This window comes from Corylus avellana, chromosome 11 (genome assembly GCF_965113065.1).
Source record: "Corylus avellana chromosome 11, dhCorAvel1.hap1.2, whole genome shotgun sequence".
In the NCBI taxonomy this organism is placed as follows: domain Eukaryota; kingdom Viridiplantae; phylum Streptophyta; class Magnoliopsida; order Fagales; family Betulaceae; genus Corylus; species Corylus avellana.
The window spans coordinates 10,479,215-10,623,393 of record NC_142500.1 but is presented as its reverse complement, the minus strand read 5'-3'; the positions used below and the strand labels follow the sequence as shown (position 1 = coordinate 10,623,393).

Below are 144,179 nucleotides of genomic sequence, written 5' to 3'. Positions count from 1 at the left end.
AATTATGCGGGTGGCCAACCACCCAAATGGATGGCCTTGGCCAACCCCGATGAGATTCTGGGGAGTGGCCTCATCACCCCAATTCACATCGGAGGTGGTCGCACCACCCCGGAATCTTACCGTGGGTGGCCAAGGCCACCCTCAAATCCACCGAGAGTGGTTGCACCACCCCCAAAGCACCTCGGGGTCCACCCTAAGGTGCTCCAGGGGTGGTGCGATCACCCCCAGGTCATGCAAGAGGTGGCCTGGCACCCATGTAATTCTAGGTTTTAAATTTATTTATTATTTTTTTCAAACAAGGGTAAGATTTTTGATAATTTTGGTTCAATTCTCATTAGAATACATATGTTGTTGCCAAACTAAGGAATATGAATAACTATTCAATTCCGCCTTCATTTATTCATAGTAATAGCTATTCATTTTCCTAATAGAATATTCAATCCGTGAACCAAACGAGCCCTAGGTGTTTGTTTTTTCTTCTTAAATTTAGTATTTTTTTTTTTTTTTTTTTTTTTAAGTGTTCAATTTAGTATGAAATTGCAATAATTATTGTAATGAAAGAAAACTAAATTTCTTTAATTTTTATTGTTTTGTATATATTTTTATTTTTTTTATTAAGTGTAATGTATGATGTTATTTTATTAGCGCTTACCTGACATTTATTAAAATTCGGCAAAGAATTTAATTGTAGGAACTAAATTATTTTTTTGACATATCTTAAGAATTTATGAGTTTATTTTCATACCACAATAAGTTAATTGTAAATCACGTAAACTACATCGACTAATTTTACATTTTTTTCCTTTTTTTAAAAAAAGGGAAATTATATATAAAATCCTTAGGTAAACGCGCTTTTTTAAAAAACTCCCTGGGTATTTTTTTTTGGAAATTTAGTTCCTGGGTAACTCGAAATTACAAGAAAACTCCCTACCGTCAATTTTTGTTAACTTCCGTTAGTCTACTCAAAACTCACCGTTTTATCTAATTAAAATATTATTTTTTTTTATTAATTTAATTTAAAAAATTCAATCTAAAAAAAAAAAAAAATAAAAATTTGAAGGGTGGCCAGGGGTGGCGGTGCCACCCCTGGCCACCCCCCCAACCCCTATGGGGTGGCCGCAAGCCACCCCAGGGGTGGGCGAACCACCCCTGGGGTGGCTTGCGGCCACCCATGGGGTGGAAAGGGGTGGCCGCGAGCCACCCCAAACCACCACTGACCAATCAGGATTCAGAAATAAGCTTTAAGTCTAAAGGTCTTTACGAACCGGCATATCCAGCTCTGGCAATAGCAATTCCTTCCCCTATAGAAGATCCCCCAACAACAATTGGGTAAAAACAACTTCTCTGAATATTTCGGTGAGAGATTCAGAGGGTTCCATACTTTGGGTCCTTCTGTAAATTCCTATAAGGTATCTCTTACTTTGCACTCTCTCTCTCTCTGAACCCTTTTGATCTGTTAAAGCTTAGATCTTTCTGTTAGATTCATTAGAAATTAGGGTGGCCAGGGGTGGCGGTGCCACCCCTGGCCACCCTTCAAATTTTTTTTTTTTTTTTTTTTTTTAGATTGAATTTTTTAAATTAAATTAATAAAAAAAATAATATTTTAATCAGATAAAACGGTGAGTTTTGAGTAGACTAACGGAAGTTAACAAAAATTGACGGTAGGGAGTTTTCTTGTAATTTCGAGTTACCCAGGGACTAAATTTTCAAAAAAAAAAACCCAAGGAGTTTTTTAAAAAAGCGCGTTTACCTAAGGATTTTATATATAATTTCCCTTAAAAAAATACATTTATGACTTTAAGAAAAAGACCAATAAAAGAGAATTAGGATCCATTGAATATATTTAGATGTCAAAAACTGGCCATATTTCAGTATTTGTTTTCTTTTCCATCATTGTCTTTCCTACAATTGCTCAAAAATTAACCTTAAAGGTATAGGAAGCCACAATGTGTGTTAGAGCATCTCGAACAAGAAGAAGTAGACAAAATAGTTACCTAAAAAGTACAAATTTTTAATTTAGCTACTCAATTTTTCATACACACTCTAACAAATTCTATATTCTACATATTTTGTTTAAATATTAGGAAAAATTACACTTACCCTCCAAAGTTTTATCCGATTTGCAACTTGATCTCCAATGTTTAAAAATTTACAATGTATCCTAACAAAGTATCAAAAATTTGCAATATGGCTCATCTATTACCCATTTCCATCTAATTTGACTAAAAATTTTGGCACCTATGCTTCATTTTTTTTTTTTTTTGACAAAATTCCAAAAATACCCCAATAGAAAAAGGCAAAATAAAAAAAAAAACAAAAAAAAAGGTGGCCGTAACCACCCCTTTGGCCAGATAGGGGTGGCCGTAGCGACCCCTAATTTTTTTTTTTTTTTTTTTTAATTTTTATAATTTTTTTTTAAATTGAAAGGGTAAATAGGTCTTTTCAATAATTTCCATTAAAGAAAACAAAAATATTGACGAATGAATCACATTGTAAATTTTTTATACTTTATTGGGGTACATTCCAATTTTTAAACATTAGATGCCAAATTGTAAATGAAGTGAAACTTTGAGGGGATAAAATCCATTTTCTCCTAAATATTATTTAAATATTATTTTGTGTGGGTGAAAGTGAAAGGAAAAGGAGGAGAGAGAGAGAGAGAGAGAGTAAAATAAAGAAAGGAAGAGAAATAATAATAATAATAAACAAAGTTTATAATGTGAATAGTGAAAAGATTAATCAGCTTAGTTACTATTCATACTAGAAGGAAAAATTACAAAATGGCTATTCTGCTAGAAAAAAAAAAAAAAAGAAAAAAAAAATTGCTAATAATAGTCAAATCTGACTGTTACCAAGGATTTGCCTATTCTCCTAGAGATGCTCTTAAAAGAGACAACATTGTTAAAATAACTAGAGAATATACGTTAGGATTGAGTACTATATTTTTGTGTCTTCAATCATGAACATAAATGGCTTGTTTATAGTTGAATAAGGCCAATTAAACTAAGAAATACAATTAAGGAATTAATGAACAATATTACATAATAAAATCAATTTATACAAGGAAATATAAATTAGTCAGGCAAGTACATTAAATGAGGTAAATACAATAAAATATCTGAATATTTTCTAACAAACACTGAAAATAAGTGACCGAGACTCGTTAATAAGCGAGCAACTCAAATTCATTAAAAATCTTTTGAGTAATTGAGTCCTTAGCTTGGGTACATCCATACATGGTTGATTTTGCATTTGGGCAATTGAGGTTATGAATGTGTGTTACATGAATCAGAGAACTCCAACAGAAACTTTAGGCAAGCTTTCTCTATTTAGAGGTCTTGGAGGGATGAATCAATGGTCATGTATTGTTACTCACATGACACTATCTTAATCATAATGGTGAACAAATTAAGCAATAAAATTTTATTATTTACTGATGATGTAGTAAATACTTCATAAGCTGCTAAGTCAATTTGTAAATAACTTGAAGTAACAGCCATAGTACCTTTCACAACAGCAACGAATAAAGGGGCCCGATGTGTACTTTACGGGAGGAAATGAATGAAAAGGAATATAAAATCAAGTAATTAATGGAGATACACAAAAAGATGGGAGGATATTAATTAATAAGACGCATCTGACCAAAAGGAAAAACCAACGGTGGCTAGTTGCAGAGCGACCGAAAAGTCTAAAATGGTAGATTAAACATCTGGCCAGTGCACTTTTTGAGCCTATAAAAAAAAAAAAAAGGGGGCACTTTCGGTGAGTGGTTAGGCGTCTAGCTCTCTCTCTCTCTCTCCCTTTTTCTGGTTCAAAGTCGAGGGAGGGGATGACTCTATTATCAGTCATCATGTGAACAGAATAACGGGTGCTTGCTTGCTCTCTTAACATTTTGCTTAAAGGCTAAACAGACACCAAGGGCTTGAGTCCAGGAGGGGGGGGCAAACCAATTGCAAACCACCTCGCTTCCAAGACCCACCAACCAGCATTGCAGTTTAAGTGAGTGAACCAAAAAATTGATAAAACAAAACACAAAAAGGCATAATATATATACAAAACAAACAATGTTTGCTTGCAGAATTGCATTCCTGTGCAGACAATCTTAGTCAAAGCTTGAAGAGCGGCTCCATCTAGCTTGCAGATACTCCTCCAACAACACACTTCTCTCACTGCTACTGATAGAAAGTGAATCATCGTCCATCTCCAGCAATGCCACATTAAGATGGGATTTGATGTTGGTAAATGCTTCCCCCCCATCTAAGGCATCAACTTCTTCTGGTGTACGGACTAGTTGCTTTGCCCACCTTGTCACTTCCTCGTCTCCTTGGAGAACCTTCAAAATCTGATCGAAAAATAAATTGATTTAGAGCATATAAAAATGAAAACAAAATCAGGTGGAATGGGAAATGCAGTATTGAGCAAACTTACAAGACTGATTTGAGGCCGTAATCTAGGTTCACGTCTAATGCAAAGGGTGGCAGCCAAAACCATCCTTTCAATATGATCATCGTCATGGTTGCTACCCAAGCTTGGATCTAGCAACTGGCAAACCTTTCCGCCATTCAAAATTGGTTTTGCCTGGATATATATGTATATATCATCATCAAACACACTATTTGACATGAATAAAGAGAAATTATTCAGAGATAAAGGCAATCAACAAACAGTTAAAAAATTAAAATCAGCTTCTTGAAAGTCTTCCTGAATTTTGTTCACATATTGGCAACTCGTCCTGCTGACTTTCTTTTTGGATGCAAAGTTTAAAACCATGCTTAGCAGCATAAAAATTCTTGAAAAAGTAGTTTTTCACACAGAAAAGAAACATACCCACATTACTAGGCTCTCCTGGCCCTTTGGACATTCACTAATGATTGGCTTTCTACCTGAAAGAAGCTCAAGAAGTACCACACCAAATGCATAGACATCAATTTTGTCACTCACTTTGCCATGCATGAAGTATTCTGGAGCCAAGTAACTGCCACAAGAGTGAGTGTTAGCAGTATATCTGAATTAAAATATAACAGGAACTAGAGAACAAATTTCAGACCCAAAGGTTCCTGCAACGTCGGTGCAGGTAATATTGGATGAAGTCGATGCCCAGCTAGCAAGTCCAAAATCTGAGAGCTGAAGAAGTATGAAAAAAAGGAAATGAGCATAGAAAGCTTCATACAATTAGCAGGAAGATTGAAAAGTGACAGACTTAATAGCACCTGTGGCTCAAAATCACCAGAAAGAAGGATGTTTGAGGATTTCACATCCCTGTGTATCACAGGTTCTGCACAGCTGTTGTGTAAAAAGTCCAACGCCTCAGCTACACCCATAGCTACATTATATCTTTCTTGCCAACCAAATGCTTTCACATCCTTCTTGTTACCTTAATCAGAGAGTATACATGATGAGTTTAAAATAAAATGGAACAAAAATGAAACATTTAACTTTTCTTTTTTCTTCAATTCCAATCAGGTAAACTCAAAGAAAAGTTTACCATGAAGGTTCTCTTCTAGGCTTCCTCTTGAAAGAAAATCGTAGACCAATATCAAATTGTTGTCCTCAAAACAGAACCCAACTAGCGAGATTATGTTCTTATGATGTAAAGTTGTTATGATCTCAATTTCCTGAACAAACTCTTTTAGAACATCTTGAGATGGCTTCAAAATTTTGACAGCCAATTCCTTGCCATCTGGAAGACACCCTTTGTAAACATGACTACAACCACCCTTACCAACCATATTTTCTGAAAAACATAAATCAAACTTTATTAGAGAAAGACTCCAAATCTGAGGCAAACTTGAAACCAGGTCCACAAAATTAAGGAAAGCAAACGAACCAGGCATGAAATTAGAGGTTGCCAACAAGAGTTCCTGGTAGCTAAAACACATGCAGCTGGAGGAGTATATCCCACGTAAATTCAACAACTCTTTAGGAAGGCTAACCGAGCCGCTGCAAGGGGAAAGAGGAGGACACACAGTAGCAGATCTAAATGGCACAATTGCACCGCTCTCTTCATCAAGAGGGGAACAATTATCATCTTCCTGATCACAATTACTCTTCTTCTGATCAGGATAGACCACAGCTGATGACTGCCAGCTCGGTAATCTTAATAACCACTGAAACACAGATGTCCTTTTTAATGATTTCTCGACATGTTGCCGCTTGGATAGAAACGCCCAGCGAAGAATTGACCACCCAGATTTGGACTCTGGTGATTCTGGAATCACAACGGAACTAGAATTTGTATCAGCCTCCAATGATTGGTATGGTACCAAAGCCAACGAATTGTCCTCACCACCATCCCCGGGCAACTCATCCATAGATTGGGTTTCACAATTACCCACAACCGCTGCACAACTCAAGCAATTCTGATTCGTCAAACCCGAGCCAGATTTTTCCAAACAACGGTGACCCTCATCCAAATTCACTCTTCCTGCAGTATCATTTGCATCACTTAGAACTTCTACATTCTAGCCTAATTACTTACGAACCAAGTAACCCTAATTGTTGCGTCAACTACCACTTCTTCAGCCGTAAGAAAAGTAAACGAAACGCACAAAGCAATTGTTGTAACATCAATCTCAAACAAAAACATACATGAGCATATTAATCTTTAGAATAAAGAAAAAATGTAGATTTGTGAAAAATAACCTCGCAATTCATGGGCGTTTGTAGAAGTCGCCGCTCTCTGGAACACAACTTTGCTATTGTTAACGCCGAAAACACCGAAATGTTTGGACAACTTTCTGGCGCAGTACTTGGCGAACGAGGCCGACGACCCGATTCTTTTAGGGACTTTAGAAGTTCCCACAACCACCGTAGCTTCACCGTACGATTTCGCCTCTCGGACTAGAATTTTCCGGACCTTTGAGCCTCTACAGACCTTCAGCCTCAGATCAACCTGCAAATCGCACCCAATCAATATTCCTAAGTTCCTAACCCAACCAACTAAAACACCTAAATTAAAAATAAAAATCAGTAACTCTGTTTGATTACTGACAAAACTTAACTCTGTTTGATTACTGACAAAACTTGGATCCAATTGCAGTACACTTTTTGTCCCCGCATTTTCTCGGCAACCAAACAGAGAATTGAAAAAAAAAAAAACAAAAAAACAAGAAATCCAATGTGGGAGTGGAATTGGACCTGCTTCAAGTTGCAGAAGCCTTCGTATACAGAGAGTACAGAGTCAAATGTCTTCACCATCGAGAGAAGCGACGCTGTGCCTTCTACGGTCAAAACAAAGCGTAAGACAAATCCCACACATTTGGCATTTCAACCATAATCAAACACAATCCAGCGAAATTCACAGAGAGAGCGTGAGTGTGTGTTATGTTTGTGTGTGCGCCACTCACCACTGTCGCAGTCGATAACGTGAAGGGCAATGACACGGTCACCGGGCTGGGCCGCCTTGACCAGCGCCCACGTCAGCAATTCCCGGCTCTGAGAGTCGAACTTCACCCCCACCAACACCGTGCGCCCCCCACCGCCACCTTCGCCGTCCGATAATTCTCCGGTCCACCTCATCTCCTTCTCAGTAAAACGCAGTCGTTCCTATTCCCTCTCTCTCTCTCGCTCTGTTTCTGTCTCTCTCTGGGATTTATTTGCCGGTTCCCACAAAGGCCATTTGTATTGGGAATTGCGGAAGGAAAACATGGTCACCCTGTTGGATGCAAACTCTGGCGAAGGAAACCATCTGGTGTTGCGTATTCTACATAGTTATCCTGTGACCGCTTTGTGATGTCAACCCTTGAAAAGGTCGGAGGAGACTTTGTTGTTATGTGTGTAATGTGTAATCAAATTCTATTTTTATTATTCTCAAAAAAAATTCTATTTTTATTATTATTTACTAAAATTGGCAACTCGATTGCTTTCTCCATTCTTCTGCATAAATAAATACAAAATTAGTGCAAACAAAATAAATAAATAAATACTTTGAATTATTTATCTCATACAATACTTAATTAGAGCACGAATAATTATAAAAATTAACAAGAGAAAATAAGAAGATATTTATTGCACTTGTTCTTTGATCCTCTAAAGATTTTTGGAATAAGATCCTCTATAATCCATTTTGAATAGGAGAATATTCAGTTAATAGTCAGGATTTCTTCCATAAATAGGACATCTGTCTCAATAATAAATAAAAAATATATATATTATATATTTTTAATAAAAAATTAAGGGGTGGCCATGGCCCTTGGGGGTGGCCGACTAAGGGCTAGATCTAAAAAAAATAAATTCGTTTGATCTTTGGGGGTGGCCGAACCACCCCCAAGTGCCAATATATATATATTGGCACTTGGGGGTGGTCCGGCCACCTCCTATGGCGGAGATGGGGTGGCCAGCCGCCCCTTATTTTTTTTATTAATTAATTAATTTTTTTTTTAATCTGAATTTTTTTTTTTTTTGGTAGTGAGACATGTGTCCTATTTGTGGCAGTAGGATTTCTAAGAAGAAATCTCAGCCATAAACTGGATATTCTCCCATCCATAATAGGCGGGAGAGAATCCTATTCCAAGATTTTTATACTAATTTTTAGATCTTGATTATTAGTTTTATTTATTTTTAATTTTTTTAATTTTTTTAATTTTTTTTTTTTTTTTTTTTTAACCATCTTCCCATTTACCATTACGCCAGATGAAACTTCTGATGTTCAAAAATACTTTATGATCAAATCTAAATAATTTTTTTTTTTTGGTGGGACCAAAGAAAAAACCCGCATTCAATTTAAGATCAACAAAAAGCCAAGTACAAAAGCTCGCGTAAACTTACCAATGAAAGGGGCCTACTTGGCTAATATTCAATAAATAGACCACTAAGGGTTTGATGTTGCACAGCCACGAGGCTATTGGACAAATGCAATCCTACCAAACAACATTGACAAAAGCATGAGGGATCGATGTTGCATGATCAAAAGGCCGCTGAAGGATCAAAATTCAATTGAAAGAAAAAATAATAATAAAAAATTGGGTAGTCAGCCACCCCTAAAAATAGCTTGAGGGTGGTCAAGTCACCAGGGATAAATTAGCCACCCCTAAAGCCAATGAGAGTGGCCGAGCCTACCTTGGCAATTTTTGAGGTGGCTCTGCCACGCCATTAGTGAGATGAGGCCAATGAGGGTGGCCAAGCCACCCTAATTACCTAGAGGTTGTCCGACTACCATCCAATGGTGGTTTGGCACCCGCTTTTTTTCTTTTTTCTTTTTATTTTATTTTATTTTATTTTTATTTTTATTTTATTTGTTTTATTTTTATTTTTTTGAGTTGGGTTGAAAATATTTGAGTTGTGTTAAAAAAATTAGAATTGGGTATAAAAAATCCAAGCATATATTCAAAAAATAGTGAAAAATAAAACATCACCCAAACAAGCCCTTGGGATTGATGTGCATAATCAAAATTCCAACTAAATGACGCTAATGGAAGCTTGTGGCCTGATCAAAGTGCAATTGCTAAGAACCCATGATATAAGTGACAAAGATGTCAAGCAAATAACTCATGTTGTCAGGTTTGCATAGTTAGTAGTTAACTATTAACGCTACAAAAAGTGTTTGTTTGGAAGCTTTGTTTATGATTGATGATACATAAAACTGTTTAAGGATTAGATATCTTATATAATTTATATCCACTTACCGATATAGTATATTCTAATAATTAGTTCGGTATAGTGAAATCAGCTAATTACTAGTTAATTAGTTTGAGAACACTATAAGTAATACTTCAAGTTAAGTAAATCTCATTAATTAATTTTGTGGGCGTTACAGTAAGTGTTGGTCCAAGTATTGATAAGCGCCGAATGTTGTACATTCAAGTTCCTTAAACTTGTATATGTTAATTTCTTAGCGTTGTTATTTGTTTGATTTTTTTTTTTTTTTGTTACAGGGGTTTAAATGAAAGATGCAAGAACTCCATTGAAAATTGGGCAAAAAGCACATTTTGGGAGCATCTTAAAGCCTAGGATCGAGCACACCAGAAGAAGGGCTCGAGCGCACCAGCGCATGGGCTCGAGCCCACTTGCGCTCAAGCATCCCACCAGCTAGGCTCGAGTGCACATGCACTAGAGCACACTCCTCCTTGGGCTTAAGTGCACATAGATTGCAAAACACAACAAGAGTCCTTTTCCACCTTAGATTGAGTTTTTAGTCTCCCACTGTAGTGACCCAAATAATTAACTTAGCTTAGGTAACTTAGTTTTAAAGGGTTAATTTGGACTTTGGGTCACTAAGGACAACTAGAAGGGCACCTTGGGTATTTTTGGAGTTTCGGACCGGATGTACGCTAATGTTATAGGACGTACGCTAGTGTTACTGAACGTATGCCCTTGTCTTTAGTAAAGGACGTATGTAAGGGGACCATTATACGTACGCTAACAATAGTACATTGGGGACCATTCGGATGTACGCTGCTTTTTGGAAAACTTCTGGGTAATACTTAGACATACACTACAGCCTTTGGACCGCTGTGTAAACAGTACCAAACGTACGCTCTAATAGTACTGGACGTCCGCTATTTTTCAGGGGAGTTGGTGAACACTTCAAATTTCCTTCCCCTATAAATACCCCTACCCCCTTCAATTTCACACGCATTGTTCACTGCCTAACTCGCCCCTAGACTACTAAAAACCCTTGTGAGTGTGTTTTGTGAGATTTGTGAGCTTTTGTGCTATCGGAAAGCAGGTTCTTGAAGTTTCACTTCAAGGAGGTAACGCTCTTTAACCTAGCTCGTTACTTAGTTGTTATGTTGTTCTAATGCTAGTTTAGTTATGAGTTTTTAGTTTCTAGTTTCTAGCTAGATTGTGCTTTAATCTTGTTAAAGTTAGCGTTTATCTTGATCGGATGTATTATCTTTTGCATGGTGACCTCATTTAGAGATAGGAGGTCTTAGAAATCCATTTAAACGGGTTTAGAAACAATTTGGGAGGATAGGTGGACATTTGGAACAAATGAGGTTCTACTTGAAACTTTATGGGCGGACGTACGGTCTCGATATCGAATGTACGGTGACGAGCAATTCAAGGAAAATGTCATTTTAACCAAGCCGTCCAATAGCTCCGGTTTTCACGTTTTTGAGGTTGTTTTAAGTTAGACTTAGGACTAATAGACTGTTTTCCACAGATTTGGAGGACCCGGAACGTTTGGAGGTTTACTCGGAGGACTTAGTAGACCCAAGTGAGTTTTAACTCACATAATACTCGACACTATTTTTCCCATAACTACATGTTTATTTTTTTTTACCGAAACATGCATATTTACAACTCTCACAATGTAAACTTGTTGCACATGAACTCTAGCTTTTTTTAAAAACGTTGTGCTGAATATGTTAAGGAAAATGAGACTTGTAAAGAAATATGCATGTAAAATACAGACAAGATAATTTGCATCGTATGACATGGTACACGGGTACGTGCGATATAATGGTCGTGGGCTTACTATACATGTTAGCTTTATGGTCAAAAGTATGAGTGCTATGTGGGCTTTGGATCCAATGGTTTTGTGACGAAGTACAGTCATTTCCAAATGACATGGCCACTATAGGATAGACATCATTGTTAAGTGCCAAAATATTCATATTTTAGCCCATAAACTTATGTGTGTTAATTCCTTAATATTGTTAATTTGTGTTATTTTAGTTTCTTTTTGTGTTTTTCATGCTTTTGTAGGCTTTTGGAAGAAAATGAAGTAAATCTGAAAAATTTGGGCTCAAAGAGAGAAATTGGGAAAAGATTGGAGCCCCTGCCAGTGCGATCAATCGTAGGTTCCCTACGATCGAGCGCAGTACCAGTGAAGACAAGCATGATGCGGTTACGTGCGATTGAGCGCACATGGGTTGCAATCAATCGCACCCGTGTGCAGGAGACAAGTCAAGAGTGCGGCGAACTTGTTAGTATTTTCATATTAGGATTTTCCAACTCCAACTTGTAACAGGATTAAAACCCTACGAATTCGCTAGGTTTACTTGTATAACAAGGACTTCTAAAACCTATAAATATACCTCTTAGCCTCTAGGAATAAGTGTGGAGAAAAGAGGCATAAGCTCTGGAAATGAATTGAAGGCTACATCAAGAGGAGTTTGGGTTTTTCTTCTCTTCCACCTTTTATCTTTTATTATGTAGTTTATATTTTATTTAGGGCTAGATTGAAGCCCTACTTATGTTTAATTAATATTTCAATATTAGCACCTTTGTGATAATCTTGTTGTGCTATTTAACTTGATTAATACCTGCTTGCATGAATTCCTCATATGTGTCTGTTTGGCCAACATATGCATGTGGTATAAACTAGTTAGTTAAATCAATTTGGATGATCGAGTCTTGGGTTTAACATAAGTAACAAAAGAAATCCACACCGCGATTCTTAGGTTAATCAACATGGGGAACCGGGAGTAGATACTCATGCCCTAGGCCTCATGTGTTTGTCGATTTCCACAGTTTTATGCTTTCTTAAAAAACAACTTAGTAGGCACCCATGCTAAATCTTTTAAGAAATAAAAGAATTAAAGTAGACACCTATGCCTAATTTGTTGCTTTGGAAAATCAATAGCTTAAGGAGTAGACACACATGCCCTTAGATTGACAAACATTAGATATGCATAACATGATCAAAGCATTGACATATTGTTATATTAGCTAAATATAATTAGTGGTGGATATCAAAACCCTAATCCTTTTTAGTTTTGTTTATCTTTTATTTTATTTATTTTTATTAAATTCAATAGTGACAATTGAATTTCATATGTTTAATTAAATAGGAATTTACTTCTAAACATAATTTACCAATCCTCGTGGGAATAATCTCGTATTTGCCTGCTATACTATTGTTTTTATCTTGTGCACTTGCGAGTTAAAACGTACTAAATATTATCTATTAATTTAGGTAGTATTTGGTACAACAATCATTAGCGGTGTGGGCCACCCTCAGTCGGACTCAGTCGTGCCGCTAATGTTATATACGGTAGCGTACAATAGCTGAAGCACCGACATTGTATTATAAGTCCCTTGGGACAGTGCCAACCCTGCAGAGAAGGGGTAATATCTCAAGTAGACTATATTGTTGAACTATTATTGTTACTCATGATCATATGCATATATCCATATATCATATATCTATATCACATTCATGGAAAACTGTCTTGATTAAATTGCTCCCTACTGATAAGTGCTAAATATTGCATACTTGGACCCCTTTATTTACATTAGTTAATCCTTTAGCTGTGTCGTTATTTAATATTTTGTGTTAGGTTTGTGTTTTTAATGTTTTGTAGGTCATTAAAGAAAAACTACAGCTTTAAAGGGAAAAATGCAAAGTTTGGAAGAAAGCATACTTTGAGAAGACTTAGATGATGTAGGTAATTCTAACCAAATTCAAGAAAAGGTTAAATCGGATTAAAGATCAGATTTGATTAAAGTTCAGATTGGATAAAATTTCGGACTGGATTCAAATTCAGATTCTGCACATGTATCAGTATTTTGACCATAACTTTTCGCTCAAATATCGGATTACAATGATTCAAGTGACATTGGAAAGCTAACTCAAAATACTACAGTTCATTGTGAATAGTATTTTCCTAATTCAGACGGTTACTATGCCAAAAACTCCTTGCGATAAAAGGACATAAATTTGGACGAATCCTATTTCGATTTTAGACTTCTATTTTGACTTGGAGACAGACCTCCGAACTCTTAGGTTTAATAGGGCTTCTAGGACTTCTCTAAGCCAATAAATAGACTTCTTTGCGTTCAAGAAAAGATATACAATTCCAGAGAGCAAAATTTTACAGTTTTTCTCTTTTTAGTTTAGGTTTTCTTCAGATGTATGATTTATTTTTATGTGGAGCTAAATTTCTAACTAAAATTGGGGATGAAGCCTCACCGATGAAGAACATCAATACTTTTATGTAAGTCTTTCTTTATCTGATTTTATTGGGTTTAATATTTCAATTGTTTACTCCTTTTTAATGTGTGGAGTGATTCTTGGATATTTTTTGTGATTCAATGATACATTTGATGATTTAAGATAATTTCACATAATTGATTGCTTGATTTTATTTGCCTAAATAATTGGATATCCCTTGTGATTTGTTTTACGGATACATTTGGTGTTTCAATTAAGATTTGATATCTTTTGTGATTTACGGATACATTTGATGATTTAATTGATATTAGATTCCTTTTGTGATTTGTACAATGAATGGATACATGAAATGGTTTTGATTAACTATTGAAGTATAGTAAAACATATATATAAGATTTTAATTGTGAGAGCTTCAGATTAATATTGATAAACATAGAAGTATGTTGTTATGATTCGATAAGTGTGAATTCCCAAACCTTAGTCTTTTATATCTTATTTTATTTTAATTAATTTATATTTGTCTTTTAATTTCAAAACCAAATTCAAAATCAAAAATCTTTTAGAACTAGATTAGGATTTAATTAGTTTAGATATAAATTACTCTTTCAAAAACACAATTCCCTATGGGTTTGACCTCGCACTTTCAATTCATTAAACTACAATCGATTCGTGCACTTGCGAGTTAAATAAATTTTCACAACAAGTTTTTGGCGTCGTTGCTGGGGAGTTGTTTATTTTTTGAAACCAATTTATTTCTAGATTAGTTTTATTCTTCTACTAGTTATAATTAGGATTTTATTTTTTCTGCAATTTGTTTTGTTTTATTCCTATTACTAATAATTAAAAAAAAAAAAAAATTTTCTTTTGTTTGTTTTTTGTTTTTTTTTTTGTTCTACAGCCCTACCGCAGCACCTTCTGCACGCCCCTGCTAGTGCGATCGGTCGCAGCCCTGCTACGATCGAGCACACTCGGGGCCAAGATAGCAAGTTAAGCGCACTTGCGCTCGTCAACTGCCACAGCTTCATTCGTACACAACGCAAGTGCGATCGAGCTCAACTGCAGTATGCTCGAGTGCACTCATAGCAAAAGGCAGCAATTGCAGCAGTTCTGTAGATCTTTGCCAAAAATTTATTTTTTGTCTTTTTTGTAAGTTTTTAAATTTTAGTTAGTTAGTCTTTTTTTTTTTTTTTTTTTTTTTTTTTTTTTTTTTCAGTTTATTTTATTATTATTTTTTTTTAAAAAAATGATTAATGTTTTATGTGGGATATTTGCATGCTAAAAAGTGAGGGGGAAGCATGAATTTTCATTTTAATGATTTTAATGCATCTCCTAGTTATAGGACACCAGCTCCTACCAACTACCATAAAAATTTTTACCCACATAAACTATGTTCATATTGTTTAAATCCTTATCATGAGGAAAACAATTGTTTAGATCTGCCAGCCGAGATCAACGACTTATGGGACAAATTAGACCAAATAAGAGCAGCTACATCTAACTTTTCATATGAACAAATGAACACCAGTTTCTCCAATCCGGTGTTTGATTCAAATTTCAATTTTTATGACTCGGACTGGTGCAACCAATCTGATTTCTCAGGATCAGCTTAGGCTACAGGAAATTATGCTCACCAATTTGATGAATTGCACCATTCAAAATATCCACAGTTCAATCATCAACCTTTATCAGTCTACCACTCAAGTGCCACAGCCTGCACTATAGTCATCACTGGAAGACATGATGAAAGCATTCATGCAATTAATGGATAAGAAAGTACAAAATATGAAGAATACTACCATGAGCAATTCCCAAGATATACAAGAGCTAAAAGGTTTCACCAATCAAGCCGTATAGGAGATGAGGAATTCCAACATGGCTAACAACAAAGACATACAAGAACTTAAGAAGGCCATGACCAAGATAGAAGGACAGATCGGTCATCTAGTTGCTAACTTGAACATAATAGAGGAAGAAGAGCTTCAAAGTCATCTGATGGCTAAAAGGCACTACATAATTGATGATGATGATTCTGAAAATTCTTATCATGAGCATGCCCAAGTCACCATCACACTAGAGAGTGAGAAAATTGTGGATAACAAAGAGGAGGAAGAGAAAGAGGAACAAGTTGAGCATCCTGAGAATAATGAGCCCCTAACGGATCCTAATCTGTCCAGTGACATGGAAGTGAGTACTGAAGCTCCTGCTTGCATCCCTATCCCTCTTGAGACACATCAAGAGCCCAAAGCTTCATCGCCTGAATGTCTCAAAGAGCCATCTTATGTCAAGATACTAAAGGACTTGTGCACACAAGCACACAAATCTAGGAACCACTTTCCTAAAAAGATCCTTGAAGTAAGCAATTCTACATAAGATGGTGAAATATCCTTCTAGAGGGGTATGAAGTTTTAAAGAAGAAGGGGTGGAAGGGATTGGTTGGACATTTGCATGATCGGGGAAAGCGCTGTAAAGTTTTCTCCTCCAGTTTATTTTCTGCACTTCACTCCACAAATTCTTTCTTGCCTTTTTCATTATAATGCATTTCTTTTTATTTGTTTTTGTTTCTAACAACAATTAATCTTTTGATGTTTTGTTTCTGTGAAAAAAATATTGCTGTTAGTTTTTGTTGACAGGTGTTTTGGTGTTTAAGTTTGGGGGACGCCCTGACCTTGTTCACACTCAGATTTCCTTACTTCCGGTAATGTATTTCTATACTACACATTGAAGGCAATATGTAATTCAAGTTTGGGGGTATGGAAAAACACTTTGTCTGTTTATTTTTGTTTTTATTGTTTATTGTTGTTCTTATTTGTTTATTTTTATTTGTCATTTTGTGTTAAAAAATTTGAAAAAAAAAAAAAAAATTTGTGCTATGTTGTTGTCAAGTTTAAGTTAAACTGTAACTGTAATTTGCATTTCATTAGCTTGCTTAAAGGGTTGAACACATCATTATGTCATTAGGAGTTTGAGTCATTTGACTTATTTTTGGGTAAAAGAGATTTCACTTGTTTTGAGATAAATTTTTATGAGTACATTAGCACGTTTTCTGTGAGGTATGATGTTTGAGTTTAGGCTTATTCTCTTTGAGATTTGTTGGATGACCTACTGATGAATAACCATTGGCTTGCAAGATATAAAAATAAAAAATAAAAATAAAAAAAAGAAGGAAAAAGAAAAGAAAGATCATATTGAGGCTTTCGCTGAGTAACTGGACCTCTTGCCTCATTAAGCATTGAGTATTCGCATAAAAATGTGTGAAATTCAGTGTTGATTTATGATATGACTAATTTGACTTCGTAGCCTTTTTGACTTAAGTTAATAAGCCCTTAGGGATGTTTTACATCTAGTGCCCTAAAGCCACCTAGCTAGGGAGTCATTGGCTTAACACTTGTTACATTGGTCAATTAGAAAGCTTAAGGGAGTTAGACATTGCAGAGCCTGTAAAAAAAAAAAAAAAAAAAAAAATCCATATCTTGCCTTGATTATTTCATTTGATAGGGGTTTTTACAAATTTTATGGAACTTGTCTTAAGTTTAAACTGAAAGCTTCATAATTGAATGCTAATTACACTTTGCACTTTTCAAAACATATGAGGTCTCAATTGTCCATTTATGAGTGATTTGATTTTGGATTTCCTTTTGACAGTGATGAAGGTGTTTGTCTTTTTAAGCTTGCTCATGAATAAGAACCATGGTTTATGTGAAAATTCTTTCATGTTAACAACATAGTGCACAATGTTCATGGGTATCATTCCTGTTAAGCCCTCATGAGACTTCACTCGTCCACTAGGGATGCTTCGGGGTTTAAAAGGATTGTTGCATATGCTAAATGCAATCTTCTCTCCCATGAAAGAGGATTAATGTTTCTTGCTTTCATTTTATTTGTCGTTTTGTTTGCTAAGAGACTAGCAAAATGTAAGTTTGGAGGTGTTTGATAAGTTCCAAATATTGCATATTTGGACCCTTTTATTTACATTAGTTAATCCTTTAGCTGTGTCGTTATTTAATATTTTGTATTAGTTTTGGGTTTTTAATGTTTTGTAGGTCATTAAAGAAAAACTATAGCTTTAAAGGAAAAAATGCAAAGTTTGGAAGAAAGCATACTTTGAGAAAACCTAGATGATGTGGTTAAGTCTAACCAAATCCAAGAAAAGGTTAAATCGGATTAAAGATCATATTGGATTAAAGTTCAGATTGGATAAAATTTCGGATTGGATTCAAATTCAGATTCTGCACATGTCTCAGTATTTTGACCATAACTTTCCTTTCAAATATCATATTAAAATGATTCAAGCAGCATTGGAAACCTAACTCAAAATACTACAATTCATTATGAAATAGTATTTTCCTAATTCAGATGGTTACTATGCCAAAATCGCCCTGCAATAAAATGACACAAATCTGGACAAATCCTATTCCGATTTTAGACTTCTATTTTGACTGGGAGACAGACCTCCAAATTATCTAGGTTTAATAGGGCTTCTAGGACTTCCTTAAGCCAATAAATAGACTTCTTTGCATTCAAGAAAAGATATACAATTCCAGAGAGTGGAATTCTACAGTTTTTCTCTTTTTAGTTTAGGTTTTCTTTAGATCTAGGTTTTATTTTTATGTGGAGCTAAATTTTCAACTAAGGTTGGGGATGAAGCCTCATTAATGAAGAACATCTATACTTTCATGTAAGTCTTTCTTTATCTGATTTTATTGGATTTAATATTTCAATTGTTTTACTTCTTTTCAATGTGTGGAGTGATTCTTGGATATCTTTTGTAATTCAAGGATACATTTGATGATTTAAGATAATTTCACATAATTGATTGCTTGATTTTATTTGCCTAAATAATTGGATATCCCTTGTGATTTGTTCTACGGATACATTTAGTGTTTCAATTAAGATTGAATATCTTTTGTGATTTACGGATACATTTGATAATTTAATTGATATTGGATTCCTTTTGTGATTTGTGCAATGAATGGATACATGAGATGGTTTTGATTAACTGTTGAAGCATAGTAAAATATATCTACGATTTTAATTTTGAGAACTTCAGATTAATATTAATAAACATGGAAGTATGTTGTTATGATTCGATGAGTGTGAATTCTCAAACCTTAGTCTTTTATTTCTTAGTTTATTTTAATTAGTTTATGTTTGTCTTTTAATTTCAAAACCAAATTCAAAATTAAAAAGCTTTTGGACCTAGATTAGGATTTAATTAGTTTAGATATAAATTGTTCTTTCAAAAACACAATTCCTTGTGGGTTCGACCTCGCACTTGCAATCCATTAAACTACAATTGATTCGTGCACTTGCGAGCTAAAGAAATTTGCAGAACACCTAGCTATAAAATGGAGTTCATTACTAAACTAGCATGGGTATTATCTGTGCTAATATTCACTAAGTCTTAGACTTACCCCTTCTTTTTATTTTATGTCTTTCCCTTTCATTATGAATAATTGTGCGGATTAGCTAGCATAGACGGTGATGCCTATGGTCCAAACTTGGGTGATTGTACAAGACCTGGTCCAAGTCATTTTTTATGGACTCAGTCTGATTGAAGTCCATGTGGGATGATAGAAGAACTACCCGGAAAGAGATGATCGAGATTATTATCTCATTAGCATTACTCAAACTTAGGATTTGATTTGTTGATCTTTTGTAAGACAATTATGTTTTGAGGAATGTAACCCTTTTGTTGTGGTGACGGTCTGATGACCAATAGATTTGGTGACTTCTCTTAATCTACGAGGAATTATGTTTACTCTAGTGAATGTTGTGTGAATGTTTTATTACTACTCTTCATTCCTAAAGTCTAGAAAGTCTTCCGCTGAGGTCTCTCGCTTATGATAGGTTATGATCCCTGAGTCTTGTCCTGCGAGGGGTAGGGCTGTGAGGCGAACCATGACTAGTTAACTGATTTTCATTGGGGTCGTTACATCCACTTGGACTAGGAGACTGACCTACGATTTTCCTAGGGTTTCTAAGGTTTTTAGGGTTCTCCTACTCCCTATAAATATGCCTATAATAATTGAAGATTAATACTTATAGCAAAAATTCAGTAAATACTTCTTGGAGGCTTGAAGAGTTGAAGGGAAGTAGATCATGGCTCGAGGCCATCGTAGCAGAGTCATGAGCGGTTAAACCCCTCGCAGGGTATTGATATAACCATATCCATTCACAATATTTTGATTGTATCTTAATTTAGAGATTTTCAGTTTATGCATGTTGGTTGTATAATCTAGAGGATTGCTATTATTTTATAATGTTCTTTATGTTTAAATGCAATTGTTATTAATTTCAAAATCAATATTGGTAAAATTCTTATCTTGTCTTAGAAAGTTTTTTACTTTTATTAAACTCAAATCATTTTTATTTTCTGTGATTATGGGATGTGATTATACGACGGTTTTAATTGACATATGATCAAGAGGGTTAGATAGGCCATGCCTAGGGAAGACGGATTGTACTACACCATAGTTTAGTATAATTTAGGTAGAAAGTCTGTGCCAATCGAAGATGGATTATTCTAATCCCTTGATTGCATGTATTCTATTAAGGAATTAGATAATCCATACTTAGGGATGACGGGTCATACCACATTTTAGTGATTAGGTGGACGGTCCGTACCAACCAAAGATAGATTATACTTGTTCCTTAATACGATAGTCTCTTTTTTATTTTATCATACATAGAATGAATTTATCTGATTAAATATGGTTAACCATTGATGTGTGGATAGCAGTGAAGTCAATACCCTGCACAGTCCTTGAGGTTTGACAACCTCAATATAGTCCTATTCTATGAGGACTCGTACTATTGCGAGTTGTAATTTACTATTGATATATTTTGTTTTAAAAAGACCACATCAAGTATGCATAGTTAGATCCCAGTTTCCTAGCCTACCCCACAAGTTGCAGGTGCATTTTCTATTCTAAGGAAAAGTATAGGTAAAGCCTAATTAGGATTGCTTTGGAAAATTGAGCTTTTTTCCAAAAAAAAAAAGAAAAAAAACCTTATTTTTAATCTTCTCGCAAAACACAATTTTGAGCTTTCTTTAAAGTAAAAGAGTAAAAAAAAAAAAAGTTTTTTTTTTTTTTTTTTTTTTAGCAAATAGATTCATTTTTGCTTGGCACACATTTTTATATACTACAAGCACTTTTTAAGTTTCTTAACACGATTATAAACATGCTTGTAAAAGTCCAAGTAAATCACTACCTTAGCCTACCTCACATGTTGTAAAAGTGAGTTACAACCAAAATCTATTGTTTTCCTTCACACAATAGTTAACAAATTGTTAGGGGTGGAACCAGAATTTTTTGTTTGGGGGATCTAAACTGTAGTTCGAGGTAATTACTAGGTTGTGGTTAGCTTAGTTGGAGGGTTAGCAAGATTTTCTGGTTCATTAGGGCTCGTTGGAGGGAAGATTTGTGGGATTTTAGGCACCGACCGAATGTTCACAAGGTGGGACCATCGAACGTTCACAGGGGGACCATCGAATGTTTGTAGACTAAAGTTTGACCCACTGGGTAATGACGGACCGTACGCCCTACAACCCCTGAATCACTGTGTGAACAATATATTGAACATTCGACCTTGGACCACTAAACGTTCAATGACCTGCAAGACTATCATAACATCGCTCTAAGCTTTTCCAACCCTATAAATACCCCCTCCCATGCCCTTCTAAGCCTCATTCCGCCATCTAAGCCCTAGAGAAACCCTGCTTGAGTGTTTTGTGAGTTTTGAGAGGAAGAAGGGAGGTTCTTGAAGATTCTTGCTCCAGAGAGGTAACCTCCTTAACTTGGCTTATTCTTTACCTAGTTGTCACTCTTGTTAAATGTTTTTCACAGTTTGGTTGCTGGTTTTGGGCTTATGATGTTATTTTAGGTTTTAATATTGGTTTAAACAAGGGTTAGCATTTCAATCTTGTTGTACGTAACTTTATTTTGCATGGAGATGTTATTTTGGGCTAGGAGCATGTTAGAAGCCTTTTAATAGCCTTAGAACTTTCTTAGAAGTGATTAGGAGGCTATTTAGTTTGAAATGAGTTTTCTACCCACCATCAAACATTCAAAGTCGAGGCTGAACATTTGAGCTAATTTGTCCAAACGTTTGATGGTTAGGCAGGAACTTAGTTTTGAACATGTTTAGGTCTAAGACTTATGTTAGCTCAGATTTAGGACTAATGTTAGGTACTTTTGCAGATTTCGATGATGTGAAACATTTAGAGGAAATTGTGAGGAAATTTACGACCCGGGTGAGTACAAACTCACATGAATACTTATTGTTATTTTTCCCGCATTACACGGCTATTTTATGTGTACCAAACATGCATCATTACAATTCCCATGAAATACATTTGATCTATTATGAACTATATTTTGTGAAAACATATGTTACTTAAGCAAGACAATGAACATGGTGAGATTTGTAAAAGCATACATGTAAAAGACGGATAAGACTAATTACATCGTATGACATGGTGCATTGGTACATGCGAGATAATGACCATAGACTTACTATACATGTTAACTCTATGATCAAATGCATGTGTTATATGTCCTTTGAACCCAATGGTTGTTTCCTTACCAACACAATCATGTTTGATTGGCAAGTCACTACATGACATACATCATTAGTAGTCTGGGCCACTTGAGGTCAGACTCGGTCATTTTTCTAGTGTTATGAATGGTAGTGTACAATGGTCAGGGCACCAGAAGTAGGTCTCTTGAGGCAGAGCCAACCCTACTAAGAAGGGTAAATATTTTAGGTAGACCATACAGTTTGAACTATGACTTTATTCTCATAATTACAGTATATACTATATCTATATAGAAATAGTCGTGATCCTATTCATTGCCAAAAGAAACGGTCACTATCGAATGTAGCTTTGAGCTTTATGCTTTGACTAAGGCAGAGAGTATTGGATAAGGGTGACTAAGCCCTAGTATAATAATGTTTGACTTTTAACTTGATGTGCTATGAAGTCTTATTCATGTGGTTAATAAGTTTTTGCTTACTTTGTCTATCACTCTATTGTTGAATTCTTGTTTCCATTCTTTTTCTTATCATACACAACACATATAGCATGGATAGTGATTGAACATATTGGCGTTGCTTGAGCTATAGAAATTTTATGTTCATTGATCTTTTGATACTCTTGCATGGTTTGAACTACAACGCATTGCCACTTTTATCGTTTGAGTTAATGCCTTTAATTGACGGAATGAGAGTTTTGGGCACAAAATGGTAGTTTGATGGGGTCGGGCAGTGGGGTTGTTAGTTCATAAGGGCAAAATGATAATGCGTTGTAGTTGATGGGGGGGAAAGGTAATTACCCCAGACAAAAATTAAAACAAAACAAAAAATTTTAAAGAATATGGCAGTGCATGGGGTGTCCTCAGTACCACTGATTTGCACAGATGCGCTCGAGCTCCTTCTGCTTGTGGCTCGAGCGCTTTTGGTAGTAACTTCAGTGCTACTATTCTGGGGCCCTTAGTTGCTTATGACCTCTTGGATTAGGTATTATTTGGGATGGAAATTCGCCCCTCTTTCTTTCACTCAGCTCCTTGGTCATTTGCCCCACTTGTGCTTCCAGTCTTGAATAGCTTGACTTGTAGTGGCCTCAAATTTTTGAATAGTTTGACTGGTCTATGCATTGGTTTGTTGTTGCCTAGTTAAAAATTGGAGTATAGTACCTTCAAGGTCATTTTTTTTTTTACTCTAGATTTGGTTGGACCGCTTGTGGTGGAGCCTGATAGCTATTTCCCTACTAGAAATTCCTTTCCTGCTTTTGAGGGTTTATAACATTTTGATTGTTACTCCATGTGAAATTGGTGTGGTTGCGCTACCTTGCATCGTAAGTGTTGGAGTATGGATTGTTCTTCGGAGAGTAGTTGTTTTGTCCCACATAGTTTGCTTGCTCCTGATCTGTAAATGAAGGCATGTGACAAGTCTCAGTGGTGTGGCTAGAATAGGAATATATGGCACATACCTTGACTTGTGCAATTTGTTGAACAGGGGAAATGTTATGAGTAGTCATGGCTTTTACTAGCATATCTAGCTTCCTTTCCTTGGTAGCCATTTGAGTTTGAACTCTGCCATTTGTGCTCACTTCATATATGCCCTTTCCTTTGAGTCCTTGTCTCCTTTTGGATGAGAATTGTTGGGAGTTCTCACTTAAAGTCTCAAAGAGTTCTATGGCTTCCTCACAGTTATTTTCCATAAGCACACCTCCCCAAGTTGAATCAACAAGACATTTATTAGTATCATTTAAACCTTCGTAAAAATCTTGTACCTAATCGTCTTGAGATAAGTTGTGATGTGGGCATTTGAGAAGTAGCTCGTTAAAGTGCTTCCATGCTTCGAAGAAAAGGTCTTGGTCTTTTTGTTGGAAGGTCTGAATCTCCCTCCTTAATTGCCTTGTCTTTTGGGCTGAAAAGAACTTCTTTAAGAACTTTGTGGCAAACTCCTCCCAGTTGTGAATAGAACCTGCAACCAAAGAATTTAACCATAGCTTAGCATTATCATTTAAGGAAAAAGGGAAGAGAATTAACTTGATTTCTTCTACGGTTAGGCCATGGATATTCTGCGTTTTGCATAGGTGGAAGAAATCTCAAATATGCAGATATGGATCCTCTGTAGGTGTGCCTCTATAGTATGGAACCATATTGAGCAGATGCGGAGATAAATTGTAATTGCCTTGCACAATGGGTTGAAAATCAATGCATGATAGCTGGTTGAGGTTTTGGGGAATGAAAGAACTTTTCATAGGTCTTCGCATCGGTGGTGGATTCTCGACATGTTCTTCTTCCATCTTTTCCTCAACTTCAGATTCTTCTTCTGTTTTGCAGTAATCTCTTTACCTTTGTCGAATGGCCCGTTCAATTTTTGGGTTGTATGGAATAATGGCTAAATTCTGAGATTGACGACCTTGCATGAGAAAAAATTAGATTATGTAGTTATAGCAGCTTCGGTGCTACTATTTGGATGTGTGCTTGATCGCCCTAGATTTGTGATCAATCGTAGTGGTGCACTCGATCTTTTTAGATTGTGCGCTTGATCGCACTGCTGCAAAACAGAAATTACAGCAGCCTCAGTGCTGCTGTCTGGATGCGCTCGATCCCCCTAGATCATGCGCTTGATCGCACTAATGCAGAATAGAAATAGAAACAGAAAAAAAAAAAAAATAATGAAATTTAAATAGAATTAACTAAACTTAAGGAAAAACTTCTAAATAAAATTCAACGCAATCCCCAGCAATGGCACCAAAAACTTGTTGTGCAAATATCCACTTATATAATAGACGAATAAATGTACGTTTTACTCGCAAGTGCACAAGATCAAAACTATAGTATAGAGAGCAAGTACGAGATCATTCCCACGAGGATTGGTATAGATTATGCTTAAAAAGAATTCCTTAAATAATTATCTGAACGAAACGAGATGAAAGATTGAATTTAATTAATAAGAAGGAAAAGTAGAGTTTTGATATCCACCGCAAATCATACTCGAATAAGACAAACAATATGCACAATGCTATAACCTTATCAAGATACTCAATGTTTGCCAACCTAAGGGCATGGTATCTACTCCTTAGGCTATTGATCTCCCTAAGCAACAAATTAGGCATGATGTCTACTCTAATTATTTTCTCTCTCAAAGGATTTAGCATGGTATCTACTAAGTTATTCTTCAAGAAAGTATAAATCTATGGAGATCGACAAACACATGAAGCCTAGAGCATGATATCTACTCCCGGTTTTTCATGTTGATGAATCCAAGAACCTGTGATGGGGTTCTTTTGTCACTCTATTAGGACCAGAACTCAGTCATCCAAATTAACCTAAATAATAAATACATACCACATGCATATGATGATCAAACACATTCATGTGAGGAATTCAATAAAATCGAAAATAGTCAAGTTAAGTTTCAAAATATGAATTGTAGCAAAGCAAATTGAAATCTTAAAGAGACATGATTAGGACTTCAATCAAGCCCTAACTAAAGTATTAGTTACACATAATTCAGATGAAAATCATCCTCATAAGAAAATAATAAGGAAAAGAAGAAAAACCGAAAAACCCTTCTTGATCTAGCCTCCAATTCTTCTCCCAAGCTTGTGTCTGCTTCTCCCCTCTATTTAGACAAATTGAAGGAGTATTGATAGAGTTTGGAACAACCCTAGACGATTTTGTACAGCCTAACAACACAAAAATCGAGTTGAAATTGGATTAGAAGACTTCCAAACCATGTTTGCTGACTTCACTGCTACTCCAGCACACAACTGCGCTTGATCGCAGGATTGGGCGCTCGATCGCATGCCTGTGCTCGATCCCACTGGCGTGGGCGCTCGAGCGCACTTCCTTCAGCATTTTCCCAAAATATCTTTTTTAAGTATAGAACTTGCCGGAAACGTTTGCTTTCCTTCAAAATCCTAAAAATGCAAGAAAGCACAAAAATAACTCAAAACATCAACTTATAACAAAACTAAGAGATTAACATATGTGAATTAAAGGGATTGATCGTGTAACATTCAGCACTTATCCGTAGATCATTCCTAATCTTCAAAGTTGCATCATCAAAGCGGTCATTGTTGTGCCAAATACTCACCTAAATTAATAGGCAAATACTTGGTACGTTTTACTCGCAAGTGCACAAGATCAAACGATAGTATAGTAGGCAAATATGAGATCATTCACACGATGATTGATAAATTATGTTTATAAGTAATTTCCTCTTTAATTAATAGATAAAACTCAATTGTCACGATTGAATTAAAATAAAGAAATAAAATAAAAGATAACCTAAAATTGAAAAGGATTAGGGTTTTGATATCTACCACTAATCAGACTAATTAAGATAACAATATGTCAATGCGTCAATCATACCGGTATATTTAATGTTTACCAACCTAAGGGTATGAGTGTCTACTTCTTAAGCTATTGATCTCCCTAAGAAACGAATTGGGCATGAGTGTCTACTCTAATTCTTTTCTTTCTTAAAGGATTTAGCATGGGTGTCTACTAAATTCTTCTTTAAAAAAGCATAAATCTGTGAAAATCGACAAACACATGAGGCCTAGGGCATGGGTGTCTATTCCCGGTTCCCCATGTTGATTAACACAAGAACTTGGTGTGAGATTCTTTTGTTACTTTATTAAACCCAGGACTCGGTCATCGAAATTAATTTAATTAACTAATCCATACCACATGCATATGTTGATCAGGCAAACACATATGAAGAATTCAATAAAATAGGAATTAATCAAATTAAATACACCAAAATATAATTGTAGCAAAGACGCCAATATTGAAATCCTAAAAAGACACGATTAGGGCTTCAATCTAGCCCCAATAAAAATATAAACTATATAACAAAATAAAAGGTGGAAGAGAAGAAAAACCCAAACTCCTCTTGATCTAGCCTTCAGTTCCTTTCCAGAGCTTGTGCCTCTTTCTCCACCCTTTTTCCTAGAAGCTAAGGGGTCTATTTATAGGCCTAAAGAAATCTTAGAACCCCTAGTAAACCTTAAAAATTCGTAGGGTTTAGTCCTATTACAAGTGAGACTTGAAATACCCTAATATGGAAGGAAAGGGAATTCTGGCCGTAGCTGACTATTCTCTTGTGCACGGGTGCGATCAATCGCACGTCTGCGATCGAGTCTCTTTGTGTGCACACGAGCGCACGCCTTGCGCTCGTCTAGCCATTCCACTTGTAGTGCGATCGATTGCAAATCCCTTGCGATCGATCGCACTACTAGAGCCTCCAGCTTTTCTCAAATTTGCTCCTTAAGCCCGATATTCCAGAATTGCTTCATTTTCTTCCAAAAGCCTACAAAAACATAAAAAACACATAAAAGAACTAAAATGGCATAAACTAACAAAATTAAGGAATTAACAAATATAAGTTAAGGGCTAAAATATGAATATTTTGGCACTTAACAGTCCTAGACCTTACTTCAATACCATATCAAATTCCTAAAATTCTCAAGTTCAATATCCTCAAGATCATTAGGTATTAAGATTCAAAACTCTATGTCCCTTGTATACATTTAATCCATCCTATGCTCTGGTAGATCATCTCCTAGCACCTAATAGATTAATTCCTATAATCCTTGGAGCCAAATGCTATAATAAATCATGACCTAATATGTACAGATCCATTGCTATGGTTCTAAGAGCAACTGCTTTGATACCAAGTGTAATGCCCCGAAAAATTAATTATCTAGTAATTGATTCCACAGCTCGTCTCAAGCCTTACCCCTTGATAATTGCTAAATGTTGCACATTCAAGCCCCTTAACTTATATATGTTAATTCCTTAGCGTTGTTATTTGTTTAATTTTGTTTTGCTTTTGTGTTTCAAGGTTTTAAATGAAAGATGCCAGAATTCCATTGAAAATTGGGATAAAAGCACATTTTGGGAGCATCTTGAAGGCCTGAGATCGAGCACACAGCATTTGGGCTTGAGCGCACCTGCGCTCGAGCTCCCTAGCACTTAGGCTCGAGTGTACCAACGCTTGAGTGCATACTAGCTTAGGCTAGAGTGCACATGCACTCAAATGCACACAGCTTCTAGAATGCGACAGTAGTCCTTTTACAACTTGGATTGGAGTAGGAGAATGACGTAGAATTTTCCTAGAGTTTCTAGGGCTTCTAGGGTTTTCCTAATCCCTATAAATAGGTCTCTAAACATTGAAGAAAGACCACCACTGCCTAGAGCAAAAAATTCAGCAAATAGTTCTTGAAGGATTAGCAGAGTCGTGAGCAGCTAAACCCCTTAGTGGGGTATTGATGTAATCCTATCCAAGCGCAATGGTTTGATTGTATCTTAATTTATAGATTTTCAGTTTATGTATGTTGCTTGTATAACTATGAGCATTGCTACAATTTGTTATTGTTCTTAATGTTTAAATGCAATTGTTCTTAATTTCAAAGCCAATATTAGTGAAATTCTTCTCTTGTCTTAGAAAGTATTTTACTTTTATTGAACTCAAATCATTCTTATTTTTTGTAATTATGGGGATGATGATTATACAACAATTTTAATTGACATGGATCAAGAGGGTTAGATAGGCCATACCTAGGAAAGACAGGCCGTACCACATCTTAGTGGTTAGGTGGATGATTTGAGCCAACCGAAGATGAGTTATACTATTCCTTCGATTGTATGTATCCTATTAAAGAATTAGATAATCCATACCCAGGGACGACAGGTTGTACTGCATCTTAGTGGTTAGGCGGACAATCTGTGCCAACTGAAGGTATTTTTCTGTTTATTTATAACATGCATAGAATGAATCTCTTGATTAAATATGATTAACCATTGTTATGCAGATAGAGGTGAAATCAATACCCTACGCTCTCTTTCTTATATTTCAACTCTCATATATTTTTATGCACTTTGTTACAAAACAAATCACAAATCACAAATCTTTTTTTAAATTACTTTTTATCTTGAAAACTTGATAACAATTCCTAGCAGTCCTTGAGGTTTGACACCCTCAATATAGCCTTATCCTACAAGGATTCGTACTATTGTGACTGGTATTTTATTATTGATATATTTTGGTATACAAAAGACCACATCACCCCTCGTGGGACAAGACTCAGGGATCTTTATACTTTAAAGAGAGGATACTAAGTAGCGGGAACATTAAGATTTTATAAACATTAATCATTACAATCAGAACATCTACCAAGGGTCATCACAGTAGCTGAAATACTATACATATTATCGTTACAAGGGATCTATGCTTTACCTTAATATGCAAGCATGCATCAAAAATCCTAAGTCTATAGCATTACCCATAAGTACTAGCTATCACAAGCACCCGCCTAATCTGGCAATAAGTCCTCAAGTGTCACCCGGATTGAGTTCTCTATAATAACCAGATGCTTTGTGGTATCCATCTGCTGTTAAACTATCTATAACAGCATAGTTGTATATATGGAGAAAAAGGGAAAGAATACAAGGGTAAGTTCGACGACTTATTGAGTATAAATGCACATGACGTACTTGTCATTAAATGGTGAACTTAGTTGTTTATAAAACACATGCGGTATTATGAGGTGATAGTTTATCAAGAATGTAATATAGATATAATACATGTTGTAATATGATAATCATGACATAATTCAACAGTATGGTCTACCTGAGATATTACCCCTTCTTAGCAGGGTTGGCGCTGTCCTAAGGCACCTGTAATATAATACCGGTGCCCCAAACATTGTACGCTACTGTCAACCACTAGCATCCCAACCGAGTTCGACCTCGGGTGGCCCACTTTAGTAGTGATGTACGTCTTGTAATGACCAACCATTTGGTAATGGCTACGCAGGTCACGAAAACTACTGGATCCAAGGCCCACACACACACACACACACACACTTGACCATAAAGTTAACCTGTATAGTAAGCCCATGGTCGTTATCCTGCACATACCGGTATACCATGTTATACGATGCAATTAATTTTATCTGTATTTTACATGCATAGTCTTACAAGTCTCATCATTATCTTGCTAATCAATATACGTTTTCACAAAAGAGAGTTCACAGCAGTCCAAAATGTATTTCATGAGAGTTGCAAAATATGCAAGTTTGATATATATATATATATATAATAGTCATGCAATGCGGGAATAGTAACAACAAGTATCCATGTGAGTTTGTGCTCACATGAGTCGTAAGGCTCCCCATAAAATCTCCTTGAGGCTCCATAACCTCAAATACTGAGAAAAAACCTATCATTAGTTCTAAGCCCAACTAAAATGAACCTAGAACATGAAAACAGAGGCTATTGGACAACTGGTCAAAGTGGCGTTCCCTAGAACGCTTTGGGTTGTACGTTCAGACTCAAGGCCATACGTCTGCCCAAAAGGTTCAGGCAGAACCTCATTTGTTCCAAATGTCCTCCTATCCTCCCAAACTGGTTATAAAGCTACCCAAGGATTTCTAGGACCTTCCTATCTCAACACAATGCCTCCATGCATAAGAAAATACATTCCAAAAAGATGAAAGGCTAAACCAACTTAAACAAAGATTAAAGGCATAATCTAGCTATAGGGTCAAACCAACAAAGATTAAAGGCATAGGTAGAAAATTATTGTATATCTAAATGACATTGATAATTAAGTGGAAAAACAATGCTTCAAATGACCTTGATAATTAAATGTATTCCACATTTACTATATACATCACATTAAAATAATGATAGTAGAACAAAATGACATAAACTATCACTACATTAATTGGAAGTTGCCCAATGACAGTACAAGAAAAGTTCCCAACAAATTGATATTATAAAAATTGGTCCATAAGCTTCACTGACATCACCATTTACCAACTTTACATTACACTTTCCTGGCAACATTATTCTTGCAATAGAGTTATAACCTATCTCTCTCAAACTAGCACCACACAACAAGAAGAATAAAACATCTAAAATCAAACAAAAAGCTAATGCCATTCGAAAGTTATTTTCCAGGGCATATTATTTACTCTTTTAGAAATCAAATTGCATGAGATGCTTAGCCAATTCAAAGTCCATTGTGTTTTTGTACTTGACAATTCAATGTCCTCCATATTGGTGTTGTACCAAAGGTCCTTTGGGACCCTATCAAGAAGAGGTTAAGGGCTCAAATAAACCATATGGAGGATAGTTCTGAGTTATAGATGATTATAAGAATTATGTACACTTCATTAGCATGATTTCTTGCAATAAACGTTATCTGTCTTGCCTCTAAAATTGTACCTTAGACATTTTCAGAACATTCTCATTTTCTTTAATGGCGTAATAATAGAGGCAAAACTATTTCAATTTTCCTAAAAATGCATATTAATTCCCGAAGAACCCAATATTTTGTTCACTTAAATTAAAAATAGGCTCACGACATGAGCTAAGTTGCATTAGTGATTTACTTACTAGGTCGTGGACTTAAGTAGTTACCTTTTCACCTAATAAAACTTCTCAATGTTTTATAATTTAACAGGTTTATATGGAGGACATATTAGAGCTGTTTGCTAGGCTGGAGATTGATAAGCCCCGAATGTTGCACATTCAAGCCCCTTAATTCGCATATATTAATTCCTTAGTGTTGTTATTTGTTTGATTTTGTTTTTGTTTTTGTTTTTTTTGTTTTTTTTTTGTATTTTGATGGCTTTAAATGAAAGATGTAAGAATTCCATTGAAAATTGGGATAAAAGCACATTTTGGGAACATCTTGAAGGCCTGGGATTGAGCACACAGCATTTGGGCTCGAGCGCCCTAGCACCTAGGCTCAAGCACTAGTGTGCTTGAGCACATATCAACCTAAGCTCGAGCGTACGTTCCTTGGGCTCGAGCACACATGGTTTTCAGAATGCGGCAGGAGTCCTTTTACAGCTTAGATTAGGATTTCAGTCTCCCACTTGGACAGGGAGACTAACCTACGATTTTACTAGGGTTTCTAAGGTTTTTAGGGTTTTCCTAATCTCTATAAATAGGCCTCTAAACATTGTAGAAAGACACCACTACCTTGAGCAAAAATTCAGCAAATAGTTCTTGGAGGCTAAGCGGAGTCATGAGCGGCTAAACCCCCTTCGTGAGGTATTGATGTAACCCTATCCAAGCACGATGGTTTGATTGCATTTAAATTTATAGATTTTCAATTTATGCATGTTGGTTGTATAATTATGGGAATTGATACAATTTGATTTTGTTCTTATTGTTTAAATGCAATTGTTCTTAAATTTCAAAATCAATATTTGTGAAATTCTTATCTTGTCTTAGAAAGTCTTTTACTTTTATTGAACTCAAATCATTCTTATTTTCTGTGATTATGGGATGATGATTATACAATGGTTTTAACTGACATATAATCAAAAGGGTTAGATAAGCCATATTTAGAAAAGATGGGTTGTACCGCATCTTAATGGTTAGGTGGACGATCCGTGCCAACTAAAGATGAGTTATACTTACTCTCTTGATTGTATGTATCTTATTAAAGAATTAAATAATCAATACCTAGGGAAGACAGGTCGTACCGCATCTTAGTGGTTAGGTGGACGATCCGTGCCAACCGAAGATGGATTATTCTTATTCATTAATAAGCTATTTTCTTATTTATTTATAACATGCATAGAGTAAATGTTTGTGATTAAATATAAATAACCATTGTTGTGTGGATAAAGGTGAATGATGAGTGCCAAATATTACATATTTGGACCCCTTAATTTGCATTTACTAACTTTTTAGCTTTATTATTTTCTGATGTTTTGGTTAGTTTTGGTGTTTTAGTGATTTGCAGGCTGTTATGAGAAAAATGCGGCTTTAAGGTGATAGTTGCAACTCATTTTGGGGCTTAAGGCACACTTCATGGAGCGTTGGTAGCAAATTGGGATCGAACGATGATTCGCACTCGACGAGTCCCACTAAAAAGGCCATATCTTAAGTTGTATAGCTCAGATTGAGGTGATCTTGGTGTCATTGGAAAGATAACTCAAAGATCTACAAATTCATATTTCACAAGAGTGGGCAAATTCTGACTGGAAGTGCGCTCGAGCGCACTCGCGCCCTGTGCAGCAACATACATGTTGCACGAGTGCGATCGAGCGCACTCGGCCGATTGGCAGTGCTGAAACCTTAAAATTAGCTTATAAATATAATTCTTTTCTATTGTAAATGGACGGAGATGCGTCGGGGGCGCCGTTCTTGGTCATTTTTCGCGTTTTCTGAGTTTTTGGAGCTTTGAACTCCAGTTCCATTGTAAGTTTTATTTTTCTCATGATATCAATTCAATTGTTTGTTGTTTTTGTTATCATGAGAGGCTAAAACCTTCAACTAATGTTGAAGATGAAGCCTCATCATTGATAAACATACATGTTCTTGTCTTTTTATATATACAATTAGACTATTTTATGAAAGTGTTGTTCAAAAGCCAATTCAACAGTTTGATTAAGTTTAATTGATTAAATATTGGTTTTATACTCATGCTTAATTTAATATTCGTTGTGTTTCGTCTGGGGGTACATCGAATGATTGGATTGAGACTAATATCCATTGTGATCTACGGATACAGTGGGTGATTTGATCTCAATTAAATATTCGTTGTGATTCTTTTAACGGATGGATTCATCGAATGATTTAATTTGCATATTTACAACTTTTGAACAATGTATTTGGATTAACTATTTTATGCATAAAATACAAGACATGTTATTTGATTTGACGAGGGGGATTCGGAAACCTTAGTAATTTGCCATTACTTATTTTTAAATTGTTTAGTTTAGTTTATGATTTTGGACGACACAATTACAAAAATCGAAACTAGGTTAAAATAGGATTAGTTTAGATAAGAATTAGCTTTCACGACACGACTCCCTGTGGATTCGACCTCGCACTTGCACACACACTTTACTACACACGACTTGTGCGCTTGCGAGTACAATTAAATTTGTACATCAGTGAAGTCAATACCCTACACTCTTTCTTATATTTAAATTCTCTTTTATTTTCATACACCTTATTTATAAAATAAATCAATCATCTTTTAAATTAAGTTACTTTTGATCTTGCAAACTTGATAACAATTTCTAGTAGTAGTCCTTGAGGTTCGACACCCTCAATATAGCCCTATCCTATAGGAATTCGTACTATTGCGAATGGTATTTTATTATTGATATGTTTTGGTATACAAAAGACCAGATCAGAGATGCTTGGTAGACTTATGTATATCTTGTGTATAGTTTCTTCATAACAGTATAGTACATATCAAACTTATTTATTTTTGGAAGCTCTGTGTTTGTATTGATGATAAAAAGAATATTATTGACGTTGTTAGTTCTTGTGTTGGCTAATTCAGTGATCAAAACGGAAGTTCAAAAGCACCAAAATCCAGTCACAAGCCAAGGCTATCCGGACAAAAAGATAGCTTGTTCGGACACAATTTCTAGCAAACTTAAATCCCCCCTGTAGTGGGTGTTCGGACACCACTTCTAGTAAGCAGCTAAAATCGTCTTTGAAGGCTGCTGTCCGAACAGGCCCTTACCCTGTTCGAACACCTCGTAGGTTTAATGCCCAAAACGTGTTTTTAGTGGGCCGAGGTCTAGGGTTTTGTACGTGATATAAATACATCTAGGGCTAGCAATTTAACCCATGACACGCAAACCCGACATGAACATGACACGTCAAATTCGGGTTAGGGTTGGGTTTAAACTGGTTCGGGTTGTAAACGGGTAACCCGTTTACGACATGTTATAAACGAGTCGTGTTGTGTCAACTCGCGAACCCGACGGGTTGACACAACATGACCCTTTTTTTTTTTTTTTTTCATTAAACATCTAAACCTAAAAGCCTTAACAAATCGCTTCCTGCCCACACAAACCCCTCTCTCTGTCTCATGGTCTCACCAGAAGGCGGAAGACTTGTGGCTCTTCCATTTACAAAATGGTCTTATTGGAAGCCCTCAAGCCCCTTCCGTTTACCGACTCAGCCCTCGCGGCTTTTCCAACTCAACCCCTCACAGGCTCACCCTCACTGCCCTGCTCCGATCTCTCTCTCTCTCTCTCACGGGCCTCACCAGCTCACCCTCCGTCGGTCTCTCTATCTTTCTTGGTTCGCGGCACAGCGACACTACAGCTACCACTACCTCCAGCCTCCAGGTAGCTCATTCTCTCTTATGGGATTTTTTTGTAAAGATTGTTTGTGATATTAACGGATTTATTGGGTTTTTTTGCATCTGGGTAAGAGATTGTGGTATTAATAGATTGTGGGTTTTGGGTTTGTTTGCATTTGTCATATTAACAGGTTGTGTTTTTACTTTTTTGTTGTTTTTTGTGAAAGCATGAAGCTGTGAGGTTGTATTGAAGAAAACTATATTGTCTGTGGTGGAATAGATGTCTGTATATAATTCTTTGGTTGAGTTTCTAATTTTTTATGGTTGATTACTTGATTTGGTGGTTGAAAAGAAAATTTTGAAAGGCTTGAAGCCTTGAAGGCATTCATTTTAGGCAATACCTATTAGAATGTAAGATTGATAGGAAAAATTAATGAACTCTAATCTTAAACTAAATTAGCTAATGATGAAATTAATCTTTATTATTAAGGGAAAATTTTGCATGATGTGTGTAGATGATGAGTCAGGAAAATTTTATGGAAGACATTATTGAAGAAGAATTTGAAGATGATGTGGTTGAATTAAATCCTATCAGAACTAAAACATGATCACAATGCAAGTGTCAAGCCTAACAGAATGATGTAGGTAAAATTATATGTTTATTTAGTGAATTATGTAATATTGTTAGTATATAATAAATATACTCTTAACCACTTAGTAAATTATATTGATATTCTTTGTTTGTTTGTTTTTGTTTTTGTTTGTTTTTTTTTTTTTTTTTAATTTTTTATGTAGGAATTTGAAACATTTGATGGGTTCGATCTTACTTCACAAAAGAGTACACACAGAAATGAAGTTGGATGAGCCAAAAGAAGTTACTCTCACAACCGAAATCAGTACAACGGAAATCATTTAGTTTTAATTTTGGTTGTGTAAGCTTTGTAAGCTTTGCCCTTTGATGGTTTGGTTATTGTTTTTGAGGATTTTGTTTAGGAAGTAGAGGAAAGACTGATCAGGAAAAAAAAAACACATTTTGGTATGGCTATATAAGGTTAAAAACTATAATATTGATCATTCGGGTTAGGTTGGGCTGGGTCTGCCGGTCTATAAACAGGTAACATGACACGATTATGACCTGTTTATATAAACAAGTTCGTGTCGTGTTACCCGTTTATAGACCGTGTCGTGGTCGGGTTGGGCTTAAATGTGTCGGGTCGTAATCGGGTCGGACAAGAACCTAACACATGAATACATTTTGCCAGCCCTAAATACATCCTTATAGACTTGGAAAGGTACAAATTTCTACCCTAGAGTTCGTCAGAGGATGAGCTAAGAGTGATCATATGTTGTGAGCTATAAATCTTTACTCTTAGAGTATTTATGTTAGTTTAATTTTGTGTGCTTCACTGAGAAGTCTATTGGAAGGATCCGGTAAAGGAGAATCACATTGAAGAAGATTGTGAACAAGGCGATGAGTTGTAGGCTTGTCGATCTTACAGAGCCAAGGTCTTGCATCGGTTTATAAGTGTTCCTAGTGTTTGTAATCTCTAAACATTTTTTGATAGTGATTTCTTGGGTTTGGCTGCCCCGGAAAGGTTTTACTTTTAGATCGTTTTCCAAAATATTTCCTCTTCGTCACCAAAATATCTTGTGTTTGATTGCTTTATTGCTTTACATATTTTGGTGAGTGAATTGTTTATTGCCTCTTATTTGTTAATTCCGCATTTATTGATATCTGGAGTCTGATGCAACGATGGATAGTGGTGAACAAGAAAATAGCAAGTAGACGGGATAAATATTCCTAAGATTGTGAGACTACCACAATAATCAAAGAAATCTTCTCAAAATCAATAGATGCTATCTATAAATTTAAGGGAAAAATAATGAAGAACTTAACTCTGAATATTCTTATTGAGAAAACCAAATAATAATCATAAACTGACTTTCTGGAGGCTATAAGCATATATTTATAGCATAGGACTCCTAAACCTAATAAAACATGAAATATAGACTCCTAAAATCCTAACCCTAATTTAATAATGAAATAAAGTCGGCAAAATAAAACAATTGCGGCTGCGTGTTCGGACGGGACAAGGGGCCGTCCGGATAGGGACTGCTGAAAGCAATAAAACATAACATAAGCCGTTCCAATCTGCATCATCCTCCCCAGGTTGGAGAGAATTCGTCCTCGAATTTGGCCAGTTCTTTCCACGAACCTTCAGATGTCCAGTCAACTCACTTCACTTGCCGTTCCTCGAGATCAAGACAAGGCAACACCCCAAAATAAGCGTGACGCTTCTCATCATCGAAATACCTTGATGGTTGTCATGAAAGCCCCACACACCATTTGACAATACTTTAGATTTGCCGTTCTTCTTTCGTTCCTTCTCCCCCTCCACGTGCCATTAAGATACCTAAGAATGGATTAGTCATAGTTTTTAGCGAATAAATAATTCTCCTCAACCGCATAGAACTCACCACAATCATTATTAGGAAAATTTAAAATACTTTCAACACCAAAGAAATCAACATAATCAACCCCTTCATCATTATAATTAGGCACTTCACCCGAAAAGTCTTCATCAACCCATTCACTCTTTGATAGAAAAGTCATTTTGCCCCATAGATCTCATCACAACTCTGGTTAGAATAATTTGATAAAGTAGCATCTACCCAATGAAATCAACATAGTTAATTGGCTCAACACTAAAATCGAAGACTTTATCCTCGGGGCTCTTATCAAGCACATGATATCTAGAATTGTCATAAAAAATTGAGAAACTATCCAAAAGATTTACCTCTTCCAAAGGTTCCTTTTCTTCATGAAAAATTGCAATACTCTCTGAAAGGTTTACCTCTTCCACTTGTTCCCCCAATTCTTCAAACTCTTTAGGGCTCTTGATATGGAGTGGATGATTAGGAAGTTTAGACCCCGGCACCAACTCAAGTTGAGGTTGAATATCTCGCAATGGTGGCACCTCCTTCGGTAATTCTGCTCGGAACACGACGACAAATCTCTCCAACAACTTTTTTATCGGCCCTAGTGCCACTCCCTTGATGCCGCTTTCCTTATCCATCAACTCCTGCTTTGCTACGAAGGATTGACCATCCCCTCGTGAAGGTTTTGGTTCTGTCTCTTGGCTAGGTAGCAATGTGAACTTGACTTTATTAACCACAAAGCTATACGTGTTATTTTCTTCATCATGGGTAGCAGCTTTATCATATTTCCATGGCTTTCCCAAAAATAGGTGACACGTCTCCATGTTGACCACATCACACCAAACAATATCCCTATACTTAGCTCCAATGGAAAAGGACACTAGACAACGTTTAGAAACAGTTACCTCACTTCCTTTCGTGAGCCATTCCAACCGATAAGAAGTAGGATGTCTCTTGGTCTCAAGCCCTAACTTGCAAACTGCTTCCTCCGAGACTATATTCTCATGACTCCTTGGATCAATGACAAGCTTGGCCCCCTTGCCACCCATGATGCATATAGTTTGAAACTGTTGGCAAGTACGTTTAATGTATCGGGACAACGAATGACACTTGATCTCCACCCCTTTCTTAGGCACCATCTCCGCCATCTTCCTAGGTACTTCTTTTTGTGGAAATTTTCAACTTTTTTCTTTCACTGTGAACTCTTTGGGTTGCAAGCAACCTTGGAATTCCGGTATATCGATTTTGAACCTACTCACCTGTCGATTGGCATGAGCTTGCGCAAGGTGCTGACGTCTGTGCGTTCGGTGCTCCGCAAATGGATTTCTAGATCCATTCCCATCATAACCACCTATGTTAGATATTCTAATAGTGAGGTCTTCAATTTGATCCCTCATAGCCGTGAATTGATCCTCCACGTTTTGCCACCATTCAGAGTTAAATTTGCCTTCTACCTCTACGAATCGTAGTCTTGGTTGGCGACAATAACTGTTCGGCCCACCACTCATGTGCTCCAAATGAATTGCCGGTTGCTCCTTACTTGCTACCTCCATGCACACATATACTTTGTTCATGTCTGCACAACGGTCGCTCCTCCCCATTCATGGAAAGTAATTGAGCTTTGATACCAACTGATGCAGCGATGGATAGTGGTGAACAAGTAAGCAACATGTAGAAGGGATAAATATTCCTAAGATTGTGAGACTATCACAATAATCAAAGAAATCTTCTCAAAATCAATAGATTCTATCTATGAATTAAAGGGAAAAATAATGAAGAAACTCAACTCTGAGTATTCTTATTGAGAAAACCAAATAATAATCGTAAACTGACTTTCTAAAGGCTATAAGCATATATTTATAGCCCAAGACTCCTAAACCTAATAAAACACGAAATATAGTCTCATAAAACCCTAACCCTGATGTAATAATGAAATAAAGTCGGCTAAATAAAACAATTGCAGCTACGTGTCCGGACAAGACAAGGGGCCCTTGATAAGTGCCAAATATTGCATACTTGGACCCCTTTATTGACATTAGTTAATCCTTTAGTTGTGTTGTTATTTAATATTTTGTGTTAGTTTTGTGTTTTTAATGTTTTGTAGGTCAATAAAGAAAAACTACAGCTGTAAAGGGAAAAATGCAAAGTTTGGAAGAAAGCATACTTTGAGAAAACCTAGATGATGTGGTTAAGTTTACCCAAATCCAAAAAAAAGGTTAAATCGGATTAAAAATCAGATTGGATTAAAGTTCAGATTGAATAAAATTTCGGATTTGATTCAAATTCAGATTCTGCACATGTCTCAGTATTTTGATCATAACTTTCTTCTCAAATATTGAATTGAAGTGATTCAAATGGAATTGGAAAGATAACTCAAAATACTATAATTCGTTGTGAAATACAATTTTTCTAATTCGGACGGTTACTATGCCAAAATTGCCCCGCAATTAAAGGACACAAATCTGAACGAATCCTATTACGATTTCAGACTTCTATTTTGACTGGAAGACAGACCTCTGAATTATCTAGGTTTAATAGGACTTCTAGGACTTTCCTAACCTTATGAATAGACTTTTTTGCATTCAAGAAAAGAAATAGAATTCCTGAGAACAAAATTATACAGTTTTTCTCTTTTTAGGTTAGATTTTATTTTTATATGGAGCTAATTTCCAACTAAGGTTGGGAATGAAGCTTCACCGATAAAGAACATCAATACTTTCATGTAAGTATTTATTTATCTGATTTTATTGGGTTTATTATTTCAATTGTTTTACTTCTTTTCGATATGTGGCATGATTCTTGGATATCTTGTTGTGATTCAAGGATACACTTGATGATTTAAGATAATTTCACATAATTGATTGCTTGATTTTATTTGCCTAAATAATTGGATATCCCTTGTGATTTGTTCTACGGATACATTTGATGTTTCAATTAAGATTTGATATCTTTTGTGATTTACGGATATATCTGATGATTTAATTGATATTGGATTCCTCTTGCGATTTGTGCAATGAATGGATACATGAGATGGTTTTGATTAATTGTTTGAAGCATAGTAAAACATATTTAAGATTTTATATGTGAGAACTTCAGATTAATATTAATAAACATGGAAGTATGTTGTTATGATTCAATGAATGTGAATTCCCAAACCTTAGTATTTTATCTTTTAGTTTATTTTAATTAGTTTATGTTTGTCTTTTAATTTCAAAACCAAATTCAAAATAAAAAACCTTTTGGAACTAGATTAGGATTTAATTAGTTTAGATATAAATTGCTCTTTCAAAAACATAATTTCCTGTAGGTTTGACCTCGTACTTACAATCCATTAAACTACAATTGATTCGTGAACTTGCGAGTTAAATAAATTTACATAACAGCCCTCCGAATGGGGACTACTGAAAGCAACAAAACAAAACATAAGCCGTTCTAATCTGCATGAGAGTCTGTATAGCGTTTTTCAGAGGTTACTTAGTTTTCTGCTGAAATCGCTGTTTTTCTTCTTCTTCTTTTTTTGCACTACATTTTACTCTAATATTTATTGTTAAAGGTAGTCCTTCAAACTAATTTGAAGAATAATTAATGTGAAGGCACTACACTTTGCGTAACACTTTAAGTTAGTTAACATAATTACTTAATTTTGGAGGTATTACACCATGCGGCTTATTATTGCACTTGTTTGGTTATTTTTCACATAAAGGTCGCATGAGTGCGCCTATAGTGGTTATTTATATCAATTTCAAACATTATTAATAAAATTATTAAGATATGAATAATTTAATCTACATTGCGCCTATAAGAGCAGCAAAAGGCCCACTAGCATCCACATCAGCCGGCATGCACACGTGATCCAATCTTGCGCATGTTGTAAACAAACAAACCCTCCAAATTAGCCCTACCTAACACAGGAAAGCCACATTCTCTATGTTTGTTTATTGACTCTCTTTTACCTTCTGTAAGTAATATATATACATTACTAATTTATTTTTATTTTTACATAGCATCAAAATATATTTTTTTAAATCTAAATTAAAAAAAAAAAATCCTTCAAAATGACAGCGCAATGAAAGTCTTCAAAACTATGTCCCACTCTTTAATCACCAATTTCTTTTAAATTGGTTTGGAAGAAATTTTCTCCAATATACTCTAATAAGTAATAAGTGTTATTTTTCATATGTTTTCTTTAATATTTTAACAGTCATTTATTATCATTCCACTAATTTAAAAACTCAAACATTAATTTTTTAAAAGCTCAAATATGTTGAATGATACTTGTCACTTATTAGAGTGGGTTAAAGAAAATTTTCTTCAAACCAGTTTAAAAAAAATTTGTCACCATACCAAAGTTACTGACACACATTAGATTCTCTAGTTTTTTTTTTTAAGAAGAAAGTTCTCTTGTTGTGTGACATAAATTAGACCGCCGTATAGGATATAGGGGTGCAAAGGCGGTTACGGTTAGCGGTTAGTGGCAATAACCGCTAACCGTAACCGCCCTAGCGGTTAGTAAATTTCACTAACCGCAACCGCTAACCGCCTAGCGGTTAGCGGTTAGCGGTTAGTGGCCGGTTAGCGGTTAGTGAAATAGATAACCGCCCGCTAACCGCTTTTTTAAAATTGGGCTTTTTTTTTTGGGCTTTTTGGGCTCTCTTTTTTTGGCTTTTTTTTACCCTCATTTTTTTTTCTTGTATTTTTAATATCTTCTTGGGCCCAATTGCTATAAATATTTGAATTGTCATTGGATCATATGATTAAGTGTTAATCTTATAAACTTACAAACAAACAAAAATACTTCAATTGTAGTTATAAGTAACACATTGTTTAATCCAATGTCAATTACTTAATTTGATATTATATGAATCACATTGTCATTGTCATTGTACATGAATAATTGATTAAGTATTGGAATTGTAATTGGATCATATAGTTAAATATTTATCTTATACATTTATATTATTCAATATGCATATAATATAACTATAGCAATTATATATATATACATATATATATATATATATATATATATATATAATTCAAAATTGTTCAAAATTGTTAATTTTCTTTTTTTTTTCTTTCAAAAAATGGTTAAATTTCTTTTTCTAAAAAACGTTCAAAAAATATATTAATACTTCAATTGTGATTATAAGTAACACGTTGTTGAATCTAATGTCAATTACTTAATTTGATATTATATAATCATATAGTCTCATTAAATTATATCATATGATTCATATGATTAATTATTTAAATTCTTATCATATTTACTTATAATCTTTTTTCTTTGAATTGAACTTAATATCTAATGGTAAATGGTAATGTTCAAACTCCTAAATCCTAAATCCCTAAAATATCTAATAATGCTTTAATTAAATTGTAGACTTGTAGTTATAAGTAACATATTGTTTAATTCAATTGAATCAATTGTGATTATCATTGTACATGAATCATATGATTAACTTGTAGACTTATGACTTATGACTTATGTCATATTATATATGTATTATTTATTATTATATAATCATATGATTTAATGATCAAGTCATCATGTGATATAATCATATCAATTATAGTGATAATATATAAATTACTAAAATTATAATGATAATACATTAATACTTAAATTATGTTTATAAGTAACACATTGGTCATTGTTTAATCCAATGTCAATTACTTAATTTGATATTATACGAATCATATCATCATTGTACATTAATAATATGATTCACTTGAAGTCTTGAATAAAGTATTTGAATTGTCATTGAATCATATGATTAACTATTGATATTATACATTTATATTATTCATATACATATGTAGACTTATATAAAGTTATAGGTTTATAACATACATTGGAAACAAGTCTCTAGATATTTAATTGTTGTATTAGTATGAATTAGTATACTTATGAGTTATGTCATATTATATATGTATAATTTGTTATTATATAATCAAATGATTTAATAATCAATCTCATGTGATATAATCATATAAATTATAGTGATAATATATTAATACTCAAATTGTGATTTAATTATTTTTTAAAAAAAATTGTGATTTAATGATCAAGTGATTATATGATATAATCATATAAATTATAGTGATAATATATTAATACTCAAATTGTGATTTAATTATTTTTTTAAAAAATTGTGATTTAATGATCAAGTGATTATGTTATATGTATAAATATTTTTATAATTATAATTATAAAAATATATTATATAAAAAGGCGGTTAGCGGTTAGCGGTTACGGTTAGTAGACCCAATAACCGCTAACCGCTAACCGCTAGGCGGTTATGGCGGTTAGGCGGTTAGCGGTTAATGCGGTTAGACGGTTAGGCGGTTAGGCGGTTGGCGGTTATAGCGGTTAACGGTTAGCGGGCGGTTAAAAACCGCCCGCCTTTGCACCCCTAATAGGATATGCCAATTGCCAAGTTTAAATGAACATGGTACCTCATATTCCCTCAAATCCTCTCTCCACAAAAAAAAAAAGAAAGAAAGAGGAAGGCTAATGAACATATTGAAGTGGCACAGTACCATATTGAAATTCCACAGTATAAAGCGATTGAGCAAGTCTTTGCCCACAGCAGTGTCCAACCAATGGGATCCCATCCCACCTAAAAGTTAAGCTAAGAGAGAGAGAGAAAGAGAGCACTTCCATTGAAACGTTTTGGATGAGTTCTTCTTATACTTTGCTTTTGTTTAATTGCAATATATAATATATATTAATGTTATTCATGAGTTGCGACAGACAGAAAGAGAGAAAAACAAAGGCCATGTTGTATGGAAAGAGAAATGAATGTTGTCAGATATTGAGAATCAAGTCATGTGTGCCCATCATGTGCTCCTCTATCTCCTCATGTGGCTCTTGGACCCCACTGCGCACACTTTTACACAGAATACACACCAGTAACCAATCGCTTCAATCTCTTGGATTTGATTGATGCTATAACATTGCCACCCCCGCCAAACCATCCCATCCCTTTTAGCATAGGAGAAATAATATCCAAATCTAAACCCACAAAGGGAAAAATTTAGTAAATAATTCCTCTCCTCCAATTACCAACCAATTTCTAATGTTCTTTCAAATTATCTCTCATAACTTTTCATTAAGTTGAAGACAAATGCATTATGTGACCCGACAAAAGGAGTTGGATCCACTCTCATGATCTCACACATGCTGACATCTATTTATTATTGAAAGTGAAGTGATCAATACAACTCTTCAAATGCTTAATGATGGGGCCTCCTCATATCTTCTCCTACATTAGACTTTATCAAAATTTTCTCTTAACTCCAATCAACTATGATGGTTTTTTTTATTTTTTATTTTTTCTTTTTCTTTTTTCTTTCGACAAAAGGGAATGATGACTCGAATTAATGACTTTTATTTTATAAAGCGTAATCATCAACTGATTAAACTACTCCTTAAAAACTATGATGTCTTATATTAAAATTAAAATAAATAGTAAAAAACGTTAATTATGTATGACAATGATAATTAATATCATCACCACTCATGGTAGATCCGTTCCAGCAATATATTCTCTAAAAATAAATAAATAAAATAACATAACTGAGAAAAGAGAAAGTGTACCCATATTCTCTTGGTTTGGTCAAAGTTAGAGAACAGAGAAGAAGATCAAAAGCTAATTAAAGATTTTCTAATTAATCAAAAGAGTTTATCTTTACAATGTCCTAATCAAGAGAAAATACAAAAAAAAAAATCAATATTTCTCCATATATTTAAAAGGAGAAATTTTTTAAATTTAAGCTTATTATATTCCTATGAACCCAGAGACAACATTCGACAAACAATGACAAAACCCAACATTCACATAATATTGCATTCAATTATTCTTTCTTCTTTGTCCAAAGTACAAAATCATCCTATATTTGAAACTACTGCATTTTGTACCTAAGCACAAAGCCGACATATATATATATATATATATATATATATATGAGTAAGCATATAGTATACTATATGGTAGGAAAGGAAACCCTAGATTTTATGTCCTTAATATGTTGTATCCAAAAACTTTGATTCTCTTTTCCAAATAACTTGTTACTTAAAGTAATCCTTACTTTATTCTACTAATTCAGTAAATCTGTATAGATGTTGTTGTTGATTTTTTTTTTTTTTTTTATTAATTGAATAAGGAAGGGATTATAGGGAAAGATCATTTCCACTCCTGATCCAGAAGAAAAAAGAAGGGGACGATCCCAAAAACAAAAAAAGGTTGAGCTCTCCAATAATAGACCCAAAACAAACTAAAGACGAAAACGACAGAGAAATTCTAATAACAATTGGGAATGAGTCAAATAAATGATTCGGCTTATCAAGCGAACCGAAATAGCCAAAAAAGGCTGTATAGATATTGAATAAAAAAGATGATACCTTGGTTTGATCTCATCGAAATAGTCGATTTATTCTTTTTTATCGTTTTATTTTTTGATTTTCATCCTATAAAAACCATCGAATTCCTGTCATATTGGATGTGGTCATATTTAATATTAGGGGCTACTCTTATGAAAGAATCATGTCTAACTATTAAAATTTGTTAACATTTAAATATGTAGGGGCACGGCATTAGTATATTGAAATTTGCTTACTAAATAAAATATTAGCCTGTAAATTGTATGAAAAATAAAAATCAGAAGCATCAAAATTATTTTTCCAGATGACTTTATAAAGGGTTTAGAAAATAATGTATTTTATTGGTTTTGAAAAGACCTGGGTTACATTCATTAGTTGAATAAACTACTGAATGTAGAAAGTTTTTGGTAGTTATCAATTTTAATGTAATGTTTGACATCAACAAAGACAAAGACAAAAGTAATTAATAATTAATAATTATTATGGAAATTGATCAAATTAGATTCCAAATCCACAACGATAAAATCTTAACAAATACACATGAGTAGTGATTTTTAGCACGCCGGTGTTAAAATATTATAAAATATTATTAAAATAATATTTGAACAGTAAAAAAATAAAATAAAATAATATTTGAACACCGGTGTGCTTATTGTTTAAGCATGTCTGTGTACTAAAAATCGCTACTCAATACAAATAATAGCACAAAATCAAGGTTGTCACATGAAAAATCCAAAAGGGGAAACCCATTTAACATATACAATACAAAATCATTAATTCTTCCTCCGCATTATACATTGACTCCTCAATTTGCTCTCCACACTAATTGTTTTTTTTTTTTTTGGATAAAAGATTCATCTCATTTCATAATCAAATAGACCAGAGTTTAAAAAACTCTAACTAACAAGAGCAACAAGCTCTAAAGAAATAATAGAAACAATACATTGAGGACATTCCTCCATCCAAACCCTATCTTGAATATTGAGAAGAGCATTCTTCGCTAAATGATGTGCCGCAGAATTAGCTTGTCTCTTGACATGTGTAACCATCCAACTCCGTCTTGTGTATAAAATTCTTCGCGTGTCCTCAATAATCTGCCCATAAGAACTCCCATTTGGACTTGAACTCCGTAAAGCTTTGACCACTAGGAGTGAGTCCCCTTCCATGATAACATCCGGCAAACCCGAATCCCGACTAAATTCTGATGCAAACAGTGCACCCATAGCCTCCGCTTGCACAGGTTCTGGATTCCCTGTCATCCTCTTACCTTGAGCTGCAATCACAAAACCACTATGGTCTCTCACAACAATTCCAATGCCCAATTGTTTTGATTCGAAATCTAACGCCACATCCCAATTGAGCTTGTACCGCCCAAAAGAGGGAGGTTGCCATTTTAGTTGTGAAATAGGTACAGTTTGAGTCTCAATACCACCCGTGTGCCCACCTGAACCCAGCGAAAACTGCAACAACATCTCCTGGGCAACTTTTACAATATAATTTGGATGCTGAAAATCACCTCCATACAAAACAGCATTTCTTCTCGCCCATAACTGTTTGGATATTATGGCAAAAAGATACAATTCCTCTTTACTACATTTAGTCATCAAATCTATAACAACCTCCATAAAAGACATATAGAAACCACCACACATTTGGATGCTTCTAGTGCAGACCCCCCACACGTCCCTGGAAGATGGGCACTCCCATAATATATGCAAAGCAGTTTCTTTCTCCCTTGTACAGAAAATACAAGAATCATCTTGAACTATACCCCTCTTAAAAAGATTGTCTTTAGTGGGGAGTATATTGGAACAAGCCCTCCACATAAAAACCTTTGAAGCATGTGGCACCTGAAAGTTCCAAATTGGTTTCCACAAATTATTATCCCCTGACCGATTGGATCCCTCTCTCCACCTTGCTGCTTGCCTATCCTTCTCCAAATGATATGCACTTCGAACTGTGAACACCCCCGTGGTAGTGGGTCTCCAAATCAACTTATCAACTCTCCGATATCTACTCATTGGTAAGCTGCAAATCAACGTAGCTTCCTCTGCAGTGAAAATTTCCTGAATCAACTTGATGTTCCAACCCCCCAAATCTGGATCAATGAGAGCGTCCACCGTTGCATCCCTTGGTAATCTGGAACATAAAGACTGGACAGCATAAGACATTGGCCGAGGGAGCCATTTGTCCTCCCAGATTTGGACTGCACTCCCATCTCCAATCCGCCATATCAAACCCTCTAAAAATAGCTCACGAACTGCAATTAAACTTCTCTATGCATAAGAGGGTCGACTTCCCAAATTAGCGGACAGCAGGGATCCCCTAGAAAAATATTTTGCCTGTAAAATACGACCCGCCAAACTCTCCGGATCCTGCAGCAATCTCCACCATTGCTTAGCTAGGAGGGCTTTATTAAAACAATGAAGATCACGAAACCCCATATCCCCTTGAGCTTTTGCAACACCCATCCTCTCCCAACTCATCCAATGAATTTTTTTCTCATTATCCTTATGACCCCACCAGAATTTCTGCATCATAGAATTCAACTCTTTACATAAAGTTTTGGGTAATAAGAACACACTCATGCTGTAGGTAGGAATGGCTTGAACCACCGCTTTAAGCAAAATCTCCTTGCTTGCAAGAGACAAAAACTTATTTTTCCAATCAGACACCTTTCGCCGGACCCTGTCAATGATATTATGAAATTCATTGATGCGGGATTTTCCCACCAAAGCTGGTAGCCCCAAGTATGTATCAAACCGTTGTGACTCCGGAATTTCTGTTAACTGAAGAAACCACTCTCTAGCTTCCCGACTAGTGTTACGGCTAAAGAAAACCGAAGTTTTATCCTTGTTAAGCCTTTGCCCCGATGCTCCTTCATAGATAGCCAGAACATTAGACAGGCACTGCCATTCTCCCTGATTAACCTTACAAAAGAGCAAACTGTCGTCTGCGAAAAATAAATGATTTAAACGCGGGCCACCCACCGAAGTAGGAACCCCCCGGAGCCATCCTAGACGTTTTTCCTGTTGCAAATTTGAGCTTAACACCTCAGCACAAAGGAGAAACAAATAAGGGGAAAGCGGATCCCCCTGTCTAATTCCCCTAGTAGGCCGAATATCCCCCACTGGTTGACCATTGACCACAACCGAATAACGGACAGTTGTTATACACTTCATAATTAAGTCAATCCATTTTTGCACAAAGCCCAACCTACGCATTACTTCTTCCAAAAACACCCATTCCACCCGATCATATGCCTTACTCATATCTATTTTAACTGCCATAAAACCCTCCTTACCCCACATACGAGCATGCATTGTATGAAGTGTTTCATATGCCGCTAAAATATTATTCGATATTAGACGACCCGGCATAAAAGCACTCTGAGTACTTGAAATAATGAAAGGAAGGACCTCCTTCAACCGGTTAGCCAAGACCTTAGACAGTATTTTATAAATGACATTACAAAGGCTAATAGGACGAAACTCGGTTACTCTAGTAGGCTGACGATTCTTCGGAATTAACACAATATGAGTGAAATTAACATCTACATCAAAACATCCAGATGTAACAAAACTTTTAATCGCATCACATACCTCTGGACCCACAACCTCCCATTGGTCTTGGTAGAAACAAGTTGGAAAACCATCTGGTCCTGGGGACTTTAAAGGAGCCATTTGATCTAAAGCCATGCGCACCTCTTCCGTCGTGAAATCACGTATCAAACTATCATTCATCAGTTGTGTCACTCTACACGGCAAAGCAGCCAGACACTCCTCCAAACCTGTAGGGTTTGAGGACGTGAAAAGCTTACTGAAATAGTGGGTGAAGGCATGTTCAACACCTTCGGTAGTGGAGTAATTCTGCCCATCTTCATCATAGATGTTGTGAATAGTACTATTCTTCTTCCGGGTCTTTACACAAGAGTGAAAATAACTCGTATTTTTATCCCCCATCTGCAACCAATGTTCTTTGGCCCTTTGTCGCCAATTTAAATCCTCCTGTTCCAAGAGATCATTAACCTCACCTTGAAGTCTCCTAATCTCCAACAAATCTGGAAGACCTTCCTCTCCCTGCAAAGAACTCAACAAATTTGTTTTTTGGATAATAAGACCCTCTGAAGGAGGTTTATTTACCCTTTGCCATTTCATCAAAACCTGCTGACTTTTTACCAACTTCTGTTTAAATGACTGCCGCCCCATATTCCTTGAATCCTTAATGCGCCATACCTTATGAACTACAGCTTTTGGTTTATCATTCTTCCCCCACACAGCTTCGTACCGAAACTGCTTCCAAAAAGGTCTGATTCGTTCTCCCAGCCGACGAAATGTAAAATTTAAAGGGGCATGATCCGAGTTACGTGAAGCTAGGACCTGCACTTCATAGACCGGATACTCCTCCTGCCACTTGGAGTTTGCAAACATGCGATCTAGCCTTTCTTTAATAAAATTATCCCCTTCCCTCATGTTACACCAAATGTACTTAGGACCCACAAACCCCAAATCATGAAGTTGACAGAAATCCACAGTGTTTCTAAAATCCACCATTTGCCATCTAGGCTTCGGTATAGTTCCAAACTTCTCGTCTGCCTCCAAAATTTCATTAAAGTCACCTAAACACAGCCAAGCATTGGGAGAAAAAGAAGCAAGATGACGAAGTAAATTCCAGGCTTCATTGCGTTTCCCGACTTCCGGATGACCATAAAATCCAGTAAGCTTCCAAGCTGATCCAGAAACTTCAGTTTTAATTACCGCGTTAATATGTCGCCTACTGTAATTTTGGATATCTACAGTAATATCATCACTCCACATCAATGCCAAACCTCCACTTCTACCAACACTATCCACCACGAAAACATTACCAAACCCGGTTCTTACCCTTATAGCCTCCATCCGGTGAGTAAGTAATTTGGTTTCCATCAAGAAAACCAGTTTGGGCCGCCTTTCCTTCACCAATCGGCAAAGGTCCCGAACTGTTCGGGGGTTCCCAAGCCCCCGACAGTTCCAACTTAAAAGATTCATGGTGAACGGCGGGGCTGCAAAGCAGCCTCCACCTTACTAAGTAAACCACTTTCCTGACCATATACCTCTGCCTGATCTGTCTTTAACCGTTTTGTAGGACTTACTGGATTCACCGAAGCCGCTATTCCCTATACCCCCCGTAGCCGCTTACAACCAGACTTCTCCTCATAGTGGCCCTCCAGATGTTGGGCAAAAAGGTTCGCAACGTCAGCAATCCGTGGACCTATATGGCGTGGTATCCTTGCCACTGTTTTCCCAAGACTCTCCTTTTTTACAACACAATATTTTCCAACTAGGCCCTCATGTGATGCCACATGGACGTGTTTCTTAGCATATATTCTTTGATCCCCATCACTACCCTGCATGGGATTTGTCGTAGAAACAAACTCCTTTGCCTTATTATTTCCAGCCATCTCTGTATTATGCCCCACACTCTCTTCCCTCTGTAAAGGAATATTGTCTCTGATTAAATACTGCCCATGAACACTAACTTGATTAGCCTTTCCCACAACTTCTGACAGAACAGTGTGAGAAATAAACTCCTTCCCATCTCCACCATAACTGCCAACCCGTTCTTCCTTCTCCAGTGCATGTGAAAAAGTTGCTGAGTGAGCAGAATGTACAGGATTTACCCCTTTGTCACAACGTGATCCTTCCTTAGCAGATAGCTCCTCCTCCGACCGATGGCGCCTATCCCCAGACCAACGATCACCGAACATGTTGTTACCCATTCCCTCCGATGCATCATTATCCCACCCTTGGCGGTACGAATCCCTCTCAGATCGCCATTTCGAAGAGCCTGCCCGAAGCCACGGGCCATACTGGGCTTTGGATTCGAGTCCCGTAACACTCCCAGATTTACTCTTCGTGCATCGCTGCCCTCCATGATCGATCATTCCACACTGGAAACAGAATTTTGGTATCTTCTCATACTGAAAAACAATCCAAAAAGACTTATCTTTCAGTTTGAGCATTCGTCCTCGGGCTAGAGGTCGATGAATCGGAATCCTGACTCTAACCCGTAAATATTTCCCCCAACCAATTCCCTCTTCATTTGTATCAACTTCTTCCACATGACCCACAGACGCGCCCAATCTGCTACCTGTTTCAGTACCCATACATGCTAATGGAAGATTATGCATTCTGATCCAAAAATCAGCAGAAGAGAAAACCATATGGTTTGGTGGTGTTAATCCATCAAAATCCTCAACCAGAAGAAGATGCCCCTCAAATAGCCAAGGACGGCCTTCCAACACTCTCGATTTATCCCAGAGTTGTTCAAACTGCATCAGAAATAAGTTATCTCCTACTACCTTGAAAGACAACGAACCTGTCAGATGCCACAACCCAATCATCTTCGACCGAACTACTTCCTTCCCTATTACTTGATCTGCAATCAACTTACCCACGAGACAATTTTCACCTTTAAGAACAATATCACCTACTGATTCTTCCTGTGCTTCCACTTCAAAGGTTTCCTCCTCCGTAAGAGAAAGATTACTCCAAAGATTAGTTAATTCATCTTCCTTTCTAGTGTCGTTCATCATCCTTCACAATCTAAGAAAATATGTGAAAGACAAAAGATACCTTCTCCTCCAGAAAATCTAGAGAGAAAAATCGCCTCCTCTGCTGCGGTTACCAACTGCTAACCACACTAATTGTTTAGTGTCTTTGAATTCAGCAATCCATTACTTCACAAGTTGCAGTTATGAAGAATAGTTCTCAATTTGCGTAATTTCCATATCAAAATCTAGAAAAAACATTTTTCGGTAGCTTCTTGATGGTGGTGGTGGATATAAAATTGTTAAAGATCCAACATATTTTTCTCTCTTTCTAGACTCTCTTGCGCACTCAAAAAGTATTCAGATGAACTTTGTGGTTTTCATTTAAATTAAAAAAAAAAAAAAGTATTTATAAGTCTCCAAAAAAAACCCTTAAAATCATGCGTAGAATTTAGACCCTTTATAGTAAACTATATCTATTATGGGCTATTTTTCTCCTTCAACTGTCATTTCAGGCCTGTCTGAGATTGCGTTTGAAGGGTATAAAAATACTTTTAACACTCAAAAAGTTCGTTTGAAGAAAAAAGTACTTGTTTGGTAAAAAAAATTAAAAATACTTTTAAGGGTCCAAAAAACCTAAAAATGGTCAAAAAAACATTTTTGGCAAAAGCTTAAAAATGAAGTTTTTGCCTAAAAGTTCTTTTTGACTTAAAAACTCTATTTCTCAAACACAATTCTAAACAGGCTCAGAAATAAATTTTTTGTTAAATTTTGCTACAGTATACTTTCATATGTGAAAGTTCAATGTAAAAATATTTTTTTATTCTATATATGAACTACTTCATATGAAAGTTTACTGGAGCACATTCTATGATTTTTTTTATTTTACATATGAACTGTTACACCGTATAAGATTTATTTTATTTTATTTTTTTCCTCGCTTCCTCTCTCCCTCTCCCTCAACGAAAATCCTCCTCAAACTCAAACCTACCAGAACCCCTAATGGGCTTAACTTCTAATATGCTTTGAATGAGATAGATCTAAGATTTTCTTGGTTTGATCGAGCTTCCGATGTGGTTTGGACGAAACGATTCCATAAAAATTCAAGCTTTGTTTATCAATTATGTTTTCTGTTTGCAAAATAAAAATATGGGATTAATACAAAATCAGTCATTGTAATTGGCTTAAATTATAAATCTCTTTACGTGGTGTAAAAATAAACTCAGAGGTCCATGGGATATGCCAAAAAAACAATTTAGTCATTGAAGTCAAATTCCATTAAAATATTGGATGGATTCCATTAAGTGCCAATAAAATGGCGACACGCGTCACTTTTAATATATATATATATATATATATATAAAACTAAAAAAAATAAAATAAAAATAAAAACAAAAAAACAAGCAAATAGAGGGCAGCCACCCCTCTCTTTGAGGAAGGGGTAGCCACCCCCGGCCCATGGGGGTAGAAGGAGCGCCATGGCCCATGGGAGCTCTACTCCCCCACACCAAAACCTTCATCACCCACATTGCCCAGTTATTTTCTTTCTTCCAAAACCGTGTACCCTTTTTGCATTTGGCGATGGAGAGGGTGACGAAATTTGCATCGGAGAGGCCGGTGGTGATCTTCAGCAAGAGCTCTTGCTGCATGTGCCACACCGTGAAGACCCTTTTCAGCGAGTTCAGGGTGAACCCTGCGGTGTACGAGCTGGACGAGATTCCGAGAGGGAAGGACATTGAGCAAGGCTTGAACGGAGCCCGAGCGTGCGGGCGGTGTTCATTGGCGGTGAACTGGTGGGAGGAAGCAATGAGTTTTTTTTTTTTTTTTTTTTTCAGTTTTATATCTTTAATATCTTTATATATTTTTATTAAAAGTGTCATATGTCATCATACTATTGGTGCTGACATGACACACTAACAAAATATGTTAAGTTACATAGACTAAATTATTATTTTATCCTATCTCAAGGATCTTTTTAGTTAACTTTGATACCACATAAAATAAGTTGTAATTTAGACCAACTACAAGAACTAATTTTACATTTATTCTTAAAAATATTAACAAATAACCTAAAACAAAACACTTTAAAACTATTTTTTATCTTTATTTCATATTAAAACACTTTTTCGAACTAAAAAACCAAAAACATTAACAACCGAAGTAAGAATCATTTTAAAACAAAAACTTAACTCGCTGCATATTTAACCCCAGGTCATTTGTGTAATCTACTTTAACCTCCTACAGGTCAAATCTCATGTTTGGAAATTCACCTACCATCCTAGATGTATGAATGAGATCAATTGGTGGTTCTTGAATACGTTTTTATATTTTTATTTTATTTTTATCATTGCATCTAATAGATCTTGAACTCGGAATGATACTACTCACTTAGGCTTTAGATCCAACCTTTTACTAATAATGTGTTTACTAATGGACGATGATAACAGGTCTTAAGAGAAGCAATCAAAATTTTTATACATTTAATTCAACATAATATAATATATGCCACGTGCTATTCCTTTTCTTCGGTCCATGATTTGCTCCACCACTGCTACTCTTGTGCACTAGTGTTTAAATATTTTTAGCACAATATTGGTTTTATTCAAAATAATACATATGATATGATCATTTTAATTGAACATAACTTGATAATCAAAATTTATACGATACATAAACACTATCAGTTGAACCACAAAAATCCGATTCTTTTATCTACTTTTGATCATGCAGCATTGTCAAAACATGCACACATATATGTAAAAATGTACACCATTAAAAGAATCAAGAACCACGATTTGGGCAGACATTTGCAAAATGTGATGGATCACCACAAACAAAGCATCTTCTGCCAGAAACAGGATCACCAGTTGCTGACACAAATGTTGCGGTAGCAGCATGCGGTCCACCCCGGCCACCTCTGCCACGAACACGACTCCTGCTGGTATCAGAGGCTGAGACATTCATTCTCGCACTTCGAACACTCCTTCCTCCAGTGCCATTGTTTAGGTTATCCTCCCATCTGCATAACAGGGCAACAGGATGTATATGTGAACTGGTTTTTAGATGAAGGTTTCATTGAAGAACATTTGCCGATGAACACTCAAAAATTTCAGTTGTTTGCTTCTTTGGAATAAGCTTTTCCTAAGTTCAGCAAAATGCGGCTGGAAGTAACTCCATTAAAAATATTATTGAATTAACTCAGAATTTATAATAAATGACCACTTCTTTGAAGGGGAAAAAGAAGTTGAAAAAGATGAACTCAACAGGGTCTATGTCCAGACATGTCAGTAGTATTGAGAATGATGACAAGGATGAGCAAGTGTTAGTTACATACACAAAGAAGTTGCAATTCTGTGACTGACATGAGTAGAACTTTCTTCCACTATTGTTTGCTGTATTAGCTGTTCGCAAGATGCATGGTGCTCCACATGTGCTACATGGAACCGAAGATTCTCCTCCTGCATCATTAAAAGAATCATAAGAGTGATTATTTATTCAACCTCCAGATGTTCTGGTGACAAGAAGAGAGAAACCAAACCTCTCAATGATTTACAGTTATTGTCAACTTCATCAGTCTTTTTATTTAAACCTTCATGTAGGCTAACTCCCAAAAAAATCCCATTAACAGGACCATTCTCCTGTTAATGCACTAACCCCATTAACAGGACCCCAAAGGAAAAAAAGCCCTAAACTAATGCAATAATTGTTGACTGCTAATTTCTATTTATTTATTTATTTTTGTATGTTGATTGTCTTGAGAATATTTAGAATCATGAAAAAAAAACTGGAAGTTCAGCAGGCATACCACTTTGTGAGTTCATTCTGCGATCCCGAGCACTACGAGAACCTGAAATCTGTGACGGGCAATCACTCGAAGAATGACCCGTTTGCTGGCAGTATATGCAAGCACTGTGCCTAGCCTCACCCAGCCTAGAGTTACTTTGTTGCACATTGATGGATGATGCAGTGGATCCTCTTCCTCTTGCTGGAGAAAATACTAAAAAAATTACATATTTTTGCGCGATTAACATCGAGGACAACAGAAGAATGAGTTCCTTCAACTCTCGTTCTCTCTCTCTCTCAACAGTAATATTTTCTTTTCATGTTTTATAACTAGGATAGTTAATTCGAGCACCAAACTGAATCATAATCAGACAAACTGGACGCACAATGTGTCGTGGACAGCAATATGACCAAAAAAAAAAAATTACTTCATGGTAAATATATGTGCTTACCTATATAGCATTGTAACACTATAGACAATCTTGCACTTTGAAAGACCATCTTCTACTTTATTGACAATACTGGTTTACAGTTAAAATGCCTATCAAATGCAAAAACCTCCACGAGCCCATGCTAATGTACCATGGTTCAAGTTGCACATACTGCATACCATAATGATCCACATCCATGCTAATGGGGTGTCAAGAGTGGTTCTAAAATTTATTCTATATATATAAGACATATTTGGCCTATCGTATGGAACAACTCCTGAAGTTGGCAGATGCAAAAGGAGCCTTCAGATCAGCTAAACCAGAAATGATAATGATACAACTTTACTTCATAACAAAAACCTTTTTACAAAACTTTAAGGATATTATCACTAAATAAGGTCTGCAATATCTTCTCCTTCAACTTTAAAGATTTTGGCAAAATATGATTGAAATGAACTCATTATCAACAAGACAAAGATTGACAAATGTTTTTTTTTACCGATGGTATGTGTTAGAAGAGCGTTTTAGGGTTAATATATATATATATATATATATATATATATATATATATATATATATATATATATGAGGAGAGAGAGGCTAAGATAATACGCATAGCCACCTCTATTCCTTCTACTTTTTCTTTCATGCAAACTCCACAACATGGTATCAGAACCATAACGACTCTCTCATCCTCTGACTGCATCTGATTATCCATACCCACCTCTTCATCGTTTTTTTTTTTCCTTTTTTTTTCCTCTAATTTGCTCTATTGATTGTGGAATTTTGAGAATTGGGCTTCATGGCCCATGAATAAGGATAGATGGCGTCGATATCACCATCATCAGGGGTTTGATGTCGTCGTCATCGCCACTGTCAAGTTTGTGATCATCGGTCGTTGGGGTTTAACCGGCAAAACCAATATCGTGGCTGTTGGGGTGCGAGTTCTTCCCTGAAGAAAAAAATCCAATCAGGGTGTATGGGTGTGGTTGTCAGCGTTGTCTATGGTGGTTGGTGATGTATTAGGTGGCCGGCGTGTTGCAGTTGTTGTTGAAAAGTTGCTCTGTGGTCATCGATTGAGACTGTGGCTTCTGTTTTTAGTGTCGCCGGCGAGTCTCCGACGAAGGTCCCTGTTTGGTTTTTCAGTCGGTTCAGGCTAGTTTTTCTGGTTTTTTCATTCCGGTTCAGTCTGTTTCAGTCCAGTTTGTGGTGATTTTTGGGCAGTTCAGCAGTATTTCAACTGGTTCCTTTCTCTTTATCATTATTTTGCTGATTTGCGTTGGTTTGAGCTGGTTTTTGCCCTCTTCCAGCATTGTTGCAGTGGTTTTCTTATTATTTTGAGTGGTTGTTAAGGGTGCTTATTTGTTGTATTGCTATGGTGGAGTCTTTTACTTCTTGTTGAGGTTATGGCCACTAAAACTGAGACTACCTTAGTTAATGCTCCCATGACTCAAGTGAAGCTGAATGGGAAGAATTATGTTTATTGGGCATGGTCTGTCGAAGTTTTTCTCAAAGGCAAGGGCTTGTTTACTCACTTAACCTCGAATATGCCTAAAGACACTACTTCTCCTACCCTTTGGCAACAAGAAGATAATCAAATTATCTCTCTTATGTTGAACAGTACTGAGTCTCACTTTAGATCCTCATGCATCATGCATGTATTTGCCTATTGCATATTTGGGATCATCTCAGTCATATGTATTCCGGTACTGGGAATATCACTCAAATTTATGAGGTGTGTAAACAATATTTTGGGCTTGAACAAGGTACTCAAACTATGGACGAGTGCTACAATTAGGTTGTGGCCATCTGTAAGGAAAGGAACATGTATCAACCGCTCTCTACGGACCTGAAGAAAATGGAAAAGCAACGTCAAGATGTGGATGTGGTTCAATTCCTTCTTGGTTTAAAACTTGAGTTTGAGTCGGTTCGTGCACATATTTTAGGTGGTTTCGACCTCCCCTCACTTTCCTAAGGTCTTTTCTCAGATTTAGTGTGCTACTCTTTTTGATCCTAGCTCTCAACTGAGTTTTGAGCGTACCGGTGAGCGCAATGCTTTTGTTGCTGCCCATGGTAGCTCTGGTAGTTTTCATGGAGGACGTGGCAGTCGAGGTGATTGTCGTATTCATGGTGGCCGTGATTCTCGAGGTGGTGGTTGAACTAGTAGTCGTGAGCCTCACAAAATGTACTCATTGTGGCCGTAATAATCATTATGTGGATTTTTGTTGGGATTTACATAGCAAATCATCTGGTTTTGCCAATCAGGTTGTTTATCTAGAGGATTCTACTGGTATTTCTAGACCACCTGCTAGTTCTAGTCCCGCTCCTGATAATGATCTCATCTCCATCCCAAAAGATGAGTATGCTTAGTTCTTGGCTCATGTGGACAAAATAGAATATGGGGCTGTGTCAATCATCACACAGCCACACTCCCCTCATACTGCATATATATATAAACCAACATAGAGTACAAAGACAAAAATACCCATACAATATATTTTTCTAACACTCCCCCTGAAGCTGGAGCATATATATATCATATAAGTCCAGCTTGGAACAAATAAACTCTAACTGCTTCCGACACAAGGGTTTTGTAAACATATCAGCTAACTGATCTCCAGACTTCACGAACGGTGTAGATATATCGCCATTGAGTATCTTATCTCGAACAAAGTGACAGTCAACCTCAATATGCTTGGTTCTTTCATGAAAGACAGAGTTAGATGCAATATGTATTGCAGCTTGATTATCACAAAATAATGGGATAGGAGTAGGAGCGGCAAATCCGATCTCTTGGAGAAAGAGTTGTAACCATGTCAATTCACTAGTAGTGTTAGACATTGCCCTGTATTCTGCCTCGGCACTAGACCGTGCCACCACCGTCTGTTTCTTGCTTTTCCAAGTTACTAGATTACCACTCAAGAAAGTATAATATCCTGTAGTAGATCGCCTATCTAAGGGAGAACCAGCCCAATCTGCATCAGTAAACCCTTCTACCCGAAGGTGTCCATTCGGTCTATACAATATCCCAAGGCCAGGAGCTCTTTTCAAATATCGAATAATACGAGTAACAGCTTCCCAATGTGAAACCCTAGGAGCCTCCAAAAATTGACTGACAACACCAACTGCATATGAGATGTCTGGTCTAGTAATGGTCAAGTAATTCAACTTTCCAACTAAGCGACGATACCTACCAGGATCTTCAAACAATCCCCCTTCATTTTTTACTAATTTATGATTAGGATCCATTGGAGTGTCAACAGGACGAGCACCCAGAAGACCCGTCTCTTCTAACAAATCAAGTACATATTTTCTTTGAGGTAAATTGATACCTGTTTGGGATCTAACAACTTCAATCCCCAAAAAATATCTTAGTTTTCCCAAATCTTTTGTCTGAAACTTCTGTTGTAAAAACAATTTCAACCGAGCAATGCCTCCTGAATCATTACCTGTAATCACGATGTCATCCACATATACCACAAGGAGAATATGACCAGCACTAGTATGCAAGTGAAATACTGAATGATCTGTCTGACATTGCTGAAGACCAAACTCCATAACTGCCGCTGAGAACTTCCCAAACCATGCCTGTGGAGATTGCTTGAGACCGTACAAAGCCTTTTTCAATTTACAGACACAACCCTGATACTCCCCCTGAGCAACAAACCCAGGTGGTTGCTCCATATAAACTTCCTCGTGCAGATTCCCATGTCAAAAGGCATTTTTGACATCCAATTGAAATAAAGGCCAAGCCAAATTAGAAGCCAAAGAAATAAGAATACGGACGGAGGAGATTTTGGCAACTGGAGAAAATGTCTCATCATAATCAATACCATATGTCTGTATATAACCCTTAGCAACCAAACGAGCTTTCAACCGTTCAACTGAACCATCAGGATTAAACTTAACTGTGTAAACCCATTTGCAACCAACAGGCTTCTTAGCAGGTGGTAATCGAACAAGCTCCCACGTACCATTTTGATGCAAGGCCTTCATTTCCAATTCCATAGCTTGCTTCCAACCAAAGTCAGATAAAGCATCATGCACTGTCTTTGGGGTGGAAACAGTAGAAAGATGGGAAATAAAGCAAGAATAGGAAGTAGACAAAGAACTAGTAGATACAAATTGACTGATAGGATGTGCAGTAGTGTAAGAACGTGTACCTTTCCTTAGGGCAATGGGCAAGGAATCAGATGCAGGTGGCAGCGGATCCGAAGACGGGATGGATGATGGTGGAGGTGCAAGAGCTGATGGACGTGGCCTACGTGTATAAACCTAGAGAGGAGCAGAAGAGCATGGAGGCAACACGACAGACTAAGAGAGATATCGAACAGGCAGCGGAACAGACATGACATTGGGCTCAAGGGTAGACGCTTCGAAAGACGCATCAACAGAAAAATAGGCAAGAGACTCAACAAATGTGACATCAGCGCTAGTAAAGTAGCGACGAAGAACAGAACTATAACAACGATATCCCTTCTGAGTTGTGGAATAACCAAGGAAGACACATTTAGTAGAGCGAGGATCAAGTTTATCATAGCCAAGACCCAAGTTATGAACATAGCAAACACACCCAAAAATCTTTAGTGGTAAGGCAAACGGAGGTGAAGAAGAGTATAAGAGTGAATGAGGAGAAACACCATCTAAGACCGAGGAGGGCATCCGATTAATGAGATAACAAGCAGTGAGGACTGCCTCACTCCAAAAATGTTTGGGGACATGCATATGAAACAAGAGACAACGTGCAACATCTAATAAATGACGATTCTTACGTTCAACCACACCATTTTGTTGTGGAGTGTGAGCACATGAGGTTTGATGGATAATGCCTTTATCAGACAAATAAGTGGCAAAAGAACTAGATGTGTATTATTTGGCATTATCAGAACGCAAGATACGAATTTTTTTGAGAAAATTGAGTCTTAATCATATTACGAAACATTTGGAAGACAGAAAATAACTCGGAACGATTTTTCATTAAAAATAACCAAGTCATACGGGAAAAATCATCCACGAACGTTACAAAATAATGAAATTTATTGGACTCGATCTTCATAGGACCCCATACATCAGAATGAACTAACTCAAAAGGACGAGAAACTCGACTAACAACTCTTGATGGAAAAAAAACACGATGGTGTTTGCCAAGCTGACACGCTTCGCATGACACAGACAACTCATGACGGAGACTTGGGACTTGATGCTTCAACGCAGGAAGGGAAGGATGACCAAGACGACAATGCCACTGAAGAGCTGAACTTGACAACTGCAAAGCACGAGAGGGAAATGAAGGTGAGAGATCCAGATAATATAGGCCACCAACTTCATGCCCACTACCAATCATCCTCCGCGTCTTGAGATCCTGAAAAATGCACGAAGAAGGATAAAAACTAACAGAACAGTTAAGAGCTTTGGTAATTTTACTAATGGATAATAAATTAAACGGAAAACCGGGAACATGTAAAATGGACAACAACTCAATATCTGGACTCAGATGTGAATGGCTAGAGCCGGCTATAGTAGAAAGGGAACCATTAGCTAGAGTGACACTGTGGGGTGCAGTAACAAGATGATAATCAGAGAGAGAAGTAGACGAACCAGTCATATGTTCATTGGCACCGGAATCAATAATCCATGGGTCGCGAGTGGAGGATAAGAGACAGTGAGATGCAGTACCTGACTGAGCAAGAGTAGCAGTGGAAGTGGAGGTGGCCCGCTTATGAGCCAAAAACTGAGCATACTCATCTTTCGGAATGGAGATGAGATCATAATCCGGAGTAGAACTTGAACTAGCAGGTGGTTCAGAAATAGCTGGAGAATCCTCGAAAGAAACAGCCTGATTGGCAAAACCGGGTGGTTTGCCATGTAAATCCCAACAAGAATTCACCGAATGATTAGGACGGCCACAGTGAGTACATTTGCGATGCTCACGACTACCAAGTCGACCACCGCCTCGAGAGTCATGGCCACCACGAACACCACGACCACCACGACCACCTCGACCACCACGATACCCACCAAAACTGCCACGGGTAGCAACAAAAGCAACGCGCTCACCAGTACGCTCAGAACTCATCTGAGAGTCATGGTCAGTGAGAGTAGCACGCTGAATCCCAGAAAAGACTTATGGAAGTGAGGGAAGTTCAGAACCACCCAAAATCTACGCATGAACCGACTCAAACTCGGGTTTCAAACCAAGAAGGAACCGAACCACATCCACATCCACATCTTGACGTTGCTTTTCCATTTTCTTTAGGTCCGTAAAGAGTGGTTGGTACAAGTTTCTCTCCTCACAAATAGCCACAACATGGTTGTAATACTCATCTACAGTTTGAGTACCTTGTTCAAGCCCAAAATATTGTTTACACACTTCATAAATCCGAGTGATATTCCCAGTTCCAGAGTACATGTGACTGAGATGATCCCAAATGTCCTTGGCAGTGGGTAAGTAGATGCATGAGGATCCAAGGTGAGGCTCAATACTGTTCAACATAAGAGAGATAATTTGATTATCTTCTTGCTCCCAAAGGCTAGGAGTATAGTCCTTGGGTATACCCGAGGTTAAGTGAGTAAACAAGCCCTTGCCTTTGAGAAAAACTTCAATAGACCTTGCCCAATAACTATAATTCTTCCCATTGAGCTTCACATAAGTCATAGGAGTATTAACTAAGGTAGTCTCAGGTTTAGCAGCCATAATATCAATCAACAAAGGAGCAAAGACTCCACCACAGTAACACAACAAATAAGTAGGAGAACAACCACTCAAAACTAATTGAAAGACCCCAATGCAACACTGCAAAAATGCTGGAAAATGGCAAAAACCAGCTCAACCAATGCCAATCAGTAAAATAGGGAGAAAGAGAGAGGAACCAGTGTAAATACGGCAAAAAAAACTTCGCCGGAGATGGTCCACACTCATCGGAAGCAGCAGACCACTCCGAAAATACCAAAACTGAACCCACAGAATGAATTGATGACAAAAAATAACCTTGTCTTTTTGTTTTTTTTGTTTTTCAACTCCAAGAAATTTTTTTTTTTTCCGATGACCACCATGTACGCCGGCCACCTTGTGCATCACCAACCAGCACAGACCACGTCGAGACCCACACTCATACTTCCTGGCAGAACGAACACCCCAACATAGACGACGAAAAGCTTGACGGCGGCAATGACGACGACATCACACCCTTAAGGACGATGATATCGACGTCATCTACCCCCGTTCATGGGCATGAAGCCCAACCAGAATCCTGTATTCCTGGATTCAACTTTTTTTTTTTTTTTTTTTTTTTTTTGTTGAGAAAAGAGAAGAAAAAAAGATGGCAAATATGGAGCAGCTACGAGAGAATTGTTACTGCTCTGATACCATGTGGATAGAATAGAATATGGGGCTGTGTCAATCATCACACAGCCACACTCCCCTCATACTGCATATATATATAAACCAACATAGAGTACAAAGACAAAAATACCCATACAATATATTTTTCTAACAGCTTATAAGCGGGCCACTTCCTCTTCTACCGCTACTCTTGCTCAGTCAAGTATTGTATTCAATGTCTTTTATCCTCCACTTGCGACCCATGAATTATTGACACTAGCACCAATGAACACATGACTGGGTTGTCTACTTCTCTCTCTAATTATCATCCTATTGATACGGCCCATAGTGTTACCCTAGCTAATGGTTCCCTCTCCATCGTTGCCAGCTTTGGCCATACACATCTGACTCTAGATATTGAGTTTCTATTTGTTCTACATGTTCTTGGTTTTTCTTTTAATTTATTATCCATTAGGAAAATTACCAAAGCCCTTAATTGTTCTGTTAGTTTTTACCATTCTTTGTGCATTTTTTAGGATCTCAAAACGCGGAGGATGATTGGTATGGGGAATGAAGTTGGTGGATTATATTATTTGGATCTTGTACCTTCATTTTCGTCTCGTGCTTTGCAATCGTTAACCTCAGCTCTTCAAAGACAATGCATAATGCCTTGTCTTACCCCGGTTGGAAGCAAGTTATGGAATTGGAAATGACGGCCTTGCATCAAAATGGTACGTGGGAGCTTGTTCCATTACCACCTACTAAAAAGACTATTGGTTGCAAATGGGTATAGACAGTTAAGTTTAATCCTGATGGTTCAGTTGCACGGTTGAAAGCAAGTTTGGTTGCTAAGGGTTACCCAAACTTATGGTATTGATTATGATGAGACGCTTTCTCCAGTTGCCAAAATTTCTTCTGTTCGTATTCTTATTTCTTTGGCTGCTAATCTTGATTAGCCCTTATTTCAACTAGATGTCAAAAATGCCCTTTTACATGGGGATCTACATGAGGAAGTTTATATGGATCAACCACCGAGGTTTTTTGCTCAAGGGGAGTGTCAAGGTTGTGTCTGTAAGTTAAAAAAGGCTTTGTATGGTCTCAAGCAATCACCACGGAAAAGTAAGAAACAGACAGTAGTGTCACGGTCCAGTGCCGAGGCAGGGTACAGGGCAATGTCTAATATTGCTAGTGAATTGACATGGTTGCAACATTTTCTCCAGGAGATTGGATTTGCCGCCCCTACTCCTATTCCATTATTTTCAAATAATCAAGTTGCTATACATAATGCGTCTAGCTCAGTTTTTCATGAAAGAACCAACCATATTGAGGTTGATTGTCACTTTGTTCGAGATAGGATACTCAACAGAGATATATCTACACCATTCGTCAAATCTGGAGATTAGTTAGCTGATATTTTTACAAAATCCTTGTGTCGAAAGACGTTAAGAGTTTATCTGTTCCAACCTGGGCTGATATGATATATATGCTCCAGCTTGAGGGGGAGTGTTAGAAGAGCGTCTTAGGGTTAATATGTTATATGGGTATTTTGGTCTTTGTATTCAATGTTATATATATATATATATATATATATATATATATTAGGCTACAATAATACACATAGCCTCCTCTATTCCTTCTTCTCAATGACATAATCGTTGAACACACGGATTAGGCTATTCCTGGAGCTTTTGATTTGCGGAATAGACCTCTGGAATGGAATAACTATTCCTTTGAAATGGCTATTATTTTGTTTGGTAGCACACCATTCCAAGGAATAGCTATTCCAATAGAATAACTAATCCTTTACGAAGAAGAATACATATTCCTCTTAAAAATGAGAAATAATTATTCATTTAGGAATAGACTATGTTTTCCAAAAAAAACTTACAATTATTCTTTTCTTCAAATCCAAATAATCAATAAAAAATTAAAAAAAATACTCAGACGGATTGAAATTGTGGGTGGTCAGCCACCCATTCCACCCCTGAGAATGGGCTGCTGTGGGGTTTTGAAGATTGCAACGAGAAGTCATGGCATTCAAATGTTCTTACTGGAAAAGCAACCAAAGCTATGTGATGACAAAAGGACGAAGAATTGACCTATTCCGTGAATCATTTTCGTCCCAGCGGTCTTTGAAGCGGAGGAAGCCTTCACCAATTGGGCCATGCTTGTCGGTGATGTTGCTGTCTTACTGCACTTGCTTGCCAATGCTTTTCGGGACTGAGAAGGTGACAAGCAAACCCTTTGAAGCCAGGCATGAAAAGAGATCAAAAGAACATGATCCCATTCTTTCTCTACTGGTTATGGTGGGTTGGCCTGCCAAAGCTATGTGATGACAAAAGGATGAAGAATTGACCTATTCCATGAATCATTTTCGTCCCAGCCGTGTTTGAAGCGAATGAAGCCTTCACCAACTGGACCATGCTTGTCAGTGATGTTGTTGCCTTACTGCATCTGCTTGCCAATGCTTTTTGAGGCGAAGAAGGTGAACCCTTTAAAGCCAGGCATGGCAAAGAGATCAAAAGAACATGATCCCAGTCTTTCTCTATTGGTTATGGTGGGTTGGCCTCAAGTTCATAAAGTTATTTATAAATGTTTTCATGCTATAAATGAGCTTTGAAGTGCAACTACAAAATTGTGCTTTAACACATTTTCTTAATAGGATTATTCCTAGTTGATGGAAGACTGTATTAGGGTTTGAGAGTAGTTTAGTCATTGTTATATTTCCTTAAGCTTATATAATAATATGTTTGAGGTGGGTATGTCGTAACATAGAAAACAAGCCTCCTCTCTTTCTTTAACCTTCTTCATGCAAATCTTTCAACATGGTATCAAAGCCTAAGATTTATACCTTTTCCTGATATTTCGTTTTTCTTTTCTTCCCATATTTTCTTTTTTTACGTCTCCGTTTATTTTATTTTCTCTTTTCTCTCCCATACATCTTGCTACAGATTGAAGGCAATTGAATTACTAGGCTTTAAGCCCGTGGTAGGAGATGGCACCGAGTTCACCGTCGTCAATGGTGTGATCTCCCCGTCATCTCCATGGTTGGATTGGTCATTGTTGACAGACGTGTACTAGTGATTGCTGGGTCTTAAGTCGCTGTCGTTAGTGGTTGGCGTCTGTGGTGGTGGATACTCTCTGCGATGGTCAGAGACAGGTTGTGTGGTGTCATTGGTCTTTCTTGGTGGATATTACATGGGAATGAGGCACGGTAGTTCTCTTTGTCGAAGTTAGAAGTGGTCAACGGCATGTTCTGGTTGTCACCAGCACGTTCTGAGTGTTTTTTGGCACGATTTGGGAGTCGTCGGCATGGTTTGGGTGTCGCAGGCACAGTTTGGCTAGTCTCTGACAATTTTCCGGCAAATTTTCGAAGAAGATGGGCGTTTGGTTGAAGGTGCTTGCTGTCGCGTATTCGAGATAAGGATATCCCAACCTCAAACCGGGATAAGCTTGTACGTGTTTTGGTTTCCACTGGTACTCTTGCTTAGTCAGGTACTGCATCTCACTATCTTTTATCCTCCAGTAGCGACCCGTGGGTTTTCAATTCTTGCGCCAATTAACATATGATTGGTTCATCTATTTTCCTCTCTAATTATCATCCTGTTGCTACACCTAAAAGTGTCACCCTAGCTAATGGTTCCCTCTCCACAGTGGTCGGCTCGGGCACTACCCGTCTAAGTCCTGATATTGAGTTGTTGTATGTTCTAAATGTTCCTAGTTTTCTTTTTAATTTGTTATCTATTAGTAAAATTACAAAAGCCCTTAATTGTTCCGTTAGTTTTTACCCTTCTTTGTGTATTTTTCAGGATCTCAAAACGAGGATAGTTGGTATGGGGCATGCAGTTGACGGATTATATTATCTGGATCTCGCACCTACACCTCCCTCTCATGCTTTGCAGTCGTCAGCCTCTGCTCTTCAGTGGCATTGTCGCCTTGGTCATCCTTCCCTCTCTACATTGAAGCATCAAGTCCCAAGTCTTTGTCATAAATTATATGTGCCTTGCAAAGCTTATCAACTTAGTAAGCATCATCGTGCCTCGTTTCCATCGCAAGTTGTTCCTAGGGTTTCTAGTCCTTTTGAGTTAGTTCATTTTGATGTATGGGGTCCCATTACTACACTGTCCAATAAATTCCACTATTTTGCTAGTTTTGTGGATGAGTTATTTTCTATTTTCAAATCTTTCTCAATATGATTAAGACTCAATTTGCTCAGAAAATCCGTATCTTGCATTAGGATAATGCTAAAGAATATACATCTTGTTCTTTTGCCTCTTATTTATCTGATAAAGGCATTATCCATCAAACCTCGTGTGCTCACACTTCACAACAAAATAGTGTGACTAAACGCAAGAATCATCATTTATTGGATGTTGCACGTTGTCTCTTGTTACATATGCATGTTCCCAAACAATTTTGGACTGATGTTGTTCTCACTGCTTGTTATTTAGTTAATAGGATGCCCTCCTTGGTCTTAGAAGGTGTCTCTCCTCATTCTTTTTTATATCCTTCTTCATCACCATTCTCCTTGCCATTGAAGGTTTTTGGGTGTGTTTGCTATGGTCATAATTTGGGTCTTGGTTTTGATAAGCTTGACCATCATGCTACTATATGTGTCTTTCTTGGGTATTCCACAACCCAGAAGGGCTACCGTTGCTATAGTCCAGTCCTTCGATGCTACTTCACTTGCGCTGATGTTAACTTTGAGGAGTCTCTCCCCTATTTTCCTACTATTACTTCTTTGAGTGACTCTTCCCTTGCACTTGATGCCGCATCTCTTTTGTTACCTGCCCCCCTTCTCTTTGAGTCTAACTCTACTTCTCCTCCTGTCCTCTTGCCTCTCCACTCGCTTGCTCCACTCCAGGTTTATCAGCGTTGGCCTCAACCATCTGCTTGTGCTCCGCCACCATCATCCTTATCGTCTACAGATCTGGGGCCCCCACCTCCATCCGACTACTTGCCTATTGCCCTACGGAAAGGTAAACGTTCTTGCACCACCCAACATCCTATCAATCAGTTTGTGTCCACTAGAGTTTATTTGTTCCAAGCTGGGTCTATATGGTATATATGCTCCAGCTTTAAGGGGAAGGGTTAGAATAATGTATTAGGGTTTGAGTGTAGTTTAGTCATTGTCATATTTCCTTAAGCTTATATAATAATATGTTTGAGGTTGGCTACGTAACATAGAAAACGAGCCTCCTCTCTTTCTCTAACCTTCTTCATGCAAACCTTTCAACACTAATAAACTAAGATAGTCATGGACTCATGGACTATGTTTGAAAAAAGTTTATGTTTTTTTTTTTTTTTTGATAAGTAATGTATTATATATCAAAAAAAAGCGCAAAGTGCCTCTAAGTACACAATAATGTATACAAAGGAACCCAACCAAACACTCTAACAAACCAAAAACCCAGAAAAACCCAATCAAACCAACCACCCAACCAAAATGGTATACAAGAGACCCAACCAAATACCCAAGGAAAGCCCTAGTGCATCTCAGGTGGAAACCTAGTGCACCTCAAGGGGAAATGAAAAGGCATTTTTTCGACCCCAAAAATCCCTGCTGACGCCAGCCTTTCACCGGAGAGATAAATCAATCCAGATTTTTGAGCTCCCTCTTCCCCTTAACCTTAGGAGCAGAAGCTTCAACCTCAGCAAGCAGGTTTATGTTGCTGAGGTTGAATCCAGATTTTTGAAAAGTTTATGTTTTAATGAAAATTTTGGCTTTGTTTATGATTTTGCATTAAATTCTACGCTCTCTTAATTCATCCATATATTTTCCTGATTATCTGCAATTATTACAAATACCGAATTTGGCTAGCAGCAGATTGTGGTCATATACAGATTTAGATGTATCCCATACACTACCTCGACCAGAATTTAATTCCAACAAAGCAATAGCCCGTTCTCAGGTTCGTAGCCTTTATAATGATATATATGGGTAAGTTCTAAATTTTCCATTGTTTGACCAATGTGCATCTAGAGCAATAGAGGGGAAATGCTCTTGATTTACTTTATCATTATATGAACACATTGCCTCAAAGATAGTCGATGAAAAGTTTATGGTTGAGTCCTTTACCTATAATTAACTAGTTTTATTCACTAGACTTTGGCACACTTACGCTGCTTATTTCTTTCTTTTAGATTTGGCGGTAATCCCCTGAGCTTAAAAACTTTAATAGCTAGTTACATTAACTCGGATGTTTGGGGTAATTTTAGCACGTTCATATCTTTTATATCTTATGGGATGATTATTTATGTTGATGGAATTAATTATTTTTGGAAATATTCATACAGGCTCCAAATAGTGGACGGTTTCTCATACACTAAATCTAAGCATGACATTGATTATCTTTGAAATATCAATATGTCTACAGTTAGATGAAACTATACATATGCAACAGATTCCTAGTAAGCCATAGACAGTAGAGGGAGTTTAATGCATGGACACAATGAAAAGTTGCGTCTAAATCACCCAAATCAGTATCCTACAAATATTAAACATATTATAGCAACAACAAGAACAAACTGCAAACAAATTGGAAATATCTAGTGAACTCTACAAGCTGTCAATTAATTACTACCTGGCATACGAGAACCAGTTCCACAGATTTCTATCAGCTGTCTAAGAATCTCATCACAGCCACCAATGCAACCTGATCATGCATAAATGTATAAGAACTTCAGTGTTGACCCAACTTCGAGTTCCACAAAGGAACTAAATTTATTTTAAAAAATCGCTTGATGACCAACACATTATCTTGCATAGAAATCTTAGTATGAGAATTATGCATGTTTCAAACACGAATGTGCTACAACAATAGCAGGAAAGCCAGAAGAAACAGATGACAGAAAATGTTCAATGGAGGTAGTGGCACTAGTTCAAAATGGAGATAGATGACTACTCCCAGTCTAATATCACCCACAATGTGGGCCTGACATGGAAAAAAATGCCTCACAAGCCCCCATGCACTATAGGGAGTAGGGCAAATGGGCGTCAATGGTAAAAAGAAGGCCAATATGCCCGCCTCAAAAATATTGTCATCAAGTCCAACTTAGGCCTACCAGTTAAAAGGCTTAAGTACAAAGAAAAGGATAAACAGGCCTCTTCACCACAACTATGGACAAAAAGGCCATATATATGAATGAAGATATGAAACAAAAACAAAGCACATAGATAGTAGGAGGTTAATTAGAACATATTCTAGCATATGGATAAGGGTTCTAGAGAAAATTTTTGCATAATGACCAGTAAAACTTCGCCAAGTTTAATGTCAAACTCCAAAAATACTGTGTCCCAAATTGGTTGTCCATCTTCAACAAGCCAAACATGTAAGGGGAACTCATCCATTGCTTTGCGACTTAACAAAAAAGCACAATCTCACAAAAAGTTGAAAGCTTGTAAAAATGCAACTTTTAAGGGTAATTTTGAAAAGTTATACTATTATGTATACTCATTTTAGAAAGTTAAGATCCTTTCTGGGACACAAATGATAACTAATTTTAAAGGAAGTGAAACATAGCTAAGGTAAAATTGGTGTAAAGACTGTCATCATAGTTCTTTGAAGTTGCACATACCTAAATGGTTGGCATTGTAGTTTGGTGGTATTTCCAGCTGGCGGAACTTGAATTGGATCAAGTAAACAGGACCTACAAAAAAACATTTGTTGTAATTATTTTAAAAAAATATTAGAGAAATGTTTGTTTCCGTTCTCCTACACATCTTTTGTCTATCTCTATACAAAAGATGTGCAAATCCACCATTAAATTTGTGAGACTCACATATGCATCCTACATATTCAATGGTGGATAGGGATTATGCACTCCATTCGTTATCTTCTAAAAAAAAGATGGACAAGAGATATGCAGGAGAATGATACCAAACACATCTCAAAAATTTAAGACGTCAAGAAAGAAGTTAAAGAACATCATTGTAGTTTATAAGACACCGATTTTATGCAAATGCTTTACATCAGGTGAAGTACCCAATTCAGACACAATGCAACATGCATTAAGCATTGGAATATGCACCGAGTATCGAATACAACAATGCCAGAATTCCTTATACTATACGAAGATCAAATTGAAAGAAATTTCCATATAAGGCATGCCAAAATGTTAGGTCATACAGATACTTTATCACCTAAGAAAATAAAGGAGAATAGCTAAGAGATTATTACATTTTAGCTGCATTCAATACACCATCTCTTATTCTTCTATTTTCATGGGCTGGATTTCATTCTTGTTAAATTACTACTAATCCCAAAAGCTTAACCTAAAAGGAACATGAAAACTTTAATCATCTATCTTGTATTATAAAACTCTCCCTACATGTGGCCCAAGAGTCCCTCTCAATTGGATAGGATTCAAGTGTTGGTTCTCCGAGTCTAATACCTTGTTAAAGTATCTTTTATCCCAAACATTTGAACAAACAAGTAGGAAATTCAACCATCTATAGTATATTCAAACAATTGCCTTAATCTACAATTTGGAAGTTAGATGACCTTGCTATCTACAAAGACACTAGCACTCAGCGTTTTTCTATGTGACTTTGGACAAATATACAGCAATAGAAAATTTCAAGTAGAAAACCTGGAGTGCAAGTGTTGCAAATATTAGTGGTTACCACCGCCTCCGATATAGATCCAGGGAGCCAAATAGCATTCCTACACTGAAAAAGGGTAGCAAATAGGTGTTGTAATTATTAAGACCAAGGGCACCAAATGACCAAATGAATCAAAATGCACTCATTAAACTTCAATATGCCACTTCCAGCAGGAAGCAAAAAGAAAAAAAGAAAGAAAGAAAGAAAGAAGTAAATATGTAGATATGAGAAGTTTCCAGCCTATAGTAAACTGAGCCACTGGCTGATTTTTACTCAACAATGAAGCTGTGAAGGGAACTATATGATTATAAGGAGCTCAAAAAACTGCAGCAGATATTTCCTGATAAAAAGGATATGAGAAATGTATTCGGGAAGGCACTTGCTACACTAGTGTACCTTGGACAGAGAGATTAGAAGAAAAAGTTTAATGGTTGGCTAATAAGAGGCTCAACATTTATACAAAACTAATAGCGCAGGATTTTTCATTATAATTTAATTTTAAAATTTAAACATATTTTCATTATAAATTAAAAAAGACGTATAAAAATATATCTCACCCATTTAAATAAAATAAAAAAAAAAAAAAAAAATTGAAGTTATACACCAGTACATTACTAAACATTGAATGAATGTATAAATCACAAAAAAAAAAAAAACTATCATAAGACACTTAATTTTATTTTAAGTGGCTACGGCGACGATGAACTCCCCAGTTAAGGCGCAGAGGTCTCAACCCAGTATTGCTGACCAAGGTGTTCTGAAGGGAGACTCGAGCATATCTGGTCCAGGGATTTTGGGCAAGCAGCCTAGTAAGGGGGTACCTCTGGAATTCTCTAGGTCTACTGCCGGTGACAGTGAGGAGGCCGGGAGGGGAGGTTTTTTGGGGAGCTACTCCGGTGAACAGCTTAGGGTTGCTTCTGTGCTGGGCATTTTGGGTAAGGAGCCGGGGCTTTGCATAACACAGCTGGATAATTTGGAGGGAATTTCTAAAGCAGTGGAGGGCTCAATTTCTCAGGAATCTTTTGTGCCAGAGTCAGTTCAGGAGGAGCAGTTGGAGGTGCAGGAGAGGACTTTTATCATTGAGGTATGCAAGGAAGTTGGCCTATCTTGTGAAGGAGAGGAAGGAAAGCTTGAAGAGACCATAGGGGTTCTAATGGCTGACAACAAAGACAAAGAAGTGGAGAGGGAAGTGTGCACTCCTGTAGTCAAAAAAGGTAAGATGGAGCTTATTAACTTGCAATCCTCTGTCAATTTTTTGGAGTTTTCGTCACGGGACAGGAATTAGGGGAGGGTCAGTCGTGTGAAATCATGAAGCTTAAAATTTTGTCATGGAATGTGAGAGGATTGAATGAGAGGGAAAAGAGGTTGAGGGTTAGGAATTTGCTTAGAAGTTGGAAGGCAGATGTTGTTTGTTTCCAAGAGACGAAGATGGACTTTACTTCGAATAGCTTAGTGAGGAGCTTATGGGGATGTTCGTATGTGGAGTGGTGCTTTGTTCCTTCCATTGGGGCGTCGGGGGGCATTTTACTCATGTGGGACAAGAGGGCTGTTGAGATGATAGACGTAGTGCTGGGAAGTTATTTGGCGGCTTGTTCCTTCAAGAATGTTGAGGATGGCTTTGAGTGGGCGTTTGCGGGGGTGTATGACCCCAACAGAGTCAATGCTAGGCGCTTTCTTTGGGAGGAGCTGGCAGGGGTCATGAGTTGTTGGGACGTGCCGTGGTGTATCGGTGGGGATTTCAATGTCACCCTTTATCCTAGTGAAAGGTCAAGGGGAGCTCATTCGCGGTCGACAATGAGGGATTTTGGTGAATTCATATCGGATCAAGGCCTCATGGATCTTCCCTTAGTGGGGGGGATTTCTACTTGGTCTAATAATAACTCTTGGTCTAGGCTTGACCGCTTTCTTGTCTCCCCGGAGTGGGAAGCCCGCCACCTGGATTTGCGTCAGAAGAAGATGCTACGGGCCAGCTCCGATCACGCCCCTATTATATTGGACTGTAATTCTCATGGGGGAGGTAAAAGGCCTTTCAAATTTGAGAACATGTGGCTCAAAGTGGAGGGTTTTGTGGACAAAGTGCGCAGTTGGTGGGACTCGTATCATTTCCAGGGCACTACGAGCTTCATTATTTCCAAAAAGTTGCAAGCGCTAAAGGGGGACATTAGGAGATGGAATGCTCAAGAGTTCGGCAATGTGGGGGTTAGTATTAAGGCTCGTATGGAAGATATTAAAGCATTGGATAGGGTGGAGGAAGAGAGAGGTTTATCCACGGAGGAGATCGAGAAGAGAAGGGTGCTTGCTAGGGAGTTAGAAGTTTCCCTCCAAGAAGAAATCAGTTGGAGGCAAAAATCTAGAATCCGTTGGTTGAAAGAGGGTGACAAGTGTACCAAATTCTTCCATCGGATTGCTAATGCCAATAGAAGACAGAATTATATTGAGTTTCTGAACATTCATGGCATTGCTATCTCTGATCAAGAGGCTATTAGCAGTCACATTACTCGATTTTATGAGACGCTCTTCACAGAGACTCTTAGTTGGAGACCGAGGTTGGATAATCTTCAATTCGATATGTTGGAAGAAGAAGAGTCTTCTAGTTTGGAAGTCCCTTTTGAGGAAAGAGAGGTGGTCAAAAAAATGGATAGGGATAAGGCCCCAGGCCCGGATGGTTTTTCTATGGCTTTCTTCCAGGACTGCTGGGAGGTGATAAAAAAGGACATCATGGCTGTTTTTGTGGAGCTCTATGATCGAGGCAAGTTCGAAAAAAGCCTCAATGCTACATTCATTGCTCTTATTCCGAAGTCGCATAGGGCATCCAATTTGAAGGACTTTCGTCCTATTAGCCTTGTGGGGGGGATTTATAAGATTATTGCGAAGGTGTTAGCCAATAGAATGAGGGGAGTCATGAACCGGGTCATTTCCAATCCGCAGAATGCGTTCGTCAAAGGTAGACAGATTTTGGATTCAGTGCTTATTGCCAATGAATGCCTGGACAGCCGGCTCAAATCTGGGGATCCTGGCCTCTTGTGTAAGTTGGATATGGAGAAGGCTTACGATCACTTGAATTGGAAGTTTTTACTCTACCTTTTAAAAAGGTGGGGTTTCGGTGAGAAATAGTGCTCTTGGATTGAACATTGTATCTCGTCGGTGCGGTTCTCGGTGTTGATCAATGGTTCGCCTTCCGGTTTCTTTGGGAGTTCGCATGGGGTTAGACAAGGCGACCCTCTCTCGCCTTTCTTGTTCATCATGGTCATGAAGGGTTTCAGCAGGATGATTAATGTCTCTATCAGTAGGGGTTTCATCAATGGTTTTTATGTGGGTGCCAGTGAGCATGAGCGGGTTTCTGTCTCCCATCTTCTCTTTGCTGATGATACGTTTGTGTTTTGTGGGGCAGCATCTGAACATGTTAGATTTATTAAAGCTCTCATTATTGGCTTCGAGGCGGTCTCAGGGTTAAAAGTTAATCGGGCCAAGTCTGTTTTGGTTCCAGTCGGATTCGGTAGAGACGGATGAGTTGGCTGGTGTTTTGGGTTGTGGCACTAGTTCTTTGCCCTTGAAGTACCTAGGTCTTCCGCTAGGGGCTTCCTTCAAGCAGTTGGCTATTTGGGATGACATGTTGGAGAAAATTGCTAGAAGGTTGGCCCCTTGGAAACATTCTTATTTGTCCAAGGGGGCGAGGCTCACCCTTATCAAGAGCACCCTATCCAATCTCCCCACCTATCTTTTGTCTCTCTTTCCCATTCCTATTTCCGTGGCGAATTGTATTGAGAAGATTCAATGAGATTTTTTATTGGGGGGGGGGAGGGGGGGTTCAAGGATGAGACTAAGTTCCATTTGGTTAGTTGGCACGAGGTATGTTCTCCGATTTCTGAGGGAGGGCTAGGGATTCGGAGCTTGTATCTTTTTAATCAAGCTCTCTTGGAGAAATGGTTATGGAGATTTGCAAATGAGGTAGAAGCGTGGTGGAGAAGTATTTTGGTGGCAAAGTATAGGGTGGATTGGGGGGGTTGGCGCACTAAAGTTCCTCGTGGAACGCATGGGGTGGGGTTATGGAAACACATTTGCGGAGTTTGGAGGTCGTTTCGGGGTCACTTCAAATTAGATCCTGGTTTTGGGGGGAAGGTCAAATTTTGGGAGGACTGGTGGTGTGGTGAGACGTCTCTCAAGGATTCCTTCCTGGGTCTTTTTAATATTGCTTGCAATAAGGATGCTTCCATTGCGGATATTCGAGAGTGTGTAAATGGGATGGTTCACTGGAATGTTACTTTCACCCATAGTATTCATGATTGGGAGGAGATGGCCGGATGTGGTGGGAAGGGGAGGACCGGATGTGGTGGATTCCTTCAAAAAAAGGGAAGTTTGAGGTACGCTCTTTCTATAGGATGCTTGCCTTTAAGGTGCCTAACCACTTTCCGTGGAAAAGCATTGGCGCACCAAGGCTCCTTTGAGAGTGGTGTTTTTCGTATGGGCGCCTGCCCTTGGGAAACCTCTCACGTTGGATAATGTTCGGAAGAGAGGCATCGTTGTGATTAATCGATGTTGTATGTGTGAGGCGGATGGGGAGTCCGTGGATCATCTCTTTCTTCATTGTGGAGTCGCACGCAAGTTGTGGGATGTTATCTTCTCTCGCTTTAACGTGTTGGGTTATGCCTAGAAGCGTAAAGGAGATGTTCGCTAGTTGGTGGGCGGGCGGGAGAATGAGTAGTGCTGTGGTATGGAAGATGGCTCCCCTTTGTCTTCTTTGGTGCCTCTGGAAGGAAAGGAATACGAGATGCTTCGAGGATGTGTCAAGGAATCTTGAGGACCTTATTCACTTCTTTTTGTACACTTTATTCACATGGACTACAGGCTGGCTTGCTCCTTTAGTGATCAACTTTTCTGATTTTCTCTTTATGTTCTCTTCTTCTTTCTCCCCTACTTAGTCGCTCTCTTGTATACTACCTGTGTACTTGGGTTGCGCCCGTCTGAGCTCTTTTAATGCATTATTACTTATCAAAAAAAATTTTCTTTTAATCCATAAAAATTAAACATATTAAAATTTTTGTTCACTAATTTATAACGAAAAGAGGTATAAAGAAAAAAAATAATAACCTGCCAAAAAAAAAAAAAAAAATAGTGAGGAAAATCTGAATTCTGATGATTTAAGTATTAATAGAGAATTATAAGAAATTTGTGATGATATTTGTGTAATACCTATTATATTTCAATACAAATAAAACTCATATAATTCTGAACATTTAAAAAAAAAATATAGAGCAAAATAATAAATCTTTCTTTTTATGAATACAAAATAAAATAGAATCTTTCACTCAATATTTAATTTTAAATATTCAGTTCAAAGAGAGAGAGAGAGAGAGAGAGAGAGAAAGAAAAAAAAGGAACTAATAGAAGTAGACTGTAGATGCTTCATTAATGCCCAAAATTCAAGGTAAAATTTAGAAAAAAAGCAACTGAGCTAAGACCCCGGAGCCAATCTGACCAAAACTTGTAAATTGACCAAATGATTGTAAGAGAGAACATTAGTGCTTGTTATTTAATAAAACATAAGAGCCTTTATTTTTAGTTTAATTCATACACATTAAAACATGTTTAAATTATTGTTCCTATAAATATATGAATAGTATAAAGAAAAAAAATTAGCAAGAATAATACATGGATTATAATATAGAAAATTAGCAGGATTATTTAATATTGTTAGTGTGATATCGATAATATTTCAATACAAATCAAACGTATATAATTTTGCACATTCGAAAAAAAAAGAAAGAAAAATAAACAATTTTTTTTTTGAATGAAAATTTGTTCCCATAGGTATACATGGTTTAAAATGATAAGAAAAAAAAAAAAAAAAAAATCCTTTTAAATAAATGGGCTAGTTGGCAGGTTTTATATATATATATATATATGACCGATATGGCCGATTATGAGTAGTTAATGTAGTATGTTTTTAAATTTTAAATGTTGTCTTTCTATATATAGTTTGTAGAGTAGTAAATTCTGAAAAAAAAAAAATATCGTGCATCAAAATTTTTGAACTTATTGAAATCACATATAAGGAAAATTATTGAAATATAATTAAATGCCTTTAATTATGCTAATTTAATGACCGGTTCACTCTTAAAAAACCAGTTTAGCATTTAAAAAAAATGGATTCACGCCACATGTCGCAATATTAAGGCACTTCGGAGAGGGATTCAGCTATTATATATATATATATATATATATATATATATATATATATATAAAAGCTTGTATAAATGGCAAGATACTCAACAAATCAATGATTTAGAGACAAGTAGATATTGCCCTAATATTGAAGGAAAACTAAAGAGAGCATGGGAAGGAAGGGTTTCTAGTCTGGTATGTGGCTCTAAAGTATCTATCTAATTAAAAGGAAATTTTTTATAAGATGCATCTAAGCTTAAGCGGGCATTATTATTGAAATGTTAAAGGCCTTAAGAAATCAAGAGTCTGCATGTTTGTAAGATAACCATATCTGAAATTAAAATGTTAACAGTAAATTAGTGATAATACACAAAAGGATAAATCTAAGAAAGTTAACATGATCTTGGGTCTAAACTGGATATTAATTTGGAAAAGCAGGAAACTCATCTGTGACTGTCTGCCTATCAAAATTATGAGCTGGCAAGGAATCATTCAAGTAAAAAGGAATTACATCATACTAAATTAGGATGGTCAAACTGAACAGTAGTCCATGCATTGGGAGACTAATGATATGAATCCGCAGAGTTGAATATAGCTGAAAAAGCAGTTCAATTATAAGGATTTGTCATTGTTAGCTGTGACGTACCCTAATACTTCAAATATCAAATATGCTAGCATTAAATAGTTTAGTCCACTTAGCACATCCAGAAGTATAACTTTAGTCAGTTTCTTGTATAACGTTAGTCCACTTAGCACATCCAGGAGTTTTTTTTTTTTTTCCCCTTCCAATTAAGCTTTTAATTAATTTTTTACATATTCTAAGTCTTTGTTAAAGTTGATATTACCTACTCCTCTCCTTATTCAAATGTTTTGCTTTCTTATTCCAAAGTTTCCAAAATACATGTCCATTTTCTAAGGTGGAAGTCGTATTACTCTTGCTTTTTATTTTTAGAAGCAAACAAAATTTTTCGTAAAAGTCGTCCCACTGTAGCATAAAGTAAAGTACATTTTACAAAGATCACTATATTTTTTTTTACCTCTTTACTAATAATCATATCATTTCAAACCAAGACATAAATTTGCAAGAAAGAAGTATTCTCTAGAGTTCCAAAGATGTAGACTAAAAAAAGTTCATAAGAAACTAGAGTCAACCACACATAAATTGCAATTCTTTGGAGCACGGCAAATTTGCATTTTAAGTTCCAGCCTAATTGCCGATTACAATATCTACCCATCTCAATAGACAATTACTGTCTCAGTTGTTCAAAGGAGACTTCAACGCCTGCTCTCGGATCACTTTCCTTTATTACTGGACTACGGGACTCCTTGTGGACGTAAGAAGGGTTTTAAATTTGAAAATATGTGGCTTAAGGCAGAGGGTTTTGTTGATAAGGTTGCTTCTTGGTGGGGGTCGTATTTGTTTGAGGGTTTGCCTAGTTTTGTGTTTGCTAGTAAATTAAAATCCCTTAAAGTGGACTTGAAAAAGTGGAATGAGGAGGTCTTTGGGGATATTGGGAGGAAAAAGAAAGAGTTATTGGGAGGTATCCAGGAGTTGGATGAGTTGGCAGAATCGAGAGGTTTAGATCAAGAGGAGAAAATTCGGAAGGCGGACAAGTTGAAAGATTTGGAGAATACTTTGTTGTGTGAAGAAATTCATTGGCGTAAAAAATCGAGAGCTTTGTGGCTCAAGGAGGGGGATCGGAATACTCGCTTTTTTCACAAGATGGCTAATTCTCACCGAAGGTACAATCGTGTGGAAGTGCTTCGTATTAATGGCATTTTATCCGATGATCCAGTTGAGGTAAAAGATCACATAGTGCAATATTACCAATTTCTTTATTCGGAACAAAGCTCTTGGCGCCCTAGAATGGATAACCAGCAGTTTTTGTCCATCGATGAGGAGGATAATCGGTGGGTAGAAAGAGATTTTGAGGAAAAGGAGGTTTGGGAGGTGGTAAAAGGCATGGATGGTGATAAGGCTCCATGTCTAGATGGCTTTTCCATGGCTTTTTTTCAAGCTTGCTGGGGTGTTATTAAACAAGACGTTACGGCGGTTTTTGCAGAGTTCCATCGTAGACGTCAAATGGTGAAGAGCTTGAATGCAACTTTTATTTCCTTGATTCCGAAAAAGGCAGATGCGGTGGAGATGAAGGACTTTCGGCCCATTAGCTTGGTGGGAGGAGTGTATAAAATTGTGTCTAAGGTTCTTGCCAATAGATTGAGAACTGTCTTGGGTAAGGTCATTTCCTATTCTCAAAATGCTTTTATTGGGGGTCGGCAAATCCTAGATTCCGTTCTTATTGCAAATGAATGTGTGGATAGTCGCATGAAATCAGGGGTGCCTGGTGTTCTTTGTAAATTGGACTTGGAAAAGGCCTACGACCACGTAAATTGGGATTTTGTTTTGTATTTGCTGCATAGATGTGGGTTTGGTGGGAGGTGGAGGGCTTGGATAGAGTGGTGTATTAAGACGGTAAGATTCTCCATTCTTGTGAATGGTTCTCCAGAAGGGTTCTTTAGCAGTTCGAGGGGAATCCGGCAAGGGGATCCTCTCTCACCGTTATTGTTTGTGCTTGTCATGGAGGCTTTGAGTAAGATGGTGAATGCGACGGTTGATCAAGGCTTTTTGACTGGGTTCTCGGTGGGTAATGGGGTCTTGTCGGAGTTGATGGTCTCTCACTCCTTATTTGCGGATGACACTTTGATTTTTTGTGAAGATTCTATCGAGCAAATCCGGTATGTTTGTCTCATCCTCTTATGTTTTGAAGCTGTTTCGGGTTTGAAAGTGAATCTGGGAAAGTCAAAGATTGTGGCCATTAGTGAGGTGGAGAACATCGGGGGCTTAGCTAACATCCTTGGGTGTAGTGTTGCTGATTTGCCTATGAAGTATTTGGGTCTCCCTCTTGGGGCATTGTTCAAGGATACGGCTATGTGGAATGAAGTGATTGAAAAGATGGAGCGTCAGATGGCAGGTTGGAAGAGAATGTATCTTTCTAAAGGAGGTCGTTTAACCCTCATCAAGAGCACTTTGGCTAATCTTCCGACTTACTTTTTGTCTTTGTTTCCGATTCATGTTAGTGTAGCTAAAAGGATCGAGAAAGTCCAAAGAGATTTCTTGTGGGGAGGAATGGGGGATGAGCCCAAGTTGCATCTTGTAAGTTGGAACCAAGTTTGCAGCCCTCTTCGATATGGTGGTCTTGGCATTCGGAAGATGCACCAGTTTAACCAAGCCCTTTTGGGGAAATGGCTTTGGAGATACGCAAATGAGAACAGGGCTCTTTGGTGTAATTTGATCAAAGCTAAGTATGAAGATCAAGAAGGTGGGTGGTGCACGAAGGAGGTCTTGGGCTCTCATGGTGTGGGTCTATGGAAGCATATTCGTAAAGGGTGGAATTTCTTTGCCAAAGGTATTCGTTTTGAGGTGGGGGAGGGTTCGAAAGTCCGATTTTGGCATGATATTTGGTGTGGGGACAACTCTTTGTAGCAAGCTTTTCCGTCCTTATACAGTATCGCCAGACACAAAGAAGCTTGGGTGAAGGATAATTTTATTGGGAGGAATGGGGTTGTTGAGTGGAATGTCATTTTCGTTCGATCGGTCCAAGATTGGGAGATGGATTTGATTTCTCCTTTTTTTGATCGGTTGTACTCTTGCAAGGTCTCCCTAGGCAGTGTAGATCGTATTTGCTGGTCTTCGTCCAAGAAGGGCAAGTTCGAGGTTAAGTCGTTCTATAAGGCCTTGTCCATTTCTAATCAAGAGGAGTTTCCTTGGAAGAGCATCTGGCGTACTAAGGCGCCTCAACGGGTGGCTTTTTTCGGATGGACTGTGGCCTTAGGCAAAATTTTGACTCATGATATGCTGCATAAGAGGAACATAGTGGTTATGGAGTGGTGTTGTATGTGCAAGAAGACCGGAGAGTCAGTCGATCACCTTCTTCTCCACTGTGAGCTTGCAAGTGCTCTTTGGCACATGATTTTTCAGCGTTTTGGGTTGCATTGGGTCATGCCTTGGAGGGTGAGGGCCTTGTTTGCTAGCTGGTGGTCGGGAGGACGTTCTCGAAGCGCGGTTGTGTGGAAGATGATACCTCTGTGTCTTATGTGGTGTATTTGGAATGAAAGAAATGCTAGATGTTTTGAAAATTCCACTAGGACCATAGAGGAATTGACTCATTTCTTCCTCTTTACTCTTCACTATTGGATGGCCACTTGGCTAGCTCCTTTAGTGATTAGTTTCTCTGATTTTCTTTTTCATTTCTCCCCCTCCTAGGCGCTCTCTTTTTATACTTCCCGTGTATATGGGTTGCGCCCCTCTGCGCTCTTTTTATATATCATCATTACTTATCAAAAAAAAAAAGTCATTAGGGGAAGCATTATGTACGTACTATAGTGCATGAAGTACTCAACAAGAACTAGTGGTAGAAAATTTAATAACTGGTAGATCATGTCGATAATCTAATGCAAACATGCAAACCCATCTATTTCACACACCGAAAGCCTTTCATTGTTGACAAATTCTCATATGAACCCAAACTGGGGAAAACCCAAGCATCAAGTTTTTTGTCCAAACATGATTTACAATACAACGAAGATGGCAAGGACAAGTATTCCAACCTGTGGAAAACCCAAGCATCCGACCATGAAATTTCCATCCTGTAGAGAATGACAATAATAATTTTATGAGTATAAAGAAAAGACCAAACTTCTTACAGAGAGTTATTTCTATAGCATAAAAAGACATCACAAGAACTAGATTTTTAGTAACCAATTATTTAGGGAAAAAAAAATTTCATGTACAATGTGACTTGCCAGAAAGCATAGGATACGCAAGGAATTACATCTATAGCATACACTGCAAATGTATTGCTAAAAATTATTAGCATCAACCAAGTGAATACATGACGTTAGCCAAAAACAAAATCAACTGAAGAAAAAACCATAACCATGAACTACTTTTGGTTGAATACATCAATCGTTTTTCACAATGTTTATGAGGTTTTTTGTTATTTAGTTTGGTTGTTGGTGATTGCTTGTTGCATTATTGTGGTGAATTATTTGACCATTTTTTTATTGTTGTGTTACATTCATTGGTAAGTTTGATCAACACTATGGCCACTAAAGCAGATATTGTTCCTTTGGCCTCCCTTGTTAATGCTCCTATGACTTCTGACAAAGTTTTTCTCAAAGGAAAGGGATTGCATAATCCCTCAACCTCGGATAAGCCTCAAGACACTAGTTCCCTAGCCATTGGGAACATGAAGATAATCAAATTATCCCTCTTATGTTAAATAGTAGTGAGCCCCACAATGGATCCTTGTGTATTTATCTTCCGACAACCAAGGATATTTTGGATCATCGCAATCATCTGTACTCTTGAACTGAGAATATCACTTGGATTTATGAGGTAGGTAAACAATATTTTGGGCTTGAGCAAGGTGCACAGACCGGATGAATACTACAATCAAGTTGTGCCATTTGTAAGGAGAGGAACATGTATCAACCGCTCTCCATTGACCTAAAGACTATGGAAAAGTAACATCAAGATGTGGATGTGAATTGGTTTCTTCTTGGCTTTAAACTATAGTATGAGTCTATTCATGTGCAGAATTTTGGTGGTTCGAAGTTCCCATCACCACTTGATGTCTTTTCTTGGATTCAGTAAGCTACTCTTTCTGATACTAGTTCTCAATTGAGCTCTGAGTGTAATGGAGATTGTTATGCTTTATTGCCGCTCATGGTGTATTGGTAATTCCCGTGGAGGACATGGAAGTAAAGGTGGTTGTGGTTCTCGTGGTGGATGTGATTCTCGAGGTGGTGGTCGGATCTGGAGTTGTGAGCCTTGCAAATGCACTCATTGTATCCATGGTAATCATTATGTGGATTACTATTGCAATTTACACGAAAAACCATCTAGGTCTGTAAGCCAAGTTTCTTCTCAGGTGGATTCTCCAACCATATCTAGACCACTTGTTGGTTTTCAGGTGCAGCTTTGGATTCTGATTTGATTTCCTTACCAAGAGATGAGTATGCTCAATTCTCAGCCCATAAGCGGGTCTCTTTCTTTTCCACTGCTACTCTTGCTCAGTTAGGTACTACATCTCATTGTCTTTTATCCTTCACTAGCAACCTATTGATCATCAATTCTGGAGCAAATGAACATATGACTAGTTTGTCTACTTCCCTTTTTTCTTATCATCCTATTGATCCACCGAAAAGTGTCACCCTCACTAATGGTTCCCTCTTCAAAGTTGCCGCTTCTGGCACTACACATTTCAATCCTAATATTGAGTTATTGTTTGTTTTACATGTTCCTCGTTTTTGTCTTAATTTGCAATACATTAATAAAACTACCAAATCTCTTAATTGTTTTGTTAGTTTCTACCCTTCTTTGTGCAATTTTTAGGATCTCGAGACAAGGAAAATGATTGGTATGGGGCATGAAATTAGTGGTTTATATTATTTTAATTTTGCACCTATCTATCCCTCTCATGCACTGTAGTCGCCAGTCTCTATTCTTCAGTGGCATAGTCGTCTTGATCACCGTTCACTTTCTACGTTGAAGCGTCAAATCTCTAGTCTTTATCTAATTCTTTTGCATCTTATCTATCTAATAAAGGCCGAGGTTAGATAATCTTCATTTCGATATGTTGGACGTGGATGAGTCTTCTAGTCTAGAAGTTCCTTTTGAGGAAATGGAGGTGTGGGAGGTGGTCAAAAAAATGGATAGGGACAAGGCTCCAGGCCTGGATGGTTTTTCTGTGGCTTTTTTCCAGGATTGCTAGGAGGTGATCAAAAAGGACATCATGGCTGTTGTTGTGGAGTTCTATGATCGAGGTAAATTCGAAAAAAGCCTCAATGCTACGTTTATTGCTCTTATTCCGAAGTCGCATGGATCTGAAGGACTTCTGTCCTATCAGCCTTGTGGGGGGATTTATAAGATTATTGCGAAGGTTTTAGCCAATAGAATGAGGGGAGTCATAAACCGGGTCATCTCCAACCCGCAGAATGCTTTCGTCAAAGGTAGATATATTTTGGATTAGGTGCTTATTGCCAATGAATGCCTGGACAGCCGTCTCAAATTTGGGGATCCTGGTCTCTTGTGTAAGTTGGATATGGAGAAGGTTTATGATCACATGAACTGGAAGTTTTTACTCTACTTATTAAAAAGGTGTGGCTTCAGTGAGAAATGGTGCTCTTAGATTGAACATTGTATCTCGTCGGTGCGGTACTCGGTGTTGATCAATGGTTCGCCTTCCGGTTTCTTGGTGAGTTCGCGTGGGGTTAGACAAGGTGAACCCCTTTCACCTTTTTCGTTCATTATGGTCATGGAGGCTTTCAGCAGGATGATTAATGCCTCTATTAGTAGGGGTTTCATCAACGGTTTCTATGTGGGTGCCAGAGAGCATCATCAACGGTTTCATGATTAATGCCTCTATTAGTAGGGGTTTCATCAACGGTTTCTATTAGTAGGGGTTTCATCAACGGTTTCTATGTGGGTGCCAGAGAGCATGAGCGGGTTACTGTTTCCCATCTTCTCTTTGCTGATGATACGTTGGTGTTTTGTAGGGTAGCTTATGAACATGTTAGATTTATTAAAGCCCTCATTATTGGCTTTGAGGCGGTCTCAGGGATAAAAGTTAATCGGGCTAAATCTATTTTGGTCCCAGTCAGAGGTTCGGTAGAGACGAATGAGTTGGCTAGTGTTTTGGGTTGTGGTACTAGTTCTTTGCCCTTGAAGTATCTGGGTCTTCCTCTAGGGGCTTCCTTCAACCAGTTGGCTATTTGGGATGACATGTTGGAGAAAATTGCTAGAACGTTGGCCCCTTGGAAGCGCTCATATTTGTCCAAGGGGGCGAGGCTCACTCTCATTAAGAGCATCTTATCCAATCTTCCCACCTATCTTTTGTCTCTTTTCCCCATCACTGTTTCCGTGGCGAATCGCATTGAGAAAATTTAACGGGATTTTTTATTGGGGGGGGGGGGGGGTGTTCAAGGACGAGCCTAAGTTCCATTTGGTCAGTTGGCATGAGGTTTGTTTGTTCTTCGATTGCTGAGGGTGGTCTAGGGATTCGTAGCTTGCGTTTTTTTAATCAAGTTCTGTTGGGAAAATGGTTATGGAGATTTGCAAATGAGGAAGAAGCTTGGTGGAGAAGTATCTTGGTGGCAAAGTATGGGGTGGATTGGGGTGGTTGGCGTTCTAAAGTGCCTAGTGGAACGTATGGGGTGGGGTTATGGAAACACATCTATGGGAGTTGGAGGTCGTTTTTGTGCCATTTCAGATTAGTTCTTGGTTTGGAGGGGAAAGTTAAATTTTGGGAGGATCTTTGGTGTGGTGAGATGCCTCTCAAGGATACCTTTTCGGGACTTTTTAATATTGCTTGCAATAAGGATGCTTCCATTGCAGATATCCGGGAGTGTGTAAATGGGATGGTTCACTGGAATGTTACTTTTACTCGTAGTATTCATGATTGGGAGGAGATGGCCTTAGCCTCTTTCTTCTCGCTCCTGTATTCGTCATCGATTTATGGGGAAGGGGAGGACCAGATGTGGTGGATCCCTTCAAGAAAAGGGAAGTTTGAGGTGCGTTTCTTCTATAGGATGCTTGCCTTTAAGGAGCCTAACCACTTCCCATGGAAAAGCATTTGGCGCACTAAGGTTCCTTTGAGAGTGGCGTTTTTCGCATGGTCGGCTGCCCTTGGAAAATCTCTCACGTTGGATAATATTCGGAAGAGAGGTATTGTTGTGATTAATTGATGTTGTATGTGTGAGGCGGATGGGGAGTTTGTGGATCATCTCTTTCTTCATTGTGGGGTCGCGTGCAAGTTGTGGGATGTTATCTTCTCTCGCTTTAACATGAGTTGGGTTATGCCTAGAAGCGTCAAGGAGATGTTTGGTAGTTGGTGGGCGGGCGGTAGAACCAGTAGTGCCGTGGTATGGAAGATGGCTCCCCTTTGTCTTCTATGGTGTCTTTGGAAGGAAAGGAATGCGAGATGCTTCGAGGATTTGTCGAGGAACCTTGAGGACCTTGTTCATTTCTTTTTGTACACACTTTTCACTTGGACTGTAGGCTGACTTGCTCCTTTAGTGATCAACTTTCTTGATTTTCTCTTTATGTTCTCTTCTTCTTTCTCCCCTACTTAGTCCCTCTCTTGTATACTTCCTGTGTACTTGGGTTACGTCCCTCCGCGCTCTTTAATGCATTATTACTAATCAAAAATAAAGGCATCAACCATCATATTTTGATTGTTCACACTCTATAACAAAATCGTGTGGTTGAACGAAAGAAACGTCATTTATTGGATGTTGTGTGCGCTCCCTTATTTGATATACATGTCCCCAAACAATTTTTGGGCGATGTTGTTCTCACTGCTTGTTATCTTATCAAGCGAATACGCGCATCCCCTAAGTCTCTCTTGTTTTCTTCTTCAACCCCGTTCTCCTTACTCTGAAGGCTTTTGGGTGGGTCTACTATGTCCATAATTTGGTCCTAGTTCTAATAAGCTTGATCCCCCTACTACTAAATGTGTCTTCATTGGTTATTCCACAACCCTAAAGGGATATCAATGCTATAGTCATGTTCTTCGATGCCACTTCACTAGCATCGATGTCACTTTTGTTGAGTTTTTTTCTCAATTTTCCAGCTGGTACTTCTATGGGTAACTCTATCCTAAAGCTTGACGTCACATCTATTCCGTTGCTAGTTCCACCCCTATCTGAGTGTGCCTTTCCTTCTCAACCAATCTTATTGCCTCCACGCTCACCTGCTCCACTCTAGGTTTATATGCATTAGCGTAGCCCATCAGTTACTACGCCTCCACCATAATCCTTGATGTCTACAGATCCAATGTCCCCACCTGCACTTGACTCCTTGTCTATTGCCCGATGAAAATGTAAACACTCCTACACTATCCAACATCCTATAAGTCAATTTGTATCCACTAGTTCTTTGTCTTCTTCACTTTCTTGCTTTATTTCACATCTCTCTAGTGTTTCTTCCAAAGACATTGTAGGATGCATTATCTGACTCTGGTTGAAAGCAAGCTATGAGATTAGAAATAAAGGTCTTGCATCAAAATGGGACATGCAAGCTTGTTTCATTACTGTCGTGTAAAAAGACTATTGGTTGCAAATGGAAATACATGGTTAACTTTAATCGTGATGATTCAATTGAATGAATAAAAGCTCGTTTAGTTGCTAAGGGTTATACAAAGACATATAACATTGATTACGATGATGAGATGTCTTCTCCAGTTGCTAAAATTTCTTATGTTCATGAACTTATTTCTTTGGTAACTAATCTTGGTTGGCCCTTGTTTCAATTGGATGTCAAAAATGTCTTTTTACATGAGGACGTTTATATAGAGCAACCACCTGAGTTTGTTGCTTAGGGGGTAATCAAGGTTGTGTCTGTAAGTTAAAAAAAAGCTTTGTATGGCCTCAAGCAATCCTAGAGGGCATGATTTGCAAAATTCTCTAAGGCGGTATAGGAGTTTAGACTTCAGAGATGTCAAATAAATCATTCAGTATTTCACCTACTTACAAGTGCAAGCTATATTCTCCTTATGGTATATGTAGATCATATTGTGATTACCGGCCATGATTCAAGAGTAATTACTTGATTGAAAATGTTTTCGCAGCAGAGGTTTCATTGAAAAAGATTTGGAAAAACCTAGTTTCAAAGTGAAGAAATTTGTGGGCGTAACTCATCTCATAAAACCGGTTCAATAAGAGAGGATTGCCTACTCATTATAAACATGCCCAGAGTCTTATCCACAAGCAATGTGGGATTATGCCACAACACCCTCCCTCACGTGCAGGCTAGTATTTTTCCAAGTCCTTGTCACGGAGTAAGTAGGGTGGACCCCATTCATCTTGTGATAGGCTCTAATACTATGAAGAAATTCATGGTCCTAACTCATCCCATAAAACCGATTTAATAAGAGAAGGTTGTCCACTCCTTATAAACATGTCCAAGGTCTTGTCCACAAGCAATGTGCAATTATTGTTCAAAAAGAAAGTATGTACTTCATTTGTTAGAAAAGATGGGTCTTCTGGGTGCTTATCTTGTAAACATTCCAATCAATCCTGATAAAAAATTACTAGAAGCATCAAGGAGAATTATTTGAAGATCCTAGTACATATCGTCGTGTAGTTGGAAAGTTGAATTGTCTTACTATTACCAAGCCAGACATCTCATATACAGTTAGTGTTGTTAGTCAGTTCTTAGAGACTCCTAGTGTTTCACATTGAGAAGTTGTTATTTGTGTTACTCGATATTTGAAAAGAGCCCCTATCATTGGTTATTGTATAGGAAAATTCTGAAGAGAAGGCTTTACTAATGTAGATTCAGCAAGTTCTCCCTTAGATAGACGATCTATTATAGCATATTGTACATTCTTGGGTGCTAATCTAGTCACAAAGAAAACAAACAATAGTAGCACGATCAAGTGCCGAAGTAGAATACAAGGTAATGGCTCATACTACCAATGAGTGGAAGTGGTTACAAAATTCTTCCCAAGATAATGGATTCTCAACACCTACTCCTATTCCATTGTTTTGTGATAACCGAGCTACTTTACATGTTTCGTCTAACCTATTTTTTCATTAAAGGACCAAGCATAATGAGGTTAATTGTCATTTTATTCGAGATAAGATACTCAGTGGAGATATATCTATACTATTCGTGAAGTCTAGAAAACAGTTAGCTGATATGTTTACAATCCTTTTTTTTTTTTTTTTTTTTTGATTTGGCACCGGGTATCCAAAGCTTCAGTCCAACTAATCCCGGGCGCGCACAGGCCCTAAGCAAGAAGTTTCCCATAAGTGCATCTCGGTTAATTCAAATAGCAAACCCTCAGTCCAATAGCCCCAAGAAGCAGTTTGCACTCAGTGCATTTTGAACCTAAAACCTTGAGGAGCATATTCAAAGTCCCAAGTTGTCCAACTACTAAGCCAACCCCTTGGGGATATGTTTATAATCCTTGTGTCAAAAGAGGTTAGAGTTTAACTGTTCCTTGTTTGGCTTATATCATACATATGCTTCAGCTTGAGGGAAGTGTTAGAAGAGCTTCTTAGGGTTAAAAGAGTATGTTGGTGACAGGAATTTTGTTACAGGGGTATTTTGGTCATTGTATTAAATCTATATATATATAAACACATACACACATGAATGTATTATGAGGTGAGAGGCTATGTAGAAAACACATAATGGTCTATGCTTTTATTTGTGGAAAAATGACTTGAGGCTCTTTTTTGCTGCAAAAGTTATGTGAATTGGATTAGAATGTTCTACATCTTAGAGAGGTTGTATGTACTTCTACTACCATGTTATGAGGAAGAAGTGTAAAGTCAATGTTTGAACTCATGACCTTAGCTCTAATACCATGCTAAATCACCACTTATCCAAAAAGCTTAAGCTTATAGAAAATGGTAAATTTAATTATTTAAATTAATATTTTAACAAGCTAATTGGGGCATACTTAACAATGTGAACAACACAATCGTATCAGTTCATTACTATGATAACACAACCTTAAGATGTTGTAACAAGAACTAATTAAATAATCACATTCAAATGCAGATCAATGAACAAACAGGATCCAACAGTCTTACATATAGAAGAGAATTATAACCAAGCATGTCCAAGTTTCTTTATCTCGGAAAATAGGCAAACTAATGGTGTAAAGTATTACCCGGTTTCGCCGAAGCATCATATCAGATTCCTGACAATGTCCACATCGCCTAACAAAATCTCCATGTGCATGCTGCTCGTCTCCCCCAGATTGATTGGACCTGTATTAATGGTAAAACATGCATTAAGATTGTACAACAAACAGTCTACCAAGATGGAGGGCAGTAAGAAATCACCTCTCAAAGAAAACTGCCATGGCTCCAAAGAGCTTTACTTTGTTCAACCTAGCCTGCATATATTCCAGGTAGGAAGTTATAATTGATATTAACAAAATATACAATACAAGCAGATATTTAAATTCAAATATCTTAAAAGAACCTAAACAAAACAAGGTGCTAAAATTTGTGAGAAAGTGCATGGATAGTGTATGACATTTCAATCAAGTTTTTCTTTATCATAATCTGAACTTTTTTTCCATAGGAATGACAGATTTAAAAGTACCATTTAGTATATTAATGAACTATAATAAGAGATAAAGCATCCAAAGATATGGGTATATTTATTAATGTGTTTTGGGAGGGTGTTTTTGTTTGAAAAAGTATTCTGATATGACATAAAACTGAAAATAGTTTAGTGTGTTTTGTATTTTGAGAACAGAAAACAAAAGAGAAAAAACAAAAATTTTAACAAACATATCTATACACTCTGCTTTCCACACTTCATTCAGAAAAAAGAGACAGGGAGATTCATTTATAACAGTATTTGAGAAAAAGAAATATTAGGGAAACAAATATTGTCAGATTCATGAAAAATACCATTTGGTGGAAAACATTACCAAAGTACATGTTTTGTTTTCTTGCGATTTTTAAGTGATTGTAACAATGGGAAAAATCCACATAATTCTACAACTCCACCAATGCTTGTGGGAAATTTCCAGCAAAACGCACAGATACCAACTAGTAGGGGACAAACAAGTGACCAGCAAAGGATTAGCCAACAGGCAGTAAAGGCTTTTCCTGACAATGACTGGCAAGGGATTTAGTCAACAACTGGAAAAGGTTTTTGGTGACTGACATGAACAGCCTGCAACAAGTGGACGTTGACAATGACCGAAGAGGTCATTGCTGACAAGCTGGATATCAACAGCTTCTATAGAAAACAAGTGCTGCTAATAGACATTTATAGCGTCTAAAATTTAAACCACACACTCAAATGTTATTGGTTGGAACTGTGGAGAGGAGCAAAATCATCTCCGAAAACATGTAATTGGCATCAATAAAGTGGAAATCTGAGTCTGTGGACATTTGTAGTTGTGAGAGGGTCTCATGGGTCAAATTTGTTAATAAGTACAAGAGGTGGTTTGGAATTTCCTTTTCGGGTATGTTAAATTTATGGTAGGGGACGGTACGTGTTTCATTTTTGGTATGACATATGGTGCGGAAAGGTAGCCTTCAAAAACTTATTTCCTGATCCGTTTTTCTTAAGGATAAGCTACGAAGATGGGATTTAACGCTAGAATCCCAGGTCTGTCCAAGCAATCCAAGATTGGGAATCAGAGCAAGTCAATTACTTATTTTCTTTGTTATGCTCTTATTACCATTCAGTTAAAGCAGAGGCTGCAATATACTAAAGGCCAACAAACAAGGTAAAAATTGACAATTCTTTCTTTTATGAGATCCTGAGATGGTCACTATAGTAGGGTTTCTTGGAAGAGATTCAGTATGCAAAGGTGCCACAAAAATTTCTTTCCTTGTTTGGATAGCTGATGTGGTTACATTTTGACAGTTGATAACTTAAGAAAGAGACCAAAAAAATAAAAAGATAACCTCAGAAAGAGAGTGTTAGAATGGTAGAATGACTTGATAAGTATTCCTTCTAGAAGGTTGAGCTGTACCCACCAGCTGTCATTCCCTTTGATCTGTTTCCTCCAAAATGTGTAATTGTTTCTTATATTAGATGAATTGAATGGAATGAAGGCAGAAAATTTTCGCTGCCATTTTCTCATCTTGCTATCAACGTACCAGAGCTTTGGATTTTAATTGCCCGTCCCATATAAGATCAAGTGAATCTAGGTATTGAATTGCTATAATCACTATGAGTTTATTCACAGTTTGCATTGATATATATAATGATTTACAAGATGTAGAGATTACATAGGACTCCAATCATATAAAACATTGGAGAACTATATTTAGAGAATAGTTATAACTAAACTACTATACTTAGAGAGCTATTACAATTGAATGTCTTTCTTATCTTCTTTAGAATTAGAGTCCTAGTCATCTTCTAATTGTGAGTTAGTAACCGGATAGGAATCTTCTTCAACAATCCCCCGCAAGCTCAACGGGGTAGAACACACTTTGAGCCTGGCATATAGAGTTTGAAATCTCTTAGCTACAATCAGTTTAGTCAGCACATCAGCAAGTTGATCCTTGCTGGAAATAAAAAGGATCTGGATGGATTGATCTACCACGAGGTCATGACGAAAGTGGAAATCTATTTCCACGTGCCTGGTCCTTGCATGAAAAACAGGGTTAACTGACAAGTATGTGGCGCCAACGTTATCACACCGCAATTTTGGTGGAGATAATAGGTTGATTCCTAAGTCCTGAATAAGAGCTTGTACCCATAGGACCTCTGTTGTGGCATTTGCTACAGCTTTGTACTCGGCTTCAGTGCTGGAACAAGATACGGTTGGCTGTTTTCATGAACTCGATGAGACAAGGTTGGCTCCAAGAAAAACACAATGCAACCTGTTCGGTCATCAAGGCAACCTGCTCAGTCAGCTCTGGTGGAGTTGCGATCATCAAGGCAACCTGTTCGGTCAGCATCAGAATAAGCCTTGGATGGAAGTAGCAGCCAACTTGAATGTAAATAAAGAAGAATCTGCGTTGGATGCCGTGAACCCAATTTCAAGAAGCATGTTGCTCAACCGTGAAAACCCCACCAGGCCCTGGGGGCTTGCTTCAACCCATAAATTGATTTGTCTAGCTTGTATATATGATTAGGGAAAAAGGAATGAGACAAACTTGGTGGTTGGCTCATATAAACCTCTTCGGTTAGGTGTCCACGTAGAAATGCATTTTGTATATCTATTTGTTTCATAGGCCAGCCAGCTGAATGAGCTATGGAGCGGACTGTTCGAAAAACAGTTGGCTTCACAACCAAATTATATGTTTCTCCAAAATCAACCCCGGCTTGTTGGTGAAAGCCCTTTGCCTCAATACAAGCTTTGTGTCTTTCAATCATGCCATCAGCCTTTCTTTTGAGTTTGAACACCCATTTGCAACCTACCAAATTTTTGGCCGTGTGAAGTGGAACTAGCGTCAATGTTTTGTTGTGTAGAAAGGCATTGAAATCTTCTTGCATGGCATTTCCCATTCCGGAATAAGAACAGCCTTGGTGTAGCACATGGACCCAACTAGAGTAGAGTCCAGCTGGGAATGTAATGCCTGAGGTTTGATGTACCGAATCCTCCCATCTATGAACTGTCGTGGCCGTGAGATGTTCTGTAAACTTGTAACCATGTGGTGTGTCTGTGTAATAGCAACTGGAGGAGGAGAGTCCAAACTTTCAGTAGAATCTGCAGGAGAGTTAGATGTGCTACCACTAGAAGAAGACTCCACCAGGGAAGGTGTCACAGGGGACAAGGAGATAAGTGGAGGCTAACTCAATGTAATGGGGCTCGAGGAGACAGCAACAGGAATTGTGACAGAACCTATAGACGAAGTGGGGGCTTGAGAGGAGTGCGAAGGTTGTGTCAAGAAAGGGAATGTAGACTCATGAAAAGTGACGTCCCTGGAAATATATATGCGGTCAGATTCATGGTGGTAGCAATGGTAACCCATGTGGTGAGTGCTATAGCCTAAGAAAACACAGGGCTTTGAACGGAACTCCAATTTATTGGAGTTGTATGGGCGGAAGTGGGGAAAACATGCACACCAAAACACTTTTAAAAATTTCTAATCTGGCTGTTTGGAAAAGATTGTTTCAAAGGGTGAAGTGTGTTTTAGGACCGAGGTAGGCAAACTATTTACAAGGTAGCAGGAGGTTTGACATGCTTCATCCCAAAGGCCTTGGGTAGCCCACTAGTAGCAAGGAGAGCGAGAGTGGTGTCAATGAGATGACGATGTTTTCTTTCAACACATTCTTCTTGTTGGTGGGTATGGGGGCATGAGAGACGGTGATTGATCCCAAGTGATTGAAAATAGGTGGTGAGTGAACGATATTCACCTCAACAATCGGTTTGAACACACTTGATTTTAGTGTTTAGTAAGTGTTTGACCATTTGTTGAAATTGTAAAAACAAGGTTTTGACATCAGATTTATTTTGAATGCGAAAAAGCCAAGTGTAACGAGAGAAAGAATCGATAAAAGAAACATAATATTTATTGCCAGAAAGTGAAACAAGTGGGGATGGTCCCCAAATATCTGAGTACATTAAATCCTCTAGATTACAAACATCCAAACTAGAGGAATTAAACGGTAGTTGATGGCCCTTGGCAACCAGGCATGCTGAGCAGAAAACTCGAGCTTTATTGGACTGAATTGGAAGACTAAATTTGGAACACGAAATCCTAGATGTCCTAAGCACCAGTGCCAATGATCAACTGAGGTCTTCTCACCAACCATGACACATTTTATTGGAGGAGACGCAGGAGAAGTGAGGAGCTGCTAGAGGCCATTGTTAAGTGGGTCATCATGCAGAGGAATCCTTGTGCGGGAGCCTCTATCACAAAGTAGTCAGAGTAGAATTCAAAGAAAACATAACTGTCTTTAGAAAATTGACTGACAGAGTAAATTTTTGCATATATTGGGAACTAAAAGAAGTTGGTCGAGTAAGAATTGACAACTTGGAACTAAAAGGGTAGCAGATCCTATGTGACTTATAGACAAACCCGAGGCATTGCTGATATAGATTTGATCAAAGCCAGAGTATTTCTCATATGCAATATTCAGATTTCCCATCCCATTGGTGAGGTGATGGTTGCACCGATGTCAAGGTAACACTCCTCATCAAATAGCAAAGATGGAGAGGAGTAATAAGCATGAGGAGTTGCTGGAGAGTCATGCCGGAGATTCTGATCAAACCTGGAGTAACACCTGAGAGCTGTGTGCCCTTGTTTACCACATATCTAGCAGATGTGGGGTGGTGCAGCATTGTGGTTGTTGGAAAAGAAAGACCCCCAAGCTTGACCATGAGAGAAGTTACCACGACCACGAGGCCCACCGCGGCCACCAAAAGAAGATCCACGACTCCTAAATCCTTAGCCGCGATTGAATTGACCAGGAGTAGTGAAGTGAGCTGCTGGTTGACAGACTTCAGTGGAAGGAAGTTGTTGTTCCAGACGTGTTTCGTGGGCCAATAGGTGCCCATAAATCTCATCAAGAGATATAGGATCCACCTGTGTAGTAACCAAAGTCACAAATGGATCATAGTCGGAGCCCAAGCCAGCAAGGAGGAAAGAGACGCTTTAAAAGTCATTGAGCGGCTGCCCAGCAGCAGCCAAGTTGTCACTCATGGCCTTTAATTCGTTGGAAGAGGTCGTGTTAGTGGAGTTACCGTTCTTTGCAGTAGCCAGCTGAAAGTGGATATGCAACACCCTTGATTTTGCTTGAGAAGCAAACAAGGACATGAGTGTTGACCAGAGATCATATGTCGTTTACACAACCCAAGGCATGAACCACATAAGGTTCGGAGAGGGTGGAGATAAGAATATTCAGGATCATCTAATCCTGATGAGACCATGTGAGAAATTCTGGATATGTAATCTGTAATATGTAATCTTTCTAGAAGGATGAGCTATCCTGGTGAGGTGTCCCCACCGACTATCACTCCCTTTGTTTGTTTCCTCCAAAATATGCAACTATTTTTTTATATCAGAAATAATTGAATAGAAGAAAGGAGTAGATTTTCATTGCGATTCTTACATCTTGCTTACATAAAATTTTTTTGTCAAATGATACAAAATGTGCAAAACTAGAGGGTGAGCTAGACAATTCAATGATGGGAGATTGATTAAGTGATGCATAAGGTGACTGTTAAGAGGTTTGCTTGATGGAACAGGAGTTCAATAGTCTATGGTTCAAATGGCATCTACTTCACCAATAACCAAGGGAAGAACAATGACATCATGGACTCAATAACATAAAGTATGTGGCTTGTGTTTACCTTCAAAAGAAGAAGAAACGAGGTCGTTGGAAACAAAGATATGATTGTCATAACAAATGTAAGATTTAGGGATACACTTTCGTGTACGCGAGCTTGGCTTCTCCTCTTAACAAAAATTATTATTCATCAAAAAATAAAGATTCGGTGGTATGCCATTTTGCTTTATTAGACAATTTTGCATAAGAGAAATGTTTGGGCATTCATTCACATGTATGTAAACATAAGCAACTTGGATCGGTTTCGCAAGAAGTTGTTGCCATGCAATAAACCAATGATGATAATCTAAAGTATCCACAATTAATCAATATTTAGAAAATGAATACAGGCATTCACTGATCTACATGACTATCTTCCATAAAGATCATTAAGCAGGGGTTAGAATGTCTTCTCAATATGTTTAATTTTCAAAATCATTCAAAATATTCTAAAGTAGCAATCAGAGCACAGAAGCTATCAAAGTCATACAGTAATCTCCAAGTAATAAATTACTAATATTCCAAAGTAATATTCATAGCTAACTGCCTACTTACATCTAAGAAGCAAGCTTTCATCTGTTGCAAGCTAGTTGTCAAAACTTCAGCTTTTCTCATGGTGCCTTCACTAACGGCTTTCATGTCACGCTCCATCACTGCTCTAAGATAAGGTTTCCAAAGCTGATACCTAAAAGATTAACAAAAATACATAAATAAATATACTTATAATAATAATAATAATTAAAAATATGTATATACGTGGATATCTCAAGGTTCATCCCTGTAATGTAGGTCTGAAACAATAAAATTAAAACATTAAACTTTTTAGATGAATAAAATTAAACATTAAACTTATTATTCAAATGTATCCACAAGCCATATAAACACTACTTTCCAAGCATTTCTATATGCCAAGACATTGTATATCATGTGAAAGTAACAATATTAGGACATCAACTGTTCTTCAGTCGTTGAAACTAAACATGTGTAGCCCATCTCTATTGCACTCTCATGTTATCAACGTTGAGATGGGGTTTTCAAGTTTGTTTGACGTTGAATCTAAAGTGTTTGAGCTCTCGGTGGTGGAAGGGTCTTCTGTCTCATGTTTTGTTGAAAGGTGTACGAGCGTCTCTCGAGCTGTTATTTTGGGTAAGCGTAGTGTGGTGAACTCGTGGATATGGTTGTGGCGCTATAACAAGGGGAGGCGGCCGAAAGTAAGGCCTTTATCACTCAAAGATGCTCCAACAGACATGGTTGTTATCTGGCTCTTGCGGATCATGATGAAGGTGATTAGAGAGCCTTCATTATCATGCCAGAAAGACAAGACGGGGTAGGTTGGAAAAATTGCGTATTTGAGTTACGAAAAGTTCTATCCTTTTTCCAAGTGTCTTGTGGTGAAAGGGTCAAAGTTTTCCCGCCTCGCAAGCCTCTCAATCATTTGTTGTCAAGTGGAGTAACCAACAAGTCATCAGCTGTAAAGGGAAAGGCTCCAACTGAAAAGAGCGAGAAAAAGTCGTACGCAAAGGCTTTAGTAGGGATGAGGAAGTCACCTGAAATTGCCATTGAACGCAGGGGCAGCATGGGCTTTTTCAAATATTGGAGTATGGAGAGAAGGTGCGGTGTGCGCCAAGTGCGACGTCAAGGAAGTACAGTTTTTTCGTTGGGCTCGTCAAAGGTAAAGATGTAACACCCCAATCCCATATTGGGAAATGAGGAATAACCCACATAGTGAGTGGTTTATAAAGAAAGTCATGAGTGCCACAATGCCTAGTTACTAGGTGACACTGAGCTTTATAAAGAATTTTAGGGAGACTCCAAATTTATTAGTCATTTTAGGTTGATAGCGCAGATGTGGCTAACGCTTTTCCTAAGGTCGTTACCAAAGATCCCATAAAGGATTTGAGAAATTTTTCAAACTCATGCACACTCGTTGATTTGTTTTTTAGCCGAAAAGGAAGTCAAATGTTGCATTAATAGGCTGTGTCAGGGCTTATGTGGGCTTGAGAGGGTAGTGAAAGCTGGATATGTGGTGGTCAAGTCCAAACCCAATGAGAGGGCCCATCCAACCTAGTAGCAGCTTTGGGCTCGAAAATTTCAAGCGTCAACAGTAGCCCATCCCATAGGCTTGGGATTGGGTAAGGTAAAGAGCTCATAGTGTCAAGTAAGGCACATTCTAAGAGCTTGGGTGCAGGGTCTCATGTTGTGGGCTCACGTGACAGAGTGGTTTTAGGGTATCCTTCTTAGAACGCAGGCTTTTTGGATCCAAAGGCCGCATTCTATGGAAGGGACCAATTGACTACAAGATTGGGTGCACAAGATCCAGTCTATTCTTTGGCCACTCTATGAGGAATCGAGCAAAGTGAGTTTTAAAACAACTGCATTTGTTTGGATAGGACACTTATAAGGATTTTCGGTAGGGTCAAAGAATAATGATGTAGACCGGGAAGTTAAGGATTTCACAAAGAAGAGCGATGATGTAGGAGGAAATTCGAATCTGACGAGCTCTACTAGAAAGGTCATATCTAGAGTTTCAAACCTCGGATTGAAGCAAGCATTGCAGCGTTGGAAAACTAACTCAAAGATCTACAAAGTTATGTTTCACGAGAGTTTGCTAATCCCGATGTTTACTAGGTCAAAAGAGCCTCCGTTCGCAAACCATTTGTAAGCCGTCCGAACGGGCCTCCTCCGAAAGTCACCATAGTAAAACCCGAGACATCCGTTCGCAAACCGTCCGAACATCCTTGTGTTATGTTTTAGTTTTTACTTGTTTTACGTACTTTAATTTCAGTTATTTGGGTGACCGTCTAAACGGGGGTATTTCCCGTCTAGACAAGCACCGTAGAATAATAGTTAGACTTAATTTTGTATTATTTTTAGGTTTAGGGTTTGGGGGCCTATATATACATGTTTTATAGACCCTAGAATGCAGATTTGGTTTATATGTGAGTTTTGTTCAATAAGAAGTCTCAGAGTTGAATTTCGTCCTTATTTTCCTTCAAACTCTAGAGGGTATCTAGCGTTTAAAGAATATTTCTTAGATCCTTTGATTGTATCAAGATCTAGCAATACCTATCTGTTCTTTATTGTTGTTCTTCTTTGCAGTCCACTAAGTCACGTTGCATCAGTTGGTATCAGAGCCACGTTACTTTCTATGAATGGGAAGGGGCAACCGTTGTGCAGACATAAATAAGGTGTACGTGCGCACAGAAACAACACATATGGAGAAACCGGCGATTCGTTTGCAACACATGGAAGAACAACTCGAGGCTATCAAGGATCAAGTCGAAGCCCTCACTACCCGATTATCCAACATGGGTGGTAACAACGGATGTCGTCATCAACCAAGACCGCGATATGCGGGGGCGGAAGACAAATTTATCGTTGAGAGTGAATCTGTCAATCCTTTTGCGGAGTGCGGAGGAGATTTTCTACGACACAAGCGCATGCTATTCCATGGGAAGCAGGCGTCAAGCTCGACACTCTGGAATTCCAAGGTTGCTAGCAACCCAAAGAGTTCCTTCTGACAAAAAAAATAGAAAGGTCCGATAAAAAGGTGAGTAGAGAGGCGGCAGAGATTAGGAGTCAATCGGTTGTGGAGGAGGAAGATGAATTTATTAAGGACCTATGACACCTATCCCGACGAAGAGTCGTCGTTAGAAAAGGTAAATCTCTCGGATACTATTGACAATGTTGCTAATGAGAGTTTTACACACCATGTGCTTGATAAGAACCCCGAGGATAGAGCCTTTGATTTGAGTGTTGCGCCAACTAGCGTTCACTACCTCCAACACCTACCCTTCCTCAAAATCTCTCTCCAACCAACTAGCCTCAGCCTTATCGATAGAATCAAAAGAAAGACCGTCCAACCGTCGTATGAAGCAATGTTGCGAGCAGAGGTCAAGAATTCAGCGTCGGAAGAATCAACGGCAATGCTTGATGGTGACCCGTTGGGTAAAGAGCAATCCTTCGATGATAATAAGTTGGGTAATATTTTTGAAACTCAACAAGGGTCCTATGTACGAGGCAAACTTCAGTGTTTTGTTTGTGATGTACATTTTGTGGCGGATTTTCGACATGGTGAGGATCACTCTAATCTAGAAAATCAGCCTTGTCTTTTCGATCCTGAACTTGAAGAGGTTGGCAAATGTTCTAGAAAGGGGAACAAGATAAAACTTTTGTGGGCGTGGAAGGAAAGGATTAGCTAAAGATTGAGCTGGAGAGGGTTGTGGGCCAACCTGGAAGCCCACCTATGTTGGGCAGAAAGTCTGGGCATATAAATCAAAGCCCAAGTGTAAATACTTGTTTAAATCCAAATCCAAGCCAGGTTTGGATTCAAAGAGGAAGCCCGCGTCCAAGGTGGGCTTGGATGCGGGTCCTGGTTCACTGCGTACAGATCCCCGGCCCAGCTCTGATCGACTGAACAAGACACCAAAAGAGGGTTTTCATTGGATGCTGCCAATATTTGCTAGGGTTGACATACGGTCCTCTAGGCTATTACTAGTGAGCTCTGATATTATCAAATCTTCACAGTCTATTTAGTACACCCTGCCAGAGTTGGTTCTAATTCCAGCGAATGATGGGTGTGGTCCTGCGTGCTCAAGTGACACTGACGGCTCTTTGATGCTCTCACCAAGGTCAATTGTTTTGCTGGATCCCACCCAGGCTTCGACAGAGATTGCTAAGTCCCAAGTTAGCTTGTCGGAGTTGTTGGTTGAAAGGGCTCAAGCTACTGATTCTGTGTTGATGGTGGTTGTGGTGCCTCCGATCCCACCAGAACCCAAGCCTTCGAAGAGATGCAACCGAAAGTTGAAGCACAGCAAATTTCTGAAGATGGATCAGAGCTTGATCGCTGAGGCAGTGGCAATGTTCAATGCTTCGCCGGTTGCGCCTTTGGGATTAGGTCTTTCTTCGCTATTGGCCGAGTCTGTAGCCCAGTCCCCACAGGTGACTTCCTATGTTTCAACGATTGTGAGTGGCGCTATTCAGAATCCTCTCCGATGAGGGACTTTTTTCCGGCAAGGTTTCCTCAAATCGAGGTCCTCTATTGAGACTTAGATTTCGCTGGTCGCTCAGTCTTCACCTGTAGTTGACAAGGGGGATGGATTGGGAGGAGACGGGCTTGCTTCAATCCCAAAGGTTGCTTGTTAGTTTTGGTCCATCTTTGCAGCCGGTGTTGAGATTTCCCATACCCTATGGATTTGTTTCCTCTATCACACCCTTGGTGGTGGAGGGGGGGTTCCCGCGTGAAGGGATTTCCTTAGAAAAGGCTCACCCTCGGAACGGCACGAGTAGTAAGGAGCTGTTGAACCTAGAATGCTCCATAAACTATTCTTCAGGAACGTCATCTAGGCATGGGAAAGGAAAGCACGTTGGTTAACGTTGAGTGTTTGGTGTTATCTGGGTTTAATGGTGTTGAGTGTTTCGAGGGTTTCGGATTTGAGGGTTTGTGGGCTTTTGCTGCTTTGTTTGGGTTTCTCTTTCCTTTTCTTTTCTTTTTCTTTTTTTTTTCTTTTGTGGCATTCCTTGTGTATACTCCCTATATCCTTGTGGATTTTTGTGCGGCCCATCCAGGATTGGGAGATGGATATGGTCTTTTCTTTCTTTGTTCGGTTGTACTCTTGTAAGATATCCGTAGGTACTATGGATCGTATTCGCTGGTCCTCGTCTAAGAAGGGTAAGTTCGAGGTAAAGTCATTCTTCAAGGCCTTGTCCAACTTCGACCATGAGGTATTTCCTTGGAAGAGTATCTGGTGTACTAAGGCGCCACTGCGAGGGGCTTTTTTTGGGTGGACTGCAGCCCTAGGCAAAATTCTGACCCACGATAATTTGCGTAAGAGGAATCTTGTGGTAGTAGAATGGTGTTGTATGTGCAAGAAGACCGGAGAGTCAGTCGATCATCTTCTTCTTCACTGCGAGATTGCAAGTGCTCTTTGGCATACTATTTTTAGTCGGTTTGGGTTGCAGTGGGTCATGCCTTTTAGGGTAAGGGACTTGTTCGATTGCTGGTGGTAAGGAGGGCGTTCTCGAAGTGCAGTGGTGTGGAAGATGATCCCTCTTTGTATTATGTGGTGTATATGGAACGAAAGAAATGCTAGATGTTTTAAGAATTCCACTAGGACTTTAGAGGAACTCATTCATTTTTTCTTCTTTACTCTTTACTATTGGACGATCGCTTGGCTAGCTCCTTTAGTAATCGGTTTTTCTGACTTTCTCTTTCATTTCTCTCCTTCTTAGGCACTCTCTTTTTATACTCCCCGTGTATATGGGTTGCGCCCCTCTGCGCTTTTTCTTTTTATCCTTATTACTTATCAAAAAAAAAAACTCCCTACATACTTAGTAATTTTGTGAAAACAAATTCACAGACTTGTCACCCTCCCTTGTGGACCTTAGATTTCTGCCTGCAACTCACCACCTCCATGACAATGGATCTTTCTAACTCGCTAGAAAAATTTTGCCTCGTTCATTTTCTCCTCAGCGCCTAAGGCCCTCTCTTCAATGATATCAAAAACGCGTATCGCTTCCAAAACGATCTTCTTCCTGTCTACATTTCATCTCTTTAAATCAACTTTCAAAGACTTGAACTTGCTAGCTAAGATGAAGTTCGAAAAGCCTTGGAAATGATAAGAGACACACCATTGATGCACCCTTTCCACAAAATCCTCAGACTTTAACCACATGTTTTCAAATTGAAGGACCTATTACCCCTTACAATATTACCACAATCAAGAAGGATTGGAAAATAATCCAAACAAAGTCAAGGACGCCACCTCGGGTTAACACCAAAAAATTGGGCTTCCTAAGCCAAAAAGACAAGGAATCTATCAATTTTGGATCAAGCAGGTGATTCTCGATTATCAACATGTACATACAAAATTCTCAAACATGTATACGAGACAAATGCACCCATTGAACTTTGAACCACCCCCCTGCAACCCATTTTTTATTTGTGTTTGTGTGTGTGTGTGTTGGGGGGGCGGGGGGAAGTGTCATCTGAGCTAAGAGTTCAATGCCTCGATAATATAAACAAATATGGGTGTGTGTGCACACATATATTTTACCATTTATGTTAAAGATGTCTGTTGGGAATCATGCAAATAAATGCATCTAGCTATTTTAACAAAAGTCAATCATAAGCATGCTTAATGCAACTACTTGAACTTCTTTCTTCTATTGACAATTAATATGCCACATATAGTACCTTAACATGCAACACTACAAAGGATAGATTCCACAGTCAACCAGCTTATTAGGGAGAAACCAAAACATTAAATTTTTGAGATGAAAGCAAATCAAGTGTCAAGGAATTATTCGCAAGTCTTAAAAAACAAAAACTAAATTACTTACCCCATGTCATCATATCCCATAACCAAAGCCTCGCCCTGAAAGTATAATAAACTCAAAATTAATGAAAGAGGTATTGCTTTGTAGAAAACTACAAAAATACGGAAATTCCTGAAGAAATAATTAAAAGACTCAAAAATCAAAAATATTGTATCTAACAAAAGCCCAAAACACATATTGCTCACATTATTCTTTTAGAATATGGTACTAGTGATGAAAGGTCATAATGGATTCTACCAAAGGATATGATCTACAAATCCCAAGTTCCTAGTGTTGTGATTTCTTATGGGATTATTCTAGTTGAAGGAAATTTTCTCCTGGGATTATTCTTATGGCGCAAGACCTGACCAATTTGTGATTAGTTCTCCGATAAAAATTTTTGTCTTAAGCTTACAAAAAGGAACTCAATGTAGACGTTTCCATGTCTCTATCACTCAAAGGGTTCTTCCCCTAATGGCAAGCATGTTTGAAGGAGTCATTTGATGAATTATAAGAATGAATAATTCTTATTATTTCTCAATTCTCAAATGATACATCAAAGGATGTTTATATAGAGAAACAACACACACAAATATGGAATTACAATAAATGGAAAGGAACATATATGGAACGGAAACCAAATCATATCAATTGCATATCTTCAACACTCCCCCTCAAGCTGAGACGAAGATATCTCGCATGCTTAGCTTGCACAAGGATGAATGAAGAGCACTATTGGACACTCCCTCGTTAAAATAACTGCAAGTTGTTCCTCGAAGTTGACATAAGGTATAAAAATAAGTCTTGCACACAATTTTTCCTTGATAAAATGTCTATCAATTGCAATGTGTTTAATTCGATCATGCTGAACTGGATTATTAGCAATATTAATTGCGGCCTTATTGTCACAATATATGCTCGTAGACTCCTTGCAATCATATCTAAGTTCTTTTAGTAGGATCTTCAACCATAATAACTCACATATCCCATGCGTCATGGCTCAAAATTCAGCTTCTGCACTAAATCAAGCAACCACTAACTATTTCTTATTACGCCAAGTAACTAGATTTCCTCCCACACGAGTACAATATCCCAAGGTAGATCTTCAATCCATGACTGATCCTGCCAATCTGCACCTGTATAACCTTCTACTTTTAGATTATCATGTCGGGCAAACAACAACCCTTTCCCTAGAAAAGATTTCAAATATCGAAGTATTCTATAAGATGCTTCCATATGAGACTCCCGGGGCAAATGAATAAATTGGCTCATTACACTTACTGCATAGGCAATGTCTGGACGAGTGTGTGACAAGTATATTAACCTGCCAACCAATCGTTAGTACCTGCCTTTATCCACCACAGAACTCTCATCACTTTCTTCTAACTTTTTATTTTGCTCTATTGGATTGTCAACAACCTTACAATCGAGCAACCTTGTTTCTTTAAGTAGGTCAAGAACATATTTCCACCGGGAGAGGAAGATAACATGTCTTGATCTCGCCACTTCAATGCCCATAAAGTACTTTAAATTGCCTAAGTCATTTATGTCAAATTCACTACTGTGAGTATACGAAACTGCCACTACTTGCAACGCCAGCCATCGGAGAAGTTACCAACCGCCACAGAAATTACCAAAGTTACAAACACGGTACACTCAACACATTTCATCAATTAGATTAAGAAAGAGATTCAAGAAATGAGAGATTTGTACAAGCTAATTATAAAATTCAAGTTTCCAAAAGAAAGAGAGTGAGAGAGATGTTGATTCTCTTTTTTTTTTTTTTTTTCTTTTGATAAATAAGTATTCATTAAAAAGCGCAGAGGGGCGCAACCCTAGTACACAAGAAGTATACAAAGACACAGGAAGTATACAAAGAGAGAGAGATGTTGATTCTTACGTGAGGGTTGAAGCTAGTTGAAACTTGAGAGAGTTTGAAGTTGGTTGAAACAATGTGAGGTCGCGTGAAAGAGATGAGAGACCCTAAGGGACCCGAGGACCAGGACCACCACGTCTTGCTAGGTTTACCCATGGCTTGGTCCATTTTGTGGTTTAAAAATTAAATGGCGTTAAATATTTGATGTCCTTTATAAAATGAACCAAAAATTTAATTTTTGTACGTCATTTCTTAGCAAATGACATTTTTGCTTAGTTAACGTCCTTTATAAGTGAAAGTGAAGGATGCTAAATTTATGTCGTTTAACCGTAAATGATGTCAACAACAACAATTAATGACGTTTGATGAAAATGACGCCAAGAAAAAAATGAAGAAGATTAAATGCTGGTTTTTTTGTAGTGATAAATATAGAGAATGATCGTCTCCATTTCAAGGTCCTCCTTTCTACACTACAGGAAGAACGAACAGTACCCAAAAAAATTAAACCCTAAGCTCTAATACCATGATGAATTATAAGAAGAATTCTTATTATTTCTCAATACTCGAATGATACATCAAAGGTTGTTCATATAGAGAAACAATACACACTAATATGAAACTACAATAAATGAGAACATATATGGAAAGGAAACCAAATCATATCAGCTGCATATCTTCAACATCACTTACATCTAATCTTTTATTTGACTTGAGACGCAGTAGTCCAATTAGAAGAATTGTATTGTCCCATTCTCCATTTTTCAATCTCTCTTTCTTTTAACTCTAACACCAAGCTCTTGATATTCATCCTTTTCTACATTTGGTGACTCATTACCGATGCCAAGAATAGTTGTTGGTTAGAAAGGGTGGCTTGGTAAGCATCAAAAGCATTCAAATGCTAGTCCATTGTGCCTTGGGTGGTATTTGGTTCAAAAAGGATAACATAATCTGTAAATGACTAAATCTAAAAATCAAGAAACACAAATTTGTTTTCGCAATTCCTATCGCCTTGAATGGCCACATTCAAATGTTGCTCTCTCTCTTTTAGAACTTTTAGTCTTATACTTGGTTTCTTCTGTGTTTTTTTTAAGCTCCTCTTGTACCCTCGTGTGCTAAGGTTGTGCCTTTTTCTATTTTTCTCATAAATTTCCTTCTGCTAATTAAAAGAAAATTTTAATATTGTGATCAACCTTACAATTAAGACAGAAAAAAGTAAGGGAAGAATACCTCTAAAAAGAGTTGAAAAACTTGAACAATAACATCTACGAGGTTAGTGGCAAAGATCTTCTACAAACCATCGGTGGGCAACATAAAACCAAATTCAATAATGTTAACTCATATACATGGACTCTCACTCATCAAGCACACTATAATTTAGATGTCATTGATTCAATAAAAGCCTTCATGGCAAGAACACAGATGTTAAAATTTATCGGCATTATTTCATGCCAAACAAGCAAACAGTGATAAGCCAGAAATTTATTCTTGGGGGCCCATGGTTAAAATGGCGACCATATCATTCAATATAAAAGTAAATACTTAACTCTTATTAAAGACGAAAACAATATATCATATCCATAAGTAAAACCTTTGTCGTCATTCAAAATATCGAAGCAATAAAAAAAAAAATCAAAGAAGCAAAAAAGAAAAATATCATAATTGACAACTAGAAGCAAGCAATCGAGTGATTCATAGTAGATTTTAGGGAAATTGCATGTATGATTCCATTGTGTAAACTTTGTTTGAGTGGGCGTTTGCGGGGGTGTATGGCCCCAACAGAGTCAATACTAGGCATTTTCTTTGGGAGGAGCTGGCAGGGGTCATAAGCTGTTGGGACGTGCCGTGGTGTATCTGTGGGGATTTCAATGTCACCCTTTATCCTAGTGAAAGGTCGAGGGGAGCTCATTCGCGGCCGGCAATGAGGGATTTTGGTGAATTCATATCGAATCAAGGTCTCATGGATCTACCCTTAGTGGGGGGGATTTCTACTTGGTCTAATAATAATTCTTGGTCTAGGCTTAACCGCTTTCTTGTCTCCCCGGAGTGGGAAGCCCGCCACCCGGATTTGCGTCAGAAGAGGATGCTCCGGGCCTGCTCTGATCATGCCCCTATAATATTGGACTGTAATTCTCATGGGGGAGGCAAAAGGCCTTTCAAATTCGAGAATATGTGGCTCAAAGTGGACGGTTTTCTGGACAAAGCGCGCAGTTTGTGGGACTCGTGTCACTTTCAGGGCACTTCGAGTTTCATTATTTCCAAAAAGTTGCAAGCGCTAAAGGGGGACATTAGGAGATGGAATGCTCAAGAGTTGCAATGTGGGGGTTTGTATTAAGGCTCGTATGGAAGATATTAAAGTTTTTGATAGGGTGGAGGAAGAGAGAGGTTTATCCACGGAGGAGATCTTGAAGAGAAGGGTGCTTGTTAGGGAGTTAGAAATTTCCCTCCTCCAAGAAGAAATCAGTTGGAGGCAAAAATCTAGAATCCGTTGGTTGAAAGAGGGTGACAAGTGTACCAAATTCTTCCAACGGATTGCTAATGCCAATAGAAGACAGAATTATATTGAGTCTCTGAACATTCATGGTACTGTTATCTCTGATCAAGAGGCTATTAGCAGTAATATTACTCGCTTTTATGAGACGCTCTTCACAGAGACTCTTAGTTTGAGACCAAGATTGGATAATCTTCAATTCGATATGTTAGAAGAGGAAGAGTCTTCTAGTCTGGAAATCCCTTTTGAGGAAAGGGAGGTGTGGGAGGTGGTCAAAAAAATGGATAGGGATAAGGCCCCAGGCCGGGATGGTTTTTCTATGGCTTTCTTCCAAGACTGCTGGGAGGTGATCAAAAAGGACATCATGGCTGTTTTTGTGGAGTTCTATGATCGAGGCAAGTTCAAAAAAAGCCTCAATGCTACGTTCATTGCTCTTATTCCGAAGTCGCATGGGGCATCCGATTTGAAGGACTTCCGTCCTATTAGCCTTGTGGGGGGGATTTATAAGATTATTGCGAAGGTTTTAGCCAATAGAATGAAGGGAGTCATGAACCGGGTCATCTCCAATCCACAGAATGCGTTCGTCAAAGGTCGACAGATTTTGGATTCGGTGCTTATGGCCAATGAATGCCTGGACAGCCGTCTTAGATCTGGGGATCCCGGTCTCTTGTGTTAGTTGGATATGGAGAAGGTTTACGATCACATGAATTGGAAGTTTTTACTCTACCTATTAAAAAGGTGCGGTTTTGGTGAGAAATGGTGCTCTTGGATTGAACATTGTATCTCGTCGGTGCGGTTCTCGGTGTTGATCAATGGTTCGCCTTTCGGTTTCTTTGGGAGTTTGCGTGGGTTTAGACAAGGCGACCCTCCCTCTCCTTTCTTGTTCATCATGGTCATGGAGGCATTCAGCAGAATGATTAATGTCTCTATCAGCAAAGGTTTCATCAATGGTTTCTATATGGGTGCTGGTGAGCATGAGTGGGTTTCTGTCTCCCATCTTCTCTTTGCTGATGATACGCTGGTCTTTTGTGGGTCAGCTTCTGAACATGTTAGATTTATTAAAGCTCTCATTATTGGCTTCGAGGCGGTCTTAGGGTTAAAAGTTAATCGGGCCAAGTCTGTTTTGGTCCCAGTCGGAGATTCGGTAGAGACGGATGAGTTGGCTGGTGTTTTGGGTTGTGGCACTAGTTCTTTGCCCTTGAAGTACCTGGGTCTTCCGCTAAGGGCGTCCTTCAAGCAGTTGGCTATTTGGGATGACATGTTGGAGAACATTGCTAGAAGGTTGGCCCCTTGGAAGCGTTCTTATTTGTCCAAGGGGGCGAGGCTCACCCTCATCAAGAGCACCCTATCCAATCTCCCCGCCTATCTTTTGTCTCTCTTTCCCATTCCTATTTCCGTGGCAAATCGTATTGAGAAGATTCAACGGGATTTTTTATGGGGGGGTTCAAGAATAAGACTAAGTTCCATTTGGTTAGTTGGCACGAGGTATGTTCTCCGATTGCTGAGGGAGGGCTAGGGATTCGGAGCTTGCGTCTTTTCAATCAAGCTCTCTTGAGGAAATGGTTATGGAGATTTGCAAATGAGAAAGAAGCTTGGTGGAGAAGTATTTTGGTGGCAAAGTATGGGGTGGATTGGGGTGGTTGGGGTTCTAAAGTTCCTCGTGGAACGGGTGGGGTTATGGAAACACATTTGTGGGGTTTGGAGGTCGTTTCGGTGTCACTTCAGATTAGATCCTAGTTTGGGGGGGAGGTCAAATTTTGGGAGGTTTGCTGGTGTGGTGAGACGTCTCTCAAGGATGCCTTTTCGAGTCTTTTTAATATTGCTTGCAATAAGGATGCTTCCATTGCGGATATTTGGGAGTGTGTAAATGGGATGGTTCACTGGAATGTTACTTTCACCCATAGTATTCATGATTGGGAGGAGATGGCCTTAGCCTCTTTCTTCTCGCTCTTGTACTCATCTTCGATTCGGGGGGAAGGGAAGGACCGGATGTGATGGATTCCTTCAAGAAAAGGGAAGTTTGAGGTACGCTCTTTCTATAGGATGCTTGCCTTTAAGGTGCCTAACCACTTTCCGTGGAAAAGCATTTGGCGCACCAAGGCTCCTTTGAGAGTGGCGTTTTTCGCATGGGCGGCTGCCCTTGGGAAACCTCTCACGTTGGATAATGTTCGGAAGAGAGGTATCGTTGTGATTAATCAATGTTGTATGTGTGAGGCGGATGGGGTGTCCGTGGATCATCTCTTTCTTCATTGTGGGGTCGCACGCAAGTTGTGGGATGTTATCTTCTCTCGCTTTAACATGTGTTGGGTTATGCCTAGAAGCGTAAAGGAGATATTTGCTAGTTGGTGGGCGGGCGGGAGAACGAGTAGTGCTGTGGTATGGAAGATGGCTCCCCTTTCTCTTCTTTGGTGTCTTTGGAAGGAAAGGAATGCGAGATGCTTCGAGAATGTGTCGAGAAATCTTGAGGACCTTATTCACTTCTTTTTGTACACTTTATTCACATGGACTACAGGCTGGCTTGCTCCTTTAGTGATCAACATTCCTGATTTTCTCTTTATGTTCTCTTCTTCTTTCTCCCCTACTTAGTCGCTCTCTTGTATACTACCTATGTACTTGGGTTGCGCCCCTCTGCACTCTTTAATACATTATTACTCATCAAAAAAATTATATAAAATAAGAAGGAAAAAGAATAAGAGGCAATCTTATGACTGCTGAGATATGTTAGGAATAGCAAATATGGTAAATATAAAAAAAAAATCCCAAATTAACAGCACTTGTGTCAACTGCACATATATGAGAAATGTAGACATAAAATCCTGCCATAATGTCCTTTGAGCCAATTCTCAAAAAATGATAGCCCTCGCTCGCATTTACTCCATGATTTTCTAGAAATTTGATATCTAATTAGTTTTGTAGCCAATTATATCCGGGAAAGAAACTAACTTGCAAGAATGGTTGTTGGATTTACTAGGACTATTTAAGAACTATAGATAACCTTACAATTGCTCAATTCTAGGCTCTAAATTATATTTTAAACCTAGCTACCATAAAAAGAACCAACAAATGTGTTAGGATACCTGAGTAGATCATCATAAGAAGATAATTAGACATAAGAGCACAAATTAAATAACATAAAGAATGAGCCTTTGAAGTTACAAGATTAGTTGGTGAGAAGCGAGTGTTTGAGTCCTTCGTTGCATAAAACCGATCAAGCAGCTTTTTTATATGATCATGCATCGTCGCATCTGTACCAATGCCCTCCTACATCAAAAAAAATAAAAAATAAATAAGGAAAAACAAGGGGTAATAATTTAGAGAGTACAATTATAACTGTCTAATTAGCTAGCGAACAGCTAATCCCATTTCAGACCACAGGAAATGAATACCAGAAATAAACCAAATTAAGTATCTATCTTCCTCACCTTGTCCATACAACTTAGCAAATCAGCTTCACTCAGAAGTGGTGGTGGTCTTGTAACTCCTGAATCTAGAGTCAACGATGTTGGTATGAACTGTAACACAACCAGTATTGATGTAACTACTTTTGAGATGGCATACACAAGCTAAAGCAAAGCTTGTTCTCAAAGTTCAGAACATAAAACTGTAAGATGAGCCCTGAGTCTTCTTAGGTGGGAACAGAGAAAACTATATACATTACCCAAAGAAAACCACAGAAAAGTATGGATAAAGCTCGCCTAAACTTTAGACGAGTTTAAAAGTTACAATTTAAGACAAGTTTGAAGCTTCACTGCTCCATATTGTTGTTCATGCTCATCCTACTAATACTATACGCTTCATTTTAAGAGGATTACTACCTCATTATTCATGGAAGAAGTCCAGGGATGAAGGGATGAAACATCCTTTAAGAAAACAAATATATGAAGAGATAAAACACATATATGAGAGAGAGAGAGAGAATAAAGAGAGAAGAACCTTAAACACACCACACCAACTGTTAGGGAGAAAGACTCTTTGAGAAGTCTTTCAATGAGACCATAATATAGCATGTCGGGAGGCCAATCAACCCTAAAGCTTAAGCCTATGAGTTTCAGCCCAACTAATATTAACTACTTATACCTGTGACATCTTCTCAATGTAGGATTCAATCTTTTTACACTCACAATTGTATACTCAATAATCTCCCGCTCACATGTATCTCCATCACAACATTGCTATACTCCCCTCAAACGGAAGTTTTTTCTTTTTTCCAATCTTATGCATCGTCTCCGGGATCACTTGTGGGATGTGGGTTTGTCCACCTCATGCACCTTTGCTCCTACTCCAGAGACTTCTATTTGTGCCCACGCCATGAACCATTGCCTATTACTCCAAGGACCCTCGTTTGTGCCTACACCACTCCACCAAATTGCACACCAATTTTGTTTCTAATATCACTTGTTAGGGAGATTAACACATTGCAGAATCTTTCAATGACGCCATAATATATAGGATGTTGGGACATCACTCAATCCAAAAGCTTAAGCATATGGGTTTGGGTCCAACTATGGTATATTAACACTCATACTTGTGACCCCTTTTAAATGTGGAACTCAATCTTTTTACTTTCATAGCTGTATATTCAACACCAACAAAAGAAAAAAATAATAATCATGGTCAGAAGTGATCTCAATTACTTCCAAACACCCCACACCCGCCAATAATTTATAAACAATATACAAGTTATTGTAGTGCATAGATAAGAGTTTCCAAATTGACCATAAATATTGTCTTCATGCTTATTGAAATTTTACTCTTTTACTTATAACCTTCAATTCATTTCTATAGATAATAAGATGGGTTAAATATTAAATACCCCCATGGGGTTTCATTACTTTATTTTTTCTTCCTTAAGGTTTGATTTTTATGACAGGAGGTTCATATGGTTTTGACAATAGATCAAATTAGTCATTCCGTCAGTTGACCGTTAGAGTGACTTAGCGGAAATCTACGTGGACCAATCAAATGTTGACATGTGGCACTTACTTAATTTTTTAAAAAAAAAAAAAAAAATTGGGGGTGACTCTTGGTCATTTTGAGCCACCCCTTTTGGTCATGGGGTGGCCTGGCCACCCCCATCTGGCCGGATGGGGGTGGCCGAGCCACCCCCAAATGGCCAAGAGCTACCCCCAATTTTTTTTTTTTTTTTAAATACATTATTTTTTAATTTAAAAATAAAATAAAATAAAATTTTAAGTATATGCCACGTGTCAACATTTGATTGGTCCACGTAGATTTCCGTTAAGTCAACTAATGGTCAACTGACGAAATGACTAATTTGGTCTATTATCAAAACCACAAGGACCTTCTGTAATAAAAATCAAACCCTAGGGGAAAAAAAAATAAAGCAATGAAACCCCAAGGGGGTATTTAGTATTTAACCCTAATAAGATACAATCTTATATAAATCATGGGTAGATGACATATCCTTAAAAATTATATCACAATGAAATGGTAATCACAAGAAATATAGATGGCCCATGAACAAAGACAACATCACAACAATCAGCAAACTTAAATGGATTATAAATTTGATTAATGTTGGATTTTGTATAATGTAATTTCCATTATTATTTCACTTCGATCACGAGTCAGCTAAAATGTCAAGCACCTTTGGAGTCCATAAAAGTATTTAATAGAATGTGTGAACCAAGAACATTTTTAAGTTCAATCATATCGCATTGATGACATATCTATGAGGAGAAAGGAGTCCAAGGAGTTATATGCTAGCAAAATAATCCATCTGACTGATAAGATGTATGCAGTGGCATGTGAAAACAGTGATATGCCAGATCGAATATAAAGTAAAATAATACAACAATAATCAATTCCAATTGGAAAACTTAAGTTCAGTTCAAGATGTGATGATCAATAGCAAACCTGTTGTCCAAAGACATATGCAGGGATCATTGAACTTCCCCAAGACTCAAAGCGATAAACATCTAAGTAGTTTTTCTGTTCACACAAGAAGCAATCATGTCAAATACATAATCATCATCAAGTAAAATGATGACATAAATAAATAGTTGATGTTGAGAGGTTTGCATGAAGAAAGTTTAGAGAAAAGAGGAGGTTGTTCAATGACATGTAGCCTACCTCAAACATATTATTATATAAGCTTAAAGAATACATAAATGACTAAATTACCCTCAAACCCTAATACATTCTTCTAACACTCCCCCTCAAGCTGGAGCATATATATCATATAAGCCCAGCTTGGAACAAATAAACACTAACCGGTTACGACATAAAGACTTTGTAAACATATCGACTAATTGGTCTCCAGACTTCACGAATATTGTAAATATATCTCCATTGAGTATCTTGTCTCAGATGTAATGACAATCAACCTCAATGTGTTTAGTCCTTTCATGAAAAATCGAATTAGATGCAATATGTATAGCCTGGTTATCACAAGATAATGGGATAGGAGTAGCAGTCAAGAAACCAATCTCCTGAAGAAAATGTTGTAACCATGTCAACTCAGTAGTCATATGAGCCATTGTCATGTACTCTGCTTCAGCACTCGATCATGCCACCACTGTCTGTTTCTTACTCTTTCAAGTTACAAGATTACCACCGAAGAATGTGCAATATCCTATAGTAGACCGTCTATCTGAAGGAGAACCTGCCCAATCTGCATCAGTAAAACCTTCTACCCTAAGATGTCCATTTGGTCTACACAATATTCCTAGACCAGGTTCTCTTTACATAACGAATAATCCGAGTAATAGCTTCCCAATGTGAAACCCGAGGAGCCTCCAAGAACTGACTAATAACACTAACGGCATATAAAATATCTGGCCTGGTGATAGTAAGATAGTTCGACTTCCCAACTAGACGACGGTATCTGCTGGGATCTTCAAATAATTCACCTTCATCCTTTAGTAATTTCTTATTTGGATCCATCGGAACATCAACTATTCGAGAACCCAAAAGACCTATCTTCCAAAGGTTGCTCAGATTCCAAGTGAGAATACAGACCTTTCCCTCTCAAGTATACTTCCACAAATCGCGACCAATAACCATAATTTTTTCCATTAAGTTTCACAAGTGTCATAGTAGCCGGACCCATAGAAGCAGAAGTAATTAAATCGGGAGGAGCCATTATAATGTGGTAACAAGATGCAAACAACTACACGATTCCACCAACCAACGAACTACCAAGTAGAATAGGGGGAAAAAAAAATGAAACTCACACAAAATAGCCCCAACTCGAAGCAAAACTTGCTGACAGCGATGAATGTCAACTAAAAAACAACTCAAACCATGGCAGAATCGATAAAATTCGTCAAAAACTGACCTGAACCGAACTGAAGTTGAGCAAAACAGGTCTAAACCATAGTGAACCGGAAGAAACCGTGAGAAATTGTCAAAAAACTGACCTGAACCGGCTTGAACCTGGCTCGAACTGATGGAAAATGGCTTGAACCGGACTGAACCGGCCGGAAAATGGACTGAACCAGGATGAACCGACGGTAAAATGGGTCTGGACCGGTCTGGACCAGGGAAAACCAAAATCCGGATAGCCTTATCCCGGTTTGAGGTTGGGATATCCTTATCCCGAATACGTGACAGCAAGCACCTGGAGCCAAACACCCAACTTCGTCTGTGAAAACCGCCGGAACCGCGCCGGAGACCTTGCCGACGACAACCAACCTGTGCGGCGACACCCAGATCATGTCGGAAAACTCCCAACTACAACGAACAAACCTCTGGAGACTGCCAAACCTCTCCGACGACAACCAACCCGTGCCGGCGACACCCAGATCGTGCCGGAAAACTCCCAACTACAATCTCCGGCCACTGCAGAGAGTATCAATCACCACAGACAGCACTGACCGACGACGCCAACCAACCATTGACAACGACTTAAGACCCATGGAAATGACGGCGAGATCACACCATCGGCGATGGGGAACCTGGCGCCATCTTCCACCACAGGCTTGAAGCCCAGCACTTCAACTGCCTTTGATCAGTAGCAATATAAATGCGAGAGGAAAAAGAATAGAACCGGGAAAAGAAATAAAAGAAAGAAAAAGATTTGGGAGAGAGAAAAACAAGATATCAGGAAAAGGTATAAACCCTAGGCTCTATTACCATGTTGAGAGGTCTACATGAAGAAAGTTTAGAGAAAAGAGGAGGCTATTCAATGATACATAGCCTACCTCAAACATATTATTATATAAGCTTAAAGAATACATAAATGACTAAATTACCCTCAAACCCTAATACATTCTTCTAACAGTTGAGAAAGAAGAAAAGAAGAAGAGAAGTTTGGTCGAAAGAAAATTGTTTTTTTTATAGGTAATCAAGCGTCTATTCAAAAATGCGTGAAGTGCCCCTAAGTACACCACAAGTATACACAAGGACACCCAGGAAAAACAAAAGCAAGAAAAAAAAAAGGAAAACCCAAAACCCACAAAGCATCCCAAAACAAACACGGCCCCAAAAACCCATAAGGAACCCTACACCCTCTTGCCTTTACTAGGGCTAGAACTCTTATGATTAATAGAACTCTCCGAGCAAATTTGCTGATGATACTTTGATTTTCTATGAAGCATATCCTGAGCGAATCCGGTACGTAGGCCTTATTCTCTTGTGCTTTGAGGCAGTTTCAGGGCTGAGAGTTAATCTTGGTAAATCAGAACTTGTTGCTATAGGGGAGGTGGACAACATTGGGGTTTTGGCTAAAATTCTTGAGTGTAGTGTTGTGGCGTTGCCTATGAAGTATTTGGGTTTGCCACAAGGGGCGAAGCATAAGGATACATCTATGTGGAACGGTGTACTTGAACAGATGGAGCGTTGTATGGCAGGATGGAAGAAATTGTATCTATCAAAGGGAGGTCGCTTAACTCTTGTAAAGAGTACGTTGTCTAATCTCCCAACTTATTTTTTATCGTTGTTTCTTGTTCCTATGAGTGTGGTTAACAGGATTGAGAAACTTCAAAGAGATTTCCTGTGGGGAGGAATGGGAGATGAACAAAAATTGCATCTTGTTAATTGGAACCAAATATGCCATCCCTTGTGAGCCGGCGGTCTTGGCATTCGGGATATACAGAAGTTTAATCAAGCTCTCTTGGGGAAATGGTTATGGACATATGCGACAGAGAGTGAGGCGCTTTGGTACAAAATAATAAAAGCCAAGTATGAAGATCAGGATGGTGGGTGGTGTTCGAAGGAGGTATCGCGTTCTTATGGTGTAGGTTTGTGGAAGCATATTAGAAGAGGTTGGGATACTTTTGCCAAAGGTGTGCGGTTCGAGGTGGGGGTGGGGGCGAAAGTTCGCTTTTGGCATGATATTTGGTGTGATGATCAACCGTTGAAGCATGCTTTCCCTTCCTTGTTTGGTATTGTGAGGTACAAAGATGCGTGGGTGGAGGATAATTTTAGTTGAAGGAATGGGAGGGTTGAGTGGAATGTCCTTTTTGTGCACTTCACCCAAGATTGGGAATTGGATGGGGTCTCATCTTTCTTTGAATTGATGTACTCTTGTAAGGTTTCTTATGGTAATGCGGACCGTATTCGATAGTCCTTATCTAAAAAGGGTACGTTTGAGGTAAAATCGTTCTATAAAGCCTTGTCCATTCCAGATTGTGGGGGGTTTCCATGGAAGAGTATTTGGCGTTCTAAAGTACCTTCGAGAGTGGCATTTTTTGGGTGGACTGCGGCTCTTGGTAAAATCCTGACACATGACAATTTGCGAAAGCGAAGAATTGTGGTAGTGGAATAGTGTTGTATGTGTAAGAAGAATGGGGAGTCTGTAGATCATTTGTTGATTCATTGTGAAGTGGCTACTCAATTATGGAACTATGTTTTTACTTTATTTGGTATTGAGTGGGTCATGCCGCAACGGTTCATTGACTTGTTGTCTTGCTGGAATCAGGTGGGGGGTAGGGTTATCTCTAAAGTCATTTGGAGGATGGTTCCTTTGTGTATCATGTGGTGTATTTGGCGGGAGACGAATGCTCGAACATTTGAGGATAAGGAGTGTTCGGTGGATGGGATGAGGAAGAATATGATATCTATGCTACACTTGTGGGTGTTGGCTCATCATCGTAGTGTGGTCCCGACTATAGGTAAGTTCTTGAATATGTGCTCTTTGTATATTCCGTAGGGGTTTCTATTGTATATATCTTTTGCATTAGGGTTGCGCCCCTCTATGCTTTTTTCAATAATATTCTCATTACTTATCAAAAAAAAAAATCATGATGGACTTGATTGTGAGCAATATTAACTGCAGCTTTACACAATAGAGTTTCATTATGTTAGAAGAATGTATTAGGGTTTGAGGGTATTTTAGTCATTTGTGTATTCTTTAAGCTTATATAATAATATGTTTGAGGTAGGCTACGTATTATGTGACGAGCCTCCTCTTTTCTCAAAACCTACTTCATGCAAACCTCTTAATATGGTATCAGAGCCTAGGGTTTATACTTTTTCCTAATATTGTGTATTTTTCTTCCATTTCTTTTTTTCTTTTCTCCTTTCTCCAACATTTTATCTGTCCCTTTTATCTCTCGCCCCCATTGATCTTGCTGATTGAAGAAATATAAATTCTTGGGCTTCATGCCCATGCTAGGAGATGGCGCCAAGCTCACTCTCACCAATAATGTGATCTCGCCGCCATCTCCAATGTTGGATTTCGACCCGTTGTCGTCGGCAGAATTGGTGTAGTCATTGTCTTTGGTGGTTGGTTGGTGTAGTCGGTTGATTCTGTCTGCGGTGGTGGCTGGAACTCTCAGGGGTAGCCGGAGACAATTGTTGGGTGTCGTTGACTGCTTTGTGCGTCGTCGTTGGGTATTTTCCGGCACGGTTTGAGTGTCACCGGCGCGTTCTCATTAGTTGCGTGTCGTCGGAGGTTCAGTGCATTGCCGCTTGGTGTTTTCCAGCACGGTTTGGGTACCGCCAGCACGTTATCAGTGGTTTCCGGCGCTGTTTGGGTGGTTTTCGACGCTGTCTGGGTGGTTTTCTGCACGATCTGAGTGTCGCCAGCAAGATTTAGGTGTCACCGGCAACGTTCGGTCCTTTTCCGGCGATTCACAAAGAAGGAGCTTGGTGTTTGGTTACAAGGATTTGCTGCTTGTATTCGGGATAAGGATATCCCAACCTCAAACCGGGATAAGGCTGTCCGCGTTTTGATTTTTCACTGTTCAAACCGGTTCAGACCTTGTTCAGACCGGTTCAGCCCGGTTCAGACCCTGTTCAGCCCAGTTAAGCTCTTTTCAGCCCGGTTCAGACCCTATTCAGCCCGGTTCAGCTCTGTTCAGCCCGATTCAGACCCTGTTCAGCTAAGTTCTGACCCTGTTCAGCCCGGTTCAGGTTATTTGTAGTTGACTTAAGTTACTTGCAACAACTTTTGTTTCAAATTGGGTCTGTTTTGGTTGAGTTTTTTGCCTATTTCTACTTGGTAGTTTATTCTTTGGTGGGATCTTGTAGTTGTTGACCTTTGGTTACCACATTATGGCACCAAACTCCGATTTGATTACTTCTGCTTCTTTGGGTCCGGCCCCTATGACACTTGTGAAACTAAATGGCAAAAATTATGTTTATTGGTCGCGATCTGTAGAAATATACTTGCGCGGGAAAGGTTTGTATTCTCACTTGGAATCCGGAAAGCCTTCGGATCCTAGTTCTGCGAGTAGTTGGGACCAGGCCGACAATCAAATTATCTCTTATGTTGAACAGTATTGAGCCCCACATTGGATCCTCGTGTCTTTATCTTCCTACTGCAAAGGCAATTTGGGATCATCTCCAGCATATGTACTCTGGTACTGGGAACATCACTCGGATTTATGAGGTGTGTAAACAATAATTTAGGCTTGAGCAAGGTAATCAAACTGTCGATGAGTACTACAATCAGGTTGTCTCCATTTGTAAGGAAAGAGACATGTATCAGCCACTCTCCACTGATTTGAAGAAAATGGAAAAGCAACGTCAAGATGTAGATGTGGTTCGGTTTCTACTTGGCTTGAAACCTGAGTATGAGTCTGTTCGTGCGCAGATTTTGGGTGGCTCCGACCTCCCATCACTTCCTGAGGTTTTTTCTCGGCTTCAGCGTGCTACTATTTCTAACCATAGTTCTCTATTGAGCACGGAACGGAATGGTGATCGTGCTGCTTTTATTGCTACTTGTGGTAGTCGAGGTGGTCATAGTTTTCGTGGTGGACGCGATTATCGGGGAGGTGGTCGCATTGGAGGTCGTGGGCCTCACAAATGCACTCATTGTGATCGTACTAACCATTCGGTGGATTTTTGTTGGGATTTACATGGCACACCATCTGGGTTTGCCAATCAGGTTGCTTTTCACGAGGATTCTCCAGGCCCATCTAGGCCACCGGTTCATTCGAGTTCAAACTTCGAGAATGATTTGATATCCATTCCGAAAGATGAGTATGCTCAGTTCTTAGCCTATAAGCGGGTTTCTACCTCTTCCACTGCTACTCTTGCTCAGTCAAGTACTGCATCTCACTGTCTCTTATCCTCCACTAGCGACCCTTGGGTTATCGATTCTGGCACCAATGACCATATGACTGGTTCGTCTACTTCCCTCTCTGATTATCATCCTGTTGCTACACCGAAAAGTGTCACCTTAGCTAATGGTTCCCTCTCCAAAGTGGTCGGCTCAGGCACTACCCATCTGAGTCCTGATATTGAGTTGTTGTCTGTTCTACATGTTCCTGGTTTTCCTTTTAATTTGTTGTCTATTAGTAAAATTACAAAAACCATTCACTGTTCCATTAGTTTTTACCCTTCTTTGTGTATTTTTCAGGATCTCAAGACGAGGAGGATGATTGGTATGGGGCATGAAGTCGATGGATTATATTATCTGGATATAGCACCTACACCCCCCTCTCGTGCTTTGCAGTCATCCACATCCACTCTTCAGTGGCATTGTCACCTTGGTCATCCTTCCCTCTCTACATTGAAGCATCAAGTCTCGAGTCTTCGTCATTAATTGTTTGTGCCTTGCGAAGCTTGTCAGCTTAGTAAGCATCATCGTGCCTCGTTTCCATCACGAGTTGTTCCTAGGGTTTCTAGTCCATTTCAGTTAGTTCATTCTGATGTATGGGGTCCCATTAATGCAGTGTCCAATAAATTCCACTATTTTGTTACTTTTGTAGATGATTTTTCCCGTATGACATGGTTATTTTTAATGAAAAATTGTTCCGAGTTATTTTCTATTTTCCAAATCTTTTGCAATATGATTAAGACTCAATTTGCTCAGAAAATTCGTATCTTGCGTTCGGATAATGCTAAAGAATATACCTCTCGTTCTTTTGACTCTTATTTGTCTGATAAAGGCATTATCCATCAAACCTCATGTGCTCACACTCCACAACAAAATGGTGTCGTTGAACGCAAGAATCGCCATTTATTGAATGTCGCACGTTGTCTCTTGTCTCATATGCATGTTCCCAAACAATTTTGGACTGATGCTATTCTCACTGCTTGTTATTTTGTTAATAGGATGCCCTCTTCAGTCTTAGAAGGGACCTCTCCTCATTCTCTTTTATATCCTTCCTCATCCCCGTTCTTCTTGCCACTGAAGGTTTTTGGGTGTGTTTGCTATGTTCATAATTTGAGCCCTAGTTTTGATAAACTTGACCCTCGTGCTACCAAATGTGTCTTTCTTGGATATTCCACAACCCAGAAAGGCTACCGTTGCTATAGTCCGGTCCTTCGACGCTACTTCCCTTGCGCTGATGTTACCTTTGATGAGTCTCTCCCCTATTTTCCTGCTATTACTTCCTTGAGCGACTCTTCCCTTGCACCTGATGCCGCATCTCTTCCACTGCATGTTCCCCTCCTCTCTGAGCCTGCCATTGCTTCTCCTCCTGCTCGTGCTCCACTCCAGGTTTATCAGCGTCGTCTTCGTGCTCCGCCACCATCATCCTTATCGTCTATAGATCCGGTGCTCCCATCTCCATCCGACCACTTGCCTATTGCCCTACGGAAAGGTACACGTTCTTGCACTACCTAACATCCTATTAGTCAGTTTGTATCCACTAGTTCATTATCTCCTTCACTTTCTTGTTTTGTGTCCCATCTCTCTAGTATTTCCATTCCAAAGACAGTGCAGGCTGCATTATCTGACTCTGGTTGGAGGCAAGCTATGGAATTGGAAATGAAGGCCTTGCATCATAATGGAACGTGGGAGCTTGTTCCCTTACCACCTAATAAGAAGACTGTTGGTTGCAAATGGGTCTACACAGTTAAATTTTATCCTAATGGTTCTATTGAATGGTTGAAAGCTCGACTGGTTGCTAAGGGTAATACGCAAACATATGGTATTGATTATGATGACACTTTTTCTCCAGTAGCTAAAATTTCTTCTGTTCGTGTTCTTATTTCCTTGGCTACTAATCTTGATTGGCCGTTGTTTCAATTGGATGTCAAAAATGCCTTCTTACATGGAGACTTGTGTGAGGAAGTTTATATGGAGCAACCACCTAGGTTTGTTGCTCAGGGGGAGTCTCAGGGCTTTGTTTGTAAATTAAGAAAGGCATTGTATGGTCTCAAGCAATCACCGTGGGCATGGTTTGAAAAGTTTTCTAAAGCTGTATTGAAGTTTGGTCTTCAGAGATGTCAGACGGATCATTCAATATTTCACTTACATACTAGTACAGGCTATATCCCTCTTGTGGTATATGTAGATGATATTGTTATTATTGGAGATGATTCAGGAGGCATTGCCCGATTAAAGCCATTTCAACAAGAACAATTTCATACAAAGGATTTGGGCAAACTTCGATATTTTCTAGGTATTGAAGTTGCTAGATCTCGAACAGGCATTAACTTATCTCAGAGAAAGCATGCACTTGATTTGTTAGAAGAAACAGGTCCTTTGGGCTCTCGACCTGTTGATGTTCTGATGGATCCAAATAAGAAATTACTAAAGGACGAAGGTGAATTATTTGAAAATCCTGGCAGGTACCGTCGTCTAGTTGGGAAGTTGAACTATCTGACTATCACTAGGCCAGATATTTTATATGCAGTTAGCATTGTAAGTCAGTTCTTAGAGGCTCCTCGGGTTACACATTGGGAAGCTGTTACTCGCATTATTCGGTATTTGAAAAGACAACCTGGTCTAAGGATATTGTATAAGCCGAATGGACATCTTAGGGTCGAAGGTTTTACTGATGCAAATTGGGCAGGTTCTCCTTCAGACAGACGGTCTACTACAGGATATTGCACATTCTTCGGCGGTAATCTTGTAACTTGGAAGAGTAAGAAACAAACAGTGGTGGCATGATCTAGTGCTGAAGCAGAGTACAGGGCAATGGCTCATACAGATACTGAGTTGACATGGTTACAACACTTTCTTCAGAAGATTGGTTTCGTAGCTCCTACTCCTATCCCATTATCTTGTGATAACCAGGCTGCTATACATATTGCATCTAACCCAGTGTTTCATGAGAGGACTAAACATATTGAGGTCGAATGTCATTATGTCCGAGACAAAATACTAAATGGAGATATATCTACAACATTCGTGAAGTCTGGAGACCAATTAGCTGATTTGTTTACAAAATCATTATGTCGTAACCGGCTAGAGTTTATTTGTTCCAAGCTGGGCTTATATGATATATATGCTTCAGCTTGAGGGGGAGTGTTAGAAGAATGTATTAGGGTTTGAGGGTATTTTAGTCATTTGTGTATTCTTTAAGCTTATATAATAATATGTTTGAGGTAGGCTACGTATTATGTGACGAGCCTCCTCTTTTCTCAAAACCTACTTCATGCAAACCTCTTAACACATTAAATCCTTGGAATCAAACCCAAGCTCTTTCAAAAGTATCTTCAACTATAATAGTTCACACACTCCTTGAGTGACGGCTCTAAATTCTGGTTTTGCACTTGATCTAACAATGATTGATTGTTTTTTGCTGCGCTATGTAACCAAATTACCTCCCACAAACATACAATAACTTGACGTGGACTGTCGATCCATAATATATCCAACCCAAACTGCATTTGTATAAGCTTTTACTTTCAAATAATCATATCAAGAAAACGAGTCCCTTACCTGGCAAAGAATTTAACTACTGAAAGATCCAATAAGCCGCTTCCATGTGAGGCCCTCACGGGAAATGCATAAATTAACTCCCCACACTAACAGCATATGCAATCTCAGGACAGGTGTGATACAAAAAGATCCTTCGGCCAACCAATTGCTGATATCTACCTTTATCCACCAAAGGCTCTCACTACTTTCTCTCAACTTAACATTCACTTCCACTAGATTATCAATGGGGTTATATCCGAGAATTCTTGTTGCCTTGAGAAAATCAAGAATATATTTCTGTTGGGAGGTAAATATATCGAAACCTTGCCACCTTAATGCCCAGAAAATACTTCAAACTGCCCAAGTCTATTATTTCAAATTCCCTAGCAAGAGAATGTTTTAAGTTTTTTTTTTTTTTTTGTGATGTCGGGGAACCTCTCCAAGGCAAGGCCCTTCGAACCCACCCTTACAGAATAAACCCCGGTTTCGTACACCGCACTCTCGGAAGTTTCCCTACACAGAACTGGTTAAATCGCTAGCTTTTCACCAAGGGGTGTGGCCCCAAAGGATTGTTTGCACCCATAAGTTGTTGAACCTTGGACCTTGAAGGGATGATACCTCAACACCAAGGCCTCCACCACTTGGGCCAACCCCTTGAGGTTATGTTTTAAGTTTATTATCATCTCCTCAACATTTCTTGTTACTACAATATCATCAACATACACAATCAAAGTTGTTACCTTTCCTTGAGTGGAATGTTTGATTAAAAGTGTATGATCAACCAAACTTTGTTTGTAATCAAATCTCTGAATAGCTCAAGAAAACCGCTCAAACCATGCTCTTAGAGATTGTTTTAAGTCATAAAAAGCCATCTTCGATTTGCACACTTTAACCATAGAGGGTGGATCTTTTTTTTTTGATAAGTAAAGTTTATATATCAAAAGCGCAGAGGCGCGCAACCCAAGTACACAGGAAGTATATAAGAGAAAACGCCTAATTAAGAGAAGAAAAAAAAAACAAGGAAATCAAGATAGCTAATCACTAAAGGGGCAAGCCAACCTGCTATCCAAGTGAAAAGCGTGTAGAAGAAAAACGCCTTGAGGTCCTCCAAAGATCTCTCAGAATCCTCAAAGCATCTCGCATTTATTTCTAACCATAAACACCACACTAGGCAAAGGGGAACCATTTTCCACACAACGGCACTTCGAGAACGCCCTCCCGACCACCAACAAGCAGACAAATCCACCACCTTTTGAGGCATGACCCATGACAATCCAAATCGGCTAAAGATAGCATCCCATAGAGAGCGAACGGTCTCACAATGGAGAAAAAGATGATCAATCGTTTCTCCATCCAATTTGCACAAGCAACATCTATTGATCACAATGAGATTCATTTTCCTAAGATTATCTATTGTGAGGATCTTCCCTAACACCGCTGTCCAAGTAAAGAAGGCCACTCTCGAGGGTGCCTTGGTGAGCCAAACACTCTTCCAAGGAAAATGACTAGCCTCAGTACTAGCCAAGACATTATAGTAAGATCGAACATCGAACTTCCCTTTACTTGACGGAATCCACAACATTTTATCCTCTCCTTCCCTATTCATTTTATGAGAGTACAACAAAGTATAAAACGAGGCTAGCACTTCCAACTCCCAATCATGAATCAACCAAGAAAAGCTAACATTCCATTGAAGAGCTCCCCCCGTGAGATCCAAATTGTCAGCAATAGACGCATCTTTTGCATTAGCTATGGTGTAAAGGCCTAGAAAAACATCCTTAAGACACGCTTCTCCGCACCAAACATCATCCCAAAATTTGATTTTGGAACCATCTCTTGGATCAAATCTTGTATGGCTAGACAACATCCGCCACCCCCTACTAATGTACCTCCAAAGACCCACCCCATGAGACCCAGAGATATTGATAGAATGCCAACCACCCCATTCGGAACCATATTTGGCATCTACGACCATTCGCCACCAAGCCCTTCTCTCATGCGCATAACGCCATAGCCACTTCCCTAACAAAGCTTGGTTAAACAATCTTAATTTCCTGATCCCTAAACCTCCTTCAGAAATAGGAGAGCAAATCTTATCCCAATTAACCAAATGGTATTTGAATTCATCATTTAAACCTCCCCATAGAGGGTGGATCTTTAAGTCCAGAAGGAACTTCCATGTATACTTTTTCAACTAGATCTCCATGAACGAATGCATTTTTCACATCAAATTGATGCAAAGGCCAATCCAAATTTGTTGTTACAAAAAGTAGAACTCTAGTTGAGTTCATCTTTGCTACTAGAGCAAATATTTCCTCATACCCAATTCCATAAGTTTGTGTAAAATATTTTGCAACTAATGCGGCCTTGTATCATTCCACTGAACCATCAGCCTTAAGCTTGACAGTGAACACCCACGTGCATCCAATTGCCTTCTTCCCATTAGGCAATTTAACATGATCACATAAAGGTTTTCATCTTTTCTTGCATCGCTTCCCTCCACTTTGGATCATTAAGAGCCTCCTATATATTTCTAGGAATAGAATTAGAAACAATTTGGACACAAAGGAACGAAGGATGATGAAAGATGTGATAGGATACAAAATCAGGTATGGGATAGTGAGTGCGTGACCTAACTCCTTTGCGTAGTGCAATAGGAAGATTCATATCATCGACAACAGGTATTTAAGGATTTAGATTAGGAATGTAGTGTTACCAGAGTCATGATTAGATGTTTGGCAAGTATGATGACGAATAGTCTTACTTTTTGGAGTATGGAGTAAACTCTCAACTCTTCCACAGGCAGCGTGTATAACTTATCAGTAGGATCAGTAGGAGACTCATTAGAAAACGGCTATTGTTTCTCTTGCTCTAGCACAAAAGCAGGTACAAGTAACAAACTAGAAAACTCCTCTTTACTAAAACCCTCCCCCTGAACAATATGTTGGGCTAGGGAGACATATGGTTGTGTATCAAAAAAGGTAAAATCCATCGAGACAAAAATGTTTTCACGATGGGGGATGATAAGATTTCTACCCCTTCTACCTAGAAGAATAACCCGCAAAGACACATTTGAGGGCACAAGGATCTAACTTACCCCAAGCTAGACCATGAATGTGGACAAAACAAACACATCCAAACACCTTAGGAGATACACCTTTTGAAGTAGAGAAAGGTGGGGATAACACCTCAACAGGTGTTTTGAATGCCAATGTCGTCTTGATCATCCATCTCTTCCTATTTTGAAGAGTCATGTGCCTTCTTTTAATGAGTCTTGCGAACTTGGCAAATATCATCGTGTGTCCTTCTCAACTAGGGTTCCTAGTTGGATTTCGAGTCCTTTTGAGTTAGTGCATTCTAATGTTTGGGACCACAAAACATTGCTTCTAATAAATTTTAATATTTTGTAACATTGTGGATTATCATTCTTGCATGACTTGGTTATTTTTTATGCAAAATAATTATGAGTTATTCTCTATATTTCAACTTTTTTGTCACGAAACTAAAACTTAATTTGGATAAAAAAATTCAAATCTTGCCACCTAATAATGCCAAAGAGTATGAGTCCGCTTTTTTTGCTACCTATTTGTCTAGCAAAGGCATCATCCATCAAACACCTTATGTTCACTCCAAGATAGAATGGTGAGGCCAAACGCAAGAATCATCAGGTTATCTACCATAAGAATTTTTCCCAACAACTTATAAAAGGATACAGCACCTTTAAGCCCTCCCAAAGCATTAAAAGACCAACCATCAAGAGACTATTTTGTTTCAACCTCCAACAGATTATCTAATCTTCTGCTTCCTGAACTCTCATGGATATATCAAATCAGAAAAGAATTCACTGATTTTATGTCCCAATCTTGCGCTGCTGCTCTCACAGAAATAAGACTTCAATCAACAGTCCATCATGCCCAATATGAAGCTACTAAGGCTTCTCTTTCTGCAGTTATACATCGAGATGGCTCTTGTTGCACTTAGGGGCCAAGATAACACATAACTTACATGCAATGCTGAAACAGAAATGTCCTTATATACAATCTAAGTTTTATATCTGTCATACCCAATAAGATCTAATGAGGATACAAGCTAAATATCATAACTCTTTTCCTTTCTCCAAAAGCAGGACCAATTGCGTTAAGAATGAACTAAAAAGCATAAGCAAATCTTTTACCGTATAAGTATATCATTGCTCAATACTAACACATTTGATCAGCAAAATTTGCATATCCAGTCTGTTGTATACTTTTAATAGAAATTAAGCTAGTAAGAACAATTGCTACTATTCATGAATTAATAATTATCCATAAAAATTTCAAAGCTTAATAAAATGGTGACATTTGAACAATTTGTAAAAATTTTACCCACTCAACAGATTATGATATTTCATTGATTTTAGCTTCTGTGAGAAGTAGAGAAGTCCTTAATTATACCCTAATTGAAATATTGAACTCCAAAGCTAGTCAAAAAATGGAGCAAAATCCTGACAGCATATTAAACTTTACAATTTACTGACTTCAACTGACACATATTTCTTGACTCATTGGAGATAGTTAAAAATAGTTCCAGTTTCCTCAAATTTTTGCTCAAGCATACCCAACTATGAGCCATCGAAGTATAACATATTTGCTATTCAAAAGCCCAATAATAAGTCATAATGCAACTCTAGATGGCAAAGATTTTTTTTTTTTAACTGTCAAAGAAAACTTACAGCTAGTATCACTCTCCCTGATGCAGAAAACAATTCACCAGCAATATCAATTTCAACATTAGTTTCCGCCCCTACTGCTGGCTGGGAGACACATGCCAGGAAATGGCGAACAACCAGCTCATACAATCTCTGTCACAAAGTTAATGTTATTTAAAATTCAAAAGAAACAGTAAACCAAGCATCTTAGCTCAGACAAGGAAAATACAATTCAAGAACATGCAGTAACCAGTCAAATACAACTAAGATGGTGACACTGCTTACATGGTGGTCTTGACTAAATCGAGTTTCACCAGAAAAAAGCATTGTTGGATGAATGGGTGGATGGGCCTTGTCATCATGTCCACCATTGCTAGGGTTTCTCCAAAGTCCTGTCCCGGTGTCCAACAACCGCTGTGCATATGATCCCCATACAGGGTGCCTTTGTTGTTCTTGCACAATTGCCTACATGAAATTAATGACATGATGGCTCGTTAAATCAATCAAAGCTGATGAAAAGCAACCAAAGAAAGAGTTAATGGTCAACACAGGGATGAAAACGACATCAAATTAAGTGAAAAAGCTGCTATAATGCATGGAGAGCAAAAGATATTTAGTGGAAATGCTATGCTGGCATGTGATCAACAGTAGAAAGTAGTGATAACCTTTTCTTTTTCCAGGAAAAAAGAAACTAAAAGGGAAATCTTAAAAAGGCGTTAAGCAGGAAGGAGAGTTGGCATATAACTGAGACGATCAAGAAGCATGAGTTTAGGATGTTTTCACAAAGGTGAATGCCTGAAAGTCGTGGCTACTTTAAGAGATGTGGAACTTGAAATCTATTAAGCACATAAACAAGGGTACATGGTAAACAGAAGACATCCAAAAATATAAGCAAAAGGTAGACAAATTTCAAAACAAGATAGAGAGGTAATTGCCTTTAAAACTCAACCCTGGTATAATTATGAGTTGAAAGTGCCCCAAACTAAAAGCAAAATCTAACAAAACCACTACTTATGAAAAATCAAATTCCATAATAGAGTTACAGATAAATTATCAACTAGGACCTCCATAAATCCAAACATTGGAAGATAATCTCAATAGCCTCAAAAATATCAAAAGACTCATAATCACTTGAGGTCCAATCCAATAAGAGAAAAGTTTACACCCAAGATATACATCTACATAAAAATTATTGAAATCATGAACCTAAACCATTTTCATTTCAACATATCCAAAGAGCGACCAGAAGAAAAGATGAGTTTAAACACTTTCGTCCAATTGGTTCAGGCAATGTGTTAAAAGTATAACCAAAGAACTTTCACAATTAGTAAAAGCTTAATGTCATTTCCCATAGCAGGTGCTTCTGCTAGTTGTTGGCATCTTATTTATGCCATTTCAATCCTGACCAAGAATGAATAGTCAAACAACAACATAAAAGTTATTTTAAAGGTCAAAACAGGCTTTAAATCATGTCAGTTTCGTCTTTTTCAAGTATATGCAACTTAACATGAAGATTTCTTTAGATTAAGATATAAATAAAAATATCAAAGCATCCACTTCTAAGCATCTTGGAGATCTCCAAGAATATCAAACAAGAAAAATTCCCGTCTTCATGTCATCGCCATGCATGAGCAAACGCAGTCATCAAAAAAGTATAACATTGCATGTGACAAATGACACAGGGTCAGAATTCTAGCTCTTCCAAAGTGGTATCTCATTGATGGCTCGGGCCCCACCTGAAGGAGTATTTGCCAACAGAAAGGGACTAACAAACTCATTTATGTCCATAACCATGATGTACTTAAAGGCAGTCCTCTTGATCATGTTGCCATCATTAAGGATTACTAAAACTTACTATGCAGATGGAAGCAGATGGATCCATGCACTTTAAGAATAAACTAATAAAACGAGAGTACTATTATTTTAGTTATTCAATGTATAAGCCATGTTCCTCATTAGGTTGAAAGGGTTAATATCCTGTGCTATGACCAAGAGAAGCATGCCATGCTTGTTGGAGAATATCGTCATTATTTCAGAGATAAATACATACACAGAAAAAGTACATAGATGTATCAATTTAAATATCAACATGTATGCAACATCTACCATTGCGCCAGTTAGTACTCTGTTGATTCATTTTTAATTTCTACTAACCCTTGCTTATTTTCTCTTACTTCACATCAGTTGCACTCTCTTATTCATATTTTTCTCACCTATATCTCCCATTCATATTACCTATATCTCTCTTCTAGCTTCCAAATTTTAATTCCTTAACCTGTTGCTGTCCCAAACCTTAGATGATTATAATGATTTAAGTAGATGCTGTTGCCACTATATGAAACATTTTCATGCTTGTCCATAGCAGACAAAGTTACCAACATGCAAATCAGTTCTCTGTGAAAAGCAGTCAGTCTCTGTACGAGGATAACTGATGAAACCAGCTTGGTATAAATCTTCAGCGACCTATAAACAAAAAAAAAAGTGTTTCAGACTGAGATGCATTTTAAATATCCATTTCACAGTGTAAATGAATCATAATCAGCATAGTATAAGATTAAAAGCTTTTAAAAAGGGAATTCCCCAAGTATATTGGAAAAACAAGTAGCAATTTTCTTTTCATATCTTTTCATTTTTGCAGAACAAATGAACAAGAATGGGTAGGGGCTGTTAAATTAACAAAGCTACTCGTGAACATATTTAAGCTCGGCTCAATTAAGCTTGACTCAAACTCAAATTGATTATTAATGGACCGTTCGTGAACACAAAACTAGGTTCAATTATTAAACAATACAAACTCGTATAAACTCAGCTCGGCTCGGTTAGTGTTCGTAAACAAGCTCGTATAAAATTCGAGTCGCTTGTTAGGCTCAACTCATATATATTTATTAATATGTACATATATATTAATAAAAATAGCTTATATGGTATATTATTTATTAAGTAGTAATATTCAATATATATTAGTTATACATAATTAGCATTGGAATCAACAATGCGTTTCTTATAATCACAAATTTAAGTAAAATTTATAGTACTTATAATCACAAAGTAAGCACTCTTCACTCAAGCTCGGCTCATTAATAACTCTAGGAATAAGTGACAATGATATGAGATGTATCTGAAATATCTATAGGCATATGTAAACTGCCAATTTCATATGTCCCAGGATCTTATTAAGAAGTAGCTCTAATAGATCATGAAGGAAAGCCATATAATTTTTTCATTTGCCAAAAATAACTATAATTGCTTTGGTACAAAGTGAACTTAATTTTAAATTTGAAGCTCTAAGAGCAGGGGAGCAAAGACAGGATAAGTCACATATTCAGAGTTAAGAATTAGATTGTTTGGATGACTGGATCTTGCTAACGTTTAAAAAAAAAAAAAATTGGACAGCAATGGAACTTCGTAGAATTAAGCAAAATAGAAGGAACAGGCCTGCAAACACAAATTCACACATTTCCTCATATTTTATTATATAAAGAGGATATAAAATTCCATGGATTGATTCTACCTATGATGAATTGAACCACATATCAAAACCTTCCATGATTGTACTCCATTACTTCGAGTTCAAGTGTTTTTCTTTCCTGTGTTTTTCTTTACAACTACAGACATACAGACACATTTCCCCATTATTTTCTTTTTTCACAAAAGTCTATAAAACCTTCCATAGAGAAAGTATACTTTTGAAGGAACTGAACCACAGTCAAAGCTTGAATTTAATACCTTTCAATCACTGTACCCTATTACTTCGATTTCAATTTAAATTCCATCTGTATGCAGCAATCAATTAGAAAGGATATGGAATTGTTGTATGTACCACAGACGTAAACTACAAACCTTCATGGTGTGTTCAGAACTCATCCGGAAGTATCGTGAAGCACGTTTTTCAAGCTCAATGGTATTCAAAGGATGTGGAGGATACTTGAGCTTCTCCTGCTGTCTAACCTTTGTAACCTGAACGGCAGTTAAATAACTAAAAGTGAAATTTCAGTGGTATTTATACCATAAAGTTATCATAATGCTCAAGTTACAAAGCTTCATTATTACTCACAGTTGCAGTTGGCTCCTGAACACACATCTCATAAATTATAATGGCACAAGTGTAGTCAAACAGATGCCCACGCCTACCAAATCAGACACTGTCAAATTTAACTTTACGTGAACTAAATATCAAAAATAAAAATGGAATTGCCAAGGCATTCATGGTTTACATCCAACTGAAAGTAGAAATGCCTTCATCTGATTTGTGTGAGCAGTTGATTGTCCAAAACTCTTCTGGCTCATGTGCTTGTACTTCCCAATATCTTTCCACAATAAAGCCAAGTGTGGGGAACTACACTTATGGAGGAGGTAAAGTGGAAATGCATGAGAACTGCATGCCCCAGTTAGTAATACAAATCATTGTCAACAGGCACCATACCTGACAAGGACCATAACTTAGAACAATATTTCTGTCATCTGTAGCCAAATCAATAACAAATGCATCTCTCAACAGCATAGTCTGAAACCTAGTGAAAGAAGCACCAATCCGAAGATCTATTTCCTGCAACAAACAAGAATGTCAATTTCATTCCATGTAGAATGAGATACAACTAACACAAAAAAGAATGATAGTAGGACTACAACACTCTTACTTAACAGCTATATAGTGAACAAGTTCAAAAGGCATGTTGTGCAAAATAATTTGGCCTTTGAACGAACAAGTAAAAGTTCCACCTGGGTGGGAGAAGGTACTCACTTGCCTAGCATCCACTGCATCAGAAAACCATTTATTCGGCTCAACAAGATGTTGCACTGCTTCATGGATTTCACTGGAGACTCGAAAACCAAAGCATGAAAGTAAAGAGAAGAAGATGATAATCAAAAACCACAAAGAGAATATTAACGTTTAGGACCTGTCAATTAAGGCAGAAAAGTGAGCCCTCCTAATGGTAAGATCAGCATTTACTGCTGTGCAAACTTCTATCACTTCAAATGCAATGTTTTCTCCTTCTCTATCACAATCTAGCCACAATACAAGCCACTGGCACCTCCTAGCTTCCTCTTCCAACGTCCTCTTGATATCCAACTTGTCCTAAATTGGCAGAAAACAAACACAAAGAAAGAATAGGTCAGAGAGTTATCCATACAAGCAAAAGAACAAACGTGAAATGGTTGTTAATCTCTTATCTAGATCACATAACTGTAACTGATAGTCCAATTTCTCTGTTATCCCAACCAACGACTTCTCATTGCAAATGTTGATCTAGCTGCCATATAAGATGCCTCTATGTAAAATATATTGACAAAAAGTTATCACATCTACTGACCCTCAAAATGCCTCAACATAGTAGCTGCATCACAATCGCGCCTACCATCTTAACACTATAATATGCATCATGGCAATCTTTTTTTGGATAAGTAGTAATGATATAAGTCAAAATCGCAGAGGGGCGCAACTCACATACACGGGGAGTATAAAAGAGAGCGCCTAAGAGGGAGAAAAATGAAAAAGGAAATCAGAGAAACTAATCCCTATAGGAGCTAGCCAAGCGGCTGTCCAGGAATACAGAGTAAAGAAGAAAAAATGAGTCAATTCCTCTATAGTCCTAGTAGAGTTCTCAAAGCATCTAGCATTCCTTTCATTCCAAATACACCACATAAGACACAGAGGGATCATCTTCCACACTACCGCGCTTCTGGAACGGCCTCCCGACCACCAACAATCGAACAAGCCCCTCACCTTGCAAGGCATGACCCAATGCAACCCAAACCGATCAAAAATAGTATGCCAAAGAACACTTGTGATCTCGCAATGGAGAAGAAGATGATCGACTGACTCCATTCTTCTTGCACATGCAACACTCCTCCACTACCACTAGGTTCCTCTTCCGCAGGGTGTCGTGAGTCAAAATTTTGCCTAAGGCCGCGGTCCACCCAAAAAAAGCCACTCGTAAAGGCACCTTAGTACGCCAAATGCTCTTCCAAGGAAACACCTCATGGTCAAAATTGGACAAGGCCTTGAAGAGTGACTTAACCTCGAACTTGCCTTTCTTAGACGATGACCATCGAATACGATCCACAGAACCTATGGATATCTTGCAAGAGTACAACCGATCAAAGAAAGAAGAAATCAAATCCATCTCCCAATCCTATACGAGCTGCACAAAAATGACATTCCACTCGACAACCCTAAGCTTCTTTATGTCTGGCAATGCTGAACAAGGACGGGAAAGCATGCTTCAAAGAGGAATCTCCACACCAAATATCATGCCAAAAACGAACTTTCAAACCCACCCCCACCTCAAAACGGATACCTTTGGCAAAAAAATTCCATCCTTGACGAATGTGCTTCCATAAGCCCACACCATGGGAACCCGAAACCTCCTTTGTGCACCACCCACCATCCTAGTCTTCATATTTAGCTTTGATAACCTTAGACCACAAAGCCTCACTCTCATTCGCATATCTCCAAAGCCATTTACCCAGGAGAGCTTGATTAAACTGATGCAACTTTCGAATTCCAAGCCCGCCGTACCGAAGGGGACGACAGACTTGATTCTAATTTACAAGATGCAACTTAGGCTCGTCTCCCATCCCTCCCCATAAGAAATCTCTTTGAACTTTCTCAAGTCTTTTAGCTACACTCATAGGAATCGGAAACAGAGACAAAAAGTAAGTCGGAAGGTTAGAGAGCGTACTCTTAATGAGAGTTAAATGACCCCTTTTAGAGAGATACATTCTCTTCCAACCTGCCATCTGACGCTCTATCTTTTCGATCACATCATTCCACATAACCGTATCCTTATACACTGCCCCAAGAGGGAGACCCAAATACTTCATAGGCAAATCGGCAACACTACACCCAAGGATATTAGCTAAAACCTCAATGTTCTCCACCTCACCAATAGCCACAATTTTAGACTTTCCAAGATTCACTCTCAAACCCGAAACAGCTTCAAAACATAAAAGGATGAGACGCACATACCGGATTTGCTCGATAGAAGCTTCACAAAAAACCAAGGTGTCATCAGCAAATAAAGAGTGAGAGACCGCTAACTCCAATAATACACCCTATTTCCCATCAAGAAGCCAGTCAAAAAGCCTAGGTCAACCGTCGCATTCACCATCTTACTCAATGCCTCCATAACAAGCACAAAAAGTAAAGGAGAAAGAGGGTCCCTCTGCCGAATTCCCCTCGAGCTGTTAAAGAAACCTTCCGGAGAACCATTCACAAGAATGGAAAATCTTACCGACGTAATACACCACTCTATCCAAGCCCTCCACCTCTCGCCAAAACCACACCTATGCAGCAAATACAACACAAAGTCCCAATTCACATGGTCGTAGGCCTTCTCCAAGTCTAATTTGCAAAGAACACCTGGCACCCCTGACTTCATGCGACTATCCACACATTCATTTGTAATAAGAACAGAATCTAGGATTTGACGACCCCCGATAAAAGCATTTTGAGAGCAGGATATAATCTTACCCAACACAATTCTCATCCTATTGGCAAGAACCTTAGATACAATTTTGTACACCCCTCCCACCAAGCTAATGGGCCGAAAGTCCATCTCCACTGCATCCACCTTTTTCGGGATCAAGGAAATAAAAGTTGCATTCAAGTTCTTCACCAACTGTCATCTACGATGGAACTCGGCAAAAACAGCCATAACATCATGTTTAGCAACACCCCAACAGGCTTAAAAAAAAAAAGCCATGGAGAAGCCATCCAGACCCGGAGCCTTATCACCATCCATGCCTTTAACCACCTCCCATACTTCCTTTTCTTCAAAATCTCTTTTTAACCACCTATTATCCTCCTCATCAATGGACAAAAAAGGCTGGTTGTCCATTCTAGGCCGCCACGTGCTTTGTTCCGAGTATAAGCTTTGATAATACTTCACAATGTGATCTTTTACCTCGGCTTGATCATCGGATAATACGCCATTAATACGAAGCACTTCCACACGATTATACCTGCGATGAGAGTTAGCCATCTTGTGAAAGAAACTAGTATTGCGGTCCCCCTCTTTGAGCCACACAGCTCTCGATTTTTGGCCCCAATGAATTTCTTCACACAACAAGGTGTTCTCCAGATCTTTCACCATATCCGTCTTTCGAACCTTCTCCTCCTGGGCTAAGCCTCTTACCTCTGCCAATTCATCCAACTTCTGAATACCTCCCAACAACTCCTTTTTCTTCCTCCCAATATCCCCAAACACCTCCTCATTCCACTTTTTCAAATCCAATTTAAGGGATTTTAATTTCTTAGCTAGCACAAAACTAGGTAAACCCTCAAACGAATAAGACCCCCACCAAGAACTAACCTTGTCAACAAAACCTTCAGCTTTAAGCCACATATTTTCAAATTTAAAGCACTTATTACCTCCGCAAGAAGCCCCACAATCCAATAATAAAAGGAAGTGATCAGAGATCAAGCGCTGAAGTCTTCTTTGTGACACTGCAAGGTAGTAATCTTCCCAATCCGAGGAAAGCAAGAATCGGTCAATTCTAGACTAGCTCTCATTTTCTTGATTATTGACGTAGCGGAAGACTAAGGTAACTAATCAAAGAGCAGCGTCTTTGATTCTGCAAGGAGAAGCGTCTTCGTCTTCTACCCAAAAAGATAAAAACAAGCCCGCAGGCTAAAAAAAGGATAAAACTCCGCAGAGTATTTGAGAGAGAATTCTCTGATTTTATAATAATTCAATTGATTGAGTTTTACATAATAGGCAAGCCTATTTATAGAAGAGAAATCCTTGGAGAAAAAGTAAATCTACTTCTAGTAGAGAAAGTAAATCTAATCTTAGTAGGAAAGTAAACATAATCCTAGTAGGGAAAGTAAACATAATTCTAATAGGAAAAGTAAATATACTCCTAGTAGGAAAAAGATTAAAAGTAAACTATTTATTCTTGGGGGTGGGGACACACATGTCCTACATCAATTATTAGACCACGTAAATTGACCCCCCATCATGGGCATGTCCACCAAGTTGTTCTCTGAGTTGAAATCCGAGAAATCCATCATGCCAGTGGAATAGTAAGAAACACTGGAACGCTCACTAGGAAACCGAACGATATTAAAATCCCCTCCAAGACAGCAAGGAACCTCCCACACATTCATCAAACCAGCCAACTCTTCCCAAAGGGCCCTTCTCTCCCCATCCTCATTCGGACCATACACCCCCCCAAAAGCCCACTCCCAGTTGTCCTCCACATTTTGAAAAGAGCATGCCAAGGAGAAATGCCCCACACACTCCTCCTTACACTCCACCACCCTCCTATCCCACATCAATAACATCCCCCCCGACAAATCATTAGACCCTTTAAACTTCCACCCCACATGTTGACCTCCCCAAAGACTATGAACCACCTCTCGGGAAATAACCTTCGTCTTAGTCTCAATCAAACACACTATATCTACATTCCACTCTTTCAATAGACCCCTAATACGCAACCTTTTTTTGAGGTCATTCAACCCTCTCACATTCCATGCTACGATGTTAAGCTTCATGATCCACCAATGCGCCCCTCTCACAATCCTTGAGCTCCTTAAATCTTGTTGGGGCTGGAACATAGGCAGAGATGCCTCCCAAATCAGAATCACCCTGCATTCTAGAAGCTTCAATAGAGTTGAACAAAAACTCCAACTCCCCTTTCTTCCCTTCATCAGTTATACCAATTTTAGGGCAAAATTTAAGACAATTATTAACTACCCAGCTGGAAGAAATCATCCCTGGCCCTAAATCCTCCAACCCAACTATTTCTGAGATACTTTCCTCTTCCATACCAGAACCAGGCCCAATGGGCTCCATTGCCGGCATACATTCCACTCCTTTCTTTCCATCAAGAATCTGTGGACTCATACTGCTTGCCTCCCCCCGACAAAACTCCTGCGAACAGCCCCCCCCTGCCATTCCTTTATTCCGACTAGATGGGATCTCCACCAGAAACTGAACTGTGCCCACGTCCGTACCTGCCCCAATGTGCATCATGGCAATCTTACCCAGCAACTTGTAATATCAACATTGCGTGGTGACGTGGGAGACACATTTCTCTGTTCAACCAAAAGATTCATCTAACTACGGACTTAAACCAATTGTTATGAGATTCCAAGAAAGACCCCGCATCTTGAAACCATGTATAGTCCATACTTTGTTTCTCTTTCACCACATTAAACCAAAATCGATCAAATATACTCTACTACGCCCGCCTCTTTACAATCACAAATCGAGAAAACTTTCTAAACAACCACAAGCAACTGTTCCCACAAGGTCCAATTAACATTTATTCAAACATCTAATTTCCATCGCAACCACACATAAGCATGTATATATATATATATATATATATATATATATATATATATATATACACACACACAGGGAGAGTGAGAGAGAGAGAGAGAGAGAGAGAGAGAGAGAGAGAAAGAGACCTCTGGGACGAATTTGCGGACGGGAACGTGGTAGAGATCGGCGGGGTCGCAGGAGTGCCACTTGCGGAAGCGGTCTTCGAACTCGAGCTCCATGAGGTGGCCGGTGACGGAGGTGACGAGCATGTGGCAGGGCTGTCCGTTGATCGAGTAATTGAACTCGAAAATCTTGTTGTAGCGCGAGCGGCCGTCCCTGGTTCTCAGGCCCTGATTCCTGGAGAGAATGCTGGCCACCGCCTTGGCCACCGACGGCTTCTCCGCCACGTTCAGTACGTTGATGGTGCGCCCGCCTACCATTCTAAGCCTCGGCGGAAGGCTGATTGGTGGATTAGGGCTTTGGAGGAGCAATGAGAGGAATGGAATTGGAAGGGTTGGGGGCTGAACTGGGGCAGATGGAGGTTTTGAGCGTAGATTTTCCCGCCGTTTCTATGCCCAAATAAGGATTTTCGAATTGCTCAGGAAAAAACAATATATATATATATCGAATTGTTGTGGTAATTAATATCGAAATCGAAGGGTATTTCCTATTTTAATTTTAAATTTTATTGGAAAATGTATTCTTTCTGATTTTGGCTTTTATAATTCAGTTTTTTATCTAGACAATATTCGATTTTAAAAATATTTTAAATATAATAATTCTATTTATTTTAGGATAAATATATCATAAATGCGCGATTTGAAATCACTTTCTCACTTTTTAAAGTTCAACTTTTACCGCTTGAGTTTCTGAGAATTTGAAAGAAGTTGCTCCGTGAATTTTTCAATTGACCGCTAACACCATATTAGCATTTTTGCAACTTCACTCTAAAATAAATTTTTTTTATTTTACTGAAAAATAAATAAAAATTTAAAAAAAAAAAAAAAAAAAAAAAAAAAAAAAAACTTGAAAAACGAAAAAATCTTTCAAAAGAAAACAAAAAAGTCACTCAAGGGCATCCCAGTAGTGGGGTGCTCTCTATAGGTGGCCGAGGGTGGTTGATGGCCAACCTGTGGGCAAGCATAATCACAAAATCAATAATTACCATTTCCATTAAAAAGACATCAGATGGCTCAAGAAGACGCAACATAAGTAATGCTTCCAAAGCAACTCCAACAACTAATAGAAGATTGTGTAATGCCAAGATTTGTGCGACATTATGGAATGATGGAACGTGATTTTTGAGTAAAGTGGTGCTTGAGCATAACCATCTCGTAAGCCCAAGCAAAGCAAAGTTTTTTAGGTGTTATAGGAATATAAATGATGTTGCCAAAAGAAGACTTGATCATAATGATTGATCTGGAATACGTGTGAATAAAAATTTTAACTTGTTGGTTGTTGAAATTTGGGGATTTGAAAATCTTCCATTTCGGGAGAAAGATTGTCAAAATTTTATTATCAAGGCAAGAGAGCTTCGACTTGGCAAAAAAGGTGGTCATGCACTTGGTGATTATTTCAAAAGCATGCAAGACATGAATGATGGCTTTTATTATCTGACGAACATGAATAATGATGGTAGGTTGCAAAATGTGTTTTGGGCTAATGCATAAAGTATGGCAGCATATGAATTCTTTGGGGATGCCATTACATTTAAAACCACCTACTTGACTAATAGGTAAAAACATGCTATTTGCTCTTTTCGTAGGAATGAATCATTATGGTCAGTCAATACTTTTTTGGACAAGATTAATATCAAACAAGGTTAAAGACACATTTGTTTGGTTGTTTAAGTTATGGTTGAAGTGCATGAATGACCGAGTTCCAAGTGCAATTACAATAGATCAAGCTAGGGCAATGAAAAATGCAAGTGTGAGAGTTTTCCCAAAAACTCAACATAGATATTGTTTATGGCACATTATGAGAAAATTCCTTAAAAATTTTGGTGCACATGATCATTGCGATGATATTAAGAGTACCCTAAATACTTGTTTGTATGATTCTATCACTGTTGATGAATTTGAGGAAAACTGAAAAATTTTAATTGAGAGTTACCAGCTTTAGAATAACCCATGATTGAATGGATTATATAGTGATCGGACTTTTTGGGTGCCAGCATGTATGAAAGATACGTTTTGGGCGGGACTGAATACAACGCAATGAAGTGAAAGCATGAATGTTTTTTTTTTTATGGTTACGTGCATTTACAAACCATACTAAAGGAATTTGTTGATCAATTTGATCATACTTTGAGGAAAATCGTTGAGAGGGAGACAGTTTCTGATTTCGATTGTTTTAATCATACAATTCCTGATGGTGTATAGGATGATCACACTATTATTAGTGTGGTCATCACCACACCAGATCATGTAGATTTTACAAGAAGGTAAAATTACTTCCAAGTTGAGGTAGCAGGTCAAGAGTGGTAACTCTTGACCAAGAGTTGTATTGGGACTCTATAAATAGAGTCCCATGAGAATGCAGATTCTCAATTTCTATTTTTTACGTTAAATCTTTGTTTAGTTTTCTCTTGGTTTTTTTGCATTCTAAAGACTCTTATTCTCCACCGGATTTCCACCCTAACCGGAGAAATCCTTTTTGAAGAATTTACAAAAATCCTATAATTTAGAATCCTACAATGGTATTAGAGCATAGAAATATGGAAGAACAAGAGAACGTTGAAGAACCAAAAGAAACAATTGAAGATCCTCAAACAATTTTGTCTAAAATTTATCAGAAAATCCACAGACAAATCATCGGTTTAGCCTCTTCTGTGGCTTTCTACAATTTGTATCAATCATTGCAAAAGCCAGAGGAAAAACCTCTTATCATAACAGTCGGTAGATTACATTATACAGGAAATATTGATGCTTTGAGGAGAACGTATTTTTTAGAACAAAAATATTGGGGAAAATTTCTTAGTCTTCCTTTACATGAATTTGAGAAAAATTTTCCCCAAAAATTTACTTTTGACGTTTCTGATAATGCCTCTCCATCTACGAATTTTACTTCGGGAAATTGTGAGAAAATAGAAGAAACTTTGTATGTGTCTTCATCTGAAAATTTCTTCACATATCCTGCTCCGTGAGAAGAAGAAGATCCAAAAGAAGATCTAGAAGAAGACCCGGAAGAAACCCAGAAGACAAAAACTCACATCCTAAAGCAGAGGAAGAAAATTCAAAAAAGAGAGGACATCTGGAGGAAGAAGACGAAGGGTTGAGGAAAACTATCAATTCCCCAACCCCAAACGACGCCGTTTCACAAAGTGAGGAAGCACCGCATTAAACAACGTTGTCTTGTTGCCTAAGGTGAGTGGTTTCGATTTTATTTCAAACGACGCCGTTCTGGATAACTAGAACGACACCATTTCGAGCCTCCTCAAATAGGTGCCTTCCAACGCCTATTATCCAGACGACGCCGTTCAAGTAAATACGAACGACGCCGTTTCGGTACTGGATCTAATCGAACGACCCGCTCCACGCATTTTGGATCACACCCGAAAACCTAATCCTGACCCACTTCGCCAACCATTCCGCTTCTGCCCAAAGTGGAAATACACAGCCCGAAAGTCCGTGTTGCGAGCCCAAGCCCAGATTAAAAAATAAAAAT

General features: G+C 38.2%; 3 protein-coding genes and 1 pseudogene across 5 annotated transcripts; all 4 read right to left on the bottom strand.

Annotated features, from left to right (window-relative positions):
- Positions 1 to 3,492: 3,492 nt before the first annotated feature.
- On the bottom strand, positions 3,493 to 7,714 carry LOC132166507 (kinase with adenine nucleotide alpha hydrolases-like domain-containing protein). Of its 3 annotated transcripts, none has more exons than XM_059577334.2 (10): positions 7,347 to 7,710; positions 7,138 to 7,217; positions 6,643 to 6,892; positions 5,828 to 6,424; positions 5,486 to 5,734; positions 5,211 to 5,374; positions 5,048 to 5,124; positions 4,828 to 4,975; positions 4,429 to 4,578; positions 3,493 to 4,342 (listed from the first exon to the last, which is right to left on the bottom strand). In XM_059577334.2, exons 1-10 carry the CDS (start codon positions 7,516 to 7,518, stop codon positions 4,103 to 4,105), a joined length of 2,127 nt encoding a protein of 708 aa, XP_059433317.2. In that variant the 5' UTR covers positions 7,519 to 7,710; the 3' UTR covers positions 3,493 to 4,102. The 3 variants fall into 3 exon arrangements, with proteins under 3 accessions (XP_059433317.2, XP_059433316.2, XP_059433318.2); XM_059577333.2 differs by having other exon boundaries at positions 7,138 to 7,220; positions 7,347 to 7,709; XM_059577335.2 differs by lacking the exon at positions 3,493 to 4,342 and having other exon boundaries at positions 4,437 to 4,578; positions 4,884 to 4,975; positions 7,138 to 7,220; positions 7,347 to 7,714.
- Positions 7,715 to 47,155: 39,441 nt separating this feature from the next.
- LOC148583079 (uncharacterized) lies at positions 47,156 to 48,430 on the bottom strand. The gene has a single exon (XM_088511540.1). It carries the CDS (start codon positions 48,428 to 48,430, stop codon positions 47,156 to 47,158), a length of 1,275 nt encoding a protein of 424 aa, XP_088367666.1.
- Positions 48,431 to 55,289: 6,859 nt separating this feature from the next.
- Positions 55,290 to 141,095, bottom strand: TOP3A (topoisomerase 3alpha). The gene is made up of 24 exons (XM_059576033.2): positions 140,660 to 141,095; positions 135,135 to 135,313; positions 134,978 to 135,050; positions 134,660 to 134,782; positions 134,451 to 134,572; positions 134,291 to 134,363; positions 134,077 to 134,193; positions 132,616 to 132,699; positions 130,522 to 130,701; positions 130,261 to 130,389; positions 115,421 to 115,495; positions 112,966 to 113,055; positions 112,700 to 112,804; positions 105,204 to 105,238; positions 98,418 to 98,547; positions 91,952 to 92,004; positions 91,777 to 91,876; positions 83,699 to 83,737; positions 72,916 to 72,994; positions 71,902 to 71,973; positions 70,908 to 70,979; positions 56,594 to 56,773; positions 56,123 to 56,246; positions 55,290 to 55,807 (listed from the first exon to the last, which is right to left on the bottom strand). Exons 1-24 carry the CDS (start codon positions 140,951 to 140,953, stop codon positions 55,570 to 55,572), a joined length of 2,766 nt encoding a protein of 921 aa, XP_059432016.2. The 5' UTR covers positions 140,954 to 141,095; the 3' UTR covers positions 55,290 to 55,569.
- Positions 62,097 to 63,795, bottom strand: LOC148583078 (uncharacterized; annotated as a pseudogene).
- Positions 141,096 to 144,179: the final 3,084 nt, after the last annotated feature.

Coding starts and splice junctions, on each gene's coding strand:
- LOC132166507 (XM_059577333.2), bottom strand. CDS start 7,518: ATGAGGTGGACCGGAGAATTATCGGACGGCGAAGGTGGCGGTGGGGGG. Junction 6,893..7,137: donor GCTTCTGCAACTTGAAGCAG/GTCCAATTCCAC, acceptor TGCGATTTGCAG/GTTGATCTGAGGCTGAAGGT. Junction 4,579..4,827: donor AGGAGAGCCTAGTAATGTGG/GTATGTTTCTTT, acceptor ATATATATCCAG/GCAAAACCAATTTTGAATGG.
- LOC148583079 (XM_088511540.1), bottom strand. CDS start 48,430: ATGTCTTATGCTGTCCAGTCTTTATGTTCCAGATTACCAAGGGATGCA.
- TOP3A (XM_059576033.2), bottom strand. CDS start 140,953: ATGGTAGGCGGGCGCACCATCAACGTACTGAACGTGGCGGAGAAGCCG. Junction 134,783..134,977: donor ATGCAGTGGATGCTAGGCAA/GTGAGTACCTTC, acceptor TGTTTGTTGCAG/GAAATAGATCTTCGGATTGG. Junction 105,239..112,699: donor GCTTCTCACCAACTAATCTT/GTAACTTCAAAG, acceptor TTATACTTTCAG/GGCGAGGCTTTGGTTATGGG.